Consider the following 139936-nt stretch of genomic DNA (forward strand, 5'->3'; position numbering starts at 1 on the left):
TGGCGATATGCCAATGGCACCGGGAATTGTAGTTCTGGGGAAGGGGTAAAGGAGAGTTCCCAGGATCCTTTGGGGGGAGGTCATGTACCTTAAAGTGTTCTGCCCGGACGCTGAGGTCCAGTGCCGAGGGCCTTCTGGCAGTTCCCTCGGTGCGTGAAGCCAAGTTACAGGGAACCAGGCAGAGGGCCTCCTCGGTGGTGGCACCCGCCCTGTGGAACGCCCTCCCACCAGATGTCAAAGAGAAAAATAACCACCAAACTTTTAGAAGACATCTGAAGGCAGCCCTGTTTAGGGAAGCTTTTAATGTTTGATAGGTTGTTGCATTTTAGTGTTCTGTTGGAAGCTGCCCAGAGTGGCTGGAGAAACCCAGCCAGATGGTTAAATAAATAAATAAATAAATAAATAAATAAATAAATAAATTATTATTATTAAAGGTTTGGTTTGCATGCAGCATGCCAGAAGGACTTGGGGCATCATACGGCAGGGCAAGGAAAGATGTGCTCTCCTAAGCATGTTCACACTCCTGTTTCGGAGACTTCTGTACTGGCTCGGTCCACAGAACGGAAGAGGGCAGGATCCCACCCAAGGACGTGGCTCTACGGAGAGCTGGCTTCAGGCACCAGGCCTGCTGGCCTACCAACTCTGCGTCACAAGAGCCCCTGCAAACGTGGCACAAAGGTTGGCGATATCAACCCCGCCGCATGGGAATTGCAGTGCCTGGGGCAGCCAGTCGAACCTTTTATCCACCGCAGTAACCAGAGGAGGAATGACCGCACAGAGAGAAGAAATGGCACGGTCATACCGTCCAGCATTTCTCCGCTGAAAATAGGGATGTCCTATTTTGTGGGACACGGGTGGCGCTGTGGTCAAAACCACTGAGCCTAGGGCTTGCCACATGACCCGGGAAAACGGTCTTCAGACAAACGTCAGCTCCCTCAGCCAATAAAGCGAGATCATAATAATAATAATAATAATAATAATAATAATAATAATAATAATAATAATTTATTATTTGTACCCTGCCCATCTGGCTGGGTTTCCTCAGCTACTCTGGGCGGCTTCCAACAAAGATTAAAAAGTCACACATTAAAAACTTCCCTGAACAGGGCTGCCTTCAGATGTCTTCTAAAGGTCAGGTAGTTGTTTATCTCTTTGACATTTGCTGGGAGGGCGTTCCACAAGGCGGGCGCCACCACCGAGAAGGCCCTCTGCCTGGTTCCCTGTAGCTTTGCTTCTTGCAGTGAGGGAACCGCCAGAAGACCCTCGGAGCTGGACCTCAGTGTCCGGGCAGAACAATGGGGGAGGAGACGCTCCTTCAGGTATACTGGGCCTTTGAGGCCGTTTAGGGCTTTAAAGGTCAGCACCAACACTTTGAATTGTGCTCAGAAACGTACTGGGAGCCAATGTAGGTCTTTCAAGACCGGTGTTATGTGGTCTCAGCAGCTGCCCCCAGTGACCAGTCTGGCTGCCGCATTCTGGATTAGTTGTAGTTTCTGGGTCACCTTCAAAGGCAGCCCTACGTAGAGCGCATTGCAGTAGTCCAAGCGGGAGATAACTAGAGCATGCGCCACCAAGATAAGTGCCACGACCCCACAGTCAGGGGTCCCTTTACCTTTACCTATATCATTATTATAATTCAAATTATAGTTTTAATATACTATTTATTTTGCCCACTTTGCTGGTAAATGGGTTGCTATGCGCTCGGAATTTCTACGAGTTTCCCCAAAAAAGCTCAACAACAACTTTTGAGTTTCGTTTCCCCAAAATATGGCAGCTCTATCGGGAGTCCAAGAAACTCTGGAGGGCACCAGGTTGAAGAAGGCTTGCATAGATGAATCCTTTGGTTTCTGGACTATACATAGAACCCAACAGACAAAAACCCTGTGAATTCTAAGGCAGCCCTTTTCACAGCAGCAACAGAATTGATGTCCGATGCTTGGGATTTATTGCTTATTATCGGCAGGAAGCCTGAAAGGCGGAACTGAGATAAGATGATGTGAAGGCCGAGGCCCCAGACCATCCCTCACTCCCAGCTACATTTTCCAAATTATTCCGAAGCCTTTGCTTTTAACTCTGCAAGGGAGTCTCCAGACCCAGGTTTCAAGGAGTCAAAATATCTCGTCCACTGTGTTAGAGGGGGGGAAACTGCTCCCTTTCCCTTATGGGGAACTGTATTCCCTTATGGGGGGACACGGGTGGTGCTGTGGTCTAAACCACAGAGCCTAGGACTTGCTGATCAGAAGGTCGGCGGTTCGAATCCCCGCGATGGGGTGAGCTCCCGTTGCCAACCTGGCAGTTCAAAAGTACATCAAAGTGCAAGTAGATAAATAGGTACCACTCCGGCAGGAAGGTAAACAGTGACTGGACCTAATGGTCAGGGGTCTCTTTACCTTTACCTTTATTCCCTTATAGGGTATATATTTGGGACCTTAGAATTCTTATAACAACGGGATTTTTTTCTGGGGTGGGTGGGGGCAAAGTGAAATACAGAAAGCAATAGGAGCAGTCTGATTTTTCCTGAACATAAATGAGACAGACAGGATCTGTATATTTACCAGGCGCTGCAGTCTACAGGAGAATTATAGCATCATAGAACTGTAAAGTTGGAAGGGACCCTGACGGTCATCTAGTCCAACCCGCCTGCAATGCGGAAATCCTTCACACAGCTGTCCCTGGGTGGGCTTGAACCACCAGCCTTCTGGAGGTCAGAAGGTTTTTTGTGCTTGAATCCTGCTTGTTCCAACAGGGCAATTTTGGCCTCATATCTCAGGTTCTACAAATTCTGGAAAGTGACTGGACCCACACAAAGCAGACACCATGTAAAAAAATTGGCAATCCATTTACAAGGCCTGCAAGTTGTGGCAGAGAGAGAAAAGGGCTTATCAGAGACTGGGTTAGAAGAAGCTTCTTCAAAATAGAGGGCACAATGTTGTGGAAAGCTGGGCTGAATTCCCCCCCCCCCCCATCAAAACTTTCCAGAAGGGTGGCAGTATTTAATCTCTTGCAGAAAAAGCAACAAAGATTCTCGTGACGCCTTAATGGCTTAATAATTTTTTCTTTTTTGTTTTGACTATGGCAGACCAACTATGGCAGACTATGGCAGACCAACCTATCTGTAACTGTTAATAAACTTGTTTCACAGACTACAGTCCAATCCATCAGATACATGTTATGTATCCGTTATGAACATCCCTGTATGTACATGTTATAAAAGGTTGTTACGAATGGTGCAGGGGAAACTGGAAAGTTAGGTCAGAGGGAAGGGATAGGCAGGAAAGTAGAGAAAGAGAAAGCTTCCTTAATATTGGTGGTAATTTGCAAAACAGTTGTTGATAGCACACAAATTCTGGCACTGGTAAGTCAATTTAATACATCTAAAGCGCTAAGTCATTTTCGTTAAAGCTGCAACAAAACACTTTTTGGGTGATGTGGCCTCCTTGTGTAAGTAAAAATATAAAAGGAGACCAAGGTGTGATATAAGTTGTGTACTGCTGATCACACACACACACACACACACACACACACTCTTACATCACACTTTGGGGGTTATTATTATGTCGGATGGTGCATAAAGTTGAAACTTTGAATGCTTACAAAACAAAGGATCGCATGACATATGAAAGGGGAGGGGTGGGGTTTGGGAATCCAAAGGGCGCATAATTATAATATGTTTTCTCTTTTTTTTATTTTTGTCATGTTATTAGTATGAAAATTGGGGAATTCGTGGAAGGGAATTTGGGTCGACTTTAGAAAATAGTTTTAAGATTGAGAACTGATGTACAAACATCGATGTTTATAAGGTAAAATTGATTTTTTTAAAAAATGAACTAAATATAAAAAGGTTAAAAATTGGGATAAGAACTTGTTGAACTAACAAATTTGAATTGGAATATAAGAAGGGGAGGTGTGGGGAAGTCAGGGAAATATGTTACAGGAAAATAAGGATTGCAAACTGTATGTGTTTTTAATTTTTTTGTTTTCTTTTTTGACTTTTTAATGTATTAAAGCGGAAAATTTCAATAAATATATTTTTTAAAAAAAGAAAATTATTGTTCCGGACTTAAAGCAATGTCAGCAGATGTTGGGTTTGCTTGCATTGATGATTCAGTGGTAGAATTTTCACCCGCCACATGGGAGGCCGTGGGTTCGATTCCCCACCAATGCAAATTCCTTCTCTTCCACCCCCACTCCATGCAAGAGAATCCACTCATTGCAAAAGCAATTAACACTTGTTGGAGCAAAATCATTTGTGCATCACAGCACAAGCCAGCAGTCTGCATGCACCTGATTAAACTGTTGTTGGTGCACAGAAAGCTTATGCCAGGAGAGTAGTATTTGCTTTTGCAACTGCGGAACATTGGATAACTTTCCTAGGTGGGGGGGTGGGGTTGGGGGGCAGCAAAAAAAGAAGCTTCTTGCATTGGCCGGGAATCGAACCCGGGCCTCCCGCGTGGCAGGCGAGAATTCTACCACTGAACCACCAATGCATCTGCACGCACAACTTTTATGCAGCAACTCTTTTTAATTACTGCAATTTAGCAAGGATGCTCTTGCGCAGTCACAACCAGAAGCGTCCGGCACGTTGTGCACAAGCATCCCTGCAAAAAACGACAGCTCATGCCTGCATTGGTGGTTCAGTGGTAGAATTCTCGCCTGCCACGCGGGAGGCCCGGGTTCGATTCCCGGCCAATGCAACAGTTGCTTTTATTTTGATTCTATTTTAAATTATGGATCGATTGACCCCGATTTCATCTAAGTGCTGCGTTCCCGTTGGGCTGATCGGAACGAGACTGTCTTTGTTGGGCGAAGCGCTGACATAAACCCACGCCCGCTTGAATTCCCAGATAAAATGAACTGATCCATATTTTCTTCAAAACCTGCACAAGAAGTCAATGTTTTCTTTAGTTAGGCTAACTTTTTAAACATTCCACAAGAGGAAAAATGCCTGCAGGTTCCTATTTTAGAAGCTTTGTGGGTTTGATTTTCTTTTGTACATTTTTAAATGCAGTTTTAAAGTGAACCTCGGCATTGTGCAGGATAAGGGAATGTGTCAGTATTTCAGGCTACTGCATTTTATTTGTAAAATGTGACTTTTTTTACCGCAACAAAAGTAAAATGTTGCTTTGTAAAAAAATAATAATTTAAAAAAATAAACCCAAGCCCGCAATTTGGAGTTCCAACAGTTAACAGGATCCCCACCCCCTCCTCCCTCTCCTTTCGAGGAATTGCAACCGCGATCGCGCGTGTTTTTTAGACACGGAAGCTCCACTGCGTTCGACTGGAGTTCACACTGCCACGTTAAAGCGTCGCGATGCAGAGAGAACGGCAACTGCAGCCCGTGTCCCTTCTGCTTCTGGGCGAGCCGGGCTTTGCAACGCTTCTCTCTTTCATTCCCCTCCGCCTGCAAGACCCCGAAGGCCAGATCTCGCCCTCTTCCAAGCCCTCCCAGTCTCCGGTTCCTGCAAACCCCGCTCCTGCACGCTGGTTTCCAAAGAGCCAAGTTTTTACTGTTTGGCATCCACCACTTTTGTAGTATTATTATTATTATTATTATTATTATTACTACTACTACTGTATTATTATTAAATGCTGCGCTGGGAATCACACTGATAGGTTTTAGGCCGTGTTCAGACGACGCACCATCCGACTCTTTGCAGAAGATATTATTATTATTATTATTATTATTAATAATAATAATAATAATAAGTGCTGCACTGGGAATCACACTGATAGGATTCAGGCCGTGTTCAGACGACGCACCATCCAACTCTTTGCAGAAGATAATAACATTAATATTATTATTAATAATAATATTAAATGCTGCGCTGGGAATCACACTGATAGGATTCAGGCCGCGTTCAGACGACGCACCATCCAACTCTTTGCAGAAGATAATAATAATAATAATAATAATAATAATAATAATAATAATAAAAAATGCTGCGCTGGGAATCACACCGATAGGTTTCATGCCACGTTCAGACGACACACCATCTGACTCTTTGCAGAAGATAATTGTTATTATTATCTTCTGTAAAGAGTCGGATGGTGTGATTCCCAACAGCAGCATTTTCAAAAGGCTGGCCCTGCAGGGTTTTTCTCGGGAGGCGAACCCCGCCACCTCCAGGCCACTGGCCATTCAACCAGCTGGGACTGGTGGGAGCTGGGAGTCTAAGGTCTGCAGGCTCCCCAACCCTGGTCCAAGCAGGGGGGTGGGGGGGACACGTGGACTGCACTGCAGGGTTGTAAGCACACCTCTCGGCTCTCGCCTACCTTTCGTCTGCGACAGGCATCGCCAAACTCGGCCCTCCAGATGTTTTGGGACTACAACTCCCATCATCCCCAGCTAACAGGACCAGTGGTCAGGGATGATGGGAATTGTAGTCCCAAAACATCTGGAGGGCCGAGTTTGGCGATGTCTGGTTTACGATATGGGAATAATGGGCTACATTGCAGGGTTGTCGTAAGGCCCTGTCTCTTTTGTCTTCCGAGGGGCACAGGATGGTGGTGTACACAGTTCTCCTCCTCCTCCCCACGTCGTCCTCACAACAACCGTGCGAGGTGGGCTAGGCTGAGAGGCAGGGACTGGTCTCCAGGGGAACACAGTGAGCTCCACAGCCGAATGAGGGATCCGAACCCTCTTCTACCCAAGGTCCTAGTCGAAGACTCTAGGTGTTGTTGTTGAGTCATTTAGTCGTGTCTGCCTCTTCGTGACCCCCTGGACCAGAGCACGCCAGGCCCTCCTGTCTTCCACTGCCTCCCGCAGTTTGGCCAAACTCATGCTGGTCACTTCGAGAACACTGTCCCACCATCTCGTCCTCTGTCGTCCCCTTCTCCTTGGGCCCTCCATCTTTCCCAACATCAGGGTCTTTTCCAGGGAGTCTTCTCATGAGGTGGCCAAAGTCTTAGAGTCTCAGCTTCAGGATCTGTCCTTCCAGTGAGCGCTCAGGGCTGATTTCCTTCAGAATGGAGAGGTTGGATCTTCTTGCAGTCCATGGGACTCTCAAGAGTCTCCTCCAGCACCAGAATTCAAAAGCATCAATTCTTCGGCGATCAGCCTTCTTTATGGTCCAGCTCTCACTTCCATACATCACTACTGGGAAAACCAGAGCTTTAACTATACAGACCTAGCTAGGGGTTACGTTGACCTGGGCAGGGCAACGTCTGAATGCTGGGAAGCACACGCTTTCCCCCCCAGAATTGTAGGGATGGAAGGGAACCCTGAGGGTCATCTAGTCCAGCCCCCTGGAATGGCAGGGATGTCAGCTAAAACAGAGAAATTTCCAAGGAAGCAAAGAAGCAGAGTGTTATTGCTGCCACTTAAGTGAAATCGCAGCCGCAATCTTGAATTTCTTCAATTGCTCTTTAATCAAGTGATTCTTTCGCGGCTGCAGGTAAAATGACTTTGTCAAAGGAAACCCGGCAGTGCCGCCTCCGGACGGAGGAGGCGCTAGTCTTCGAAAAAAGCCCCAACAACCCCTCTATAGGTCAACGAGCCAATCGGGCAATCGTAAGAGGGAGAAACTGCCAGGCCCTCGCTTCGTTTTGTCTACTGCGCATGCGCCCTTGGGGCGCGCATGCCCAGTGAGCTGCAGCTGTTCTCTACCCCCCCCCCACACCGCCTGGGAGCGATGGCGGCGATGGAGGCGGTGAAGATGGCGTCGCCCAAGAGCGCGCCCAAAGACGCTCAGGTGTGGGGTTGGGAGGGGAGGCGGGGAGAGCGGAGAGGGGCAGCCGGGGACCCCCAGCCCCTGGGCTTGCACGGGCTGCAGCTGCAAGGGAAATTGTTGCATTTCCCGCTTGCAGTTTGCAGCCCATAACGGGGATCCCGCCTCTCACGCGCCCTTCTGCTCTCTTGCTTTGCACAGGTGATGGCCCAGATCCTGAAAGACATGGGGATCACGGAATATGAGCCACGGGTTATAAATCAGATGTTGGAGTTTGCATATAGTAAGTTGTCTCCATGCTGTGTGGGGTTTTTGTTTTTTTTAATTAAACAAAATGTCTCCATGTCAAAGGTTTGGGTGAATTTGCCCCCGCCAGGTGGGAGTTATATACCAGTGTTTTTCAACCTTTTTGGGGCAAAAGCACACTTGTTTCATGAAAAAAATCACGAGGCACACCACCATTAGAAAATGTTAAAAAATTTAACTCTGTGCCTATATTGACTATATATAAAGTAATTCTCTTGAATAGGAATCAAATAAACACAAAGTATTTTATAATTACTTTATTATGAAATAGTAAGTAAACAGAAATATGAAAAAATATAAAATACTTTATTTTTAAATGTTTCGGATTTTTCAATTTTTCCCACGGCACACCAGGCAACATCTCGCGGCACACTAATGTGCCGCGGAACAGTGGTTGAAAAACACTGTTATATACAGTCATACCTCACGTTGCGTCCGCTTCATGTTACGTTCTTTCAGGTTACGTCCTGCAGCGCCCCGGAAGTACCGGAAACGGGTTCCTACCGGGTTTCGCCGCATGCGCAGACGCGCAAAATGACACCACGCGCATGCGCAGACGCGCCGCTGCGGGTTGTGCTCTTTTCATGTTGCGAACGGGCCTCCGGAACGGATCCCGTTCGCAACCAGAGGTACCACTGGGATGCACGTTCGCAACCCACAGCGTTTGCAACCCGCATCCGCGCACGCGCAGGTTGCGATTCAGTGCTTCTGCGCACGTGCAAAGCGTGATTTAGCACTTCTGCGCATGCACAACTGCCGAAACCTGGAAGTAACTCGTACTTCCCAACCCAAAAAAACGCAACCTGAAGCGCGTGTAAGATGTTGATAATTGCACAAGGCAAACACACCTTGGGCCTTGAAGCCCTGGTACAAAGTTGTTGTTTAGTCGTTTAGTCGTGTCCGACTCTTCGTGACCCCCTGGACCAGAGCACGCCAGGCACTCCTGTCTTCCACTGCCTCCCACAGTTTGGTCAAACTCATGCTGGTAGCTTCGCGAACACTGTCCCACCATCTCGTCCTCTGTCGCCCCCTTCTCCTTGTGCCCTCCATCTTTCCCAACATCAGGGTCTTTTCCAGGGAGTCTTCTCTTCTCAGGAGGTGGCCAAAGTCTTGGAGCCTCAGCTTCAGGATCTGTCCTTCCAGTGAGCACTCAGGGCTGATTTCCTTCAGACTGGAGAGGTTTGATCTTCTTGCAGTCCATGGGACTCTCAAGAGTCTCCTCCAGCACCTCAATTCAAAAGCATCAATTCTTTGGCGATCAGCCTTCTTTATGGTCTTCCATACATCACTACTGGGAAAACCATGGCTTTCACTATACGGACCTTTTTTGACAAGGTGATGTCTCTGCTTTTGGTATAAAGTAGCACAGGTGAAATTGGTGAGAGTGCCAGCAGCTAGCAGAGAGAAATTGCTTTATTCTGAACTTCCCTCTTTACCCAGAAGTCTGAGCTCCTGGCAGAAGCAACTTTCTGTTGTTATAGGAGTTCTAAGGTCTCAAATGTAGAATACATGTTGATAATTATGTGCTACAGCAACCCAGAAGTACCGGAAAGGGTTACTACTGGGTTAATTGCACAAGGTAAACACGTACATAAGTATATAAACCACGTGTCTAAAACGGTACAGGAGAGCAATGCGAAAGCCATCTTGGCTCTCGCTAAAGACTCAATATTTCCTCTGTCTCCTTAACCCCCTTTGCCTGAACAGGTAGGCAGATAGCAATCAGGGGAAGTTCCTGAAGGGATTCCTTTCCTATATATATGAACCTCCTTTCTATTAATTTTGATTGTTTGCTCAGATGCTCTGCACTGAGGGATGTTTGACAGTCATCTTGATTATCATATCAAATGCCAATGTTTTGTATAAACTGTGTCTGGAACTATGTGAAACTTGCCAAATCCTCAGGAATATTGCACCTTGGCCTGCCTGACCCACAGCAACCCCACTTTAGGTGTGATGTAATTTCTGACAAGGGACGCGGGTGGCACTGTGGGTTAAACCACAGAGCCTAGGACTTGCCAGTCAGAAGGTCGGCGGTTCGAATCTCCGCAACGGGGTGAGCTCCTGTTGCTCAGTCCCTGCTCCTGCCAACCTAGCAGTTTGAAAGCACGTCAGAGTGCAAGTAGATAAATAGGTACCGCTCCGGCAGGAAGGTAAACGGCGTTTCCGTGCGCTGCTCTGGTTTGCCAGAAGCAGTTTAGTCATGCTGGCCACATGACCCGGAAGCTGTACACCGGCTCCCTCGGCCAGTAAAGCGAGATGAGTGCCGCAACCCCAGAGTCGGCAAAGACTGGACCTAATGGTCAGGGGTCCCTTTACCTTTACTAATTTCTGACTGTTTGTGTAGGGAATGTGCTTCTTCTGTGTGCCAAAATGCAAACCTTAAAAAGAGAGGTTTCTTCTTGGTTCTGGATCTTTCTTACCTCCTTGCAAGGAGGGGAGGGAACTCTGTTGCAACAGAAAAATAAAAGATCTACCTTGCTTTCACTGCCTCCTACCTCCATCCATTCATCTCTGACCAATCAGGGACTTAGAGGACTCCCTTGGGGGAGTTGGGCAGCAAAAGCCAATCCACCCCATTTTTTCTATATCACCCCCAACTTGGATGGCTTTAAGAGAAGATCAGAGGATAATAAGGCTTCCAGTGGCTGCTGTGGGCTGCCTCCACTTTCGTGAGCCAGTGTGGTGTAGTGGTTAAGAGCGGTGGACTCGTAATCTGGTGAACAGGGTTCGATTCCCCGCTCCTCCACATGCAGCTGCTGGGTGACCTTGGGCCAGTCACACTTCTCTGAAGTCTCTCAGCCCCACTCACCTCACAGAGTGTTTGTTGTGGGGGAGGAAGGGAAAGGAGGATGTTAGCCTCTTTGAGACTCCTTAAAGGGAGTGGATAGCGGGATACCAAATCCAAACTCTTCTTCTTCTTCTTCAGAGGCACTTTCTGAACCAGTGTTAGTGTCAGGGTGCCGTCAGCTGCTCCCAGCTGGTTGCCCAGGAAAATATAGAGACAAGGAAAAGTTTCCTACATTCCTTTTTCATTTCAGTCTTTACAGAGAGAGGCTATAGAACCCAGCCTCTTGGATAAGAATAAGAATAATTTATTATTTATACCCTGCCCATCTGGCTGGGCTTCCCCAGCCACTCTGAGTGGCTTCCAACACAATACAGTGGTACCTTGGGTTACATACGCTTCAGGTTACATATGCTTCAGGTTACAGACTCCGCTAACCCAGAAATAGTACCTCGGGTTAAGAACTTTGCTTCAGGATTAGAACAGAAATCGTGCTCTGGCGGCGCGGCAGCAGCAGGAGGCCCCATTTGCTAAAGTGGTGCTTCGGGTTAAGAACAGTTTCATGTTAAGAACGGACCTCCGGAACGAATTAAGTACTTAACCCGAGGTAACACTATTAAAATACAGTAATGCATAATGGATAATGCTGTTGTCGCTTGTGAATCTCGACCCCCGTCTCTCCCACTTCCTCATTTGTCATCATGCCCTCTGCCTTTGAGCTCTTTGCTCTCCTACTTTTAAGGCTCTCCAGGTTCTGGGAGATGGAGGGTCTGGGATGCTTTCTGATGACAACGCGTCAGCCAGGTGTCACTCTGGCTCTCCCATGATTTGCCAACTTTCCCCCTCATCTGACTCTTAGCTGTGACCTCCCTCAAACCCCTGTTGTAAATCTATACTGTCTTCTTTCTCCTCCCCCCTGGAAGGGTCAGGAGGGGGAGGCGGTCTCCGTCATTCCTCCTCTGCCCAGTCCCTGACAATTAAGAATGGGCCAGGTGCTTGGCACATTCTGCGACCAAGTGACGATGCCTGGGGGCCAGAATAGTGCCTGATGTCTCCACCATCTGGAGGTGCATGCCTGGGGATCCTTGGATTGCAACTTTTTTCGCACACTAATCCCCTATCCTGTAATAATAATAATAATTTATCATTTGTACCCCACCCGTCTGGCTCGGCTTCCCCTACTCTGCGTGGCTTCCAACAAAGATTAAAAATACATTAAAATGTCACACATTAAAAACAGGGCTGCCTTCAGATGTTTTCTAAATGTCAGGTAGTTGTTTATCTCTTTGACATCTGACGGGAGGGCATTCCACAGGGCAGGTGCCACCACCAAGAAGGCCCTCTGCCTGGTTTCCTGTAGCTTTGCTTCTGGCAGTGAGGGACCCGCCAGAAGGCCCTTGGCGCTGGAACTCAGTGTCCGGGCTGAATGATGGGGGTGGAGACGCTCCTTCAGATATACTGGGCCTTTGAGGCCATTTAGGGCTTTCAAGGTCAGCACCAACACTTTGAATTGTGCTCGGAAACGTACTGGGAGCCGATGTACCGGTAGGTCTTTCAGGACCAATGTTATGTGGTCTCAGCAGCCGCTCCCAGACCCCAGTCTGGCTGCCGCATTCTGGATTAGTTGCAGTTTCTGAGTTACCTTCAAAGGTAGCCCCACGTAGAGCGCATGGCAGTAGAATTCTACCCATTCTATATTATCTAAACAATCAGAAGTGAGTTTCAGGAACCAAAAAGTCGTATTGAAAAATACGGTTTTTGAGCCATCGGGCCCCAAAAATGGCAACTAGACATTCTGTTTTGGCAACTGTAATCCTGGTTTAAGGAGCCATTTGGTGCCCAGCTCATATGTCTGAGTTTCTATCACTGTTCTGAACACGGATTTGCTGGGAATCGCAAGTGGGGAATCGCAAGTGTTGTCCTCAGGTCCTGCGTATGGGTTTCCCAGAAGAGGTGCCTTGTTGGCTGCTGTGTGAACAGGATACTGGGCTAAATGAGCCTTTGGTTTGATCCTGCAGGCCGCTCTTACGTTCTTGCATTCTGCCTTTTACTTCCTGACAGGATATGTGACAACCATCTTGGAAGATGCCAAAATTTATTCCAGTCACGCAAAGAAGTCGAGCGTCGACGCAGACGACGTGAGGCTGGCTATCCAGTGCAGGACGGACCAGTCATTCACTTCGCCCCCACCCAGAGATGTATGTTTTAACGATGTTTTTAATTATCCTTTAATTGTTGTTATTATTATTATTATTACCTTATGTGTAAAGGGCCTTGAGATGGCAGTTTGAAAGGCGATTAATACATCAGTGATGTTTTAATACATTAATGGCTTTAGAACTTTCTAAAGCATCATGTGATATGAAAGGGAAGAATTCTTATTATTCATTTAAAGCCATACACGAACATAAAAGGTAAAGGGACCCCTAACCATTAGGTCCAGTCGTGACCGACTCTGGCTCATCTCGCTATATTGGCCGACGGAGCCGGCCTACAGCTTCCGGGTCATGTGGCCAGCATGACTAAGCCGCTTCTGGCGAACCAGAGCAGCGCACAGAAACGCCGTTTACCTTCCCGCCGGAGCGGTATCTATTGATCTACTTGCACCTTGACGTGCTTTCGAACTGCTAGGTGGCAGGAGCAGGGACGAGCAACGGGAGCTCACCACCGACCTTCTGATCAGCAAGTCCTAGGCTCTGTGGTTTAACCCACAGTGCCACCCACGTCCACTATACACGAGCATAGCTCTGTGCAAAATTAACGTGAGCAGGGTAGACAGAGCCCTGGGGTGCGTTTGGAAGGCAAGCGAGACCATCGCCTTGCTCAAGCTAAGCTGGTTGGAAGCGCCTGGGTAGATCACCTGGGAGCCACATATATATGATTCTGGGTCCTATTATGGAAGGAAGGTGGCAGGTAAACAATATCTAACTAAACAAATAAAAGGCCCCAGGGAGGAAGAATAAGAGAGGCTAAGGCCCCATCCACACCTTCCATTTAACACGCTGCGATAGCACTTTAAACAGTGTTGACTCCCCTCTCAAAGAATTCTGGGAGGTGCAGTTTGTTAAGAGCACTGAGTTGTTTGGAGAGCTCTTTTTCCCCTTGCAGATATACGGTTTTCAAATAATAGTTCAGTGAGGGGAACAGGGGCATCTTAACAACTCTCAGCACCCTCAAGGCCAAGAGTTAGCTCAGTTGGTTAGAACGTGGTGCTGATAATGCCAAGGTCACGGGTTCGATTCCTGTATGGGCTACCTTCCTATTCCTGCATTGCAAGGGGGGTTGGACGAGATGATCCTTGGGTTCCTGCATCTAACTCTGCAGTTCTGTGATACTTACGTACTTAACAAACTTCAGCTCCCAGAATTCTTTGGCGGAATTCATGGCTGTTTGATGTGCTTTAAACGTACAGTGGTATCTCTGGTTACATACGCTTCAGGTTACTGACTCCGCTAACCCAGAAATAATGCTTCAGGCTAAGAACTTTGCTTCAGGGTGAGAACTGAAATTGTGCTCCGGCGGCGGCAGCAGGAGGCCCCATTAGCTAAAGTGGTGCTTCAGGTTAAGAATAGTTTCAGGTTAAGTACGGACCTCCGGAACGAATTAAGTACTTAACCTGAGGTATCACTGTACGCTGTCAATGTGGCCTAGATGTGGACCAGCACTTTGTGATTTCCCCCTTCACCAGTGTGGTCGGTGCTGCGGAGGAATTTGAGAGGAGCTTAGCTGCAGAGCTCCTGTTTTGCATGCAGAAGGTCTTAAACTTAATCTTTGGCATCTCTTCCAGGTCAGGCTGGTTGAGACTCTGGCCTGAAACCCTAGAGCAAGCATAGGCAAACTGGGCCCTCCAGATGTTTTGACACTACAACTCCCATCATCCCTAGCTAACAGGACCAGTGGTCAGGGATGATGGGAGTTGTAGTCCCAAAAAACATCTGGAGGACCGAGATTGCCTATGCCTGCCGTAGAGAGCTGCAGCTTCCAATCAGAGAGCCCAAAACTGAGCTTGCTGGACCAATGGGCTGACTTGGTATTCAAGGTACCTTCCTCTGTTCTTATTACTTCTTTTTTTCTTTCTTTCTTGGAAAAAGTTTTTGCTAGATATTGCGAGACAGAAGAACCAAACACCGTTGCCTCTGATAAAGCCGTACTCAGGCCCAAGGTTGCCACCGGATAGATACTGCCTCACAGCGCCAAATTACAGGCTGAAGTCTTTTCAGAAGAAGGTAAGGAGCCTACCCAAAATGAAGAGTCTGTCTGCCACACACTCTCCCTGCTCATTGAACCCTGTAGCCTCTCCAGCTTCCGATATCTCCTCCTCCTAGTCTTCTTCCTCTGTCTTTTTTATTTTCTTTTAATTAACGTTCTTATGTCACATATGTATACATTATCATATTACACTACAGGGCATATTATAATATAATTTCCAACATGTATACAAAATTTATATACCAAATTTATGTACCCAAAGAAAGAAAAAATAAAAAACAAAGACATAAAGCTATTCCAAAATACAGTGGTACCTCGGGTTACATACGCTTCAGGTTACAGACTCCGCTAACCCAGAAATATTACCTTGGGTTAAGAACTTTGCTTCAGGATGAGAACAGAAATCGCGCGGCAACAGTGGGAGGCCCCATTAGCTAAAGTGGTGTTTCAGGTTAAGAACAGTTTCAGGTTAAGAACGGACCTCGGGAACGAATTAAGTACGTAACCAGACGTACCACTGTAATATTTGTACCAACACTACAGACTTCCTGTCAATCTCATTGTATATTCTTTTTCTACAAATGAATGTACTCTTATTATTATATATTTCTTTACATTTTATCTAATGCATTCGTATATCAATATATACCCTTCATCTTATTTCTCAACTCAATTTCTCTCTGTCACTCAAATGCTAGCATAGATAGCGAACCTTTACTATATTTTTGAACATATGTCTATCCCATTTTCCCATAAATTTTTGTTTTGAGTTGCCTCTCAGGCTACTTGTCAACTGCGCCATTTCAGCAAATTCTCTTTCGTTTGTTATGCCAGTCCGTTATCGTCTTCTTCCTCTGTCTGCTCATCGTCATCTCACCACCGTTCCCGGTCTCTGAGCCTTTTCCCCCTGGGGTTTCCTTCCACCATCCCTCCGCATCCAACTAGCCCATGACACAGTATTACTGAATGCACAGCCATCCCTTTTAAAACAGGCCGTTTTCTGAGCCACTGACCCTGAATGACCTATTTATTGGGTGCTGCTTTGTTCCAGCTGACTTCCTCTGCGGCACGGATCACGGTGCCACGACTGAGTGTCGGCGCCGTCACCAGCAGGCCCAGCACACCGACGTTAGGCAAGTGTGAGCTTCTGATTCTATAGAAGACTACCTGACTTTTAGAAGACGTCTGAAGGCAGCCCTGTTTAGGGAAGTGTTTAATGTTTGACGTTTTGTCGTGTTTTTAATATTCTGTTGGGAGCCGCCCAGAGTGGCTGGCTGGGGGAAACCCAGCCAGGTGGGTGGGGTTGTTGTTGAGTCGTGTCCGCCTCTTCGTGACCCCCTGGACCAGAGCACGCCAGGGACTCCTGTCTTCCACTGCCTCCCGCAGTTTGGTCAGACTCATGCTGGTCGCTTCGAGAACACTGTCCCACCATCTCGTCCTCCGTCGTCCCCTTCTCCTTGTGCCTTCCATCTTTCTCAGCTTCAGGGTCTTTTCCAGGGAGTCTTCTCTTCTCATGAGGTGGCCAAAGTCTTGGAGCCTCAGCTTCAGGATCTGTCCTTCCAGTGAGCACTCAGGGCTGATTTCCTTCAGACTGGAGAGGTTTGATCTTCTTGCAGTCCATGGGACTCTCAAGAGTCTCCTCCAACACCATAATTCAAAAGGGTGGGGTATAAATAATAAATTATTCTACATTTAAAGCGGTCTTATTCCACTTTAACCAGCCATGGCTTCCCCTAGATAATCCTGGGAAGCGTAGTTTGTTGCTGAGAGTTTTTTGGAAGCCCTAATTTCCTTCACGGCAATATAATTCCCAGAGCTTCCTAAGAAGAGGTTAAACCACTCTGGGAATTCTAGTTCTGTGAGGGGATTAGGAGTCGGACACGACTAAACAACAACAAACAATTCTCGGCACCCTTAACAAACCACAGCTCCCAGAATCCTTTGGGGAAGAAGCCGTTACTTTAACGTGTCACCATCGTGCTTTAAATGTATAGTTCCAATGCGTCCTATGGCTGTTGGATGATAGTCGACTAAGAAGATGACTGATAAAACACAGATAGCAAGAGAAGAGGGAGGAGAGGTAAACAGCAGTTCCTGAGGGAAGCAATGACTGTTAAGCGATAAACTGCTTTAAATGCATAATACAGATGGAGCCTTATTCTTCATGTTTTTGACTGGCAACCCCCCATATGTCACCTTGGATTTAAAAACAACGGCTTGCTGCTTCGAAACTGAATCCTGGTTGTGTGAATTTCAGGAACTCCTTCGGCGCAGACGGTGTCCGTTTCAACAAAAGTTGGCACTCCCATGCCTCTGACCGGTCAGAGATTCACGGTGCAGATCCCAACCTCCCAGACCTCCGTAAAATCAGGTGAGAGCAAGCCAGGCCGCCAGGTGTTACAGCTGCAAAGCTTTTCCTTGAATGGGGGAACCGGGACTCTGCTGTACAAAAGCTGAACCTTTTGGCGGGTGTGAAAAGTGTGAGCTCAAGTGTAAGGTAAAGGGACCCCTGACCGTTAGGTCCAGTCGCGGACGACTCTGGGGTTGCGGCGCTCATTTCGCTTTACTGGCCGAGGGAGCCGGCGTCCAGCTTCCGGGTCATGTGGCCAGCATGACTAAGCTGCTTCTGGCGAACCAGAGCAGCGCACGGAAACACCGTTTACCTTCCCGCTGGAGTGATACCTATTTATCTACTTGCACTTTGACGTGCTTTCGAACTGCCAGGTTGGCAGGAGCAGGCACTGAGCAACGGGAGCTCACCCCGTCACAGGGATTCGAACCACCAACCTTCGGATTGGCAAGCCCTAGGTTCTGTGGTTTAGACGACAGCGCCACCCGTGTCCCTTGATCTCAAGTGTGCCTTCTCTTTATTTGCAAGGTTTGGAGGGGGGCTGTTTGTGCATGTTCCACCTCGCACCCTTATGTGGCAAACTCCTGGAGAAGAATGAGGGGTAGGGGCTGTTGTGTTAGGATCTGATTTATTTCCGCAGGGCCTGCAAGACAGAGCTGTTCCGCCTGGCCTTTGGTTTGGACTCAGTCTGACCCTTATGTTTCCCTCCCTTTATGTGATCTATGGGTTACCGCATTTTTCGCTCTATAGGACGCACCTTATTTTAGAGGGGCAGAACAAGAAAAAAAAATTCTCCCCCTCTCTGCTCAGCACCCCTTCAGCGAAGCAGCAGGAGAAACGGAACCCCTTCCATTTCTCCTCCCGCTTGGCTGAAGGGGCGCTGTGCAGCTCTCCCTCTCTGCTGAAGCCAGGAGAGTCTTGCTCTCCTGGCTTCAGCAAAAGGAACCCGAAGCCTCCAGAGCACGGAAGGAGGACTCCCTCCGCGTTTCGGAGGCTTCACGTTGCTTTCGCTGAAGCCAAGGAGCCTGCATTTGCTCCATAGGACGCACACACATTTTCCCTTAATTTTTGGAGGGGGAAAAGTGCGTCCTATATAGCGAAAAATATGGTACTTTTAAAATGAGGCTGCATTTTAAATTGCATTTTAACCTGCATTTTAAATTGTTTTATTTTTCCTTTTCCCCTATTATGTTTTTACTGTAATTTTTACTGGTGTTAGCCGCCCGGAGCCCAGCTCTGGCCAGGGAGGGCGGGGTATAAGTAAAATTTATTATTATTATTATTAGGCAAGTAGCTCACTGACCAGGCAATGAGCCAGCTTTCACCTAGCCCCACCTACTTGTCTTCCTTCTTGCAACTGGTCAGAGCAGGCGTAGGCAAACTCAGCCCTCCAGATGTTTTGGGACTACAACTCCCATCACCCCTAGCTAACAGGACCAGCGGTCAGGGATGATGGGAGTTGTAGTCCCAAAACATCTGGGTCAAATGGTGGTTCTTCTTATCATTGGCTCTGATTCATCCTACTGCTGGTCTCTGTGCTTCTTGCCAGCCCCAGTGGGCGCTAGCCGCTGCTGAGAATAGGGATGGGCAGACCATTTGCATCTCTTGAACCTAAGGCAGAGGAGCTGTTGCGAAGGCTGACATCCCTTTCTAGCTAGAGGACGAAACCCAATACCTGTGCCACCTTCTTGGAGGGTAGGCTATTGGGTTGTTGTTCATATTTTTATTAGGTATTTTGTGGTTTTATAGAGTCATACCTCAGGTTACAGCTGCTTCAGGTTGCGTTTTTTTTGGGTTGTGGACCGGGTTACTTCCGGGTTTCGGCGCTCACGCATGCGCAGAAGCACCGAATCACAATCCGTGCATGCGCAGACGCAGGTTGCGAACGCTGCGTGTTGCGAACATGCATCCTGCACGGATCACGTTCACAACCCAAGCGTCCACTGTACAGTGGTGCCACGGGTTACGTATGCTTCAGGTTACATACGCTTCAGGTTACAGACTCCGCTAACCCAGAAATAGTGCTTCAGGTTAAGAACGTCGCTTCAGGATGAGAACAGAAATCGTGCTCCGGCGGCTCGGCAGCAGCAGGAGGCCCCATTAGCTAAAGTGGTGCCTCAGGTTAAGAACAGTTTCAGGTTAAGAACGGACCTCCGGAACGAATTAAGTACATAACCCGAGATACCACTGTATCTTGATTTTATTCTGTGGACCGCCCCAAGTCCCCCGGGTATAGGGCGGTATATAAATTCAATAAATAATACAGTCAAACCTCGGTTGTTGAACGTAATCCATTCCGGAAGACAATTGGACTTCCGCAACGTCCGACGACCGAAAACTGAAAGTGGAAGCCTCAGTACAGTAGGGCAGGGGTTGCCAGCTTCCAAGAGACTGCGATCTATTCACAGAGTTAAATCCTGGCAGTGATCTACCCCCTTTTCTGGGGTCAGATCAAAGTTGTCGAGCTTTTTTGAGGAAGGAGAAAGGCCTGTTTCTTTGGGGTTCAGGTCAAAGTTGCTGAGTTTTTTTTAGGGAGGAGGAAAGCCCCGTTTTGAGGGGGGCGTGTAGGGCAAACATTTTGAGCTTTCTTTAGGGGAGCCAAACTTGCTGAGCTTCTTTCGGGGGAGACAGTGATCTACCACAGACGTCCAGTGATCTACCAGTAGATCACGATCTACCTGTTGGACGTGCCTGCAATAGGGAAACGCAAAACGGATGCTGCGAGGCACGTTCGGCTTCTGAAAATTGTTTGAAAACCGGAGCAGTTACTTCCGGGTTTTCAGCGTTCGGGAGCCGAAATGTTCAAAAATGGAGCTGTTCAAGAACCGAGGTAATAATAATAAAAAGTGCAGCTCTACACGTCCTGAGAAACGCTCGATGAAAAAGGTTGATGGAAGTTTATTGGCTGAGAATAATGGCTGTTGCGGAAGCCACAAAAAAATTGTGGCTTCCGCAACAGCCATTATTCTCAGCCAATAAACTTGGCTGAGAATAACTTGGGGGGGGGATTTATTATTTATTATTATTATTACTTTCATGGGTTCCACAGGCCTGCAAAGTAGACAGGTTTTCTATAGAGGCATCCCCTCGCCTTAACTTCACATATGCTTAGAAATTTAGTCACCTTCGCAGAGCAAAAGCATGCCTATCTTATCAGAGCTGCATTCCTCCATGCGAAAAACAGGGTGTTTACTCTTCACCCAGCTGCCTCAAGGCTGTTCTGCAAAAAATATTTCCGGCACATCCTTAACTCCGTCTGGATAGAGGGAGCCAGCTGGTCGCCTTACACTGAAGGTGAACGTTGGAAGATTGAGGAGAGATTAGGAACAAAGTACTTCTTCTCAAAGCACACAGCTGCAACTATGGCACCTTCTGTCATTAATTCTACTCAGTATTGATCCACAGCAAAACTCCGACGTACAGTTAGCAGAGCAAAAACTTAAAACACGTTGCAGGATTCCCCCCAAAATAGACCAAAGGCAATTAATATTTCATCCAGCAGAGCTTTATTGCTACTGTTGTAAATAAAAATATGCCCTTTTCCCTTATGGGGTATCCAAGAGCCCATATAGAGTCCTTACATAGGTTCCCTATTGGTAGGAGAAAATAACAGAGGCCAACCAGAGAATATTGAGAAGCAAAGCAGCTAGTAAGCCTGATCTTTATTGATCTGTTGCAACAGGGTGCTCCCCTCACGCAGGAGAGGAAGAGGACCCAGAACAATGGCCTGCAAGGCCTTATAAAGACTATTGAAATTGCCACCCTGTAGATAAAGACCACCCCCAGAAACATTATGCATTCATCACAGAAGGGGTGTAACCTAAGACCACCCCTCAGATAAGGCGGTCTAAAACAGAACATTTGCATGTTGTTTTCTCCTGTCGCTTTGTTTATTTCCTGTCTGGCAGGTTACTTGATTGGATTTCCTGGGGAGCCTGGCCATTCTTTTGTAGTGGTAAAATACTTATTTCCTGGGCCAGGTCACAGGCTCACACCTTATTCAAACAGACATATCCTTGAGACAGGATTTGTGAAGGAAGAGACAATGGGGAAGCTTTTCCATTTTGACCATGCAGAGAAACATTTGCTCAGTTTAGGAATCAAAATGGTTCCAGGTTGGCTTTCCTGTGCTGATCTATGTACGTGTGGTTATGAACGTTGCCATATATCTAAGACCATAAAATTCCTATCACACTACTTAAGGCAAATGAGCATAATGGTCACAAATCCAATACGTTCAGGATTGGCACTGTCCATAAGAAATCCAGTTGCAGCAGACTTAACTTAAACATACAATAACTTATAATAAGACTAAACCTTAACACTATATACAGAATTGGCGGAGCTGATTGGGAGAATCAAAAACCAATGTGATGGAGCTTTACAAAAAGACTGGAGTAAATTTGTACAATATTTGAAGGATAATTGTAAAGAATTAACAACACTAGCAGGGTTGATATGAAAAGACCTGTAACAATGATTACTGCCTTTTTATATTTCCTCAAAATTTATGATAATTGGAATAAGTGAAATGTAAATTGGAAGAGGTAAAAATGCTAGGATATAGAAATGAATTATGAGAACCGTGAGGCGGGAGGGAGGGAAGTCGATTAGCTCATATGAGCAAAGAGTTAAGGTAACAATAAGGATGTATTTAAATATTATAAAATGGAAATTTAATTAATTTTTTTTTTAAACCCCACTGTATACAAAACACCACACCAGAAGGAAGAGAGATAGAAAGAGAAAATGTGAAACCCAAACTCCTTCTGGCCTTGTTATTATAGTCAGCAAGACCTTGGCAGAAAGATATAACAGAACCAGTTTAAGCCAGCTGTACTCTGCTTCTCTGAAGGAATAACTGAAAACATCACAAACCTTCAGCTTGTTTCTTTCACACAGAGAAAAGCTCTCAGAACCCCCTTGAATTAATTAGAATAGGAAAGATCTCTACACATCAGATCAATATTTTTTTCTTTTCTTCTACTTTACTTTCAGTGCGAAATTACAACAAAAATTACAAACATAAAATCCAAAAAGGAAAAGGAAAAACAAAACAAAAAGAACAAAAAACAAACCTACAAAGAAAACCATACCATCATAACAAACTTTACGTACATATACACATACACGTTGACTTCCTTCCTCTGTTTTGAGACTTCAGAATTTTTAATCGTTCTGAATTCTTGTGTCTATTGTAAATTACCTCGTATCTTTATACCTTTTGCACCTTTTTTCCCCAATTTCTTTAACCCTACAAAGCTTCATTCATTACATACTAATATATTTACTCCAGAACAATGTTTTTTTCATGTATTCTTTGACACAATCCCATTCTTCTGCTGATTTTTGGTCCCATTGTCCCCTTAAGAATGCTGTAAATCTTGCCAAATTTATATATTCACAAAGTTTAATTTGCCATTCTGCTATGGGCATCCTGGCAGCTGTTGTTACATAGAGGAATACTTTCCTCGGATTGCCTGGAATATCAATATTATCTGTGCCAAGAAATGCAAACGGACACTTGTTCCCACGGGTGGCAGTGATGACCAACAACCTAGATGGCTTTGAAAGAGGGTTAGGCAAATTCAGGGAGGAGAGGGCTGTTCTTGTGTCTCCTCCTGAATGCTAGCTGCAGGGGGTGCAATTCTGCCCAGGTCCTTGCTGGTTTGCCATAGGCAACCAGTTGGCCACTGTGAAAACAGGATACTTGACTAGATGCACCAATGGCCTGATCCAGAAGCCAGACTCTTAATGTTCTTACAAGGCCTGGAAACAGATAAAAAGCGAAGCAGCAAAGTAAGTCTGCTGCAACTGGATTTCTAATGGACAGTGCCAAGTCTGAATATATTGGATTTGTGACTACTATGCTCATTTACTTTCAGTAGCTCTAAAGCTCTGCTGGATGAAATACTAATTGCCTTTCGTCTATTTCGGGGGGAATCCTGCTTGCCCCTTCCACTTCCTAGCTATAATAATTCGTGCAGCTGCCAATAAATTTGTGAGCAAGTCCTTCATAGCCTGCGAACCTTCCACCCCATCGTAAATCGATAATCATTATACCTCCGGACTTTTGGTCAGCTTTAACCCAGTGGTTTCTGTTATCTCCTTAAACACCCTTTGCCAAAAAAACTGTACTTGTGTACACCCCCACATGTGAACGTAATTCCCTGTTTCCTGGCATCCCCTCCAACATAGCACCGAATATTCCTTGTTTATTTGATTTAATCTGACTGGTGTTAAATACCATCTCCAAACTAATTTACAATAATTTTTTTATTCTTGTAGACAACATTATCAATGTACATTTCTCCCATATTTCCCCCAGCTTTGACTATCTATCTATCTATCTATCTATCTATCTATCTATCTATCTATCTATCTATCTAATCTATCTATCTATCTATCTATCTATCTATCTATCTATCTATCTATCTATCATCTATCTATCTATCTATCTATCTATCTATCTATCTATCATCTATCTATCTATCTATCATCTACCTATCTATCTATCTATCTATCTATCATCTATCTATCATCTATCCAGCTATCTATCTATCCAGCTATCTATCTATCCAGCTATCTATCTATCTATCTATCTATCTTCTATCATCTATCTATCTATCTATCTATCTATCTATCATCTATCTATCTATCTATCTATCTATCTATCTATCTATCTATCTATCTATCTATCATCTATCTATCTATCATCTATCTATCTAATCTATCTATCATCTATCTATCATCTATCTATCTATCAATCATCTATCTATCTATCATCTATCTATCATCTATCTATCTATCTATCATCTATCTATCATCTATCTATCTATCTACCTATCTATCTATCTATCTATCTATCTATCTATCTATCTATCTATATCATCTATCTATCTATCTATCTATCTATCATCTATCTATCTATCTATCATCTATCTATCTATCTATCTATCTATCTATCTATCTATCTATCTATCATCTATCTATCCCTCCATGTATCCATCTATCTATCATTCTTGATTTTTGGCATACAGACAGGCAGTATAACTATCTAACAAATATCCTTCCCTTTCTCCTCCTCAGCGACTCCAACTACCCCCACGGTCCAGAATGTGCTGATCAACCCCTCCCTGATCGGGTCCAAAAACATCCTCATCACCACCAACATGGTGTCGTCGCAGGGCAGCTCTGGCGAGGCGAACACTTTGAAGAGGAAGCACGAGGAAGACGACGACTACGATAACTTGTGAAAGGGAACGCTCACCTTTTTTTGCCTTGGTTGTGGGGCTTCCATCTCTCCCTCTCCAGAAGCCTTCAAGAATGGAGGGGATGGACTGGCAGAAGACAAGCAGATGGCTCTACTCTCCCAGTTGGCTACAGTCTAGCTGCAGTGGACCCAAACTGGGACTGATGGGAGCTTAGATGGAAAACATGAGGAAGCCACTAGATGGTGGAAGGCTTAGTACAGGAGCTTTGAAAAAAGTTGATTTTCCTTCTGGCATAGCCCATTCCTCCGATCTCTCTTGGAATTAAAAGAACCAGCACCTGTGCATCTGTTCTGGTGGTACTCTTGTTTCCTGCAACGTGTCTTTCTTGGTTGGAGGTTGTGCGGGGAAGAGTGCTGTTTTTCCTTCTTCTTTCAAATAATTTTTATTGGTTTTGACATAACATCTTAACAGCCTTTTCCCCAGAAATAAAACACTTGGCTCCATGAGCCAGTAACTTTCCCTCCTCCCTGACTAGTGGTTTTCAAACTTAAACTCTATACCTTGCATTTTCCTCTATTTCTTATTCCTGCTAAATCTTACCCTTACATAATTCCTTACTTAACTACAATAAGTAATAAATTTATCCTTACAAGGCTTCCTGTAACCTTACTAGCGATGTTAATTGTTTACAGTTGTCCTTTATATATAACATGAATTTGTTCCAGTCTTTCTGGAAAGCCTGGTCCTGTTGGTTCCGGACTTTTCCCCGTCAGTTTCGCCAATTCTGCACAGTCCATTAATTTCATCTGCCACTTTTCTTTTGTTGTTAAATCTTCTTGCTTCCATCTTTGGGCTAATAACATTCTTGCCGCTGTTGTCGCATGTAAAAACCATGTTTTATCCTGCTTACATGTTTCTCTACTTACTATACCTAATAGGAAAGCTTCTGGTGTTTTTTTTTAAAAAAAGTATATTTCAACATTTTTAAAAGTTCATTATAATACATTTCCCAGAAAGCTTTCACCTCCTTACAAGATCACCACATATGGTAAAAGGTTCCATCTTTTTCTTTACATTTCCAACATAAATTGTTCTATACATTTTTGCTAATTTCACTGGTGTTGGGTGCCATCTATACATCATTTTCATAACATTTTCTTTAAGCGAACTGCAAGCAGTGACAGTGCTGTTTTGACAAAGCTGGTTCTGGAGGCAATCTGGTTTCACGTTGCCAAGGAGTGTGTGATGGAAAAACACCTGCGTCTCAAGCTGCCCCCCTTTTTAGAAATACAGAGTGGAAGAATAACAACATCATTACACCCTTTGCTTTGGAGAGCTGTGTGTGTGTGATGAGTTCAATACAATATATATTTAATATACATGTGGGAAATGGGGGGGGGGAGCAGATTTCCCTCTCCATTTTTGTGTGTGATTGTTATTTTCCCAGCCTCGTTATTCTTGAAAACCTCCTCGCCATGTAATACCTGTTCTAGTAAACAAAGCTTTTTTTCAGAATGGATTAATCAGTTCTGTTTTTATGCAGCTGGGTTAAAAAGGACTCAGTTGATTCAAGATCATAGCCCTGTTTTGCAGTTGGGCTAATAGGATCTAATGTAGCAGTTAACAATACAAATTAATTTTAATGCTTGCTCTTCTTTGGTGATCACTCATAGCCAAGTAATATTGTCTTTCATAAACACGGTTTTAACAGTGAGTCCGCAAGTGACTGTGGAGGCCAATTCTGGACCCACACGTCCTTCCACAGTGGGGACATAGGTTTCCCGACGGGAGTTGATTATGGGGAGGGGTTTGCCAAGCGTGCCTTCCTCTTAGCACGTTTCTCCCTTTCGTCCTGAGTTCAAGCGTCTTCAAAGCCCAAGACACCTTTGGTAAAGGCTGTTCTCCAGTTGGAGTGCTCGCAGGCCAGTGTTTCCCAGTTGTCAATGTTTATACTACATTTTTAAAGATCTGCCTTAAGTGAGTCTTTAAACCTTTTGTTGACCACCAGCATTTTAAAGTTTGGAATAGTTCAGAGTAGTTGCTTTGGAAGACCAGGCATCCAAACATGACCAGTCCAGCAAAGTTGATGTTGAAGAATCACTGCTTCGACACTGGTGATCTTTGCTTGCTAGATACATGTGGGCACTAATCTTGCCTGATACGGTACACTCTCGATAGTGAAAAGGTGCCATCCTTCAGGGCTGTAATTTAAAGCACCTTCAACACATGACTTCCTACATTCTTTGAGGGAAGTCATATGCTTAAAATCTATGGTCTGGATCTGCTTTGGGGCTTGTGGAAAGCTTCCAGGAGACCCAAGCCTTAGTCTTTGTTTCTAATGTTTTTCACAATCCAGCTTCTTAGCTCTGAACTCTTCTTTACGAAACCCAAGAGAGCTGCAATCTGTTCTTCCCAACTCTCTTTCGGTAAAAAAGATTTTGTGTGTCACTGTGGGTTAAACCACAGAGTCTAGGGCTTGCCGATCAGAAGGTCGGTGGGTCGAATCCCCGTAATGCGGTGAGCTCCTGTTGCCTGGTCCCTGATCCTGCCAACCTAGCAATTTGAAAGCACGTAAAAGTGCAAGTAAATAAATAGGTACCGCTCCAGTGGGAAGGTCAACGGCGTTTCCGTGCTCTGCTATGGTTCGCCAGAAGCGGCTTAGTCATGCTGGCCACATGACCCGGAAGCTGTTCGCCGGCTCCCTTGGCCAATAAAGCGAGATGAGCGCCGCAACCCCAGAGTCGGTCACGACTGGACCTAATGGTCAGGGGTCCCTTTACCTATACCAATGTTGTGAGCCCCTCCATTTTACGCTCAGGTTGTATGCATGTGTAAATAAAGCCTTGATTTTTACCTTATCTTCACATAAAAGCCACTTGGCCCTAGACCTAAGCCTGTTTAGACAGACTCTTGTCAAGCCATGCCCCCTCACACCTGTCCTGCTCTGCATTCTGGTGCTTCTGCATGGAAGGAGACTTTGAGATATGGGGACCAATGCAGGGGGCAGAAGCCTTGTGACATTTCCATAGCCGCAGTTGCACCCATTGAACCTCCTTCTCTTGGTCCTGGGCTTCCCAGTCACTGGTTTACCCTCCCACAAGGGAATAGATGACTCTCAAGTCTGAAAATGTTTCAGCACGCTTTGCTGAACGAGCTAATAAGTGAGAACAAGACACTCTGATATACTTGACTTTCCTTTATTCAAAAAACGTAGAAGCTCTAAAAACAACACTATACACTATAAAAATATCCGTTGCCTGCAGGCCCAAGCTTTCCTTTCCAAGCCTGCTCTGGCACTCAACCATCTTCCTTAATTGGTGTGCAGCCTAAGAAGTAGTTGCTTCTGGTGCTGTGAAGCCTCTTCCTCCCCTTCTTCATGGCTGCTGGTGGTGAGATCTTGCTAGATTCGTCTCCCAGTGCAAATAAGGAAGTGGCAGGCAGAATCTCATTTTTTTCCTCCAGGACCTGGGAGTGGGGAGAGAGAAATAATAATAATAATAATAATAATAATAATAATAATAATAATAATAATAATAATAATAATATCTTTATTGTCATTGCCCCCTCTCGGGGACAACGAAATTACTTGGCTGCTTCATCCACCCAGGTAGGGCACTCCACACAAAATCAAAACAACTATAAAAGCACTAATTAAAACAATGCAGTATAATACAGCAAGGAAGATTAGATGACTTTCAAAGTCCAGGCTTCCCATTCACGGCCGAGATCGCTCTGGAGAAGAAGCTGTTCTTAAGGCAGCTCGTTCTTGTCTTCATCGTCCTGTATCTCCATCCCGAAGGCAGGAGCTCGAAGAGACTGACCAGGATGCGATGGATCTTTTACTATGTCCAGTGCCTTCCTATGGAACCTTGTGGCATAAATCTGCTCTAAGGTGGAGAGTGGGCAGCCAACAATGCTCTCTGCTGCCTTAACAACTCTGCACAACCCCATCCTGTCCTGGGTAGTACAGTTTCCGTACCACACACATAAACCATAAGTGAGCACGCTCTCAATGGCACAGTGATAGAAGGTAAGCAGCAGTTTCTGCGGAAGATGGTTTTTCCTTAGAATTCTCAAAAAGTACAGTCTCTGCTGCGCCTTCTTCACAAGCCCCCTTGTGTTGACACTCCAGGACAGATCCTCTTGTAATTCAATGCCCAAAAATCTGAACGTTGTTACCCTCTCCACACAGACCCCATCAATCAAAAGTGGCTGGACATTGCTCTTCTGTCTCCTGAAGTCCACCACAAGCTCCTTTGTCTTCCTTGTATTTATGAGCAAGTTGTTAGCTCTGCACCACTCTGTCAGCCGCTCCACCTCATCTCTATAGTCCGTTTCACCCTCCCTTTCAGAGATGAGCCCAATCACGGTTGTGTCATCTGCAAATTTGACAACCCTATTACTAGGGTGAGCAGCGATACAATCGTACGTGTAGAGAATATAAAGGAGCGGACTGAGTACGCATCCCTGTGGTGTTCCTGTGTTAGTCTTAAGCATATTAGAGGTATAAGGAGACTGTAGTTACAGCCTGAGCTGCCATTTCATTTCACAAGGGGAGGGGGGAGGTTTTCCAAACAGGCATGTTTGGGTTCAGTGAAGCAGACTGGATTATGTGCACAGGGATGAACGGGACATCAGGAAGGGCAGCTTCCTGGAAAAGAAGATTAAATTGTGCCTGCCTCAGGATGGTTGCCCACAGCAAAAAGGGAAACACTCCTGTCCTTCAAGAATTCAAGGCTGGAACAGGCAAGATTAAGGAGTTCAGCAGCGAATGCTACATCAGACAAGATGTTTGTGGTGTGAACAGGGAAGTACAGATGGAGGGGGGCATTTTATTTCCATGTTATTTTCAGGCACTGGGCAAATGCAGACAAGTGTTTACTGAGGGGCAGCTTACCAGGGTGGGCACATAACTGGTTGCTAAGCCGGCAGATGAGGAAAACAGAGCTTTTGCCCAGGCATTGATGAACCCAATTTCAATACTATACATTTTTTCATGGGAGTAGCTCACAACCATTTACAACACAAACCACACACACACACATTAAAACCAAGTACAAAAACAATAAAACAAGAACCTAAAATGCCCATCCATAATAAAATATAATACAAAGAAAATGGCAGACAAATGCAACCCATTCCACTAAAAAGACAAGCAGAGAAAGAGGCCACAAACATATCTAAGTACCCTCTAAATTAAGGGCTGAAAGCTTGGGGGAATAGAAATATTTTTGCCAGGCACCTAAAGGTAGCCGGGGAGAGCATTCTACTGGAGGAGAGATGGATAAGGACCTCAGATGACTAAAGCAGGGTCCAGATTGGTTCATATGGGGAGAGGCAGTCCCTGAAGTGTTGGGATCCTGACTCATAAGATCAAAACCAGCTCTTTGAATTGAGCCTGGAAAGTAGTCAGCAGCCAGAACAGTCGTGCCAAGATTGGTGTTCCAGTGCCTTGCCCTGGTAAGCAATCTGGCCGCTGAATTCTTCACCAGCTGCAGTTTCCAATTAGCCTTCAAAGGCAGCCCTACATGCAACACGGTCATCTAACCTGGAGGGGACTATGGATGGACAACAGAAGTTGGGCTAGCCCCTCTTCTCCCCGTTAATATTATTTCAAGTATATAATCTGTTTAAAAAAGGCATAACCCGTTGGACTAGCCTTACCAAGTGCTTTTACAGAGACACACACCATGGCCAGTCAGTGACCACGGTGTAAATGGATGTCACCATGCAGTCATTTCGTTACCCCTTCAAGTGTGCCAGACTATGGGGAACTCACAGCTCTGCAACCACCCCAAAAGTGCCCTTTCCTAGCCCCAAAGTGAAACCTGAGCTGTGTTCAATGCTACCTGCATCTCTGCAATCCTCATACCTTTCTGGTAGGTGCAACAGCTGGCGGCTCAAAGAAGGTGTCTCCTCCAGTTGCCAGAGTAGGATCTTCCGGGTCGAAGCTGTCCTTTGAATCTCCCGCTTGCTCATCAGCAAGCACCCCTTCCTAAGGGGGGAAAAGGCAGGACACACGCTAGCCTGGACTGCACTTGATACAATCCAACACTTGGCATCTGCTCCAGGGACCCGATCCCCATGGAGGGAAGAGCTCAGCATGCTCAGGGGCTACCCTCGGCAGTGCCAAAACACCCTTCCATTGGTGCCTTGCTAACCATCACACAAACTCTCTGAGCTGGTCTTAGCATTGAGGGGACGGGAGTCAGGGATTAAGCATGTCAGTTTTTGAATGGGATTAAATCTTAAAGTACAGTGGTGCCCCGCAAGACGAATGCCTCGCAAGACGGAAAACCCGCTAGACGAAAGGGTTTTCCGTTTTGGAGGTGCTTCGCAAAACGAATTTCCTATGGGCTTGCTTCGCAAGACGAAAATGTCTTGCGAGTTCCTGCGGGGTTTTTTTCCCTCCCCCCCCCCTTTTCCCAAGCCACTAAGCCGCTTATCAGCTGATCCGCTAAGCTGCTAATGGGCTTGCTTCGCAAGACGAAAAAACCGCAAGACGAAGAGACTCGCGGAATGGATTCTTTTCGTCTTGCGAGGCACCACTGTAGAATCAGACAAAAAAACATTAAATACCTGTCTCTCTACCAGGGCAATTGCAGCCTAAACAGGAGTGGGAAGGGAACCCCTGCACCTCCAGATGTTGCTGGACTACAACTCCCACCCAGCATCCCTGGCTATTGGCCATGTTGCAAGAGCTGGTGTAAGTTGGAGTCCAACAACCTCTAGAGACCCCACTTATGAAATTACAGGATGGGAGAATGGAAGGCTGGTCTTATGCTTAGCAGGCAGCAGAGCATGCATGAAGGGTTTTGTTTTGTTTTGTTTGTTAGAGCGTTTACTAATTTTCCAATAAAAAACATCCAATTAACAGATCAAATCACAATCCAATTAAAATAAAAAAATCAAATTGTCTTCCAAATTATAATCTTAATTTTGCGACTTCCCACCGTCTGAATTCTGAAGCATTTCCAAATCTCAGCCCTGCTTCTCATCTCTCATCGATGTTTTCATTATTCCCTATCATGATTTTATCGCGTGCATGAAGAGGTTAACCCCCTCTCGGGAGGCAGGCTTATAAAGGTGACCCATAAGCACTGATTGGGCTTACCAAAATATGTTCATTTTCTGCTGGGAGTGGAGGGGATCCGAGGATGGCTGTGTTGCTCCCCCTCTGCTTGTGAGAATTTGCCACCCATCGATCCCCTCGTCCACTGCAAGGGCGGGGGGAAGATTCCTCCCCAACTGCAGGATATAACACCTCTTAGAGGTTACCTTCTGGGCTATTTATGTGTGGCATCTTGGGGGGGGGGGGAAGGCCTATAAAACCCACCAGGGAGAAGAGTTGGTGGAAGAAGATTGGAGGAAATTCAAAATCTATTTACAGAAACATTGTAAAATTTTTGAATGTTAATGACATTGAAATGAACTGAAGGGGTTCTAGCAACAAGGTAAAAAATAAGATTGGATTGATAATAGATAAATTAATTGGATATGAATTTGCTGAACTAATTTCCAAAAGAGATACAAAAAAGGGAGATGTGAGGAAGTCAGGAAAATAAGTGAATCAAAGATGAGAAATTAAAAAGAGGGGTTTTTGTGTTTTCTTTTAATGTGTTTTTTCTTTTCTGTTCTGTTTTTCTTTTTCTCTAAGTTAAATTTTTGTATTTTTTGTATTTTATAACTTCATATTTTTGTGTATGTGTGTTTTTTCTTTTTTCCGTTTGTTGTTATTCCTAAACAAAAATAAAACCCTTTGAGCCCCATGCAAAAAAAGAGTCACCAGCTCAGATTTGAACAACTCCTTCCTGCCAAGAGGCAGATGTTTTCCCTTTGGTCCTGCAGCCTGGAGTTCCAGCCCAATCAATTCCCACCGGCTTTCTCATCTCACTTCTCAGCCTGCTGCAGCAAGTTGAGAAGCCAGGACAAGAGCTGTGCAAGATTTGCCCTCAACTTTAACATGTCCTGCCTGCTGGGAGGTGGCGCAGGCAACTCCAGGGCTGTCCTGCTCCCTCAAAGAGAAAAGGAGGTCTTGCCAAGAGTTGCTCACCAAATCATAGTGCTCGCGGTTCCGACACCTCCCGTACTCGCAGCGACAGTCCTCGGAGCAGGCCATCTTCTGCTTACGGCAGCCGCACTTCTTGTTTCCACAGCGGCCTCGGCAGGTGCACTGCAAAGGGAGAGAGCTCAGTGAGAGAGCAGAAAGCACAGGTGGAATAGCCCACAAGTGGCATGTGCCGCCATTGCCAAGGGTGGCCTCTGCTGCTGTATCTGCTTCTGAGACTCAACTCCTTTCAGGTTTGGGGCTCTGAAATAAGAATGGGGCATGGTTGTTTTTTTAAAAAATATTTTTTATTAAGGATTTTCTTGTTTTACAGAAGTGTAGTGCCTCGTATTTTCTTCTTCTTCCATGTAACGTTTTTACAAATCCGTTTCATTTGTTGAGGCATTAGGGGGAGAAGAAAAAAGAAAGAAAAAAGAAAGGGGGGTGGAGAGAGGGAAGATGGATGGGGGTGGGGTCGGGTGGCAGTGTTTCTATTATGTTTAATGTATGTAGAGTTTGGTGTCAGCGTTGCTTGTGTTGTTCACTCGTGTTCCTTTAGAAACATCATAACCAGACACTGGAGAGACCTGTCAGGAGTAAGCATGGACCAATGGTACCAAATAGTATGGGAAACAGCCCTAGTAGAAAAATTAACTAATAAACTGAAACTGACACGGGGACAAACAGAAGAAGACGCCTTCACCCCGGTATGGCTCCCCTTTATCACATACACAGCCCAACAGGACAATGACAATAATCCACCAACAGCATACAAATCAATATGGCTAACCTGATCCAAAACACACACCCACCTCACTCACACACGAAAACAAAGAATGGGGCACGTTTGACCCGCACAGATTCTTCCTAGCTGTCAGAGCCAGCGTGCATGATGCAGGTTGCCAAGGCGGTGCCCGTGGGCACATATATGCCCATAGAGGCTTTCCCCTAGGATCTCCAACCGCCACTGAAATTAAGCTTGAAACTGATTGCTTCCGTTGCAATCAATAGGCTAGGTCACAGTGTGAGCTTAGGGTACGTGTGCGGGGTGTTTTTTTTGGGGGGGGGGGACAACAGCCTCTCCAGTTTGCAAATGCACCCACAGGTCCTGAAAAGGTTTGCTGGAGCATCTTGACACTCCTTTGCCCCAAGACTGCAAGGCCACCCAAGGCACACTCAGCTCAGCTTTCACAGAATTTTAATTTTTCAATTTAAAGCCGTCAACCATTCCACAAAAGGTGGAGGATTTGCACCAGAAACTCCTTAAGATATTTAGACACATTTGGCTGAACAGTATTCAATGTGCACATTGTGGGAATCCATCAACGTAGAACCTAGCAACGATCACTGAGGTGGCTTTAATGAATAAATAAGACGATTATAAAAATTTGTGGAGGACAAGGAGATCTATCATCAGTTAGTCATTAAGCTGGATGAATGGAGCCTCCATGCTCAGTGACAGTATATCTCTGAGTATTTTCATTACTGGGATGGCTATCAGAAGAGGGATGATGCCTTTGTGTCCCCACAGGGCAGTGTTGGAAGCAAGACAGAAGACCTTGCATTCTTGCATTGCTCCTCCTGGCCAGATTTCAGGAGGCAGCTTCCTAAACGTCAGCCATCCTACTTGATGATCCTACCCCCAGAATGCTCTGCCTGGCTCCTCTGGAAAGCTTGTACGGCACCCACTCTGCATCTTCCATTTCTTTGGCCTCATCCGAGTCAGAAGATGAGTCTTCCTCATCCATGTCGGCTGGAGGCAGGGAGGTCATTCGCCTGCGAGACTTTGGCTGAAGGGGGGGAACCGAATAATAATAGTAATCATAAATTTATATTTATATCCCGCCCTCCCCAGCCGAAGCCGGGCTCAGGGCGGCTAACAACAATAAAATACAACATTCTAAAATCATTTCATTATAAAATTAATTCAAATCAGATTAATGGCAACCATTGGGCTAGAGTTCTGTGAAGATTGCCAGAGGGAGTCAGGCTGTGCCCTGGCCAAAAGCCTGATGGAACAGCTCTGTCTTGCAGGCCCTGCGGAAAGATATCAAGTCCCGCAGGGCCCTTGTCTCTTGGGACAGAGCGTTCCACCAGATCAGGGCCACGGCCGAAAAAGCCCTGGCTCTGGTTGAGGCCAGCCTAACCTTCCTGTGGCCTGGGACCTCCAAGATGTTTTTGTTTAAAGACCGTAAGTTCCTTTGTGGGACATGCCAGGGGAGGTGGTCCCGTAGGTACGAGGGTCCTAGGCCGTATAGGGCTTTGAAGGTTAAAACCAGCACCTTAAACCTGATCCTGTACTCCACCGGGAGCCAGTGCAGCTGGTGTACCGGGTGAATGTGATCTCGCAGTGAGAACCCCGTAAGGAGTCTCGCCGCGGCATTCTGCATCTGCTGGAGTTTCTGGGTCAGTCAGAAGACGACAAGCTCACCATTTCTGCCTCACTCAAGTTATGGAACAAAGGCAGCCGCACAAAAAATGATCAGGCCAGGTTGGCTGCAGCTGATGGAAGTTGGAACCCAAAGCCCACCTAGTCGAGGTTAGCGATTTTCTTAAGCAATGTAATTTGGGGATCAGAGGCGAGCCTTTTTACTGATTTGCTGCATTCCTATCCCAATCTTTCCTCCAAGGAGCCGTACGCGGTCCTGCCCCTTCATTTAATCCCCACAACAACCCTGCGAGGTAGTTCAGGCTGAGAGCCAGGGACCGATATCCAAGGACACCCATGAGCTTCATGGCCGAGTGAGAATTTGAACCCTGGTCCTTGTCTGACACCCTAACCATTACACCTCGCTGGCGTGAACATTAAGGCAACCACTAAGAGCTGTAATGTATTTTGACTCGTGCTTCCTAATCCATACCCAGCTTTATCTTTCAGGTGATGGGATGGACCAGCCATACAAACAAGCTCTGTCGCACGCAGACACCCTGCCTTGCTTCTCCGCCCCTCCCCACCAGAAGGACACACACCTTGGGTGGAATGTATTCGAAGGGGGACTCCGGGGTGCCTGCTGCATGGGCCGGCTGGCCATTGCAGATCCTCTGGCCACTGACAGCTTGAAAAACTCTCAATTTCTGTCGGGAAGAAAAGGAGGAGTGTGAGGTTTACTGAGCGGCAGGAGCAAAGTCAGCTCCTCTCATAGCAGCCGCTGCTGTCACTCCCAGACCTACCTGCCTGAGAGCTTCAATCTCTTCTTGGTGCTCCTGGTTCTTTTCAAAAACCTCCCTCATCTTGGCCAGCTCTTCTTCCTGTCCAGAGTAAAGAAGGCAAAAGGCTCTTAAGGTCTCATCTTCAGCTGCAAAGAAACCCACGCATTGGGGTGTTTGCACACCTAGGATTTGTGCAATCCCCGCCTTCTAAAGATTTGAAGAGGGCTACTAAGAATGAGGTGGGACGTGGGTGGCGCTGTGGGTTAAACTGCAAAGCCTAGGACTTGCCGATCAGAAGGTTGGCGGTTTGAATCCCCGTGACAGGGTGAGCTCCCGTTGCTCAGTCCCTGCTCCTGCCAACCTAGCAGTTCGAAAGCAAGTCAAAGTACAAGTAGATAAATAGGTACCGCTCTGGCAGGAAGGTAAACGGCGTTTCCGTGCACTGCTCTGGTTCGCCAGAAGCGGCTTAGTCCTGCTGGCCACATGACCTGGGAGCTGTACGCCGGCTCCCTTGGGCAGTAAAGCGAGATGAGCGCTGCAACCCCAGAGTCGGTCATGACTGGACCTAATGGTCAGGCGTCCCTTTAACTTTTACCTTACTAAGAATGAAAGAATGCTCGATATTTCCCCCAGCTCTGATTTTTTAAAAATTGTTATTTTAAGGATAGAGCCTTGAGTGCCAACACTTGAAGTTCCAACTTATGGCCTACAGGATACACTGGTTGATTTAGAGACTCCCTACACACACCACACCACACTTTCTCCCTCCCTCCCAGCAACACCACAATCCACCCAGTCACACACACAAGCCCTTCAAAACTTATTTAAATGACCAGAGCTAGCATTGCTTTGTTTGTTTTGAGAAACAGAAAAATGTGGAAGAACAACTACCGTATTAGCACAGCCTTCAAAAATGAGGGAGAGCAGAGAAGACACTTTGGTTACAAAGCCAGTGGATGATAAAGCGGAAATCGACAAGAAGAGCTTCAAGAGTAGCGGTCTGAGCCAAAATCAAGCAGCCTCATTCAGTGACACAATGCCAGTACTACAAGCCTTGTTGCTTATAGATGGGATTCCTTCCCACCAGCAAAGGGAACAGCTGGAATGGTTGGATGGCAAACACGGCTGCCTTTGAGGGGGCAGGAGCAACCACGCCTAAGAGACACAGCAGCTTTTACCTGGAACTTGATGCGCTCGAGTTGCTGCTGCTCCCGTTCTGAAATGGAAGTCTCCAGTTTCTTCTCTGTTTCTTCTTTGTGCTGTATCTGGCTGAGAAGATAGAGTACCTGGGGATGGGTGGAAGAGAGATGTGGGTGGGTGGAGGCCTTGGGTCAGAGGCGGCACAGTCTGACATTATGTCAGCCGAAGTCTTGAGTTGGCTAAACCACAAACGTGTGGGATAACCAGCCTCATATAACCAACATGCTTAAGTCCAACGCATGAAGGGGTTAAGACCATAGAGTAAGCTGCCCTGCCAGGCTTAGCTCACCTTGGGAGGGATTGGGTAATTAAGCCTTTGTTCTCTCTCCCAGTCTACCAAAGAAGCTCAATGTATGACGCCTGAGCTGATTACTGCAGCTCAGAACTCATGGCTCTTATAAGTCACTCTTGAGTTTCTATAGCAATAATTTAGGAACTTTCACCACTGTAACTAAGTCAAGTTTTACCGCCTGTGTTTTCTGACTGATGTATGGAAAACCACATGAACCTGACCTTTGAAGAGTTTGTAAGTAAACTTAATTTTTAACTTACCAAATGTGTGGTCTTTCTCTATGCTAGGGGAAGAGGGGTGCTTTAGAAGAAACCCACAAGGGCATATTCTAAAGGTCTAACCTCCTCTATTTCCACACTTTATTTTGCTGTACGTTTTGTGATTTTAAATCTCTGCTGGGGTTTCTCTAACCAAAGAATACTTGACCCAAACCTGGATCTTGGGGGCATTCTAGTGGGTGGCGCCAAGCAAATTAGTTCCAATTCTCTTCCCATCCACCTCAATACTGAGTTCTATAAGGGGCAACACTGAGAAAGAAGAGGAAGCTGGCAGGCAGACAGGGCCACCCTCCGGACTGGTTGTAAGTTAAGGCAGGCAGGCGGACAGGATGGGGTTGTCTGACAGTAGTTCATGGACCAGCGTTCAATCTCAGCATTTTATCACCAGATCACCCACGTTTTCTAGCCACTGCACAACACAGAGTTCTAAACACTGAAAGAACTTGGAGCGCCCCAAGCCTGCAAACTTTACTGAGAAGGCAGCAACCAAATTGCCCTTTCTCTGCTGCTACTGTCCGCTGGCACTGCAGTTCTCCATAAGGGCACATCCAGGGATCCCATTCACAGCCACCTCTCTGCTAAAAGGAGACTGTACTAAGCCAAATTCATAGGTGTGGGCAAAGGGTCCTTAACCTGGAAATCAGGTTAAATGTGCCAGCAGCAAAGCCTGGTTAGGACTACTCTAGAAAACCTGGAGTAGGTAGAGATAGACTGGGTGGTCAACTGCTCAGTTGTGGGATTTTGGGATGGGCGCAGTTTTTGTAGCTGCTGCAGACGTAAGTGGGGTTTTGGGGGGTGGGGTGGGGGTGGCAGGTGATACCTTTTCTTGATGCTGCTGCTCCTTCTGGACCAGCTGACTCTCGTGCTCTGCTTCCATTTCTGCCACAACCTTTCGCTCTTCGAGAAGCATTTTATGCATGTCGGCGCATGTGGTTTTGGTCTGCTGCAAACGGTTCTCCAGTTTCCCATTCTCCACTTTTGAGGAGACCAGCTTTGAAATACACATGCATGGGGGGGGGGCGGTGCGGAGAGAGAGAGGGAGAGAGACAGAGAGAGCACAATATTAAAAGGCATCGTGCTGAAGAATTTGCATCTAGGACCAAGGTCCTTCTGGCAGTTCCCTCACTGCAAAAAGGCAAGTTGCAGAGAGCCTTCTCGATGGAATACCCTCCCGTTACATGTCAAGGAGATAAATAACTATACATCTGTGGGAAAATGATTGCTTGTACATAAGAGCATGAGCAGCGTTCTTATTATTGTAGAGTGATTTTACAGCACGAGATATTGCTAAGAGCATGATGAGCACGTGAACACCTCATGCTAGACTAATGATTGGCTCAAGCAGCATAACACTCTCTGAAGACATTTGAAGGCAGCCCCATATAGGGAAGTGTTTAATGTTTGGTTGTGCTTCTTTATTTGTTGGGAGCTGCCCAGAGTGGCTAGGGCAAACCAGTCAGGTGGGCGGGGTACAAATAATAAAAATATTATCTTGCCAACTGGCATCATTGTACTCATTCAGCACAGGAAAGGTACAGAACTATCTTTGAGAAAGAGTTAAGCTGTCAAGCAACAGAAGCTAGGAGGGCTGCCCCCTTGAGCCCACGAGGGGTCACTGCCACTGTGTCACTGCCCCTTCCACCCCCCAGGCCTCTTATTTGTTCCAGAGACTCAAATCCCTGGTTCCATTCCAGAGCCGCCTGCCTCTTCGTTCCCGCCCGCCTCCTCTGCTGCCACTCAAGCTTACTTCGCCAATCAGGTATTTGATGGCACACTTGGCTTCTGCAAGGTTGGTGATGCTCTCCCAGCGCTGCTTGGTGCGGTCGCCGGCGTCTGCGTCCAGCAGCTTCTGCTGCAGGTCAGCAATCTGGGCGCTCCTTGGGAAGAAGAAGCCACCGCATGAGTTCGCATCAGATTTACCAAAAGAGATCGTTTGGGGAACTTGGGCAATTTGGCCCCTGCTTGTGTTGGAGGAACTGTGACCAGAGCATCAGCAGCAGCCCTGGGTGAATACGCAGTTGCTTAGGTTGCCAGGCTGGGTTTAATTTACTGAGACCTGCTGTGGTCCAGAGATGATGCAGCAGAGTGGCAGATAGATGACTGGAGGACTGAGAGGGAAACTTCAGCACCTCCTGAATCTGCCACCTCTTACCCCCTTTCCACAGGAAACAGCTACAATAAGCTTTCCCAGATGTTTTTAGAATAAGAAGTTGAATATTACATAGCAACAGCAGATAGAAGAATCGTAGAACTGTAGAGCTGGGACCCCAGGCGTCATCTAGTCCACCCCCCTGCAATGCACAGTTAGAACTATGGAATTTGCAACCATGAGATGATGAACAGTAGAGCTCAGACAGCCTTAAAAGGGGGTTAGAAAATCAACGGACTGTAAGAGTCAAAGGTACTAGTCAATTAAGGTTACATATTGGAGGCCGTATGCCTCTAAATGCCTAACTAGGCTAGATTAGCCTCCAGCTTGAGCTAGAGGAGTTTTTCTTACACTCTTTGTTGTGGCTTTGCTTCTTCTGAGACTTGAAAACACCCCATACCTGAGCTCCATCTCTGTTTCGAGGCTCTCTATTTGCTTGGCGATGGAATGCTCCATTTCCGCAGCTTTATGGGAAAACGTGCGCCTCTGGAAAAGGAGGATGGGAACGGAATCAGAAAATAAGCAGAGCACAGGGAGAGGAGCTCCTTCCCCATGGAGATGGGGTGGGACTCAGTTCAGAAGATGCGGCAGTTTAACTCTAAGAGAAGCAGCAGAAGCTATTTCCAGCAGGGCAAGACTTTGCATTTTCCCCTCTGGAAGGGGATCTGCTATGGTGGGGAAGCAGAACCAGCTTCTGGAAGATCTCCTGTCTCCAGTGCAGAATGAGAGAACTCACCCTTTACAGCAGGGGTGGGGAATCTGGGAGCCAGATGCAGCCCCCATGCCTTTCTATCTGCCCATCGGGGGTCTCCTTCTCCCCACCCCCTTTGCACCTCCTGGAGAGTTCTACCTAGGTAAAATGTCTGTGTGAGCACTGAAAATGCCTGGATGGAGGATCAAGAGGGCTGCACGAGTAAGAGTAGAAATTAGCTTCACTCTGCAAAGGCAGAATTCACACTCATCGCTCCACCCACTTTTGCCTGTGGCCCTGCCCACTAGGCTTTGGAAAGAAGCCTATTTCCTGCATCAGAAAATCCCAACACCAAAGAGAAAGTGGATTAGATAGAGCACACGATCCCTTCCTCCCCCGTCTCCGCTGCACCCTGCATCACTGCCCACCTTGTACTTTGACGGGAGGTTCTCCCCAGCATCTCGCTTCTCTTTAAGCGAGGCAATCTCCTTTGCCAAGGTCTTCCGGTCCTCCAGGAGGTCGTTGAGGTGACGCTGAGCCTCTTCGATGCTAACAAGGACCTCCACTTCGTTCGCGAGCCAGCTCTGCGCAAAATGGAAGCTGGTTACAACAGAGAGTCGGCGGAAAGGTGGCCAGAACCCACCCCAAGTTGCCTGCAAGCCAACTTTGACTCTCCCATGGAATAAACCATTTGAGCCACTGTGAATCTGCCCTAAGCAGAAACAAGGAGAGATACAGCCCCTACCTTCACCCGAGCAGCAACTCCCTCAATCCCGCGGTTGACGTTCTCTTTTCGCTTATTGGTAGCCTCTTGCTGTTTCTGGAGAGCATCCTTTAAGCGCTTGTTGGCAGCAGCCGCCTGTGAGAGAGGGGTGGAGGCTGGTGCGTTGAAACAGGACCCAAGGCACAAACTTTCAAAATCCCTTGCTTGGCAATGAAACTCACTGGGTGACCTTAGGATAGCCACTCTCGAAAGCTAGCCTCCCCCTGGGATTTCAGGAGGATGTAGAGCTGGAGGTGGGGGCTGCTATAGCCCAAGGGTCAGATCAAGAGCTGGCCAACCCTCCACAGGCCATTTTCAACAGGGATGGAACAAATTCAAAGGGGCTCCCTATTGGCACTTATCAGCTGACAGAGAGTCCCTTTGAACTTGTCCCATTTGCAGATCCAAAGCTGATTGCAAAAGCGGGGAGGATGTCCTTCTGCAAGGGCAGCTTGCATTCAAACCATGCCTGTAGCGTCTTCGAAAAGGGCTCACTGTCAGCAAACCCAGCTAGCAAAGGAGCAACTGGGATTACAATTTAAGCTCCCGATTGTTCCTTCACAGCCGAGTCTTTGCTTGCCTCGCCCGACATTACTTATTACTTCAGGTGTGCGGCAGGTGGGTGCGGTTTGGGGGAATCGGCCCTGCGACCCACAGCCAGAGGTTTTCTACCTCTGCCTCAGAAGGGTGGGATAAAAGTGTAACCATCAATGCGCTCCGAGAAGAGATTTGATGTTCTCCTACCCAAAAATGAGGATTTTCACAGGCTTTGAAGTCGGTATTCTAAGAACTGTTTGCTTTAAAATAAAGAGCCTCAGCCAGCATGGCTGACGAGGACAAACAGAGAATTAAAAATGTGTAAGCAAGTACTTAGAATCATAGAATTATAGAGTTGGAAGGGATCCCAAGGGCCAACTGGTCCAACCTCCTGCAATGTTGGACTGAGGTTAACGCATTGAAGATTACCAAGAAAGCTGTTACCTGTCCTCTAGTTACTATGCCATTGACCTCCGATCTACGCTAGGCTTTCCAGCAAAGTTAGTGTCTTAAACCAGGACAGGAGAACAACCTGTGGCCCTCTAGTTCTTGTTGAATACAAATCTCATTACCCCCTGACCATTGGGCCAGGCTGGCTGTTGGGAGTTAGAGGCTGACCATGTTTGGAAGGTCACCAGTTCTCCAGCCCTGGTTTAAACCATAAATCCTAGAGGCAAAATTAAGTCAAGCATACTCCATTTAACGCCGCATATTCTAGACTCTCTACACAATCAGAGGGAGGGAAGAGCTTTGTACACTATTCCCTCCCCCACTTCTGATTTACTGAATCAGGGAATTCTAACCTCGGGACCTGTCCCTTGTCTCTCTACCCAAAGCATTCAAAGTCTCAGCCTGTCTAATCTCTGTAGATTATTTTAAAAAAACAGTGGTGCTTCACCAGGCGGAAGGGAATGCTGTCCAAGGCCACTCACCTCCTCTGCTTTTCGCCGGAGGACGGTGGCTTGCTTTTGGAAGTCTTGCTCTAGTTTGACAAGTTCATACTGCCTCTTGCGATCCTGAAAGACAAGAGTCAAAATGGCTGACCTTTCAACAACCAAGCAGGACAGTGATGTGTGGCTTCTATAAGTTGCTATGGTCTGGACTCAAACTTAGCAAGTCTTGTGACCCACTTTTATAGAGGCATTAAACCCACCTGCATTTTAGAGACCGCATCAAGTAATTTGAAATGCTTGGAAAACAGAACCTGGGACAATTCAAATTCCTGGTGTCTCAAGGAAGACTAGAGAGCCACAGCCAAACAGTTTAGATTACACTGAACTAGGCAAATGGTTTTACTTATTATAGGGAACACAGAAAGCAGCAGCTTAAGCGATAATACTGGAAGTTACTCAGGTCATTTGAGGGGGGGGGGGGGGAAGCTGCATGTATGGAGTGGAGTGGATGTGCATGTATGGAAACTGGTGTGGAATGGTAGCAAACTTGTCCAAGAGAACTGGCTAACGATTCAGGGCAAGATCAAAGGTCTGCTTTAATGGCAGAAATGTTTGGCTGGCTGGACCCTGGTGAATCATGAGAAACAGAAGGCTTGGCAAGACTTTAGTCAAGTCGAGATCATGCAGCAGGATGAAGGCCGCTCGTTAGTGACTCCGGCTGACCTTCATGAGGCTGCTTTTACAGATAAGATTCGCGAATATGTCCTTCCTCCAAAGCAATTAACGAAAAATAAAACAACTCTTTTACAGGAGTTTGCTCCTGAAAGTTAATTAAACAACTAAATGTTATGGAGAAAGGAGTGAATCAGGAGACAGGAGAATTTGGAGGGATGAGACAGTATCTTGGTGCCAGCGCCTACCAGGTCTTTGCTTATTCTTATTTAGCCACAAGTTTTGCTAACAGAGTTTTGTCTGTTCTGTGGCTTTTGGAGCCCAGTTTGCCTTCCCATTGAGAACAGAAGGGATTTCTTCCTTGCCTGTCCTTCAATTATGGAAGGTGCCTCTGGCTATGTTATCCAAGTCAGACTTTTATCTGAGTCAGACTGAGTCCCACGGTGGTTATACAGTGGTACCTCGGGTTACATACGCTTCAGGTTACAGACGCTTCAGGTTACAGACTCCGCTAACCCAGAAATAGTGCTTCAGGTGAAGAACTTTGCTTCAGGATGAGAACAGAAATCGTGCTCCGGCAGCGCAGTGGCAGCAGGAGGCCCCATTAGCTAAAGTGGTGCTTCAGGTTAAGAACAATTTCAGGTTAAGTACGGACCTCCGGAATGAATTAAGTACTTAACCCGAGGTACCACTGTATTCCAGCTCCAGGGTCAGAGGCTGTCTGCCTACAATCACAAGCTGGGAGAGTACCACTGCATTCAGCTTCTCCTTATGGGCTTCCCCATGGAACATCTGGCTGGCCACTGGGTGAGAACACCCAGAGGCTGCAGGGCTTTTCTGGTACAGTTCTGTGCTGACGCTCGACTCACCCGTGCCTTCAGCTGGATGACTTCCTTGTCCTTCTGCTGCCTCCACTGCTTAAACTTCTCAGAGTCCTCTTTCATTTGACGTATCAGCTGAACACGTTGACTCTTCATCGCCTGGAGGGGGAACAAAGGAGGAGGAGGAGGAGAAGAAGGAAAGGCCTTGGGTGAGAATCTGCCTAGCAGGTGTATCTAGGGCTCCCAACTCCCATTGGCCTCAGCACAGTCAAAGGTCAGGAATGACGGTAGGGGAGGTTTGACGTCTTGAAGGAACCACATTGCCTATCGCTGAAACAAACACTGAGATGCCCAGATTCTTAGAAGCCTTGAACATTTTTGTAGCATGCAGCTTGGAGGACTTCAGGAAATCAGCTCGATTGATAAAAGCTTTTGGCACAGACTGGGGAGTTTAAAATCTCCAAATACTTAGTTTCTTTCGCACAGCCTTGATAACTTCCCAAGAATCTCATTCAAAATTTCTTGGGTTTTTTAGCTCTCATGACTGAAAAAGCAAGCATTCAAACTTAAACAAGTCGCTGTTGCTTTTAAACAGTAGCTGAGAAACATAATGGCAGACGGGGTAAGAATGAACTGCTTTCCCAAGATTATAAAAAATACACACATATAAAGTGCCAGTTATACAGTTACAGTGTCCATCAAACATGAACCAATAAAATGCCAACCTTGTTGGCTATCCACACCACAAACCTTATTATCTTTCTTATTGTACCCTCTGAGTGTTACGTTTCCCAGCACAATTCAAAATGTTGGTGCTGACCTTTAAAGCCCTAAATGGCTTCGGCCCAGTATACCTGAAGGAGCACCTCCACCCCCATCATTCAACCCAGACACTGAGGTCCAGCTCCGAGCGTCTTCTGGCGGTTCCCTCCCTGCGAGAAGTGAGGTTTACAGGGAACAAGGTTTACAGTAGCGGGACCTGCCCTGTGGAAAGCCCTCCCATCAGATGTCAAGGAAATAAGCAACTCTGACTTTTAGAAGACATCTGAAGGCAGCCCTGTTTAGGGAAGTTTTTAATGTTTGATGTTTTGTCACTTTTTTATTATTAATAATATTCTGTTGGGAGTCATCCAGTGTGGCTGGGGAAACCCAGCCAGATGAGCAGGGTATAAATAACAATTTATTTATTTATTTTTATTATTACTACTACTACATACCCGGATCTCCTGGTTCAGTTTGCACACTGTCTGCTCATTGGATTCTTTCATCTTCAGGAGCTTCGACTGCTCCTTCAGCTTCTTCTTCAGATCTGCCATTTCCCCTTCCAGCTCCTGAAGCCGCTTCCTGCGCCGTTCGCTGAGTCTGAAACGAACACGGCAGCCCTGTAGTCATGAAGTCAACAAGCTTCCCCTCTCAAAGCTCCCGATCAGGTGCCTCTTACTTTGCTTGGCTAACATCCTTCTTCGTCATATGAATGCCAAGGACCAGGTCTTCTTTTTCCTTCTGCAGTTTGGCCACCTCCATTTCCAGGTCCTTGATGCTGGTCTTGATTTAAACACACATACATACATTTTTTCAGCACCACGCTAAAAGCACACCCCCCCTCCGGCTACAGCCGTTTCTTTCCAACAGGCCACATCTCCACCTAAGGAAAGGCGAGGCTGCCCTCCTGTGGCTTGCCAGGCACCCAGTCAAGCAGCCCACTGTGTGTATAGATGCTCACTCCTTCCTGGTCAGCTGCTGTTACCTGGTACTGGCATTGTATGGGCTCCAGCTGGCTGTCGTTCTGAGACATCTTCCTTGCCAAGGCCTCCTTCAGAGCCAGGGCTTTGTTGAGCTCAAGCAACTCTTTGGACATCTGAGCTTGGTGGAGAGCGTGCCGAGTGGCATACTCATCAGAGGACCCTTGAGCATCCAAGTCACCTTCTAACACCTAGGGGGGGGGAGAGGCAAAAGTTTAAATAACATCTGGATTTTAAAAAAAATGTTTTGTGTGCTTTGCCTTTCTACAATCTTATGTGCATACCAATTAGAGAGCTAACTGATTAAGTGGTCTCTAAAACCTTCTAAATATGGAACAACTGATTGGTTCAAAATTGGGAAAGGAGTACGACGAGGCTGTATATTGTCTCCCTGCTTATTTAACTTACATGCAGAATTCATCATGCGAAAGGCTGGGCTGGATGAATCCCAAGCCGGAATTAAGATTGCCGGAAGAAATATCAACAACCTCAGATATGCAGATGACACAATCTTGATGACAGAAAGTGAGGAGGAATTAAAGAACCTTTTAATGAGGGTGAAAGTGGAGAGAGCAAAATATGGTCTGAAGCTCAACATCAAAAAAATGAAGATCATGGCCACTGGGCCCATCACCTCCTGGCAAATAGGAGGGGAAGAAATGGAGGCAGTGAGAGATTTTACTCTCTTGGGCTCCATGATCACTGCAGATGGTGACAGCAGCCACGAAATTAAAAGACACCTGCTTCTTGGGAGGAAAGCAATGACAAACCTAGACAGCATCTTAAAAAACAGAGACATCACCTTGCCGACAAAGGTCCGTATAGTTCAAGCTATGGTTTTCCCAGTAGTGATATATGGATTTGAGAGCTGGACCATAAAGAAGGCTGATCGCCAAAGAATTGATGCTTTTGAAATATGGTGTTGGAGGACACTCTTGAGAGTCCCATGGACTGCAAGAAGATCAAACCTCTCCATTCTGAAGGAAATCAGCCCTGAATGCTCACTGGAAGGACAGATCCTGAAGCTGAGGCTCCAAGACTTTGGCCACCTCATGAGAAGAGAAGACTCCCTGGAAAAGACCCTGATGTTGGGAAAGATGGAGGGCACAAGGAGAAGGGGACGACGGAGGACGAGATGGTGGGACAGTGTTCTCGAAGCTATTAACATGAGTCTGACCAAACTGCGGAAGACAGGAGTGCCTGGCGTGCTCTGGTCCAGGGGGTCACGAAGAGTTGGATACGACTAAACAACTAAACAACAACAACAAAATTTTCTAAATAAAGCTGTTTGCTGCCATCAGTCCTTTATTGTAGCTGGGGTCCTGTTGCCAAGAAACCGCTAGCCATGCATTGAAAACGTAAACACAGAATTCGCATCAAGTCAGGAGGCCTCTTACTTACAGCGCTGGAGTCTTGATCAGATGTGTCCATGTCCGTAACGCCAGCAGGGGTTTCACTCTGCAGAGAACACACAAGGTTTGCCTGGCGTCACAAGACAGTCCTATGGTCCCCCAAATGCTCTGTGCAGTTCGAAATGTTACATGCTGCAAACACCAGCAAGATCTCACCCTAAACCAAAAAGTGCTGCTTGGTCTACTTTTGAACTTCTCCAGAAGCCACCAGCACAGAATGTATGGAATGCTTCTTGCTTATTCCCCAAATTGGGAAATGCAGCAGAAGCAGCAGGTTCCATCAACCATGAAACGTCCTCGTGTCCCCAAGGGGATCCTTACCAGAAACTGGGTGATGACTTGCTGCAGGTGGCGCATTAGTTCCACGTGCTCTTTCAGTTCTTGATCCTCCAGAGCCTCAAGCAGCTTCTGCAGGTCGAGTTTCAACCTGAAATCCAGTCACACAAGAACTTACTCACGAGTAGGTGTTAGTTTTATGCCATGCAGATGCTTGATTGAATAGACTCATCCTGCTCTAACTGACTTACACGTGGATTATTTATTTCTTCCTCCTACCTCATAATACAACACCTGTTTTTACTTTTGCTGCCCATCTTCATGCCCCAAAGTGCCCTTTCAATGCAGCCCACCAATCTCACTTTCTGTATTTTAGACATAGCCAGCCCCATGAACAACCGGTCTGAATTTTGAACAGCTAAGACTGTACACAGAGAACAACTACTCACGCATCGTGTTTCTGGAGCTCTTCCACCTTTGTGCTGATCTTTTCGTTCTGCTGCTCCGTCTACAGAAAGTGGGAAGCAGGTTGTGCGTCATGGGATAGTTTTGAATTAAACCAAAGGATGTGACTACAACCCCATCTGTTGAACCTCTGCCTGTCCAGTTGCCTTTGTGTGGAAGGAGAAGGAAAAGAGTCCAAACACTGTACTTCTAGCAAATACAGCAAATAGCAAGAATTCCATCAGAACTCGAACACATTGCTTTGCTCCGAGAGCGAGAGACAGAGCAATGATGTGTTCGAGTTCTGATGGAATTCTTGCTATTTTCCGTACTTGCTTGTAAATAAACGCTGTAGAATAGAAGTACAGTGTTTGGACTCTTTTCCTTCTCCTTCCACACGAAAGCAACTGCTGCAACTCTGCTAATCTGCCTTAGGTGCAATTTTCCCAGAAGACTGCGCAGAGCAAAGAGGCAGAGTTTTTGGCGCAGGGAAACGCACTGGACAGGCAGAAGTTCAACCCCATCATCCTCAACCACTAGCAATGCTGGCAGGGAATGATGGGAGTTGGGAGTCGAAAAACCTCTGGAGGACACCAGGTTGAAAACAGCCAGCTTAGGAGGTGGTGACCAGGTGGCATATTTGGCCCCAGGTGGTTGCAGTTCAGAGTTGGGCACAGTCAAGTAAATCTATTATTGTTTAGTTTGTTGCATTGGTATCCCATGTTTTTCTCCAAGGAGCTCAAGGTGGCATACGTGGTTCTGCCCTCATGGTCACCCATTGAACTTCATGGCTGAGTAAGGATTTGAACCTTGCTCTCCCAGGTCCTAGTCTGACACTCTAACCCAGGCTTCCTCAAACTTGGCCTACAGGTGTTTTTGGCCTACAACTCCCATGATCCCTAGCTAACAGGACCAATGGTCAGGGATGATGGGAACTGTAGCCTCAAAACATCTGGAGGGCCAAGTTTGGGGAAGCCTGCTCCAACCACTACACCACACTGACTTAAGCAGTAATAAGTATGGGTCTAACTCTGAGTAGATCTCACGTTACAATATGTTCCAATGCGTACAGACACCAACCATTTTAGGCATGTGCAAATGGACCCGGAGAGGGAAGAACGGGGGCCAGGAACGGGACCCCCACACAAAATGGTCGTCACCTGTACAGTGGTACTTCGGGTTAAGTACTTAATTCGTTCCGGAGGTCAGTTCTTAAGCTGAAACTGTTCTTAACCTGAAGCACCAGTTTAGCTAATGGGGCCTCCTGCTGCCGCCGGAGCCCGATTTCTGTTCTCATCCTGAAGCAAAGTTCTTAACCCAAGGTACTACTTCTGGGTTAGCAGAGTTTGTAACCCGAGGCACCACTACGCATAAAAACAAGCCAGGAATTTCAACAATCACTCACACCACTGCATTTAAAAAATAATAATTCCTAAACACTTAAATGAAGTCACAAGACTGCATTTTTGGCAACAGAATAGCCCTCTTTCTGAACTCACTGATGGGAAGTCATGCCTATGCCACAAAACCATGTCACCGCCACCAGCCACCTGACCCCCCAAATATTTGAGGCCTTACCACAATAATTCTTTCCAGCATCTGGGCAAGCTGACCTGCTGCTTCACTGAGGCCCCGGCTTAGTTTTTCATTTTCCTCCGCGAGGGAGTGATTTTTCTCCATCAGAGATTGCAGGTTTTCCGAGGGCTCACCACTGGAAGTTTAAGCAGGAAGCATTTATTTATTTAACGGAATTCATATACCGCTCAGTTGTAATAAAGCCTCTAAATGGTTTATTGGCCTGTCATCTGCCTGCATCCAGCACACTAAGGAAGTTTTATCTCATTCAAGAAGGGGACAAAAGAGTCCAGATTCCTGGAAGGGTGAGTTAAAAGTAAATCCAAGGAAGGACAAGGCTAGAAAAAGTATCTTAAATACTCTTTCATGTCACAGAAGAACACACTAGAAGTTTTCTCCTCCATTATTCTCAAAACTGCAGAATAACCCCCTTCCGGGCAGTGCATGAACAGGATTGCCATGGGGGTTCAAAAACTGCCACCTTGCCACTCAGCAGAATATCTTCAGAGAGTGGGCTCTGCCCAGGCTTCAGATACACTTGGAAAGAATAATCTCTCGGCTTTCCATGCATTTCCAAATCAAAGCAGCGCAGCTGCAGGCATTTTCTATATTAACTGTTTGCTTAAAACTTTTCTATGCCTTCAGGCTTACGCAGAACATTAAGAAAAACACTTTCTGTAACCGTTAGCTTGTGGTGTTCAATTTTAAATCTTTGTGTTGCTTTTATTGCGCGCGCGCACACACACACACACACACATATAAGCTGTAAGCTGCTTTGAATTTTTTTAATGAAATTGCACTATAGATGTATTTTTCTATAGAAAACAAACAAAAGGCAATCCCCTTGTTCCCAGCCCCAAACTGGAAGGGAGCTGAGATTCTTGCCCCCAGATTTGCATTGGGACTTGAAAGCATTTTCTGGTGCCTCTAAATGGCACAATGACGTCAGAGGAATGAAACACACACACCCTGCCTAATCCTACCTGCTCATACGGGCAGGATGTTAGACAAGCGTGCAAATTTGGGTTGGCTAATTAAGACAGTCCTTTTCATGTAGTTCTGTGGGTACAGCATTGTGTGTTTTCTATGAAAGAGGGGGAGCCTTGCATGGAAAATGGACCACTCAAATCACCCCAATAGGACAGCATTAAGTGCAGGCAAATAAAACTAAGAAGAAAAAGAAAAAAGTATGGGCCAACTTACAAGGAGCCACAGAAGAGGGAAGGCTTGCAGTGGCTCAGGAACAGCAGGTTTTCAGGCATGTTTTTAGAGAATGGGGTTTTGACAGAAAGCAAGATGCAAAGCAGGCTTGAAGCAAGAGGAAGAATAAGAGGAGCTTCAGAAAGATAAGAAAAAGCAGCAGCACCAGACCTGGATTTGTATCCAGAATTCTGTTAATTAGATTTATATGCTTAAGAAGGAGTGACACATTCTGCAGTCAAAAAATTCAAAGTCAAGCAGCATTTGGATGTTTAGTCTTGGCAACGTATTAACTTTCAATGCTCTCTTAAATAGGGCAGCGGTTTTCCAAGTGCATCTCATCAATTCAAGCCTTGAGGCCGGACAAAGCTTTGCCAATTATGTTTGCAGAGATCTCTGCACCAGTGCCTTCGTTGGTCAGGTCTGCAGTAATGAACGTTTATGAAAAAGTACAGGCTGCCTTTAGCACTGAAGAGTGAGTGTCACATGTTGTTGGCCAGCAGTCCTCACCCAATAGACACAGGAAGGGTCCCTCCGTGAGCCTGCAGCAGTAAGACCTGCAGCTGTTGAACCTGAAGGAGAGAAAATTGCTACTTTTAACTGTTTCTTCACCATCAGCCTGTGGTTCTGTGGCAGCTCTTTCAAGTAAGCATCGACACTGGCCTGCATCTTTGGCTCACAACCCCACCACCACCCACATCTCTGGAGCCCCTCCAAATCTAGGAGCCCACAGACACACCTGCAGCTTTAGCCGGCCGATCTCTGCTGCCTGAGGGTCAATATTCACTACCGGCTTGTTCTTAATTTTTCTGGCCCTGTCAGCATATCGAAGGGTATTCAGAGTCTCCTCGAGGTTCGAATCTGCTGGGCTGACACAGGCCACCATCAAGGTGTGGCTATTGCCTCCCAAGGAATCTGAAGGGAGAAAAATAGGGCGACTGTTTAGGTAAAAAAAAAAAAAACAACCCACCAATTTTGGGAGATGAAAGGAGGTTTCCAGAGGCACAAGATGGACTTTTTGGCTCCCACTCTTACCTTGCAAAAGGCGTGTTAACTTAGAGTCCCTATAAGGGACAAAATTGCCCTTTTTGCTTTCCTCTCCAAGAGCACTGATGACATTCCCCAGGCAGAGGAGTCCTTTGTTGATGTTGATCCCTAAACATGCAAACACGCAAAAGGGGGAAGAGATGGAGAGCCAAGATCAACACTTTTAGAATTGTAGAATTCGAAGGAACCATTCCGGAACCATATTGTCAAGCTTATTTACTGTCAAATGCTGGACACTGAAAACCCAAAATTAGGGATAATTTTCCGAATTGAGCAATCCTAGACTATACATATATAGCTCCTTTATCTGAATGGACAGCATTAGGATCAAAATATATTAAAACCCAGGATTCTCTTGAATCAATCTTGTCAGTTAGAAAGTTATGGAACATAATGGCTAATAAAAAATTATTTGACCAATTCTTCCACGTTAAACTGAGTCTGTGTGGAAATCCTACTCTAACAACCATGGAAAAATGGTTGTATGGGGCAATTGTATGGATGTGGGTATACTGACTCTAAACCAATTAATAGAGGATGACAAATTTTATGCATATGCTATATTTTTGTTCACAGATTTACCCAGCTGGATAAATGTGTATTTACCATTATTGACCACTAATTAGAGTTTTCATCTTGCTTTAAATGTATTGTTTTTGTGCTCTTAGCTGTTTTTAATTATCTTATGTGTAAATTGCCTTGAGATGGTAGTTTAGAGAATGAAGAAGAAGAAGAAGAAGAAGAAGAGGGCCATATAAACCATTGATCTTACAATAGGCAGGCCTGAACAGCTTTTTCTAAAAACAAGGTGTATTCCTCTTTGAAGCGAGGATTTCGAACACAGAACAGATCACAATCCTTAAAAACTCTACCACCATGGGGACAAACTTAACACGCCATCAGAAATTTTTACCACTCACCTTCCCGAAGTCGATCGCCTTCTGCCTTGGTCTTCTTTTGCCTTTCTGAACCAGCAAGGTCTACGAGGTGCAGCTTGGAACAAAAACTGGTGTTCCTAAGCCAGAAGTAGGAGCATTTCACTCACACAGCAATGAACAGAAAACCCTGAGGCTGTAACAAGAATCCAGCTTTCCCCAACCTGTTGCCCTCCAGATGTTTGGGGCTAAAGCTTCCATCAGCCCCAGCCAGCACAGCTGCTGCAGTACAAAGCATCTGGTAGGCACTAGGTTGGGGAATCAAAGAATCATAAAACTGTAGAGTCGGAAGGGACCCGAGTCTAGTCCAACCCCCTTGCAACGCAGGAATCTCAGCTAGCTCACACATGACAGATCACCATGCAACCTCTGCTTAAAAACTTCCAAGGAAGGAGAGTCCACCACCTCTATAGTAAGAGTCTGTTCCACTGTCAAACAGCTCTTACTGTCAGAAAGTTCTTCCTAATGTTTAGTCTGAATCTCCTTTCTTGTAATCTGAAGCCATTCCTGGAGGTTTTATCCTCCAGGAAGAGAAAGCAAGTTTGCTCCATCCTCCCGTGACATCGGCACCATTTCGAATACGCCAAGAGCTCTCCTTAATCTGTTATCAACTTCCACTTTTTCTGCCCTCATTGTCTTGAGGCAAGGCACCCTCTCTTAAGCACAGTCTCAAGGTGCTAAAACATACACTCACGGGCAGCAAAACCCGAACCTTCCTTCAATGGACCTTGCTTTTAAGAGAATAGGCAGATGTAGGCTTTATATACAGCTTTTATTCAGCATAGTTTAGCGACAAAAGAAAACGTGTCTGCATCCCTTCGTCTCCGGATAAACAACCGCATAGCAAAAGCAATATACAACGGAGGTTCCCAGCGAGAGCTGGAAGTAAACAGGCACGTGATACACAAGCATCATGCCTGTACCCTTTTAAGGTGGAATGGAACTATATCCTAACAGTCTGAACACTTTTGCTTACGTGTCACTCTTGCTTTTCTGTTCAATGGTCATGGTGAAGATGGCGTGAGAGCGTGATGACTGGGTGTTCATGGCCGTGGCAGCCACCGTTCGGGAGTTGTTCCCCTGCTCCAGGCACAGGGTGGTCTCTTGAGCAGAATGCACCACGTGCTCAGTGAGTCCCACAATCTGTATCAAGAGAGAAAATGCGGAGGAAATGCTTTTTCCGCCTCCCTTCGCTTCATCAACAGCATCTTTCTAAAAAATCCTACCAAGCTTTTGTTACGGGTGTTTTCTGTGTCCAGACGTAATCGGGACCATCTGGGGCAATCAGAGCACTGCTAGTCTGTGTTCAAGCTCCCAGAAGCGATGCTTCACCCTAGCCATCCTCCTGGATAAAGGGGTCTGTTATGGGAATGCATAGGCTAAATTATCTGTTTGGCATGCCCGGCCATGTAGGGAGAAGGAGGACAGATCCCTAGAATCATAGAGTTGGAAGAGACCACCAGGGCCATCGAGTCCAACCCCCTGCCAAGCAGGAAACACCATCAGAGCACTCCTGACATATGGTTGTCAAGCCTCTGCTCAAAGACCTCCAAAGAAGGAGACTCCACCACACTCCTGGGCAGCAAATTCCACTGTCAAACAGCTCTTACTGTCAGGAAGTTCTTCCTAATGTTTAGGTGGAATCTTCTTTCTTGTAGTTTGGAACCATTGCTCCGTGTCCGCTTCTCTGAAGCAGCAGAAAACAACCTTTCTCCCTCCTCTATGTGACATCCCTTCTCTTTGGGAAAAAGAGCAAGGCCTGACTTGAAAAGGAAGGTTCAATCTCCTGCATCTCCAGATAGAACTGGAAAGGCCCTGTTTGAGGCCCTGACTAGTAAGTGTACAGGTGACTCCCCACTGCGTGCAAACATGAAATCACATAAAATGGTGAGCGCCCTTGCTCAGGAGGAGACCCTCCACAGAGCCCGAAGACGACCTCTTCAGGCTCTGGAGAGGGTCTCCTCAGGAGCCAGAGGGTTGTTGGGACTGCTTAGCTGACACACAGCAAAGCTAAAAGTTAAATTGAATGGTTATTTCAATCAGATATCTCCCCCCCCTCCAACAAAAAAGCTTTTACGTATCTGCCACAGAGCAAGGCAGGATCTATTTGACACTACCAGCCTTGCCTCTATGACATGCTGTACCCTGTTCTATAAAAATAACAAATCCTGGCAGGGACTCCACCTTTATGCCTTCCTTGGGGTCTTCACGGATGCTGATCTGAGCTGTCCGCTCTTTGGCTGGTGCCAAGAGGTCCAGGATGTCTTCATTATAGATCTAAGGAAGAGAAGGTAGCAGACTGGAAGAGAGGTTTGACACATCTCAAAAGCCAAACACAATAGAATTGCCACAGCTTTTGTGTTCCTGCCCTAAACCCCTTGGAAGTCACAGCTTTGCAAGGGAACTCGGAAGGGCCTCGGTCCAGTATACCTGAAGGAGCGTCTCCACCTCCATCGTACTGCCCGGACACTGAGGTTCAGCGCCGAGGGCCTTCTGGCGGTTCCCTCGCTGCGAGAAGCCAAGTTACAGGGAACCAGGCACAGGGCCTTCTCGGTAGTGGCACCCGCCCTGTGGAACGACCTCCCACCAGATGTCAAAGAGAAAAATAACTACCAAACTTTTAGAAGACATCTGAAGGTAGCCCTGTTTAGGGAAGCTTTTAATGTTTAATAGGTTATTGTATTTTAGTGTTTTGTTGGAAACCGCCCAGAGGGGCTGGGGAAACCCAGCCAGATGGGCGGGGTATAAATCATAAATTATTATTGTTATTATTAATGGGAGTGTTAAGCTGAATTACAATCTATAGCAAGGAGAAACTTTAATAGTTCAGCACAGCAACCCGAGCCACTTTATGGAGCCACAAGCACATTTTCAGCAGCACAGTGTGCTGAAACAGAGAGGAAAATTTAAACTTTCTTTAAAAAGGCCATCCAAAGGTAGGGTTGGCACATGAATCAACTGACCACTTAAGCATCTGATACTACTTTAAGTCATAGAGGATAATGGCTACTAGTATGCAGCAGCTGCATATTCCTGCATTGTAGGGGGGTGGAATAGATGACCACCAGGGTCCCTTCCAACTCAACCATTCTGTCTACATGCTGCTTCAACATATCAAAGGCACTGAGTCTCAGAATACCAGACACTGAGGGGAATCAGCAGAAAAAGGCCATTGCCCTCTACTCCAGCTTATGGACTTCCCAAAGGCGTCTGGTCAGGGATGTTGAACTGGACAGGCCTTTGGCCTTATGATCACAATCAGCCTGATCCTACCTTTAAAAACAGTTGTACAGTGGTGCCTCACAAGACGAAAAGAATCCGTTCCGCGAGTCTCTTCGTCTTGCGGTTTTTTCGTCTTGCGAAGCAAGCCCATTAGCCGCTTAGCGGATCAGCTGATAAGCAGCTTAGCGGCTTGGGGAAAAGGGGGGGGGGGAGGAAAAAACCCCCGCAGGAACTCGCAAGACATTTTCGTCTTGCGAAGCAAGCCCATAGGAAATTCGTTTTGCGAAGCACCTCCAAAACGGAAAACCCTTTCATCTAGCAGGTTTTCCGTCTTGCGAGGCATTCGTCTTGCGGGGCACCACTGTACTATAACAGAACAACAACAAATAATAATATAAATTCTAAGTCAGTTTTGAAGTGCAGGCCGACCCTGGCATTAGAAGATAAAAGCCAAACAGAAAAACTGTTTGTGGAACCACTTAGGTAACAAATCTTGCGTAACATTGATAATACTTCATGTTTTTTATTTTAAAAAGCTGTTCACTTCATTGGGCATGACTTAGCTGGCCATCACGCAGAGTAGACCCACTGAAATCAATGGATTTAACAGTTTAAACTAGTTTGCTGTAGTAATTCGCAGATATCAAGCTTGTTGATGATTAAAGGATTGTCTTTTGTTGTTGTTTTCAATAAAGCTAATGTTTAGAAAATGCTTGTCCAATCAAATCTTTGCCCATCCCTGCCCCGAGGCATTTGATCCCAACCTCAATGAAATTCTTAAGTAATTTTGGCCCCGAGGCTTGGATTTCAAGGTGAGGGAGAAGCAGATTTTTGGCCCTACACTGCAACTGCTCTTAAAACTACAAAAATATTGACAGCATAGGTGGCTTTTACCTCCAAATAAGAGACTTTCAGGAAGAACTGCCACCCCGTCCTCTCTTTCATTTCTTGGAAGAGAAGTTTTATTGCCCGAGGGATGATTCCGACAGTGGGATCGTTCTCTTTGTCGGCTGTGTAGGCACCTCCCATGGAGTATGTTTTTCCAGATCCCGTCTGGCCATAGGCTAAAACCGTGGCATTATATCCTGTGGAATTAAGAACGCAAAAAAAGTGAGGGTCATTTCCAGGACAACTGCCCCTTAATAGTATTTCATGTGTTGACAACAGCAAGGACAAGAATCAGACTGGAGCAAGTTGAATATATCTCAATCCCTAGGCAGCCTAATCAGCCTGCCACAGGATGGATAAAAATCAATGATTAAAATAAATAAATCAGATTGTTTTATTTAAATTGGATTTTTAAAATAAAATGCTTTTGGAGGAAAAAAAATTCTAAAGAGAGTTTTCTATTTACGTTACATTATAGTCCAAAGGCTATTCATCAGGAAATAAGGCTTTGTTTTAAGTTTTTCATGTTTGCTAAAACTCAGTCTGTTTAAAAACAACAACAAAACGTTTAACCACATCAGTTAAACATGGATACATATGCTATAATGTTATCACTTCAGTTAAATAAGTTGTTTAAATTGTTATTAAGGAAGTGATTTTTTTCCTTCCAATAAAGTACAGCAGAAAAGTTGTCCAAATATAAAGTTAACTTATTAAACCTCAGAATAATTTCTTAATTATCTACGTATTTCTAATAGTATAACCATATCAGTAATTTTTGATATAACTATAAAAACTACTCTGAAAATTCATTATTACAAAAACAAAAGCCTTCCTCTGGTTGTAAATATTAAGATGATACCAGCAAGAATGAGCTTTTCTGTAAAACAATGATTTAAATCAAGTCTTACTGACTAGTGATTTAAACCTGCATATTACTGAAACGCCAGTACCAGCTCATTTTTCAGCTGCTCCTCAGCTAATTTACAATTTTATGATCTTCCTTACAACTTGTAAATATAGTCTCTTTATTTTTCATACTGTTACACACTCACGCAAAAAACTAAATTGTGATCTTCACGGGTCCCAGGGGCTGAAGGCGAATGGAGCGGTCTCATTGCAGATACTAAGTAGGTTTGGCTCAGTGCCTGGACGGGATCCTGACTAAGAACAACCTATGGGGTGCTTCCTCAAGTTGGGCATGTCAGTGAGGCTTGGCTGATGTGGGCAAATTAGGCTGGTGGGACAGAAATCCACCCCCTGATTTGAGCTTGCAGTGCCGGCAGTCTCACATGCTCCACGCAATACATTCCAGTAAAGCAAGATGCCACTTCCAAGTATCAAGTTACTGTCCAGCCAGCATGGCATGCAGGACCTTTTAAAACAGAGCAAGCTTTTTGTGGCCGAAGAACTTAGCCACCACCTTTCCTCCAGGGCACTTCCTGCTGAAGATGTTCCCAACATGTTCCACCTCAACAGCTCTCACCTTTGAAGATGCCCATTAAAAGGGGAGAAATACAGGCGTTGAACACCTCCTCTTGCTCAGTGGATGGGTCGAAGACATAATCATACGTGAATGCTTTGTCATTACCTAGAACCACCTGTGAGGAAGGAAGAGAAGTAGTGAGGGCTATGGTTTCGCCTCTTAGCACAATCAGTTCTTGAGGATTTGAGAACTGGTCCCATTTATAGCGGAGTGAATCTCCTCCTGTCTCTCTCCAAGGCTAGCTATATGAGAGGCGTTCATTAAAATTTCCCCTGACATACTTCTCACGGACTAAGAGAAACGAAACTGGGCCTTAGTCCTTCTCTACATAGCTACCAGCAAGACTCAAACACTTCTCCCATCGCTTTATGCAGCTGTGGAGACCTCCTCTGTAGAAGTTAGCAGGTTCCATCAGAAGCTACAACTTGACCTCAGAAATCAGCATTTCATCATGGAAGTCCGATGGTGCGAGGTCGGGAGAATAAGGGGGGTGAGGAAGGATTTCATAGCCACAGGACCGTGCGTCTGTCTGAGCAACATGCGAGTTATGAACCGGGACATTATCCTGCGGGAGGCAGACACCTTTGGTCAGCATACGCCTCTCGATTTTGATGGCCTTCTGCAATTTTTGCAGCAGTGAAGCATCGTATGTCCTGGTAATTGTGGTACACTTTGCCAGGAAATCCATCATCACTCCACTGTGGTCCCAAAAGACCATGAGCATGACCTTGCCTGCTGACGGTTGGAAATGTGCCTTCTTTGGAGGTGGTGAGGCAGAGTGCTTCCATTGTTTGGACTGGGATTTAGTTTTTGGGTCATAATGATGGATCCATGTTTCGTCCTGAGTAATTAGTCTGGTGAAGAAGTGATCATGGTTTTCATGACACGACCAAAAGAGCCAGTGAGCATGTGACTCGTTCCTGTTTCTGGAAAGGCGTCAGCAGCCGGAGAACCCACCGTGCGGACTCCTTTCCCATGTGCAAATGATCATGGATTTTTTTTCTACAGAGCCCACACTGATCTTGACATCTGCAGCTAGTTGGCAAATGGTTATGCGGCTATCCTCCAAAATGGCGGCCTCCACTTGTTGGATGGTGTCTTCATTAATGGCAGACTGTGGTTGCACAGGAATGGGAGCCATTCCAGAGAAGTCTGACCACACTGGCGATGCCAGTGCTTGACTACGTCAATGGGGCATCCTCCCCATAAGTCCCTTTCATCTCATCAAATGTCTCTCGTGCTGCGTGCCCTTTCAAGTAAAGGAACCTGATGACTGCTCTGCATTCAACTGGTTCCATTATCAGACGTTACTCCACATTAGCACCAGTAACAGAGAAACTGTTAGGAGTTCAGAGTGACAAAGTACTATGTTACCAATGGAGAGATGTGCAATTCCATCCTCCTACGGAAGTGGGTCAGGGGAAATCTTTAATGAACAACCTTCACATCATTTTAGAGCAGATGAAACACAACACACACAGAAACTCTCCAAATCTTTCCTCACCTGCTGTTCTCCAGGGACAAAAGACAAACACATCTGACAGCCCTCGGCAAGTTCCTTAGGAACAAGGGGGCGGCACCTTAGTGCCACCCGCACAGGGATGACCCGGGCATCTTCCCTTGACATTTTATGTTATCTTCCTAAAAGAAATCAGAAAGTTAAAAAGAATTAGCTCACTGGAAAATACCACCAGTTTTGATATGCAGTAAACTGCTTCTGAACCTAATGTAATATATTATTTTAACTCAGGGTTAATCATTTAAAGCCCACTTATATATAAAGCTTCTCAAAATGGTTTACAGTAAGGGTGAAATCTCTAACATGTACATTTAAACACAATGCACACACATATAGACAATAAATAGAAATGCAAAAAGCAGGGGGGGAACCACACACACACCAAAATACTCAAAAATATTGAGTAGTACAACCAATACAACCCTGGTTTAAGAAGTCTCCACTCACACATGGAAGGTTTTTGGGGACATTGGTAGCTGGTTGCCACCTCCCAGCCTGAGCCTCCCTCACAGGGCTGTTATAGAATTATTGAATGGTAGTACAGTAGTACATTGATTTAAGAATGATTTGGTTTACAAACTCCGCAAAACCGGAAATAGCGTCTTGGTTTGAGAACTTTATGTCAGTCCAAGACCGGAATCCGAATGGTGGAAGGGCACCAGCGGCGGGAGGCCTCATTAGAGAAAGCGTGCCTTGTTTTAAGAATGGTTTCGATTCAATAATGGACTTCCGGAACAGATTAAGTTCGTAAACCAAGGTATGACTGTAGTATAATAATAACAATAATTATTTATACCCTTCCCATCTGGCTGGGTTTCCCCAGCCACTCTGGGGGCTTCCAGCAAAATATTAAAATACAATAATTCATCAAATATTAAAAGCTTCCCTAAACAGGGCTGCCTTCAGATGTCTTCTAAAAGTCAGATAGTTGTTTAATTCTTTGACATCTGATGGGAGGGGTGTTCCACAGAGCAGGCGCCACCACCGAGAAGAACCCTCTGCCTGGTTCCCTGTAACTTCCCTTCTTGCAGTGAAGGAACCGCCAGAAGGCCCTCGGAGCTGGACCTCCGTGTCCGGGCTGAACAATGGTAGGTTTGGAAGGGGCCCCCGAGGGTCATCTAGCCCAGCCCACTGCAATGCAGGGATCTCAAGTAAAGCATCCACAGCAGGTGGCCATCCAAACTCTGCTTAAAAGGAGGAGGAGAGTCAGTAGAAGTGCTCAGCTTCAACGGCCCCCCCATACACAATCCAGCCCTGAAGCTCACTTAGAGGACATCACAGGGGGAGGGGAGAAGAACAGCTGCCAAAGCCTCCCTCGCAAGGTTGTTGTGCCACAGAAGTGCCCAACCCCACTTGCTTAGTGCGAAGCTGGGGGGCGAGGAGGAGAAGCGGGGAGGGGTCTTCTCTCTCTTTGGCGATCCCTCGCAGCCAAGTAAGATTGTCTTCCATAAACACAGTTTTAACAATGAATCCGTAAGTGACTGTGGAGGCCAATTCTGGATCCACACGTCCTTCCACAGTGGGGACATTGGTTTCGGGGTGGGAGTCGATCACGGTGAGAGTTTGCCACGCATGCCTTCCTCTTGGCACATTTCTCCCTTGCGTCCTGAGTTCGAGTGTCTTCAAAGCCCAGGACACCTTTGGTCAAGGCTGTTCTCCAATTGGCGCGCTCGCAGTCAAGTGTTTCCCAATTGTCGGTGTTTATACTACAGTAGTACCTCTGGTTGTATACTTAATTCGTTCCGGAGGTCCTTTCTTAACCTGAAACTGTTCTTAACCTGCAGCACAACTTTAGCTAATGGGGCCTCCAGCCGCCGCCACCGCGCGATTTCTGTTCTCATCCTGAAGCAAAGTTCTTAACCTGAAGCACTCTTTTTGGGTAAGCAGAGTCTGTAACCTGAAGTGCATGTAACCCAAGGTACCACTATACAGGCCTCGGTCCAGTATACCTGAAGGAGCGTTTCCACCCCCATTGTTCAGCCCAGACCCTGAGATCCAGCGCCGAGGGCCTTCTCGGTAGTGGCACCCGCCCTGTGGAACGCCCTCCCAGCAGATGTCAAGGCAATAAACAACTATTTTACTTTTAAAAGACAACTGAAGACGGCCCTCTTTAAGGGAAGTTTTTAATGTCTGATGCTGTATTGTTTTAAATATTCAGTTGGAGGCCTCCCAGAGTGGCTGGGGAGACCCAGCCAGATGGGCGGGCTATAAATAAGAAATTATTATTATTATTAGATTTACCTTGAGACAGTCTTTAAACCTCTTGGCCTGAGCCTCCCTCGCAGGGTTGTTGTGACAGCAGAAGTGCCCAACCCCCCCTGCACCTTGCGAAGATGGGGGGTGGGGAGGAGAAGCAGGGAGGGGTGGCCCCCCCTAGGCCTGAGCCTCCCTCGCAGGGTTGTTGTTGAGAGGATGCAAACGGGGCCGGCGGGGGGGGGGAGGGAGAGGAAGGAGAACCTCGCCCCAGGGGAAGAATAAGAATAAAGAAGCGTCCCACGCGAACAGCCCCCCCCCAAGGGAAAATTTAAAAGCAACCGTCACCCGAAGAGGCGCTTTGGGGAAGGAAAAAGGCGGGGAAGGGGACCGAAAGGGTTAAAAGCGGGGCGCGGGGGGGGCTTTGCACTGTCCTGGGACCTACCCCCCCCCTCACCGCAAGCGACCGTTACCCTCTTCTCCTCTCTCGCGCGCGCGGCCTTCTCCTTCCCCGTCCACTGGCTGGCCGGCCCGCCAACGGCCTGGTCTCGCGGAGACACCGCCTCCGCCGCTCCTTCCCCTCAGCTTACAACGTTCAAATCCGCCGCGCCAATCCGGGCACCTCAAGGGAGGGGGGGGGGGAAATAATGCAGACGGAGGCGCCGAGGCAGCGTGCGCGGTGACGTCAGCACCACCGCCGTCGGTGCCATAGACGTATGCCAGAGTGAAGAGGTGTACCTGTTGCGGAGAGTTTTCGGGTTCTCTTAGATCTGAGGTGTCGGGAATGGTAGAACTGAATGGGTTTGGTGTTTATGGAAGACAATCTTACTGGGCTACAAGTGATCGCAGAAGAAGAAGAAGAAGAAGAAGAAGAAGAAGAAGAAGAAGAAGAAGAAGAAGAAGAAGAAGAAGAAGAAGAAGAAGAAGAAGAAGAATTTAACAGTTGAAAAATATCTTTGCTACTGTAATGCTTGTATCCGACCAGGGAATAAAATCTCTTGGCCGAGACTTTGCAGAGTTTGTGAGTCATCTTTAAAACAACTTCTGTTGTTTTCCGAGAGAGAAAGGAAGAAAACTCTTGCTAAATCAGTTGAATTCAGTTTACTGAGGTCTCACCACACAAGTATCTGCGCAGCTCGAAAGCATGATCACAGTTTAGTTTGTTTCCTGAAACCCAAATATAGATTCCTTTTTGTTTTTGTGGAGCAACGTGGCCATAGATCTGCGATCCTGTGAAAGACAAATCCCGCCTACTGCTAAACTTCAAGTGAAAACGGAAAGCAGCCATTGGCCTTGACTCTGAGGAATGACAACCCCACCCCACCCGTCTTCGTTGCAGGGGCTGATGGGAATTGTAGTTCTTCCAAGCTCCGGGCTCAAAATGGCGTCTCTTTTTCGTGAGGCAAGAGCTGGGAAATCAGGACTGTATATTGTCAGCCCTTCTTTCCTTAAAAGATGCGTGTGAGAACTCTCTCGTTCATTTATGGGTTAATGTTTGTATACTTCCCTTCCTTATTAATCCCCCAAGATGCTTTACATCAATTTTTTAATTTATTTTTTAAACGGAGGGAGCCACCCTGAGGGAACGAAGCAGGGAGCAGGCCTCTCTCCTCCTTTACCTCACAGAAGTGACCGTTGGGTCACGTGCCGCGCCTTAGTGACTGCGCGCCTAGCAACCGTTGCCACGGTAACCACTGAGGCAGTCTCACGCCCAATACCTTTCTGTGGGGGTCGAGAAGTTGGTTGCCATTAAAAGAAAGCTTGAAAAACAAATACCGTTTCCTCACATTTTAAACCTCCCCCCCTCCAAATTTGAAATATGTACGCCCTGGCCTTCCAACATATTAAGCGGCGCAGCCATTAAAATAGTGGGTTTTAAAACAGGCCCAACTCCTCCCATAATTCCCTCAGAGGCTGGAGCGCCTTATCTTTCCCCGCCTCCTGAGAAACCCAACCAACCGTCAGGCTTCCTTCGCTAACTGACAGTGAGCCTAGCTAGTTGGAGTAGAGTAGTGATACCCTTCCGTTTTGATTGGGTGGCTGGCAGGGGAGGGGCCTCCTTTGATTGGAGGAGGAGGAGCCTGGTGTTTGTTCCTGCGAGCTCAGCTGATCAGCAGCAGGAGGAAGGCCGGTTCTTCCAGGGAGCGGATTGGACGCCTCTGTGCCCCTTTACTCTGGAGTAGGCCCAGCTGAGCTCTGTGGGAGTGGATCCAAAGGGAGCTTGGGCCTTGGGAGGCGCTCCTGATTTCGCAGCGCTCTGGGTGTCTACTCGGAAGTAAGGCCTATGCAGTTCCTTGTGGGTTACTCCCAGGTAAGTGGACAGGGGTGGGAGCAGGTCCTATGGGAACTTCGTAGGGCTCACCTCTTGAGGAGACCTCCCTAGGTTTGCACTGTAAGGCCCCATCCACACCGTGGGCTGTGATGTAATTTATAATAATTTATTAATTAATTTATAAATTTATTTATAATAAAATCATTATAATGCAATTTATAATAATATAATTTATAGGTTTCTCCAGCCACTCTGGACGGCTTCCAACAAAAATTAAAAATACATTAAAATGTCCACATTAAAACATTCCCTGAACAGGGCTTTGAACAGCCATTGCATTCCCCCAAAGGATTCTGGGAGCTGTAGTTTGTTAAGGTTCCTGAGAGTCCTTAGGAGACCCCCCCCTTTCCAATCCCTCCCTTTCCCCTCACAGAGCTACAGTTCCCGGGGGGGGGGTCTGGTCTCTTTGGCACACTTGGCAAACTACAGTTCCCAGGATTCTTTAGGAGAAGCCACAAATATTTAAATGAAACAGGTTTTGATTTCATTCCTCCACCCCTAGAAGGAGAGCTGGAGGGGGGAGATGTTTTCATGCTATTTGAAAACAGATATATAAATGGCAAATACGTTTTATGTCTACTTGTTTTTTTAGCTTTATTTTATGCATATACAGATCTCGGATTAAGCGGGAGATAAAGAATGCCAAACAAAAATAAATAAAATATGTATCTGCTCCCATTTGTACACATACACAGTACAATGAATGCATATGCCAAAGAATCGTATAGCCTATAGTATACCAGCCTTCATTCCTCACTGCTTAACTACTGTGATGAAGAAGTGATTCTGTGAGCAAGTATCGATGGGTGGAGCCCCTCAGGCAGGTGGTTAACAATTACAGTGGTACCTCGGGTTACATACGCTTCAGGTTACAGACTCCGCTAACCCAGAAATATTACCTTGGGTTAAGAACCTTGCTTCAGGATGAGAACAGAAATGGTTCTCTGGCGTGTGGTGGCAGCGGGAGGCCCCATTAGCTAAAGTGGTGCTTCAGGTTAAGAACAGTTTCAGGTTAAGAACAGACCTCCGGAACAAATTAAGTTCTTAACCCGAGGTACCACTGTATAATCTTGTGCAATGATGTGTTAAATGTATGGTTCAGATGCGGGGCCTTAGCGTCAAGAGCAGGCATAGGCAAACTCCGGCCCCCCAGATGTTTGGGACTACAATTCCCATCATCCCTGACCACTGGTCCTGCTAGCTAGGGATGATGGGAATTGTAGTCCCAAATTATCTGGAGGGCCGGAGTTTGCCTATGCCTGGTCAAGAGGTAGTTTTGAGAGTGCCATTGCTGTTATTGGGTAAGGGGTAGCGAACGTTAGGGTGTTTCCTTCCCTCTCCTCTTCAATTCCAGGGAGAAAGAACAGATCTTTCTTTGGAATGGATGAACACTTTCCGCCATCTAAACTTGCCATTCACACTCAGGGTGCTGAAGCTCCAAAACTCCTGTTTGAATCTGCCGCTATGCCATCATGCCAAGGAGGAGGTCCCTTTCCCGAGTCCTCCTTCCGAGCTTCAAATAACTCAGGCTTTATTGGCATATTCTCTGGCACCAGCTACAGACATCAAACAGCAGTCTGATCTACTCTAATCCCCTCGGCAGGTTAACTCAAAGATTTATGCCTTCTTTCCCCAAAAATAAGACAGTGTCTTATATTAATTTTTGCTCCCAAAGATGCGCTAGGTCTTATTTTCGGGGGCATGTCTTACTTTCGGGGAAAGACGCTACAGTGGTACCTCGGGTTAAGTCCTTAATTCGTTCCGGAGGCCTGTTCTTAACCTGAAACTGTTCTTAACCTGAAGCACCACTTTAGCGAATGGGACCTGCTGCTGCCGCCGTGCCGCCGGAGCACAATTTCTGTTCTCACCCTGAAGCAAAGTTCTTAACCTGAAGCACTATTTCTGGGTTAGCGGAGTCTGTAACCTGAAGCGTATGTAACCCAAGGTACCACTGTAATTGTGAGTCAGTCTCCGCCAGGGCAGAGTGTGCAGCAGGCTCGGGCTCTCTGATTTAAAGAGACTGCCTGAACAGCTCCGGCTCCGCTGCGGCTAGTGAGTTGCGCGGCAGCGCCTGCCGTTATGGTCTAGAGGAGACACCTTATGGTAGCCTTGGGGGCCTTATATTCGGGGGAGGCCCTATTATCGGAGAGGTCTTATTTTCAGGGGAATGCCTTATATTACAGCGAGAGGCAAAACTTATTTTCGGGGGAAAGAGGATAGGGGCTGGGGAATGCCGGGAGCCAGCCCGCCCCATCATCTGCTCCCACTTTGGGGACTACAGTGGTACCTCGGGTTAAGTATTTAATTCGTTCCAGAGGTCCATTCTTAACCTGAAACTGTTCTTAACCTGAAGCACCACTTTAGCTAATGGGGCATCCCGCTGCTGCCGGAGCACAATTTCTGTTCTCATCCTGAAGCAAAGTTCTTAACCCAAGGTAATATTTCTGGGTTAGCGGAGTCTGTAACCTGAAGCGTATGTAACCCGAGGTACCACTGTAATTGTTAACCACCTGCCTGAGGGGCCCCACCCATCGATACTTGCTCGCAGAATCACTACTTCATGACAGTAGTTAAGCAGTGAGGAATGAAGGCTGGTATAGGCTATACGAGGGGACGCGGGTGGCACTGTGGGTAAAAGCCTCAGCGCCTAGAACTTGCCGATCGAAAGGTCGGCGGTTCGAATCCCCGTATCGGGGTGCGCTCCCGTCGTTTGGTCTCAGCGCCTGCCAACCTAGCAGTTCGAAAGCACCCCCGGGTGCAAGTAGATAAATAGGGACCGCTTACTAGCGGGAAGGTAAATGGCGTTTCCGTGTGCTGCACTGGCTCGCCAGATGCAGCTTGTCATGCTGGCCACGTGACCTGGAAGTGTCTGCAGACAGCGCTGGCTCCCGGCCTCTAGAGTGAGATGAGCGCACAACCCTAGAGTCTGGCAAGACTGGCCCATACGGGCAGGGGTACCTTTACCTTTACCTATAGGCTATACGATTCTTTGGCATATGCATTCATTGTACTGTGTATGTGTACAAATGGGAGCAGATACATATTTTATTTATTTTTGTTTGGCATTCTTTATCTCCCGCTTAATCCGAGATCTGTATATGCATAAAATAAAGCTAAAAAAAACACAAGTAGACATAAAACGTATTTGCCATTTATATATCTGTTTTCAAATAGCATGAAAACATCTCCCCCCTCCAGCTCTCCTTCTAGGGGTGGAGGAATGAAATGAAAACCTGTTTCATTTAAACAGCAAAATATTATTAAACCCAGCCCTGGACAAATGAACATCATTATCCTGCGTGACAATTTAAACTCCAAAGGATGTTCTGAAAAGAGATGTCTTCAAAGCTAGTTTAAAAGAGACCAGATTTTGATAGCGTTCTGACAGATATAGGATTCAACAAGTATAGCTATTGCCACTGTCACATCTGTGAACTGGGAGAAAACTGTACTTGATTTTCAAAAGCAATCATGCAAAGTTTAAAGCACAAAAGTTTTTTGGAGAGGAGGAAGAGACGACGACTTTAGAACAAACTTACAGTTAACAAAAAAGACGCTAATTTATACCACAGCTTGTGGGAAATAGATGGCATCAAATCTCTTGTGCAATCACTAGCTTTTTGGGTGTGTGTGCGTGTGGGTGTTTTCCATTAATTTCTCCCCTGCCTTGAAGCATACCGTATTTTTTGCTCTATAAGACTCACTTTTTCCCTCCTAAAAAGAATCATAGAATCATAGAGTTGGAAGAGACCACAAGGGCCATCGAGTCCAACCCCCTGCCAAGCAGGAAACACCATCACAGCACTCCTGACATATGGTTGTCAAGCCTCTGCTTAAAGACCTCCAAAGAAGGAGACTCCACCACACTCCTGGGCAGCAAATTCCACTGTCGAACAGCTCTTACTGTCAGGAAGTTCTTCCTAATGTTTAGGTGGAATCTTCTTCCTTGTAGTTTGGATCCATTGCTCCGTGTCCGCTTCTCTGGAGCAGCAGAAAACAACCTTTCTCCCTCCTCTATGTGACATCCTTTTATATATTTGAACATGGGGATGTAAGGGGAAATGTGTGTGCGTCTTAAGGAGTGAATGCAGGCTGCGCAGCTATCCCAGAAGCCAGAACAGCAAGAGGGATTGCTGCTTTCACTGCGCAGCGATCCCTCTTGCTGTTCTGGCTTCTGAGATCCAGAATATTTTTTTCCTTGTTTTCTTCCTCCAAAAACCAGGTGCGTCTTGTGGTCTGTTGCGTCTTATAGAGCAAAAAAATACGGTATTTGGCTTTAAGAAGGAAAGTTAACAGGCCACATATACTATTTTCTCTCCAGAATTGACATCCCATCTTCGGAAAGATCGCCTGGGGCTTTTGCAGCTCTGTGCTGACTCCAAAATGGATATCGGAGGTGGTGGCTGTGGCCGGATCTCATACGATGACTATCCCGTGGTGTTTCTCCCTCCCTACGAGAGCCCTCCTACCTGGATCCCTCCTCATGAGGTGTGTATCTAAAAGATCCTTGAGTCATTAAGAAAGCCTGGCCGCTGTTGTCCATGCGCTGGTAACCCCCAGGATGGACTACTGCAGTGCACTTCTTGTGGGACCTGCTTTGGGCATTGTCCTGGAAGCTAGTGCAAACTCCAGCAGCTTAACTGCTCGCCCGGTCAGACTATCTCCATCATGTTACACCACTTTTGAATTAATTCCCCTAGCTGCCAATTAGCTACCAGGCTATTTTATTTTTATTTTTGGTTTCGGTTTTTTTAGAAGAAGAGTCTATTTTATTTTTTTCATAATAATATTTATTATTTTCCATGCATAGACATAACAAAAGAAAAAAATTGACAATAATAAAGGGGGGGGGAGAAATAGAAAAAAGAAAAAAGAATATAGAACATAAAATAGAACAAATCATCACTTAATTAATTAATTAAAATCCATCTTCATAAACATATTATTTGACTTCCTCAAATCTCTTCCATCTGAATTTCTTAGTAATTATATGTAGCAGTTTCTAATATCATAATTTCAGCTACCAGGCTATTTTAAAGATGTTGGAACTGGTGTACAAAGCGCTCTACATCTTGGGATGAGAATAGTTTAAAATATAATTTCGCCCCATATACCCTCAAATTGATCACTGCTCTCTGCATCAGAGGGACTCTTGCAGATAATCTCATCAGGAGACCTATTGAAACCCAGCCAGATGGGCGGGGATATAACAACAACAACAACAACAACAAATTATTATTACCACCTTCCTCTTTCAACAAGATGGCTCAATAGAGATTTTTTTCCCCCAGACTGTATCTACTGGACTCCAAAGCATTTTTATATATGAAATCATTTATTTATGTGGTTTATTGTTGCTGTTCGTATTGTTAAATCACTTTGGTATATTATATAATCCATCCTGGTAGGAGCTGATTAGAGTTGGGAGTTGACTAACCCTCTTCTACAGCGCTAATGTCTGGTTGTAAGGTTTTAAAAGAGATCCCAAGTTGCTTAAAATGTTTTTCTTCAGCCATTTTTCTTATTCTTCTTGGAGCAGAACTAGGCAATGAAATGCTATGATGAACCTCAATAAGTTTCTGATTTCCACAATAAAATTCACATTGCCATTTTTTTATTTTGTAACTTGCTTTTCCCCCCTAGAGAATTTACCATTCGGATTATAACAATGAGCTGACCCAATTCCTGCCTCGTACCATTGTGTTGAAAAAACCTCCAGGGGCACAGGTGAGTCTTGGCCCACTCTCAGGGGACTTGCGGGAAATGGAGATTACAAGGGTTTGTGAGGTTTTCTCAGCTGGGATTGTAGGCTTGCCAACTGAGGTCCTCCACACCAGACTTGGAAAACATGAGGTCCTTCGGCCGTGTGGTTTTTTTTTTTTTTGGACTCCATCTCCCATCAGCCCCAGTCAGCATGGGGAATGGTCAGGAATGATGGGAATTGTAGTCTGAAACATCTGGAGGATACCAGGTTCCTCACCCATGCTCTACTGAAAAGTTAGCTATCCTTAGAGGGGATTCTCTGCATTTGTAACCTGCCCTGTGCTTTACAAATTTTATTTTATTTAGCAGTTCCTCTATTTTATGGGGGGGGCATTGTGAGTTGCAGTAAAAATGCAATGATGACGTAGACCTCTGTCACCCAAAGGTCTGTAGCAGAAATAACAGTCTGGAAGAAGACAGTATTCAGGGACAATCTATGTTGAACTGCCAAATCTCCAACTCAATTCTGTTTCCTTTCTAGCTGGGCTTTAATATTCGAGGAGGAAAAGCGTCACAACTGGGGATCTTCATCTCTAAGGTGCGTTGATCTTTAGTTCCAACCTCATGGCTGCCTAGTTCTGTTACTTCATTGACATGCAAATTAATTGTGTTTCTTGGTCATTTTTTAAAAAGCATTTTTAATATGGTCTTCAGCTGAGAAGGCTCCCAGAGAAGTTTATATAAGATCACAAAACAAGGTAGTCCGTGCCCACAGATTTGCAATATAAAAGGCATGCCGCAAAAGGGAGAGGGGTTGAAGAGGGCAGAGGAAAAAGTAAAACTCATTCACCAGTTCTTATTATATGTTACACTTGTCGAATGACCTGCAGTTTCATCCTATGAGTATTTTTGTTTAAGTTAGCATATAAAATTACAGAAAAACACCCATTCTAATCTGATACGTTAGTTTCAATAAAGCATAAAATACGTTTATTCATTTGCCAAATTACTTGATGAGATTCACTTTCTCTATGAAGAATATCCATCAGTTATTATGCATGTTTCCTTGGAAGCTTATGCCACATACTTCAGTCATGTTTATTACCAAACAAACAGGCTGAGGATTGCAACTTTAAATGATTATTTTTGGTAAATGACTTAGATGTTTCACACAGATCTTGGTTAAGAAATAAAATAAATCTAAGATAACCCTACCTTATCGCATGGCTTAGATAAAAGAGGAATGGTTGGATTTAAAAACAGAACCATTTATTTCAGCCTAGCTACTATGAGCATGATTTGCAGGTTTTCAAAATAAAAATGGAGGAATCCTGCCTGCCCCTCCCAGCAACCTCAGTGTTCATTTTTGTGCCTTTGTCCTAAACCCTCTGCTTCCTTCTGCTGTTTCATGACAACTGGCAAGGAGACCAGCAGCTCAGTTCTTCCTGTGTTGTAAGCAAGTTCTGCTCATTTCAACGGAGCTTAGCCTTGTGTTTCTATCCATCGGATTCATAGACTCATAGAGGTGGAAGGGACCCTGCAATACATGAATCTCAACATGCAGTTCCTCGTCCAGTTTGAAACCACACCAGACCCTGCTGAGCTTCACAAATGTGCCAGCAGTTTGGTCGCTGCACCATTTGGGGACTGAAAGTTTTGGAAGTGGCAGAGCGCAGGGCAGTTGAGTTGTGTGACAGGATGGGGCCAGCTTCCCCTAGATGCCAAGGGCGCATTTGCAGCTCCTGGCCTCTATCTGAATGGCGGTCTTGCCTCTCCTGGTCCCAGGTGATCCCGGATTCAGATGCCCATCGAGCCGGATTGCAGGAAGGAGACCAAGTGCTGGCAGTTAATGACGTCGACTTCCAGGATATTGAGCACAGCAAGGTGAGAGGGGAGAAATTATGAACCAGAGGCCTGCGTGGAGCAGCCACAGGATGTGGTCTGAAGGCTCATGGTGTATCAGCCTTGCTGAAGCGAAGCTGGTTTAGGGAGGTACCTGGAAGGGAGATGGCCTTGAAATCCTTTATGTGGGATGCTTTTTACACTGGGAAGGAAAGGCAGAGTAAATAGGGCACCAACAAGCTAGTTAAAAGGAAGATGAAGATAAATGTAAATATGAGAAAATATAAATTTTGGATAAATTTTATGTTAAAATTAAGGTTTTAAGATTTGGGTTAAATTATCCAAAATTAGGGATACAATATTGGAAAATTATAAGATAAGAATTGAAATAAGGTGATAAATTGCTGGGTCAAGTTTGAAAATTTGGAACGCAGGAACGAGAGATGTGAGGAAGTCCAAAGAAATGAAGAAAGTATGATTATTGCTAAAGTATATGTTGTTTTGTTTGTTTTTTCTTTATTGTATTAAGAAAATCTTGAATCAATATTTATTAAAAAAAAGGATGTGCTCTGAAGGCTCATGGTGTATCAGCCTTGCTGAAGCGAAACTGGTTTAGGGAGGTGCCTGGAAGGGAGATGGCCTTGAAATCCTTTATGTGGGATGCTTTTTACACTGGGAAGGAAAGGCAGAGTTAAAAGTGCATTTTAAATCAACAATTCAACTCTTCTTTGTTCAGTTCATCTGTTGCTTTTCCCCTGCCCCTACAGGCTGTGGAGATCTTGAAAACTGCTCGGGAGATCATTATGAGAGTCCGATTCTTCCCATATAGTAAGTGCTGTTGCCGCCACTGCTGCTACTGCTCTTTACAAAATCTTTGACCTGTTTGGAAGAAAATGTTTGTCAGGTGAACTGGGACCCACTACATCCATGAAAGAGGAGAGGGAAAATAATGTGCTCCCCCATTATACAAATCCAAAATATGAAACACACACACACACGTATTTTAAAATAGTGTAGAGTTCCGTAACATTTCATGTAGGAAGAGGAGGCACCTCTCTTTCATTATAGATGGCTTGAAAGGGGTATTTATCAGACAAATTCCTGGAGGAGAGGCCTGTCCATGGCAGTGATGGCTAAATGAAACCTCCAGCTTCAGGCCTAGTCTACCTTTTGGACACCAGTTGCTGGGGGGAAATGGTGGGAGGAGAGCTGTTGCCTTCATGCCAACATTGTGGGCATGAGAAACAGGATCCTGAACTTGAAGGGCTTATGTCTAGGAATGCAGTTCTTTTGTTCTGCCACTCACTCTTTTTCTCCTCTTTCCCTTCCAGACTACCAGAGGCAGAAGGAGCGAACGGTTCACTAGAAATCCCTTCCCAGCTGGCAGCCTTCTCTTTGCAGAGAGTTCACCACCCTCCAGCCAGATTCTTCTTTTCGTGTTTACTCCCGCTCCAAAGCCTTTTCCTGCTTGGGGGTGTCAAGGGGGCGTCATTTGTGGCACAGAAACCTCCCCTTTTTGGCTGGATTCCATAGATCCAAGCACCTCCTGAGAAGGATATCTTGAAAGTTTTCTTCTACCTTGTGCTGTGAAGCAAGAAGCAGTAGTAGCCAGGTGCAGGGCTTCAGCCAGTTCCCTGGTCCCAGGAAAAATGGGTGTCAGTTTGCAGATAAAGCTGCTACCTGGTTTCATTCATCCCCAGGCCCAGAAGGACATTTTGTTCCAATAATTTGCTACCTTCATAGCTCTCAGAAAGAGGAGGAACAGAAAGCATCGGGTCCTAGAGGAGCAAACAGAATGCTTCTAAGCTGGTCTCCTTTCTGAATCAGAGATGGGCCTGCGGTGGTGATTTGGGGCGTAATCCACTGTAAATATCTGCACGAAAGCATGCTGAAATGAAGGGGATTTATTTCGTCATTGTACTAAAGCTGGTGCAAGGGGTGGGGCTTTGACGTATGTCTGTCTCTTCTATATAAAGGCTCAGGGGCTTAAGAACCTATGTTGGTTTGCATGCCATGGGATATGGCTTTAGTAGGATCATTAATACTTATTAAAATGCTGGAAGGAGTTTGCTTGATACACAAAGCAAGCTCCTGGTTTTCATGCACAAGGAGTGGATTCTTCTTTTCTGGAAACAGTAATACCAGGGGGATCTTGCATGTGATGGTGGGGTATCTGCAAAGCATAGATGGCTTGCCCTTCCCCAAATCTCTCTTGTTACCTGTGTTTCATCAGTTCTCCTTTTTATTTAGACTACCCTTAACAAAAGGGATGCAGGTGGCGCTGTGGGTTAAACCACAGAGCCTAGGACTTGCCGATCAGAAGGTCGGCGGTTTGAATCTCCATGACGGGGTGAGCTCCCGTTGCTCGCTCCCTGCTCCTGCCAACCTAGCAGTTCGAAAGCACGTCAAAATGCAAGTAGATAAATAGGTACCACTCCGGCAGGAAGGTAAACAGCGTTTCCATTCGCTGCTCTAGTTCGCCAGAAGCGGCTCAGTCATGCTGGCCACATGACCCGGAAGCTGTACGCAGGCTCCCTCGGCCAATAAAACGAGATGAGCACCGCAACCCCAGAGTTGGCCACAACTGGACCTAATGGTCAGGGGTCCCTTTACCTTTACCCTTAATGAACACTCAGGCTGTCTTAGGCCACATTTAAAGAGCCATAATACCGCTTTAAACAGCCATGGCTTCCCCAAAGAATCCCGGGAGATGTAGCTTTTTAAGGCTGCCAACAGTTGTTAGGAGACCTCCTAGAGCAGGCATGGCCAAAGTTGGCTCTCCAGATATTTTGGGACTATGACTCCCATCACCCCTAGTTCACAGGACCAGTGGTCAGGGATGATGGGAATTGTAGTCCCAAAACATCTGGAGGGCCAACTTTGGCCATGCCTGTCCTAGAGCTACAATATCTCAGTGTGGTTTAACCACCAATCCCTCTTCACATGGGACTCTGGAAATGGTAGCTCAGGGAGAGGAATAGGGACCTCCTGACAACTTTCGACACACTTAACAAACTGCAACTCCCAGAATTACTATGGCATCATAGTGCTTCAAAATTTTGCTGTGAATGTGATCAAACACAGGCAGTGATAGATCAGTAAATAATGTACTGTGCACACACCTAATTCATGAGTCAGAAACTTTTTTTAAAAAGCAACAAAGCTGAACTTTTTCAGATTTCTGGGCAAATGGGTGGTACCCTTTTCTCCTCGGTGTGATCACACCCATTCCAAGCTGTGGGTATGTTTGCAGTCCTTATCTGTTCCGGCAGCCGCAGATTTGTTTTTGCCTTCTTTGATGTGGGTAAAGGTAAAAGGTAACGGGACCCCTGACCATTAGGTCCCTTCGTGGCCGACTCTGGGGTTGTGGCGCTCATCTTGCTTTATTGGCCAAGGGAGCCGGCGTACAGCTTCCGGGTCATGTGGCCAGCAGGACTGAGCCGCTTCTGGCGAACCAGAGCAGCGCACAGAAACGCTGTTTGATGTGGCTAGAAGTCTTCAAATCCTTTCCTCAAATTGCAGCCTGCTTGGTTCTTTGTGGGGCGAGGTTGTCACAGCAGTGAAACCTGCTTAGATATTGTTAGCTGAGCCTTACCACATGAACCTCACCTAAGAAACATTTTCAGGTTTCTGATGGCAGGATGTCTCCCCTGCCTCTAGCTGTTTCTGCTTGGGCTCTGCTGCACAAGGGGATCATTAATAAAAAAGAGAGCAAGAGAATTTGATTAACTTGAGCTTCAGCCCCTTAGAGGAAGCGAAGCTAGGGAGTTAAAACACACATTCCTCACCTCCAAGGAATGCTTGCTCATCAAAACTCTTCCTCCTGCTTCATTAAGTTTGGGTGTGGCTCTGCAAGGGAAGCTTGCTAATTGTCCCACTCACAACACTGTCAAAATATTTATATAACTCTCTTGATGTTCTTGTTCTGCAATGTATTCTCTTTGAGACTTATTTTTTCACAACAGAGACAGCAACCTTTTCTTGTCATTGCTGGATTCTATCAGAGGGGTTTTTTTTGGGGGGGGGGGGTTTCAGTAAAATGTTACCACCTGAGACTGGTGTATTATTCACTCTGCTTAGGGTTGCTGTGGACTCTATACCGAGAGCCTAGATTTCACAAGATATCCCATTTTACTTCTTCTGTCTAAACCACAGAGCCTAGGGCTTGCCGATCGGAAAGTCGGCGGTTCGAATCCCCGCGACGGGGTGAGCTCCCGTTGCTCGGTCCCTGCTCCTGCCCACCTAGCAGTTCGGAAGCACGTCAAAGTGCAAGTAGATAAATACCGTATTTTTCACTTTATAAGATGCATCAGACCATAAGACGCACCTAGTTTTTGGAGGAGGAAAACAAGGAAAAAAATATTCTGAATCCCAGAAGCCAGAACAGCAAGAGGGATCTGGCTTCTGGGATAGTCTCTTGCTGTTCTGGCTTCTGGGATAGCCGCGCGCAGCCTTCCCCTCCTCGGGGAAAAGCCCCCAAGAGGGGGCTCCACGCGGCTCTTTAAAGGGAGGACTGAGCAGAGCCTCCTGCCTGCATTTGCTCCATAAGACTCACACACATTTCCCCTTACTTTTTAGGAGGGGAAAAGTGCGTCTTATAGAGCGAAAAATACGGTAGGTACTGCTCTGGTGGGAAGGTAAACGGCATTTCCATGCGCTGTTCTGGTTTCGCCAGAAGCGGCTTAGTCCTGCTGGCCACATGACCCAGAAGCTGTACGCCGGCTCCCTCGGCCAATAAAGCAAGATGAGTGCTGCAACCCATAGAGTCGTTCGCAACTGGACCTGACGGTCAGGGGTCCCTTTACCTTTACCCCTCACTACCAAAGGTTGGATTGACTCCGTTACAGGTTGTCGGAGGCCTTGAGTCAGGTTGCAAATTTCCTGACAAAACTAGTACCATGTCTCTCTTATTCCTTATAAATACTTGCCTATGTAGCTGCTATCTTCACTGTGCCAGAAAGAAAAGAATGTGCCACCCAGAAATTGATGGCACCTTCTTACTATGTCCCCCAAAGGAAGCTTTTTAGGAGTCTGAAATAACAGTTGGTGCTTGACCCAAACAAGAGGGATACAATGGCCTTTACTTGCCTGTAAACTTTGCAGAAGCAGCTGGCAATCCGCAGTTTGACTACTGGACAGGATAAGAGTAATTGGTCTGATCGCAAAAAGCAAATCTACTTTGTGTCCACTTTGAGGGTTTTGTTTTGTTTTCAATCCAACAGTGTATAAATTTTACGAACCAAGCAAATAAAGCCGGGGAAGTCTATGCAAGTATGTTTGGGGGGAAGACTCTGCAAATGAGGAGAATGATTTCTCTGTCCCATTCACCCCCACCCCCACCCATTTGAATATTAAGTTGAAAGCATGCAGGCTTCCAGAGCAGACCGTTTTCCAGAGCAGCTGACATTGGTATCAAAATAAAACACAGGACAGAAACGAAAGAAACCGTATCAAAATGCAACGCCACATTTCAAAGTGATTTGAGAATTAGTTTCAAAGTGTCATCAAATTCAAATGGGGCACAGAATCAACGCCTTTTTGCCAGCCAATTACATTGCAAATATCCTACTTGTTTTGAACCCGCTTTCACAGTGCTGTGAAGACTTTATGCTCCAACAATTTCATGGGTATAGCCAGGATTTTAGGTGGGGGGCAGACTTTGTGTTAGGGGGGCAGGCCTAACAGCTTGCAAGGAATTTAATTGATTTTTATTGATTGTGGGCAGCTGCCCCCACCCTGCCCACGCCCATGAACAACTCCCTAGACTAAAATTCCTATTGTAACTAAGCCATAGTATGGGCAATTGTATGTTCCTTCCGTTTAGCTTCCTTTGAGTCTATTTTTAGATTGCAAGCCTCTGTGGTCTGGTTCCTGCCAAACCTGTTTTTTGTGTCCATATACACAGATGGCAGCATACATGGGAATGGGTGCCGATGAAAGGCCAGCCTGAAAAGTCAAGAATATTTCTAATTTTTGCTGTTCCATGATACTAGTCCCTTTTGCCTGCTTCACACTTCCAGTGAAATGGCTGGTGCAACAGTTTCCAGTACTGTATTTCTTTTTAAAAAAGACAATGCTTCAAGACTCAAATAGTATCTGATGATACCCTTTCTTCTATATTCCTGCTTCATAATGTAAACATAGAAAGAAGGGGTGGCGTTTGGCACCTGTTATTATCTCAGTGTGCAATTAAATGGGAACAAAGTCACGGGAGAGGAGACGGCTGGTATGCTTGGTTCCATGGTGTAATGGTTAGCACTCTGGACTTTGAATCCAGCGATCCGAGTTCAAATCTCGGTGGAACCTCATTTTGTTTGTGAATGGGGGTTCTCCCATCCCTTAACACCCCCCTCGATTTTCAAATTGCGGGTTATCCACAAACCCTGGGGAGAATTTAGAGGGTTGCGTCTCCAGTGGAGAGAGTTGGTCGCAGCCTGTCTCGTTCACTCTCAAGAGTAATTTAAAAGCAGAAAGTGTGTGCATGGATTTCTAGTGGAGTTTAAAGAAGTCTTAAATATTAGTGGTGTTGTCTCCAAAGTAGGGAAAGCTTTAATTCAAAAACGATACCTTTAGTCTGAGTTCCTTAAACTTAAGCAGTAAAAACTTTAGAGGGGGGGAAATAAAAGGGCGGGGTAATCAGCTGGAAGGCGTTATGCAATCTTAAAGAAAGCAGCCCATTTAAACATGTGCAGAGTGCCTTCCGGACGGGCGGGGTGATTTCCTTCCCTCTCGTGCGCCTAAGATAGGAGATCGCAGCTCACTCAACACAGCGCAGACGGAAGAAAAAGTTGCAAGAATATGAAATCTCAAAAGGAGGCATCGCCCAAGTGGCGGAGAACAGGCTGCCTTTTGATTGCTGGGGCCCGAGATTCATTTTCGGAAAGCAGGACGGCTAAGCTGCAAAATGAAACCATGCCAACAATAGGCTAACACGTCCAAAGTTTTCAAAATGCCGCTCACACCTTGTACAGCTTCTACATATATAGTGACGGGGAAAAGACCCAAACGGATGCATTGGTGGTTCAGTGGTAGAATTCTCGCCTGCCACGCGGGAGGCCCGGGTTCGATTCCCGGCCAATGCAACATATGTTTTAATCTACTTTTAAGATTTCTTCAAATGTTTCTTCAGTTAATTATATTATCGCACAATAACGTTTCCTCTATTTTCAGCAATAGCAAAAGGCAAACTTTTATAACCATTTGAATAAAGCAGTATCAAGAACTGCTGAGATTGCACATTACATCAAGGCACCTATTATCACTGGCCGAAATAGCTCAGTTGGGAGAGCGTTAGACTGAAGATCTAAAGGTCCCTGGTTCGATCCCGGGTTTCGGCATCGGTAGTTTACGTTTTCGTTCTTCGGCCTTTAAGTAATAAGAGTCAGTAAATGCAGCCCTTAACGGCAAGTGAACATACAGACAGACTACGTTTTGTGTGGACACTTTTTATTTCATTTTTTTAAAGAGCTATGCCACTTCAAGAAAAGACAAGAGGACATGAAGCTAAAAAGAAATGAAGTCTTGCCATGCCATTACAAGTAGTATTTAAGTTATTTACTGAGCACTTGCTGAAAGAAGACGGAAGAGCACTTTTCATTTGCAAATAAAGAGAAAAGAAATGGGTTGGGGGACGACAAGGGAAAAGGAAGAGACCAGCTTTTTTTTAACGAAATAGCAATTCATTGCACGTCTGAATACCCATTTTTGAACAAGCATCTGTGGACCAGCACTGTGAAAGAGAGTTAAGTATCAGGAGCAAATGAACCAGTGTTAAGACAGTGGATACGAAGTCTTCCAAGTCACCCCCGTTTCCCCTTAAACCTAATGAATATGATATAGGTAAAGCTGAGAGGTGAATATGAGACCAGGTGAACCTGGCCAGGAGAATAGCCCGATCACGAGCTGCAGCCGCGACGAGGTGGCCGAGTGGTTAAGGCGATGGACTGCTAATCCATTGTGCTCTGCACGCGTGGGTTCGAATCCCATCCTCGTCGGTGCATGTTGGCAGTTAGGGTGTCTTTTTTTAAAAAAATAGCAGTACGCAGCGTAAGCATCAAACCTGCAGTGCAAACCGATCATGAATCAGAAATATACTATGTGGCAGGTATCACCAAAGCAGTGTTGTCATTTTCTAAATGCGCTGTTGATCCCTCGCACCGCACCTGCCGTTTTCTCCCAAAACTATTCTTCCATTAAATTGCAATTAGCAATTATATCAAGTAGACAGTACGGTAAGAAAAAAACCAAACCGCATCCCCTTTGTTGTGAGCAGCAATGTAAATAAGGAAGCAAATATAAATAACTGGCAGCGGGATCCGAACCCAACTCCCCCTTAAAGACGAGTCTTAAAGCAGCGTTTTACGACCGCTCGCTCACACTGCCACAATTCGTTTAATGCATCTCATTTAGAAATACGTAACCATAAGAGCAATCAATTTCGACAACTTGGGAGAGAAGCCGATCAGGGCAGTGATTTCAGTCTTCCGCAGAAATTGTGGGTGGCTCTTAAAAGAGCCGTTTGTGTTAAATGACGCCCCCCAGTAAAATGTTAATTCACTTTTTCTTAGGGGCGAGTTTGGGTTTGGATGCCTTCGGCTTGGCTTTAGCCTTCGGCTTCAGAGCTTTGGCGGGGCTCTTCGTGGTCTTCTTGGGCTTGGTGACTTTGGACTTCTTGGGGCTCTTGGCTGCCTTCTTGGCACCTCCTGCCCCCGCTTTCTTGGCCACTTTCTTGACGCTTTTCTTGGCCCCAGCCCCTCCTACAGCCTTCTTCACCTTGGCCGCGGCAGGCTTCTTACTCTTCGCCGCTACCGCCGGCTTCTTGGGCGCCTTGTCCTTGCTGTCCGCCTGCTTCTTGTTGAGCTTGAAGGAGCCCGAGGCGCCCGTGCCCTTGGTCTGCAGCAGGATCCCCCGGGTCACCAGGCTCTTCAGGCCCAGCTTGATGCGGCTGTTGTTCCGCTCCACATCGTAGCCGGCGGCCGCCAGCGACTTCTTCAGCGCGGCCAGGGAGACGCCGCCGCGCTCCTTGGACGCCGTCACCGCCTGGGTCAGCAGCTCCGTCACGCTGGGGCTCGAGGCCTTGCGGGGCTTCGGGGCCGCCTTCTTCGCGGTACCTTTGGGGGCCGCAGCAACAGCGGCGACAGGAGCAACTTCAGCCATTATCGCAGTGAACCTCCTTCTTCCTCCACTCCGAAATCTGAGCGCGAGCAGCGGCTCGGAGCTCTCTATTTATAGGGGACGAGCCGCGCTCTGATTGGTGCGTTTCGGGAAGGGCGCGTGCACGCCAATACCTGGCTGGGGGCCTTTGCCGCGTTGTGCTTCTTTATCCGCTTATAATGTCAATTAATCGAAATTAGCTGCGCGGATAATTTCGGTTCCGGGAGGGATCGATGGGGAGGATGTGTGCGATTTTAAGGATCTGGTTTTCGCGTTCGGGGGATGCAAGGCAAGCCTGGAAAACAGAGGGGAGCTCAGCCCATGACTAGTTTTTGAGCCTTCAAATATGTAAACATTAGCTTTTAAGTCAAAATAGCAAATGTTTCTTTGGACGGACACTTGTGGAAAGTATTTAATAGGATACTTTGGAGGGTTTCCTTTTCAGTAACCAAGAAAGGAACGTGTTTCGGCGGATTATTTCAAGACAATTGCTTATTTAATTGAGCCAAGTAGCACATCCGGCTTGTCTTATGAGGTGCTATTTTCTGGAGTTCAGTGAAAGGAAAGTGGTATTGTATAGTTGTTTTTGAACCAAGCTTCCAAGGTATTCCGCGGAAATTTATTGAAGGTCTAAACCACTGCTGCACAGAAACTGATCGGCTTTCCCCTGAAATAATTGTTAAGAAGGTTTATCCGCTGTGTCGCCTGAGGATAGATATATCACCGATATAAAGGGAGTCTGCAACAACAATAACAACAACAGATGCAGACTTTGTGCCTTAGGGAACTGACAGTTTCTCCCACTCCACTCCAAACTGAAGTTCACAAAGAATAGATCCTTGTGGATGTCCCACAGCAGAAGGGTCTGGGTCCCTTTGGTTATTGCAAGTGTCTGGAGGTGTCTGGAGGCGGTTGGAGGATGGATGGCGGCTAATAGACTGAGGTTGAATCCTGACAAGACAGAAGTGCTATTTTGGGGGGACAGGAGGTGGGTGGGTGTGGGGGATTCTCTGGTCCTGAATGGGGTAACTGTGCCCCCGAAGGACCAGATGCGCAGCCTGGGAGTCATTTTGGACTCACCGCTGTCCATGGAGGCGCAGGTCAATTCTGTGTCCAGGGCGGCTGTCTACCAGCTCCACCTGGTACGCAGGATGAGACCCTCCCTGCCTGCAGACTGTCTCGCCAGAGTGGTGCATGCTCTAGTTATCTCCTGCTTGGACTACTGCAATGGACTACTGCAATGTGCTCTACGTGGGGCTACCTTTAAAGGTGACCTAGAAACTACAATTAATCCAGAATGCGGCAGCCAGACTGGTGACTGGGAGCGGCTGCCAAGACCACGTAAAACCGGTCCTGAAAGACCTACATTGGCCCCCAGTATGTTTCCAAGCTCAATTCAAAGTGTTGGTGCTGACCTTGAAAGCCCTAAACAGCTCAGTTTACCTGAAGGAGCGTCTCCACCCCCATCATTCAGCCCAGACACTGAGGTCCAGTTCCGAGGGTCTTCTGGCGGTTCCCTCACTGCAAGAAGCAAAGTTACAGGGAACCAGGCAGAGGGCCTTCTCGGTGGTGGCGCCCACCTTGTGGAACCCCCTCCCACCAGATGTCAAGGAAACAAGCAACTATCTGAGTTTCTGAAGGCAGCTGTGTTTAGGGAATTTTTTTATGTTTAATAGATTTTTGTATTTTAATATTCTGTTGGAAGCTGCCCAGAGTGGCTGGGGAAACCCAGCCAGATGGGCAGAGTATAAATAATAAATTATTGTTGTTATTATTATTACTATTATTAAGACTTCAGTGTCGGTAAGGAGTCATCTAACTATATTGTAACACCCAGAGATTTTATCCTTTTATCGCTGGCTATGGTGGCAATGTAGTCTCTGGGATCCATTGGCTGACATCTATGACTGGTGAGAGTGCTACATCAGACCCGGGAAGACTTGCAGTTAAATGGTCTACTCGTGATAAAATGACCTAAAAGTCACTCATTAGGTGATCTGAAGCCAGTCACTCCTTCTCAGTCTTGCCAACTTCACAAGCTTGTTGTGAGGTTGAAAATCAGGTGAAGATAAATTGTTCCTGCTTCTCTGAAAAAGGTGAAATGTATAAAACTGAAATTGATACAACACTGCTTCTGGACCCCTTGAACTGAATATACAAAATGTTTGATAGATATTTAAAGAAATTAATAGAAACAGATAATGGCACACGGCAGTGGCTACAACAATTCATTTTTTAAAATAGAATATTTATTAAGATTTTTAGTAATAATACAATAAAAGTAAAAAGAAAAAATATCAAAAATACAAAAATAAAAATAATTAAAAACACACAGATTTTTACATTGCTTATTTTCCTTTAGCTTGTTGCCCGGACCTCCTCATACCTCCCTTTTTTGTATTCCAATTCAGATTGTTAGTTCAGCAAATCCTTACCATTAAATTTTTACCTGTTTCAAAGCCTTTTTTTCATCTCTTAAAGCATTACAGCTGGAAACCACTTAATTTCTATCCAACATCATTCTAACATTCATTAATTTTACAATATTTCTGTAGGTAGTCTTTAAATTTCTTCCAATCTTCTTCCGCCTGCAGCGGCTACAGCAATTCAATGGAATGTCATAGTAACAGACAATATCGTGGAAACAGCACACAAAAAAATCCATCAACCCAGTGGCATACAGTTGCACAATGGCACAATATCTTTTCTCCTTCATCAGTGAAAACTCTTAAGAAAGTCTTCTGAAAATGAATCACTTCAAAAAATCAAGGAAAGGTCAGAAATCACTTTCTAAGCTGTTTAACAGTGCAAACCTGTGCGTGTTTATCCGAAAGGAAGCCTCATTATATGCAATGGGCCTTCGTCCCAGGTAAATGTGAGAAGCATTGCATTAAAAAAGAAAACCAGCGCTGGGATGGTTTACAAAATTAGTCACACCTGCTTTTTGGGAGGTCTCAGCCCTTAAGCAGACTCGAATACTATTAGGATAACATGAAATCAGGAAAACCGCAGATCAGCGAAGTCCTCGTTAGTATAGTGGTAAGTATCCCCGCCTGTCACGCGGGAGACCGGGGTTCGATTCCCCGACGGGGAGAAGCGCATATTTTGCCGGGGAGGCGCGGAAATGGTGATCGCAAAAACAATAGCTGTATATGTATTATTATTATTACTATTATTCTATATTATTAATGCCCGTTAACAGTTGAAAGTGTTAGATTAAGAATGCTATACTCCACTGATCAGCACTGAACACAATACTAATATTTAACATACGTTACAATCTCAGTCGTATGAAAGGGAACATAAAATCGCTTGCGGGTTCCAAAACTCAGACAGTAGCAGAAAAAAACAATCTTCCATGTGGTCAGTATTCTGTTAACAGGAAAATAGATACTGGCAGCGGTGGGATTCGAACCCACGCCCCCGAAGAGACTGGAGCCTTAATCCAGCGCCTTAGACCGCTCGGCCACGCTACCGTACGAAAGGAGTTCTTTTTCTCTCTCATTTTAGTTTGCAAGACTAAATTTCCTTTTGATCTTTTGTGTTCTGTCTACTCGTCTAATCAGCTGCAAGCATGTAAACTGGCACTTTCTGCAATTCTCTGTACAATTCCAGCAGAATTTAAGTCTCACGCTGTGCTACCATTTGCTCCGTTCTGATTGGTCAATAGCTACCTTCCATTTTTGTCCAATCGTGTCGCCGCGCGGGATATTTAAATAAAAGTATTTAGTTTTCCTTCACTCCCTGTTAATCCCTAAGAAATTGAAACTCAGATTGAGGGGAGCACAGCTCAGAAATGTATGTTCTTCATGAAATTAAGTCCACATATGTTGTGTCCTCGCCTTTCATTTTATTAAAAAAATCCTGGAAACAAGAAATATATTGTGAGCGAGGCAAACTAGGGAAGGTACAAAGAGAAAAGGATGGAGACGTTGCGGCTTCAAATCACGTCCAATCCCTGCAAAGCGCGGGAGATTCAAAGCCGGCAAGTGATTGGTCAATGCTGTTAGCCAATCCAAGCAGAGGAATTACAGTATAAATAGCCCGCCAGAAGCAGCTTTCGACAAATTGTTGGTGTCAGCCGTCAGGGAAGGTGTTTTTTTTCCCTGTTCTATTCGCCTTCTAGCTCTCTAATGGCTCGTACCAAGCAGACCGCTCGCAAGTCCACCGGCGGGAAGGCGCCTCGGAAGCAGCTGGCGACCAAAGCCGCCCGGAAGAGCGCGCCGGCCACCGGGGGCGTGAAGAAGCCTCACCGCTACCGCCCTGGGACTGTCGCCCTGCGAGAGATCCGTCGCTACCAGAAGTCGACCGAGCTGCTGATTCGCAAGCTGCCCTTTCAGCGTCTGGTGCGGGAGATCGCGCAGGATTTCAAGACTGACTTGCGCTTCCAAAGCTCTGCGGTGATGGCCCTTCAGGAGGCGAGCGAGGCTTACCTGGTGGGTCTTTTCGAAGATACCAACCTGTGCGCCATCCACGCCAAGCGGGTCACCATCATGCCCAAAGACATCCAGCTGGCTCGCCGCATCCGCGGAGAAAGGGCTTAAATCGGCATCTCGATCAAAGAACAAAAGGCTCTTTTAAGAGCCACTACATACTCTCAAAATTGCTGGAAATTGCTCTTGTTCTCCTTGCTTTCGGTGTTGCCTTCGGTAGGCTAAAATGCCCATCGTGTACATAAGCGAATTTGCATCCCAAAATGATACATTTTCTGCATATAACTTCTACAAATGTAAATAGTAAGCACTCTTAGGTCGGGGTGGTGGTAGATCCCTTTTACAGGATAGAATCATAGAGTTGGAAGAGACCACCAGGGCCATCGAGTCCAACCCCCTGCCAAGCAGGAAACACCATCAGAGCACTCCTGACATATGGTTGTCAAGCCTCTGCTTAAAGACCTCCAAAGAAGGAGACTCCACCACACTCCTTGGCAGCAAATTCCACTGTCGAACAGCTCTTACTGTCAGGAAGTTCTTCCTAATGTTTAGGTGGAATCTTCTTTCTTGTCGTTTGGATCCATTGCTCCGTGTCCGCTTCTCTGGAGCAGCAGAAAACAACCTTTCTCCCTCCTCTATATGACATCCTTTTATATATTTGAACATGGCTATCATATCACCCCTTAACCTCCTCTTCTCCAGGCTAAACATGCCCAGGTCCCTTAGCCGTTCCTCATAAGGCATCGTTTCCAGGCCTTTGACCATTTGGGTTGCCCTCCTCTGGACACGTTCCAGTTGGTCAGTGTCCTTCTTGAACTATGGTGCCCAGAACTGGACACAGTACTCCAGGTGAGGTCTGACCAGAGCAGAATACAGTGTCACTATTACTTCCCCTGATCTAGATGCTATACTCCTATTGATGCAGCCCAGAATTGCATTGGCTTTTTTAGCTGCCGCGTCACACTGTTGGCTCATGTCAAGTTTGTGGTCAACCAAGACTCCTAGATCCTAGATGTATATGTCCATGATAGTTTACAAAAATGCAAATATTTTGGCCACTTATCTAATACTTTAGGAGTCTTCAACCTGAGACGCTGCTTAAAATAACTACATTTGGCGTGTCCTGCCAGCTAAGTTATACCTACAGCAGACCCATATTTGATCTTCATATACTTTCAGTGCGTCTATGCATAGGACCAACAGGGTAGAAAACTTGGACTTCTATTATATACATGCTATGGGGAATTTTACAGCTATTTCTGTAAAGGAACAGTGCCTCCTTATATTGCTTCCCCTAACCTAGAAGTTTCTACTTGTATCAAAAGGGTCCTGCACATTTGATTCATGCTGCTAATATATATATATTACAGTTTTAACATCTAGCTTTGCTGATTCATGCTTGAGACAGCTGGTATACAGTTCACAATTTTGGATTTCGACAGCATACTGGAAAGAAGGCTGCGTGTTTGTGAAATACTGTAATATCAGCTACAACAAGTTAGGAAACTGCAATAGCTTGGTTTATTTCTGGATTTAATAGCAAGTTGAAGCATGTGTGGTGGTTATGCAATAAGCTAACCTTAAGCATGCTTGGGATAATTTTACAACACTGGAATCTGCTGCAAGCATCTAGCACTTTTTAAAGTGAAAAGCAAGCTCTTCTAAAGAAAAAGTGGAGGGCTCTTAAAAGAGCCTTTGGGTTTAAGTGGAGTGTTGGCTTTTAAAGTTTACTTGGAGCTGGTGTACTTGGTGACGGCCTTGGTGCCCTCGGACACGGCGTGTTTGGCCAGCTCCCCGGGCAGCAGCAGGCGCACGGCGGTCTGGATCTCCCGGGAAGTGATAGTGGATCGCTTGTTGTAATGGGCCAGGCGGGAAGCCTCGGCCGCGATGCGCTCGAAGATGTCGTTGACGAAGGAGTTCATGATGCTCATGGCCTTGGAGGAGATGCCCGTGTCCGGGTGGACCTGCTTGAGCACCTTGTAGACATAGATGGAGTAGCTCTCCTTCCTACTCTTCTTGCGCTTCTTGTCGCCCTTCTTCTGGGTCTTGGTGATGGCCTTCTTCGACCCCTTCTTAGGCACGGGAACCGACTTCGCAGGCTCAGGCATTTTCAAAATCAGCCGCTACTTCTGTAGGGCAGAGAGAAACAAACGCCTTTTATGCCAGCTTTATGCAAATGAAGGGCTTGAAGCGCTTGTTTTCTGATTGGCTGGTCAGGAGACTGTTTCAAATCCTGCGTTTCTATAGGCAGAAAATGCGTGTTTCCTATTGGTTTAAGAACTACGCTCCCTAGAGTTTGAATTACAAACTCGATATGGTATTGGTCGCTGACTGGGAAGCTTGCATTGTTATCCAATCAAAAAAGCGATTCGAAGCCACAGGCCAAATTGAGTAAAACGTTTCAGGGAAATCCTTTTAAAAAAGATAATACAATTATTAGATCAAAAAGGGTTAATTTTAGATTCAGACTATCTGTTCCCATGAAAGATCACACAAACCCCAAATTTCCTTTTGAGAAACGGAATATAGTACTGTAAATTCGCAATAAAATTGCTGAGCACTCACATGATTGCCAACTTCTTAGCCGAATTATTTTTGAAAGAAAGTCCTGTTGCTCTGTCTTTTTACTCTTTAGCATTCAAAACGGAGGCTTGCAAGTTCCTGAAGGATACCGTTTGATTGCTGCGCTGTTATTTTAATTTCCCCCGTAGTTTCTCTCCCAACCCCCAAGCCAGCGATAATCTGCTCCCCACGCCTTCTCGTCCGTTGTTTCTCAAGGTTCCGGAACCAAAGTGCCGACCAATTTTTCAAGCAAGGTTGCACTTCATAAAAAAAAATGCCACCTTCCTTCTTGATATGAAACTTTCCTAAACCAGATTGCACCTTGTTCTCATGATAACCGATTCCCTTAAATCTCCGCCCGCCGTTGAAAATCGGATTAAACGGCTTCGGGCAGTCACGCGCATTGCGTAGTTTTGGCAATTGCCCTATGAGGAAAACGGACTCATTATGCCCCTTTTTCACGAAGTACCGAAGGCATTAAGAAAGTGGGTATCGGGAGTGAGTATCTTCTGTAGGATCGGACGATATCTAATCAGGAAATCAATCGTATTTTTAAAAAATTAAAATGTAAAATTTCGGGTGCAAAACGTTTAATGGAGATGCCGGGGATCGAACCCGGGGCCTCATACATGCAAAGCATGCGCTCTACCACTGAGCTACATCCCCGCCCGCCATGAACGCTCTGGAAATATATATTGAAAAGGCAGAGTTATTGTGCAACCGAAGAAAGCCAAGCATTTAAAATGCCCATGGTAGTTCTAAGCTACATTAGGTACTTGTAACCTTGAAAAAAAAAACCAACAGGAACGATAAAGCTTTTTACTTCAAGCCTTCCGTCCTTTCAATCAGCTCTACTATGAAGTCAAGCCAAACTCTCGAGAATTCCCAGTTCACAAGTACTAATGCATAAAGCCATTTTAAAAACGGAACTATTTTAGCGCATTTAACAGCTCTTTTACGGGCAAGTGGTGGCCCTTAAAAGGGCCGTTTGTGCTGCGAATGCGAATCAGGAATTTAGCCGCCAAATCCATACAGAGTACGACCTTGGCGCTTCAAGGCGTACACGACATCCATAGCGGTCACGGTCTTCCTTTTCGCGTGCTCGGTGTAAGTTACGGCATCGCGGATCACGTTCTCCAGAAACACCTTGAGGACACCGCGAGTCTCCTCGTAGATCAGACCAGAAATACGCTTCACTCCTCCGCGGCGAGCCAGCCGGCGAATAGCGGGCTTAGTGATTCCCTGGATGTTATCACGAAGGACCTTCCTGTGCCTTTTGGCACCGCCTTTGCCCAAGCCTTTGCCACCTTTGCCACGGCCAGACATCTTGCAAAATCACAATCGGATACAGTCTCAAAAGAAACCAATGTAGCGTAAGCCTCTGCAGTTGTCCTTTTATACCATCGAATCCGACCAGAGGGAAAACTTCAACGTTTGCTCCACCCACGCCTCTCAACCAGTAAAAATACACCGCGGGTCTTCATACAATTCAACCTGCCGAATGACGTTTTCCTAGTGAAGAGAAACTGTTCTGTCAGCGTACAAGAATTACCACTTCGGTGCTTTTGATAACACCCGTCCTAGATTCTTGGAAATCGAATTGCGGTGATTTGTATTTATTTTTTGACAAATAAATGGCTGGAAAAAGCACGGCACGAGACAGAAATTCCACTTCACTTAGATCTATCCGCCAATTTTAATTTTAATTTTAACTGTGAACTAAGGGAATGGAGAAGAGGCCAGAGTTAATTTAGCTTTAGCGCCCCTTGGTAAAAAATGAATAATATATTATTAAGTTTCTATACTACTGCACCTTTCATCAGGATTCCTGGGTGTTTTACAATACATACAAAAATACAGTGAAAATAACAAAAACCCTCAGACACAGTTTAAAAGGCCACAACACGGATTGCTTAATTAGCCAAAGGTTTAGATTCTAAAACTGATCAGTGTTCTAGAACTAATTTTTAAAAACTAAATCTGTAAAGCCTACAAGTTGAAGCTGGAAGAACCTTGCTTTGCAGGCCAAACTAATGCCAGCGTTCTGGAAGTAGCAAATATCACCACTGTCGAAGAAATGATTCTTCAACAACTTTGTTGGACTGGTCATGTTGTTTGGATACCTGATTATTGTCTTCCAAAGCAGCTACTCTATTCCATACTTAAAAATGGAAAGCGTAATGCTGGTAGTCAGCAAAAGAGGTTTTAAAACTCTCTTTTTTATAAGATATTTATTAAAGTTTTAAAAGGTACAAAAAGAAAAAGCAAAAAAACATCATTTTAAACAAACAAACAATACCACACATCCCAATAGGTAAAGAAAAAAGGATAAAATACAAAAGAAAAAAGGAAAAAAGAGAAAAAGCAGAGAATTAAAATCCATTAAGCAAAAAGAAAAAAACAAGGAAAAATACAACAAATCTTCCCATTACTTATCTTTCATTAGCTTATTTCCCTGACCTCCTCACACCTCCCTTTTTTGTATTCTAGGTCAATTATCCATTCCAGCAAATCCTTTCCCTCTTTTCAAATTTTTGTCCTGTAATTTATCTTGATATTGATATAACTTTACTTTCCCTCCTTTCACCAATTAACAGTCTGTTTTTTCCTAAATCTTTGTAACATTTCTGCTAAAATCACATAAATTCATTCCAACATCATTCTAACATTCATTGATTTTACAATGTTTCTGTAAATAGTCTTTACATTTCTTTCAATCTTTCTCCACCAACTCTTCTCCCTGGTCTCGGATTCTGCCAGTCATTTCCGCCAGTTCCATATATTCCATCACCTTCATCTGCCATTCTTCCCAGGTGGGTAGATCTTGTGTCTTCCAATACTTTGCAACAAGTACTCTTGCTGCTGTTGTGGCAGACATAAAAAAAGTTCTATCCCTCTTTGGCACGAATTGGCCGACCATGCCCAGGAGAAAGGCCTCTGGTTTCTTCAGAAAGGTATATTTAAATACCTTTTTCATTTCATTATAGATCATCTCCCAGAAGGTCTTAATCCTTGGGCATGTCCACCAAAGATGAAAGAATGTGCCTTCAGTCTCTTTACATTTCCAACATTTATTATCGGGCAAATGATAAATTTTTGCAAGCTTGACTGGTGTCATGTACCACCTGTATATCATTTTCATTATATTCCCTCTTTTAAGGCATTACACGACGTGAACTTCATACCTGTGGTCCATAACTGTTCCCAGTCAGCCATCATAATATTATGTCCAACATCTTGTGCCCATTTAATCATAGCAGATTTCACCGTTTCATCCTGAGTATTCCATTTCAACAGCAAGTTATACATTCTTGACAAATTCTTAATTTTAGGATCTAACAGTTCTGTTTCCAATTTTGATTTTTCCACCTGGAAGCCAATTTTTTTGTCCAAGTTATATGCCTCCATTATCTGATAATAATGAAGCCAATCTCGCACTCTATTTTTTAATTTTTCAAAACTCTGCAGTTTTAATCTGTCTCCCTCTTGTTCCAAAATGTCCCAATATTTCGGCCATTTGGCCTCCATATTAAGCTTTTTCTGAGCCTTTAAGAGGTTTAAAAACTCTCAAGGCAAATCTTTAAAAATGTAGTGTAAACACCAACAATTGGGAAACATTGGACAGCGAGCGCTCCAATGGGAGAACAACCTTTACCAAAGGTGTCATGGGATTTGAAGACACTCGAACTCAGGACGCAAGGGAGAAATGTGCCAAGAAGAAGACACGCTTGGCAAACCCACACTGTGATCAACTCCCACCTGAAAACCTATGTGCCCACTGTGGAATGCTATGTGGATCCAGAATTGGCCTCCACAGTCACTTATGGACTCATTGTTAAGACCGGGTTCATGGAAGACAATCTAACTCAGCCATGAGTGATCGCCAAACACGAAGACAATGACTCCTAGGTAATAGGAATCAGAACTGCAGCTGTGACCTATCTTCATGTTACCGGAAGACATTGACCAATAATATATTTGGAGGCTGTTGCGGGAGAGAATTGGGGGAATCTCAAGCAGAAAAGGAGTTTGAACCCCAGATAGGGAGAAAATAAGTTTGGGGAGGGTCGAATTCCTTCAAAACATGAGTTTTCGGATTTCACAAGTATTCTTGCCTTGATTAGACACTAAATAAGTCACTAAATAGTCCCCTGGGAAAAGACTGGATGAAACTCAAAACTGCTTTTCCTGCGTCCAATATTTATTTTATTGAAAAGGTTGTAAAGGAACACAACTACATACATTTTACGATTCAGATTCAATACAATAAATGGATTCAGTTTCTAGTTTCACAGATCTGAAATCAGAATTAATATATCGTACAAAGTGCAGAGTGGGGGGAGGAAGCGACCTGGCCACATTTTTGAGAGAAGTATAAAATTGGGGAAGTGAAAGGACTTGGTAATTCTTAATGAACGTTTGCACAATATGACTCAAGGGGAAAAATAAGAAGTTGTAGGTTCTATTGAGATTCCAACTCAAAACCTTGGAATCAGAGTACTAACCATTACACCATAGAACCACATAAAACTATATTATAAGATCCCGAAGCTGCACAAAAGAAAATAGTTTATGACCAATTAGAAAATGCGTATTTAGCTATTCAATGTGTGCTTATGGAAGGGACTAGTGGTAGGTTGATAAGTTATCAGTTATTACAAGAGAACAATGTTGTCTCCCCAAAAACAGTAACTTGCCTTTTCCTGTACTGGATTGGTAAACAGTTCTTAATACTTATTTACACCAATAAAACCCCCACCCCCACTTTAAATTCTAGTAACTCTGTTGAATCAATTTCTTATTACGTTTTAAACTGTTACTTTTGAAATTGGTGGCCATATTGTAGTAGTTATTTGGGGGACAACTTAGAAGCCCAAGGAAATAGAACTCAGCAGTGATTCCATCTTTTCAAATAATTTGTGTGGCTCTTAAAAGAGCCTTTTGGTTTAAGTGGAGTATTTTTTTTGCCAAGTTTACTTGGAACTGGTGTACTTGGTGACGGCCTTGGTGCCCTCGGACACGGCGTGTTTGGCCAGCTCCCCGGGCAGCAGCAGGCGCACGGCGGTCTGGATCTCCCGGGAAGTGATAGTGGATCGCTTGTTGTAATGGGCCAGGCGGGAAGACTCAGCAGCGATGCGCTCGAAGATGTCACTGACGAAGGAGTTCATGATGCTCATGGCCTTGGAGGAGATGCCCGTGTCCGGGTGGACCTGCTTGAGCACCTTGTAGACATAGATGGAGTAGCTCTCCTTCCTGCTCTTCTTGCGCTTCTTGTCGCCCTTCTTCTGGGTCTTGGTGATGGCCTTCTTCGACCCCTTCTTAGGCACGGGAACCGACTTCGCGGGCTCAGGCATCTCGAAGCGCTTCCACCAACCGCCGAGAGAGAAATGAAGCGCTCTTCGCCGCCGCTTGTATTTATACGAGTCTCATGCAAATTAGCACCTCAAACACTCAAATTCCTATTGGTCGGCAACTTAGTATGCAAATAGCAGCGGAAGCGTTTGTTTGTCATTGGCTAACCAAGGCTCCTTCACTTTAGCGCCAACGGGAGTCCGTTTCCTATTGGTTAAATCGAGAGTTCGCTCTCATTGGTTCAGTTTCCCCCGCCATCCAATCAGAAGTGTCCATTTACAATCCGAGAAACGAACTGGGCAAATGAGAAGCCGCGCGGGAATTTTGAAGCTTTGCTCGCGGCTTAAGGGATTCGCATTGGGCGTCGTTTGACAGCGATGAGTTTTTAGGATAAGGGAAGGGATCTCAGAGGACCGACCAGTATCCCTGCTTTGTTCCCTTTTCGGATTAGATGCATGCAAATCTGGCACTGAGCTCTTTGGATCCTGCCGTTTGCTATCCGCTGCTGCATTTGATTATGATGAACAGGAAAATAATCCCGCTATTTGCCTTTATGGGTTGGGAAAGGGGAAAGAAACACATTGGGAGGCTGCCCTGCGCCTCTTTGTCTCCTAGTTCTCCCAGCCGAGGGAAGTCAGGATGCTGAATGTATGTTAAGTCAGCTCTGTCTTCAGCCAAACCAGCCACAGTAATACGCGTCCAAGGGCCAGTGGCGCAATGGATAACGCGTCTGACTACGGATCAGAAGATTCTAGGTTCGACTCCTGGCTGGCTCGGGAAGGGGCAACTTTTGGGGGGAAGAGGAGGCGAGCCAATCTGTGAGCTAAATGGGCCAGTGGTCTGACTCGGTATAAGGCGATTTCCAAAGCAGGACCCGGCTTAGCTTGATGTTTTCATTGTGGCATCTGCAATGGAGGAGGATGTTCTGACAATGATCCTACTAAGTGTCTCATCCTGCTCCTTGGGGTTTCAGTTTCTGCTCTACGAGGGGCATCTACTTGCCCACTCTAAGAAGAGGATGCTGAGCTCAGAGAGGCCACTTTGGCCCCATCAGCTTCTAAAGTTTGCATGACCCCTTTCTGAGCCGGCAACATCCTCCCTCTTTCTCACCTCCAGCCTCACTGCTGCTTTGTCATTTTCTCAAGCGCTTTGGTTAACAGGCAAAAGCACAGCAAGGACGGATGTGGTGAGCTCTGCTCTTTACTCCTGTGGTCAGTTTTGGGGACAGGCAGCATGTTGAGGCAGGCCAGCACCTAGGTCCCTGGCAAGGAACTGTTGTTATTACATTCTAATTTAATAATCCAGGTTTTTATCTGCTTTTCTATTACAGTTTCCTGGCCTTTATGTTGCATATTTGTTTTGATGGTGTACACACCAAGAAGCCATGCACTGTGCTCTTGAATTTGCAGGGGTGGGGGCGGGTGCTTTCTCATGTTCCCCCCCCCTCCACATTGTTGCATTCTGGCTACTTTGAAAATCGCATAATTGTAGAGTTGGGAGGGATCTTGAGGATCATCTAGTCTAACCCCTTGCAATGCAGGGATAGGTAGCTGTCCCATATGGGAATCAAACTTGCAAACTTGGCATTATCAGTCCCATCAGAAACCCAGTGTTTCCCAAACTTGGGTCTGCAGCTGCTTTTGGACTACAGTTCCCATCACCCTGACCATCAGTCTCGCTAGTGAGGGATTATGGGAGTTGTAGTCCAAAAACAGCTGGCAACCCAAGTTTGGGAAACTCTGCTCTAACCAACCCAACCCAGGCTGAACTGAACACTATCTATCTACACTATCTATTTGAACACAGATAAAAACAAGTGATGGCATTGTCACAGCTAGGTCAGATGTGGTTAGCAGCTCTTTGATGGGGCTGAGCAAAGCTTATGGCCTAAAGGCTGAGTTCTGCACCGAGCTCAGGGTTCATGTCATTGAAATTCTGCTCAATATTGATCCAGAGCAGAACTCCAACGTATCGCTAGCAGAGCAAAAACTTAAACACGTTGCAGGGTTCCCAAAAAGTAGACCAAAGGCAATTGATATTTCATCCAGCAGAGAGCTTTACTGAAGGCAAATGAGCATAGCGGTCACAAATCCAATGCGTTCAGGATTGGCACCATCCATAAGAAATCCAGTAACAACAGACTTTAACTTAAACTTGCAATAACTTATAATAAGACTAAAACACTATATATAGAACACCACACCAGAAGGAAAAGAGACAGAAAGATAAAGTGAAACCTAATCTCCTCTCAGCCGTATTATGATCCATAGTCAGCATGACTTTGACAGAAGAAATAAGGCAGGCATGTTGAACAGGTAGACTGTGATCTGCCGGAAGATCACTGGACGTTTGTGATAGATCACCAGGGGGTAGATTAAAGGTAAAGGTACCCCTGCCCGTACGGGCCAGTCTTGACAGACTCTGGGGTTGTGCGCCCATCTCACTTAAGAGGCCAGGGGCCAGCGCTGTCCGGAGACACTTCCGGGTCACGTGGCCAGCGTGACATTGCTGCTCTGGCGAGCCAGAGCTGCACACGGAAACGCCGTTTACCTTCCCGCTAGTAAGCGGTCCCTATTTATCTACTTGCACCCGGAGGTGCTTTCAAACTGCTAGGTGGGCAGGCGCTGGGACCAAAAGACGGGAGCGCACCCCACCGCGGAGATTCGAACCGCCGACCTTTCGATTGGCAAGCCCTAGGCGCTGAGGCTTTAACCCACAGCGCCACCCACGTCCCGGGGGTAGATTACTGCCAGTTTTAAACTGTGTGAGTAGATCGCGGTCTCCTGGGAGTTGGCCACCCCTGAAATAAGGGAAGCACTTTAAGTCAGCTGTACTCTGTACTCAGCTTCTCTGAAGGAACAACTCAAACATCATGAATCTTCTGCTTGTTTCTTTCACACAGAGAAAATCTCCTAGAACTCTCTTGAATTAAGCAGAATAGGAAAGATCTCTGCACATCAGATCAAGAAATGCCAACTGACAATGTGCTAGAGGGAAAGGTGTGGTGTTGCAGTTCCTGTCTTTGGGGTTTGTTTCAGCAGCACCAGTTTGTTGTCTCTCTTGAGAGAGAAAGCAGGGCGAGGAGGGAGTTGGGTCCCCAGCCGTGGGTGATCTTTGAAGGATACGGACAGAGCATGAAGTCTGCTGCTTTTGTGACAGGTTAGTGACCTCTCTGCCCTCCTCAGATGGGGGAAACTCGCTTTCTATCTCACATTCACACCATTTCTCACTGCATCTCTCCTTTGCTCTGCACTTCCAGCCTGTCTCCAGATCCTTCTTGTGAGATCAACCCACCCAGGTAAAGTTGACTTCCATTCTTGTTTGTTGTTGTTGTTTAGTCATTTAGTCGTGTCCCACTCTTCGTGACCCCCTGGACCAGAGCACGCCAGGCACTCCTGTCTTCCACTGCCTCCCGCAGTTTGGTCAGACTCATGCTGGTAGCTTCGAGAACACTGTCCCACCATCTCATCCTCTGTCGTCCCCTTCTCCTTGTGCCCTCCATCTTTCCCAACATCAGGGTCTTTTCCAGGGAGTCTTCTCTTCTCATGAGGTGGCCAAAGTCTTGGAGCCTCAGCTTCAGGATCTGTCCTTCCAGTGAGCACTCAGGGCTGATTTCCTTCAGAATGGAGAGGTTTGATCTTCTTGCAGTCCATGGGACTCTCAAGAGTCGCCTCCAGCACCAGAATTCAAAAGCATCCATTCTTGGGCGATCAGCCTTCTTTATGGTCCAGCTCTCACTTCCATACATCACTACTGGGAAAACCAGAGCTTTAACTATACGGACCTTTGTTGGCAAGGTGATGTCTCTGCTTTTTAAGATGCCGTCTAGGTTTGTCATTGCTTTTCTCCCAAGAAGCAGGCGTCTTTTAATTTCATGACTGCTGTCACCATCTGCAGTGATCATGGAGCCCAAGAAAGTAAAATCTCTAACTGCCTCCATTTCTTCCCCTTCTATTTGCCAGGAGGTGATGGGTCCAGTGGCCATGATCTTCGTTTTTTTGATGTTGAGCTTCAGACCATATTTTGTGCTCTCCTCTTTCACCCTCATTAAAAGGTTCTTTAATTCCTCCTCACTTTCTGCCATCAATGTTATGTCATCTGCATATCTGAGGTTGTTTATATTTCTTCTGGCAATCTTAATTCTAGCTTGGGATTCATCCAGCCCAGCCTTTCGCATGATGAATTCTGCATATAAGTTAAATAAGCAGGGAGACAATATAAAGCCTTGTCGTACTCCTTTCCCAATTTTGGACCAATCAGTTGTTCTATATCCAGTTCTAACTGTAGCTTCTTGTCCTACATAGAGATTTCTCAGGAAACAGATGAGGAGATCAGGCACTCCCATTTCTTTAAGAACTTGCCACAGTTCCAAGGGATTTAAGGGTGTCACTTTTTTATTTTAAAAATGTCACACACCCCTTGTTACAAAATTAAAAAATTAGACGTACATGGCTAACAAAGAATGGGTCACTAGGAGGGGTAAAATACTAGACACATTATTTTTCAGTACACAATAATCTGGTGGTTACAGTAAACTAGTATAATGAATTCTTCAGCAAATCAACTTGAGTAAGAGGAGCGAGCTAATGAGTTGTGCTTGCTTATCTGCACCATACTGCAATATATGTTGTATTTCTCATCCATGTGTTGTTTCATATGTATATTTAATAAAATAACAACATGCAGTAAAAAAATTATACCGTTTGTTTCCCTCCTCTTCCGTTTTTGCGACATCTTCTCCATTAAAAGCTGTTTGTCAGACTGTGTTACACCGGTGATCAATATTCATTAATTGCAAGTTTCTCCAGGTTCTGGCTATTACCATTCTAGCTGCTGTTAATAAATGTGTTAACAATTCCTTCTTCATTGGTCCATAACTGAAGTATATAAATTAAGTGGTCACTGGGGTTGTCTGAGCTGCTGTCTGAGAGATCTCTTTAAAAACTTCCTTCCAAAGTAGTTCTATTTGTGGACATTCCTACCAGATATGTTGGTATGTGCCTATAATTTGCCCCCTCTGCAACATAACGGAGGGCTATTGGGTTTTAAGGGAGGCACCTCAGTGTTAAATACCATCCATGCTGTAGCAGGAACCCCCCCACCCCAATCATTCTGTTTGTATAAACTACACACTCACACACACATACGCCACATTTCTGTTATAAATTCATAGAAAATCAACCATACATCGGATTTGCACTGTTCCATTTTATTTTACTCCATATGACAAGAACTAACAAAGGGGGGTGGCTTAGTCCTGGTCAGCCATAATCCCTTCACTGTCCCAGCACATACACAGGAGCTCTGCCCATGTCAACCCTGATGATCCCAGACAGAAGACAATCAAGATCACAAAGAACTTGCATATGGGAGTGGATTCAACATGGACTGAAACAAAGGACACTGATCAGATCTTCCCTCTGGGGGCAGGAAACTGCAAACTCCCCTTTGTCTCCTAGAAGTTCCTGGAAGGGGAGGGGGAAAGGAGGAACCAGCCAGGTGACAGGACACTCAAGTTACCACCAACTCCTCCCTCAACCCCTCCTTTCTGTAATGTATGCCTCCCTCAACCCCTCCTTTCTATAATGTATGCATGATGTCTCTGGGGGGTGGGCTAGACCTAGAGGAGGGGAATTTCAAAAGTTTTTACAAGACCTTGCACACTATTCTTCTGGGTCTTTCCTCTCTCCTGCAAGTGAGGGGAATACCCTGTTGCAACAGTTCAATAAAGGCCAAGCCTACAGGCTGCTGTTTTGCTCCAAGTTATCCTGGTTGGTGTCTTTGTTTTGTCCAAGGGAGCCCTCAGATTTTTCCTGTAACAATGCACAATTTTTAGAGAACTTCCTCAAGTCGCAGATTCAGGGCCGCATTTAGGTTTGATGAGGCCCTAAGCTATTGAAGGTAATGGGGCCCTTTATATGTCCAGTTGTCCTTTGTCAACAACAAATAGTCACTGTTTTTTGCATTGAATATACGCTATATGATAATGTATGGACCTAATAGGTATCTAATGCCTTTTACACATAACAAATGGGAGCCTACACAACACACAACACTATTGCTCTATGTAAGTTTTATTTTATTTGTTTTTTGTTTTTTACTTTGGAAATGTACATCCTCTATTTTCCACCCACATTCTGATTCGATGTCTTTTTTTGTTTGATTATCCATGTTTTTTACCAGCATCTTGGTTTCCCCTTTCTTTAATTTAAAGCCAGCCAATTTTCCAGATCTATTTATCTCTTCTGTCACATCCGGTATGCTCACTCTTGGTTGCTCTAAGGTTAATACAATGTCATCCACGAACGCTTTTATTTTGTAATTTTGCTGACCCACTGTTATTCCATGCATTTTATTATTCATCCTTATATTTCTTCTTCCTTTCTATTTTCCACGGTTTACCTTTTCCCTTTTGTCCACCAGATGGCGCCAGAGACACTCCTGTACTTGACTGCTACTTATGTCTCACATCCCACAAGTAGAGTAATACAAGTTGTTGTTGTTGTTGTTGTTGTTGTTGAGTCGTTTAGTCGTGTCCGACTCTTCGTGACCCCATGGACCAGAGCAGGCCAGGCACTCCTGTTTGGTCAAACTCATGCTGGTAGCTTCAAGAACACTATCCAACCATCTCATCCTCCGTCGTCCCCTTCTCCTTGTGCCCTCCATCTTTCCCAACACCAGGGTCTTTTCCAGGGAGTCTTCTCTTCTCATGAGGGGGCCAAAGTCTTGGAGCCTCAGCTTCAGGATCTGTCCTTCCAGTGAGCACTCAGGGCTGATTTCCTTCAGAATGGAGAGGTTTGATCTTCTTGCAGTCCATGGGACTCTCAAGAGTCTCCTCCAGCACCAGAATTCAAAAGCATCAATTCTTGGGCGATCAGCCTTCTTTATGGTCCAGCTCTCATTTCCGTACATCACTACTGGGAAAACCAGAGCTTTCACTATACGGACCTTTGTTGGCAAGGTGATGTCTCTGCTTTTTAAAAGTAGAGACAAGTAATACATGGGAAGCGCTTTTCATAGTGTGTGCCTTCAAGTTTCCTTCTCAGAGCATCTTTGCCCTCTGGGTTTCATGCGTTTGTTTCCTGACTGGCTGGCTTTCCTCTCCTCCTCTGTGATCTCCAGGGATCCCACCTGCAGCAATTCTTTCCTTGGATCCCCAGCACCACATCTACATGAAAGGTGAAAAGGTGATTCTCACTTGTTCGGCTCCTGGTGGTTTGAAGGTGGCAGGATACACCTTCTTCAAAGAACAGCAAGATCAGACCTTCAAGGAGTTGCCCAATAGTGGAATGGGGCCTTATGAGATGTTCCGTGTCAATGAAGATACTGTTGGGAGTTACAGCTGTGTGTACTGGATCATGCCCTCAGGACGGGAAATCTGGTCCCCACAGAGCAACCTTGTCCTTGTAGCCATGGCAGGTGAACATCCTTGCATTTTACTGTTTGACATTGTCTTGTTAATTCGCAACACAAGAGGGAGAGGAGCATTGTGTTCCGAAAGGATTTCAGACTGCCTTGAAGGTAATAAGGTACAGTGGCACCTTGGTTCTCAAACTTAATCCATTCCGGAAGTCCGTTTGACTACCAAAACCATTCGAAAACCAAGGCACGGCTTCCAATTGGCTGCAGGAGCTTCCTGCACTCAATCTGAATCAGCGTCAGACATTTGGCTTCCAAAAAACGTTCACAAACCGGAACACTTACTTCCGGGTTTGCGGCGTTCAGGAGCCAATTTGTTTGTCGACTAAGCCGTTCGAGAACCAAGGTACCACTGTACAGTGGTACCTCGGGTTACAGATGCTTCAGGCTACAGACGCTTCAGGTTACAAACTCTAAAGGTAAAGGTAAAGGTACCCCTGCCCGTACGGGCCAGTCTTGACAGACTCTGGGATTGTGCGCTCATCTCACTCTATAGGCCAGGGGCCAGCGCTGTCCACAGACACTTCCGGGTACGTGGCCAGCGTGACAAGCTGCATCTGGCGAGCCAGCGCAGCACACGGAACACCGTTTACGGGAGCTCACCCCATCGCGGGGATTAGAACCGCTGACCTTCTGATCGGCAAGTCCTAGGCTCTGTGGTTTAACCCAAAGCGCCACCCACGTCCCGTGTCAGTCTCATTCAGGCGCTGACAAATTAGACCGCTTGCTTTACTAAAACCCAAAGTGATTAGCTGTTGTGGTGATAAACCACAAGAGTGAAGGTTTTGATGGGCAATTTTAGTCCAGGCGCTCTTGTGACAATCTTGCAGCCACAGAGCTGGCAATTGATGAAGCAGAATGCCAGCGTCAGAGCCATGACTTTTCATAGAGCTATCCAGCCAAAATACTTGCCTTCGCTCTAAAAGCCAAGTGTACCACAGTTTCTTAACCATTGAGCCAAGTCATTGTCCTCAATTGATTGCTTCTCCTTTGTGAACGATCACTCCAGATCACCCTCCCTCTCCGATGCTGATAGTTGATCCTCCACCTGGAGCGATGACCGAAGGGGACTCGCTAAACCTCACTTGCCTGACCAACGAGGGAGAGACTGAGAAAAGATTCACTTTCTACAGGGATGGACTTGCGATAACCTTCAGCGACGAAGGATCTGTGTGGAGCTTCAGAGAACCTGGAACTAACTTCTCAAATGCCACTGTTAGCATCTTGAAAGCCAAGCTCAACCATAGTGGAGAATTTGCTTGCAGCTATGAGGAAGAAGTTAGTGGCCGGTGGGTGAAATCTTCCTGGAGCCAGACGGTGAAAATCATGGTGAAGGTCCCAGGTGAGTCATTTAGGGAAGGTTAGAGCTCCATTTAGCAGAAGGATATTCCATTTTTCTGCGTTGATTGAAGTATTAAGGGGGAGCCACTGGATGGGCCAGAAAAAGGGGGGAGATTGAGCAAAATGTCTGTCATTCCCTGAAACCTGTAAATGCCATCTATTTTATTTCCTATGCCTTTTGTTGTTGTTTAGTCGTTTAGTCGTGTCCGACTCTTCGTGACACCCTGGACCAGAGAACGCCAGGCACCTCTGTCCTCCACTGCCTCCCACAGTTTGGTCAAACTCATGCTGGTAGCTTCGAGAACACTGTCCCACCATCTCATCCTGTGTCATCCCCTTCTCCTTGTGCCCTCCATCTTTCCCAACATCAGGGTCTTTCCCAGGGAGTCTTCTCTTCTCATGAGGTGGCCAAAGTCTTGGAGCCTCAGCTTCAGGATCCGTCCTTCCAGTGAGCACTCAGGGCTGATTTCCTTCAGAATGGAGAGGTTTGATCTTCTTGCAGTCCATGGGACTCTCAATAGTCTCCTCCAGCACCATAATTCAAAAGCATCCATTCTTGGGAGATCAGCCTTCTTTATGGTCCAGCTCTCACTTCCAAACATCACCTCAGCCTTATTGTTGGGTAAGAGTGAGCAGTTCATATTTGAAAGGATTGAAAGGAGAGAGAGAGAGAGGTGTTATTTGCAGGGCTCAAACATCTTTCCTCTTCAACTTGTCTAGAAAAGTCTGACCCTAGTTACTTGTCCTGAAAGTTACTCTTCAGAAGTTGAATATTTATTTTGCATGGCATTTTCTGCCTGTCTTGCATCCAAGGACAAGGAAACCTTATTAAAAACACAATAGCCTAACCATTTTTCCTTTCTTTTCTCAGATCCTTCTCCACCATCAGGTCCATCGCTGGCATTTGCGTATCTGGCAGTCCCCTTTGTGATTCTGATGATTCTCCTCATTTTCTACTGTGGACAGAAAAAGACTGGTAGTTATGTGATGGGTTTTGAGGATACTGTGATTCTTATGTGAATAATATTGTGTGTGCCTTTTCAGCCTTTGGCTCTCTTTCTCTCCTCTTTGGAAGCAGTGAAATGCCAGCAGGATTCTGAGCCAGAAGAACAGGAGGAGGAGGAACTGGGTGATCTTGAAACAGGGGAGCCCCAAACAGCAGTTTTGCAGGAACACAACCAAGTAAGCGAGGAGATTCATGTGTAATATTAGTTATATCCATGAAAAACTGCCTAACTACTTTTATGGAATGTGGTGCTACTGCAAGATGCAATGATAGCCTACAAATGAGCAAGCTCGTGGACAGAGATTTCTATTGTGTACTGCCTTTAGATGTCTTCTAAAAGTCAGACAGTTGTTTATTTCCTTGACATTAGATGGGAGGGCGTTCCACAGGGCAGGTGCCACCACCAAGAAGACCCTCTGCTTGGTTCCCTCACTTCTCGCAGGGAGGGAACCGCCAGAAGGCCCTCAGAGCTGGACCTCAGTTTCTGGGCAGAATGATGGGGGTGGAGATGCTCCTTCAGGCCTACTGGGCCTTTGAGGCTGTTTAGGGCTTTAAAGGTCAGCACCAACACTTTGAATTGTGCTCGGAAACGTACTGGGAGCCAGTGTAGGTCTTTCAAGACAGGTGTTATGTGGTCTCGGCGGCTGCCCCTGGAGCCAATGATCAAGCACTAGGAAGTGGGAGAAAAATTTCCTTCTCTGAGCTCCGGCTATGTAGGGTTGTAGGCCAACAGTAGGACATATGCTCTGCATGTAGAAGGTCTGAGGCTCAATCCCACTGGCCTCTTCAGGTAAGGCTGTGAAGGACTTAGAAAGCTGCTGCCAACCAGTGTCCACAATACCAGATAAGGTACCCAGGGAGGTTATTTGCCAGCGCCTCCTGCTTTCAGTGCTGACCAATGGCACCCTCACATTCCTTCTGTTCCCACAGGACTCAACCATCACCTACGCCACCATCAAATTCTGCTCTGCTAAGTCTTGCTTAGGAAATGGGCTCCGACTGGTGGAAGAAGAGAAGGTGATGTACAGCGAGGTTCTGTTTCCACCTAAGAACAGAGGAAGAAAGTGAAGACATTGTGGAAAGGAAAGAGATTGTGGAGTTCTGAGTGGCTGCCAAAGGATTCTACATCGCCTGCCAGTTGGTTTATTGCTCTCAGCCAGGGCATGGCTGAAGGCACAGGAAGCTTAGCGGAAGCTAAGCAGGTCCGGGTCTGGTCAGTGTCTGGGTGGGTGACTAGCTGGGAACCACAGATGTGCTGCTGTGATGGTGTCCAGTGATGGAAGAAAGGATGGGATGTAAATTTAAGAAAAGAAAACAAACAAATATGTGTTGGTTGAGGTCCTCCGCACGTTCCACAGAAATCAACTCAGCTTCTATTCAATAAAGACAATTCAGTTCTTACAAGTTGAATTCTGATGTGATTAAAGATTTACAGTGTCATTTACAAACATGGTTGGGAAAGAGAAGAGGGCAGAAACATCTCAAAATGACAACTAATCCAGAATGCAGCTGCCAGACTGGTGATTGGGAGTGGCCAACGGGACCATATAAGACGAGTCCTGCATTGGCTCCCAGGACGTTTCCGAGCACAATTCAAAGTGTTGGTGCTGACCTTGAAAGCCCTAAACAGCCTTGGCCCAGGATACCTGAAGGAGCATCTCCACCCCCATCATTCTGCCTGGACACTGAGGTCCAGCGCCGAGGGCCTTCTGGCGGTTTCCTCATTGCGAGAAGTGAGGTTACAGGGAACCAGGCAGAGGGCCTTCTCGGTGGTGGCACCCAATCTGTGGAACGTCCTCTCGTCAGATGTTAAGGAAATAAAGAACTATATTACTCTTAGAAGACATCTGAAGGCAGCCCTGTATTGGGAAGTTTTAAATGTTTGATGTTTCATTATGCTTTTATAGTTGTTGGAAGCCGCCCAGAGTGGCTGGGGCAACCCAGTCAGATGGGCGGGGTACGAATAATAAAATTATTATTATTATTATTGTGCTTCCTGCATAGTAATGTGGTTCTCATGAATATTTATTTTTTAATTTAATTTAATTTAATAATTTCTATGCTACCATTCATCTGAAGATCTCAGCGTGGTTCACAGAATAAAACTGCAAAGGTTATAATAAGAACAAGAGCAAAACAAAACAATAACCCCCCTCCCAAAAACACATTTAAATAATTGCCTGGCGCCTAAAAATGTATAATGAAGGCGACCAGACGAACCTCCGTGGGGAGAGCATCTCACAAACGGGGAGCCACTGAAGAAAATGTTGCAGATATTTAAAAAAATGCTGTTTGAAGCAACTGGTAGCTTAAGAACTGACTCCTTTGGAAATGAAACGTTGTCCAGACTCATGAAAATATTATTTAAACTTTTACTGGCAGGACCTTATTCAAAACAGAGTTAAAACATCCATACAATATCTTGTGCTGTCCAACACAGGCTCAGCAACTTACAAAATATGAAATAGTCTCTCTCTCTCTCTTTCTCTCTCTCTCTCTCTCTCTCTCTCTCTCTCTCTCTCTCTCTCTCTCTCCTGCTTTCCAACTCTTGCCAAGCCATTATCACATGCTTTGTCCTCTGTTGCGTTCAGAGAATGACTCCATTTGCATCTTCACTCTGTTGGGTTTGGAAGGCAAAGACTCAAAGGCAGCTCTTTTCAAAACGGCAGATTTGCAACTCAATACCTTCATCACATGATCAAAGGTTCACTCTCAGTACAGAGTAGAGAAACAGACAGCAGGTCGTCATTAGCTAATTGCAGCTCAGAGAACTAATTACAGCTTTAGAAAAACAGCATTGGGGGAAACTTCAGTGTTACCGATACACATTTAGCCATGTTCCATTTTAAACCTTCTTTAATACATGTACATTTTTCATTTCTGTGTGAATTAAACCATTACGCCTAACAGAAAAGGCCCGTTCTCGTGTTGACACCCTCCAGACCTCTTGTGGAGGAGGCAAACAAAGAAGGGCCTCGGGTGATGATCACAGGGTCTGGATCCGTTAATGTAGGGAGAGGCGGTCCTTGAGGATCTTATTCCTGCTCCCTGGTGCTTGAGTTCCCATTCTGCTGATCCTGGTCTCTTCTTTCCCCAAAAGGGGTGCCTGGTTGGCCACTGTCAGAAGAAGATGCTGGACTAGAAATCACTTTGGCCAGATTAGCAGGACTCTTCTAGCATTTTTTTGTTGTTGTTTAGTCGTGTCCGACTCTTCGTGACCCCCTGGACCAGATCATGCCAGGCCCTCCTGTCTTCCACTGCCTCCCGCAGTTTGGTCAAACTCATGCTGGTCGCTTCGAGAACACTGTCCCACCATCTCGTCCTCTGTTGTCCCCTTCTCCTTGTGCCCTCCTTCTTTCCCAACATCAGGGTCTTCTCCAGGGAGTCTTCTCTTCTCATGAGGTGGCCAAAGTCTTGGAGCCTCAGCTTCAGGATCTGTCCTTCCAGTGAGCACTCAGGACTGATTTCCTTCAGAATGGAGAGGTTTGATCTTCTTCTTGAGGCCCCTTTTTGAGTCGACCGCCTGTGATTGCTGCGTCCTTCCGCTTTCTCATTTCTAGCCTCATTCTACCGCCTTCTCAAGTGTTTTGGTTACAAAGGAGGCTGAGCATAGACGCTTCAAGGAGAGATGTGGTGAGCTGGTTGGAACATCGGTTGTTCCACCCAGCAGCTTTTGGTGTCCTCAAGGCCTATGAGCTGAGCTGTGTGCTGTGCTGGGGGCCCAGATGCAATGCTTTGTGGTGGCTGGGAGGAAAGGAGGTGATGACGGTTCAGTTCCTGCTCTTGTCTTTGCATCTGACAGTCTGGCAGAGTCAGGGAGGGACAACTCATCCTCTCTTTGAAAGCAGAGAGACAGTGGTGAAGCAGCGGACCCAGCCATTGGCCTTCGAGGGACGCCGGCCGAGCATGAAATTTGCTGCTTTGATAACAGGTTTGGGGCCTCTCTCTTGTTATAGACAAAATAGGGGGTTTGGCTTTTGCTGTCCTACTCGCCAAGGTTGCCGAAGCCCATGATCAGAGATGAATGGATGGAGGCAACACCTCGGTAACAAAAAACTCACTCCTTATCCTTATCCTTCTGGCGGTTCCCTCGCTGCGAGAAGCTAAGTTACAGGGAATCAGGCAGAGGGTCTTCTCGGTGGTGGCGCCCGCCCTGTGGAACGCCCTCCCACCAGATGTCAAAGAGAAAAACAGCTAGCAGACTTTTAGAAGACATCTGAAGGGAAGCTGTTAATGTTTAATAGTGGGACGCGGGTGGCTCTGTGGGTTAAACCACAGAGCCTAGGACTTGCCGATCAGAAGGTCAGCGGTTCGAATCCCCGCGACGGGGTGAGCTCCCGTTGCTCGGTCCCTGCTCCTGCCAACCTAGCACTTCGAAAGCACGTCAAAGTACAAGTAGATAAATAGGTATCGCTCTGATGGGAAGGTAAATGGCGTTTCCGTGCGCTGCTCTGGTCCGCCAGAAGCGGCTTTGTCCTGCTGGCCACATGACCCGGAAGCTGGACACCGGCTCCCTCAGCCAATGAAGCGAGATGAGCGCCACAACCCCAGAGTCGGCCATGAGTGGACCTAATGGTCAGGGGTCCCTTTACCTTTACCTAATGTTTAATAGGTTATTTTATTTTAATATTTTGTTGGAAGCCGCCCAGAGTGGCTGGGGAAACCCAGCCAGATGGGCGGGGTATAAATTATTATTATTATTATTATTATTATTATTATTATTATTATTATTATCAATAATAATAAATAAGATCAAGGAAAGCCAAGCCTGAGAGGGCCACAGATTCCAAGCACCCTGAAGTATGATGTCAAAAGCTGCCACAAGTCTGCCCTAACCACTAGGCAGTCTTGATATTCTTTTTCTTTGGCAATCACTCGTAGCTGAAAACATTGGCAGCATTAAGATAAATTCAACAGTGTAAATAAGTTTTGACAGATGCAATCATGGAATGCTGAATGGCACAGTTTTTGTAAAATATGCAGGGATTTATGATATGCAAAATGAACCATAGAAAGTTCGCAGATGATACAACGGTGGTTGGTTTAATCACGGCTGGAGAGGGGGAAGAAGGAAGGAAGTTGAGCAGTTGGGGCGGGGGGTGCAGGAAAAACAACTTACTCCTTAACTTAAAGAAAACAAAAGAGATCATTGTGGACTTTAGGAAATGTATATTGAATATTCAGCCACTTATTATTGAGGGGAAGTGCGTGGAACAGGTCTCGGTGTTTCGATTTCTGGGAATGGAGTTGAGAGACGACCTAACCTGGGGGGGGAACAGCAAAGACCTGATGAAGAGAGCACAGCAGAGGTTATATTTTCTGAGAATCCTCTGGAAAATCAATCTCTCAAAGGACCTGTTGATGGCATTTTACCATTGTACTGTTGAGAGTGTATTAACTTATGGTCTGTGTGTGTGTGGTTTGGGAGCTGCATGGTCAGGGAAAAACAACGCTGTCCAGGGTTGTAAAGACTGCGGAGAAAATAACTGGGTGCACTCTTCCCACCTTGGATCAAATCTATGCTTCCAGGTGCCATAAGAAAGCTGCAGAGATAGCGCAGGATAGTACGCACCCCGGAAATGATCTCTTTCAGCTTCTGCCTTCTGGAAGAAGGGACAGGGTTATAAAGGCCAGGACTAGCCGCCTGAGAAACAGGTTCTATGGAAATGCAATTCTGGTTCTAAATGCAGCATAAGGAGTCTCTGTAGTATATTGTATTTTAAAATGGGGTTTCGGAGTTTTTAGGGGTTTTTGAATGTTTTATTGTAGTTTTTCAATTTCATTGTTCTGTATGGGACAATGACAATAAAGATATCGTATATCGAAAGGGAAGAAGGGAAGTCACTGATATTTTAATGAGTATTTTAAATTGAAAAACAGAAAATTTAATAATGGTGTGATTGTGAGATAGAGGGTGAGTTTATATAAACTCACCCTCTATCTCACAAACCACACCATTTCTCATGATATCTTTTCTTTCCTTTGCTCTTCACTTTCAGCCTGTCTGCGGATCCTCCTTTGGAGATCGGTCCATGCAGGTAAAGTTGGTTTCCGTTTTTGCTTAATTGTTACTGATTTTAGTAAGCAGTTGCAAGGGATGGCCGGGGTGTCAATTTTGTATATTATTAAATTCACAGCTCAGGTTGTTGTAAACAAAAATTGCCCTTTTCCCTTATGGGGTATCCAAGAGCCCCTATAGAGTCCTTACATAGGTTCCCTATTGGTAGGAGAAAATAACAGAGGCCAACCAGAGAATATTGAGAAGCAAAGCAGCTAGTAAGCCTGATCTTTATTGATCTGTTGCAACAGGGTGCTCCCCTCACACGCAGGAGAGAGGAGGGACCCCGAAAAATGGCGCGCGAGGCCTTATAAAGACTTTTGAAATTCCCACCCTGTAGATCAAGACCACCCCCAGAAACATCATACATACATCACAGAAGGGGTGTAACCTAAGACCACCCCTCAGATACATCACACCTACATCACAGAAAAGGCGGTCTAAAACAGAAATGTGAATATTGTTTTTCTCTGTTGTTGTTTATCTCCTGTCTGGCAGGTTACTTGATTGGATTGCCTGGAGAGCCTGGCCAGTCTTTTGTAATGATAAATACTTAGTTCCTGGGCCAGGTCACAGGCTCACACCCTATTCAAACACAGACATACCCTTAAGACAGGATTTGTGAAGGAAAAGACGATGGGGAGGCTTTTCCATTTTCCGTTGACCTTGCAGAGAAAACATTTGCTCAGGTTGGGAATCTAAATGGTTCCAGGTCGGTCTTCCTGTGCTGATCTATGTATGTGCTTAGTTGGTACACTTATGAACATTTAACATATATCTAAGACCTCAAAATCCCTACCACAAGGTACATCTGACAGCAGCAAAAGGCAGAAATCTAGAAGGTCAAATTTACCACAGTGGGAGATGTGGTCATAAGCAAGGTATCACCTGTTGGATTTTTGTTGTTTCCGAGAGTGTCGAACCAAACGTTCTGGAAGTCCGGCAAATGCCACCTTGGTAGTCAATAAAACCCCAAAACTAAATGGTAGCCATTGCAAGAATGAACACATATGTGTTTATGTTCATTTGCTTCAGTCTTTCCCCAAACAAGATGCCCTCTTTATTCTGTGCTCCTTCGCTTAGCTTCTCAGAGTGTCTTCGTCCTCTGGGTTTCATGCGTTTGTTTCCTGACTGGCTGGCTTTCCTCTCCTCCTCTGTGATCTCCAGGGATCCCACCTGCAGCAATCCTTTCCTTGGATCCCCAGCACCACGTCTACATCAGAGATGAAAAGGTGATTCTCACTTGTTTGGCTCCTGATAGTTTGAAGGTGGCAGGATACACCTTCTTCAAAGAACAGCAAGATCGGACCTTCAAGGAGTTGCCCAATAGTGGAATGGGGCCTTATGAGATGTTCCGGGTCAATGAAGATACTGTTGGGAATTACAGCTGTGTGTACTGGATCATGCCCTCAGGACGGGAAATCTGGTCCCCACAGAGCAACCTTGTCTCTGTAGCCATGGCAGGTGAGCATCCTTGCATTTCACTGTTTGGCGTTGTCTCTCAAGAGAGAGAGGAGCACTGTGTTCTGAAAGAAGGATATATATAATTGGATATATGAATATATATATATTTGGTTTTGCAGATTAAAAATTTACTGTTAAGTTGTGGGTGAAGATATCAGATGACACAGCGATTCTTCAAACAGCTCTTGTTTATTCACAGGCCAGAACTGAACTGAACTGAAGGGTTCAGCCAGCCTGCTTATATAGAGCTCCAGTACAACGTAACTGTAACAATTTTCTAAAACTATCCAATCACTGAACGTCACTTTCGATCCCTTATTTGCAGTATCCCCCCGCTGGCCCAGGGTGAGAACTTCAGTACATAACATTTACATTTACATTTACATCCTACATAGAACAACATTTACATCCAACATAGAAACAAGATTCCAAAGAATCGCCTGGACTTCCCTCCTCCCTTTTCGTTAATCCTATTGTTAATCATTTCCTCCTGCATCTTTTATGATAATCCAAATCTTTTACCTCTCCATTGTGTCCAAAATTCGCCATTAAACTACAAGTGTTATTCTAAGCCTACTAACTATTTTAACTGTTTACAATGGTTTTTAAGATAAATTATAATTCCCCCCCATTTCTTATTAAAATTTTGGTCTCCCTGATTTCTGATTCTTCCAGTCATTTTAGCCATTTCGGAGTAATCCATCAACTTGATCTGCCATTTTTCTCTGGTAGGGACTTTATCTTCTTTCCATCTATGGGCCAATAACATCTGTGCAGTCATGATCGCGTACGTAAATAGTATTTTCTGCTCCCTTCGGATTTTGGCACCTAGAATTCCTAAACAGAAGGCTTCTGGTTTGTTTGTTTTTTAAAGAAAATGTTGTTTGAAACATTTTTTTCAACTCACTGTATATCATTTCCCAAAATTCTTTTACTACCTTGCATTTCCACCACATATGATAAAAGGTGCCCTGAAAGAGGGATTTCAGACTGCCTAGAAGGTTTATAAGGTGAGCGGGCAGTGATAAGGGAAGGATCAGCGTTGATTTACTGAATGGAACTTCCTTCAGAGTAAACATAGTGTGGGAACTTTCATGTATGAATGTTCCTTGTTGAGTTATTAAACATCAGGCGGCTCTAACTTAAGCCCATTAATTTCACTGAGTCTGCTCTGAGTAGGACTTACCGGCCAGCAACGCATTCTCAAGTCCCAAGGTACAGATCTTTTGGGGAGAGTGGCAGTGGTGTAATCTGGGTGAAGAGTCTTCCTTGCCCAATTTGGATGTGGCACAATGGGTCAGTGCTTCTTCTTTCTTCTTCTTTGGCAATCCCTCGTAGCCAAGTAAGATTGTCTTCCATAAACACGGTTTTAACTATGAGTCCGCAAGTGACTGTGGAGGCCAATTCTGGATCCACACGTCCTCCCACAGTGGGGACATTGGTTTCCAGGTGGGAGTTGATCACAGTGAGGGTTTGCCAAGCATGCCTTCCTCTTAGCGCATTTCTCGCTTGCATCCTGAGTTTGAGTGTTTTCAAAGCCCAGGACACCTTTGGTCAAGGCTGTTCTCCAACTGGAGCGCTTGCAGGCCAGTGTTTCCCAATTGTCATTGTTTATACTACAGTTTTTTAGATTTGCCTTGAGAGAGTCTTCAAACCTCTTTTATTGACCACTTTCCATTTTTAAGTTCGGAATAGAGTGCAGTGGTACCTCGGGTTACAGACGCTTCAGGTTACAGATGCTTCAGGTTACAGACTCCGCTAACCCAGAAACAGTACCTCTGCTTGAGAACTTTGCTTCAGGATGAGAACAGAAATCGTGCTCTGGTGGCGCGGCAGCAGCAGGAGGCCCCATTAGCTAAAGTGGTACCTCAGGTTAAGAACAGTTTCAGGTTAAGAATGGACCCCCAGAACGAATTAAGTTGTTAACCCCAGGTACCACTGTAGTTGCTTTGGAAAATGATAATCAGGCATCCACGCAACATGACCAGTCCAACAAAGTTGATGTTGAAGAATCATTGCTTCGACACTAGTGATCTTTTCTTCTTCCAGTACAGTACATGGGCATTAGTTCGCCTATGTTCTCAAGTGATGTGTACAATTTTTCAGAGACAAGATGGAATCTTTTGAGGAGTAGACAAAGTGGGTCAGTGCATCTAGCTATTATCCAGAAGGTTGGTGGTTCAGGCCCACCAAGGGGCAGTTGTGGACAGGATTCCTGCATTGTATGGACTCGATGACTCTTGGGATCCCTTCCTATGATTCTAAATTCAGAAAATAAACTTATTCAGGCACACGCTCAGTAATCAACAAAACAATATACCAGCCTTAGACCCCTGAGTTCCCATAGAAATGTCTGACCTAAATATATACAAGTTGTGACCGGAAAGTTCGGTGAACGGTCACAGAAACCGGATTGCGTGAAATATTTGTACAATCGGCATCAGAAACCCACGAAATGCTCACAATCGTGTACGGAGCTGAAGCCGTAACTCGAAAGACAATGTATGAGTGGTTTAAGCGTTTCCGTGAAGGGTGGCAAATGTTGACAGAATCCGTGAGTTATTGATGTGGGATCGGCGTTTGTGCGTCCGAATGATGGTGGAAGAATTGCATATTCCACATGAAATCATTACTGAGGTTACTGAGTTGTCCCACCCTCCATATTCTCCCAATCTGGCCCCACCAGATTTATTTCTTTTTCCAAAACTAAAAACTGTACTGAAAGGGCACAGATTTCCCAACATTTCACTCGTCCAAGCTGTTAAGATGAGGGAACTGAAAGCAGTACAAATAGAGGACTTCTCCAGAAGTTTCCAACAGTTCTACGAACGTTGTCAACGCTGCATTGTATCAGAGGGGGTTACTTTGAAGGCCTGTAAGGCATGTATGTTCGAATATTTCTCGCTGCCCGATTTCTGTGACCATTCATTGAATTTTCCTGTTACACCTTGTAGTGGCGCATGCTCTGGTTATCTCCCGCTTGGACTACTGCAATGCGCTCTATGTGGGGCTACCTTTGAAGGTGACCAGGAAACTACAACTAATCCAGAATGCGGCAGCTAGACTGGTGACTGGGAGCGGCCGCCGAGACCACATAACACCGGTCTTGAAAGACCTACACTAGCACAATTCAAAGTGTTGGTGCTGACCTTTAAAGCCCTAAACAGCCTCAAAGGCCCAGTAGACCTGAAGGAGCATCTCCACCCCCATTGTTCTGCCCGGACACTGAGGTCCAGCTCCGAGGGCCTTCTGGTGGTTCCCTCGCTGTGAGAAGCAAAGCTACAGGGAACCAGGCAGAGGGCCTTCTTGGTAGTGGTGCCCACCCTGTGGAACGCCCTCCCATTAGATGTCAAAGAGATAAACAACTACCTGACATTCAGAAGACATCTTAAGGCAGCCCTGTTCAGGGAAGTTTTTAATGTGTGACATCTTAGTGTATTTTTGGTCTTTGTGGAAGCCGCCCACAATAATAATATTATTATTATTATAGCTTCCTTTACAGGCCAAGTGGACCAGAAGCTCTTAACTACTAAGCCATGTCTAGGTCACCTGCTCATAACTTCTCCTTTGCGGATGATTCCTGCAGATCCCCCTCCTTTTCCGGTGCTGAAAGTGGATCCTCTGTCTGGAGTGGTGAACGAAGGTGACTCCCTGCACCTCACTTGCTTGGCCAATGGGACCACAACTGAGAAGAGATTCCATTTCTTCAAGGATGGTGCTGAGATGGCCACCAGTCATGACGGATCCAGAGAACCTGCGAATAGCTCCGCAAACGCCTCTATGAACATCTTACAAGCCAAGGTCAACCACAGTGGAGAATTTGCTTGCAGTTATGAAGAAGCGATTGATGGCCGATGGGTTATGTCTCCATGGAGCAAGACAGAGAAAGTCATGGTGAATGTCCCAGGTAAGTCATTTTGGGGAAGTGAGAGCCATCTTTAGCAGTAGCATAATCCACTTTAATGTGTTGTGTGAAAATGAGGCTATCAATATGTCTGGTCTTCCACAAGGGACACAATTATTGCCATCTTCTTTATTTCATATGCTGCGTCTCAGCCTTGATGCTTGGGGGAAAATGGAGGGGGAGGGATGGAGTTGGAGAGGTCCGCTCACATTTTATCTTATGTTTAGAGAAGTTTTCAATATTTAATGCTGTATAGTGGTACCTCGGGTTACATACGCTTCAGGTTACAGACGCTTCAGGTTACAGACTCCGCTAACCCAGAAAAATTACCTCAGGTTAAGAACTTTGCTTCAGGATGAGAACAGAAATCGTGCTCCGGCGGCCCGGCAGCAGCAGGAGGCCCCATTAGCTAAAGTGGTGCTTCAGGTTAAGAACAGTTTCAGGTTAAGAACGGACCTCCAGAAGGAATTAAGTAATTAACCTGAGGTACTACTGTATTGTTTTTAACAATTGATTGGGAGCCGCCCAGAGTGGCTGGGGAAACTCAGCCGGATGGGCGTGGTATAAATAATAAATTATTATTATTATTATTATTATTATTATTATTATTATTATTATTACTACGTTCTGCTCATGTTGTGAACGGGTTTCCAGAACGGATCCCACCGTACCGTCATTAAAGAGATAAAAATCAACATTCCAAGTTCTTGGGACCTTTTTCAAATGACGTCACGCCTTCAGGACGATAGACCCAAGCAAAACACAACGAACAAATAACAGATTCCTCTTTATTCCTTTCAGGTCAGGGGCCATATTCATCGGCACCGTCATCGCCCGCACCAAATCCATCCCTGTCACTGGGATATTTGCTCTCGGCTCCTACTCTCCTCATCCTGACGGTCCCTTTTGATTTCTGTTGAAGGAGAAAGAGGAGCGAAAGATAATGTTGGGGCTTTCAGGTGTGCCCTTTCGTTCTGTGCACGACCAGGAAAGCGGTTTCCGAGATGCAGCAGGGACAGTTTCCAGGATGGGCCCAAAATCTATGTCAGCCATGTCTATATTTTTTTTTTGGGGGGGGGGGAGTGTTCCAGAGAAAGGCCTTCTCCATTCTGGTGGCTGCCATGGGGGGGTCAGGATATGGGGTCTCCTGCCCTCAGAAAACGATTGCTTGGTTTTCATGGAGCATTGCTTTGCATTTACAATACGACCTGTTTGGGTGTTTTCTTTGTCATTAAAGGACTCTTTCAAATAAATAAGCAAAGCAAAACTTTGTTTGTTTCAGTCTTAAACAAACGAAACTCTGTAGGTTTCTGGACGGGGTAGGGCCCTACCAGTGTCGGATTTACGTACAAGCTATAGTTTAGGGCCCCACTCTCTTGGGGGCCCCCCAAAAAATTAAAGGGAAAAAACTGGATGTACGATTCCAAAATATAAGATAAAAAACCAGATTATGAGTCTTTGTAAATTGTGTTTCTAAAGGAACTTTTGTTATTGCCAAATGCCAATGTGATTGCGTTATTAATTTTGTTATGAATAAAAAATCATTTAAAGTTAGAGCTTCATAATTATTTCAATATTTATATACTTCTTCTTAATTGTATTTCAGTTCAACAATTACTTTGATAAAATACCGTATTTTTCGCTCTATAACACGCACCAGACCATAACACGCACGTAGTTTTTAGAGGAGGAAAACAAGAAAAAAAATATTCTAAACAAAATAGTGGATATATGATTTTTGTGGTTCATGCTTTGGCCACAGACATGTGATCTGACGGTGAGTTTGGAGTAGCCCAATGCAAAAATCCTGAGGATCCTTGTGGATCCATGCTTTGTAACCACGGAGGAGGGAAGGAAGGGGAACCATGGATCCTCTGCTCATGACTGCAGCAGATCCCCACCACCACCCGCAGGCATTCGCTCCATAACACGCACAGACATTTCCCCTTACTTTCTAGGAGGAAAAAAGTGAGTGTTATGGTGCAAAAAATACGGTACATATTTTGTTATGTGCAAATGGCAATAATAATAATAATAATAATAATAATAATAATAATAATAATTTATTTATATCCCACCCTCCCCAGCTGAAGCCAGGCTCAGAGCGGCTAATACTGTACCTATTAGGTTCATAAATTACCATATAGCATATATTCAACCCAAAAAACAGCGACACTTTGTTGTTGACAAAGGACAGCTGGACATATAAAGGGCCCCATTACCTCCAGTAGCTGAGGGCCTCATCAAACCTAAATCCAGCCCTGGGCCCTACATTGCAACTCTGTTGGCGGCTTGGTTCCCACCAGGGTTTGGCCTGAAGGCAAATAAAAATAACCTTGCTGAAGCTATACATCTTTGGATCTGGTCAATGCCTGGCTGTGTGGCTGCCAGGGAGCCAAAATTCATGTTTTACATTGTTCTTAGCTACGTACTCTTTGTTGATAGTTTTGATATTTCCTTTAAATTACAGTCAAGCTTTTACTGCAGTCCAGCAATAGAGAAATTTTCTTAACTAACCAAAGAAATATATGTTTGCCAACAGAGGAAAGGGGTGGGATCTAAATGCAAATATAGTGGTACCTCAGGTTACATACACTTCAGGTTATAGACTCCACTAACCCAGAAAAAGTGCTTCAGGTTAAGAACTTTGCTTCAGGATGAGAACAGAAATTGTGCTCCGGCGGCGTGGCAGCAGCGGGAGGCCCCATTAGCTAAAGTGGTGCTTCAGGTTAAGAACAGTTTCAGGTTAAGAACGGACCTCCGGAAGGAATTAAGTACTTAACCTGAGGTACCATTGTAAATACATTTAAGTTTCGGCTGAGGTTCTCAGCATGTTGCACTGAAATCCGCTTCTCAATGCGTGTGTTTTCACATTTCCAAGTTAACTTCTAACATGACTTCTTTAAACTGTACTTGGGGAAGAGGAGGGGGCAGAAGCTTCTCAGAGGAGTTTGGCAGGCTAGAAGCAGCTAATACCAGCTTTCCAGAGCAGGAGCTTTCCTTCCAATCTCCCGATCATCTTTTGGCTATCACTCTATGCAGGTTAAGTTGAGTTCTGCTTTTCCCTTTGCCCATCCTGCTGCACATTGTTCCATTTGGGTTTCTTCAAGAAGTTTGACCGCAGAGAAGAACAGGTGATGGCACAGCAAGATCAGATGTGGTTAGCAGTTTCTAGATGGATAAAGTTTGTGGTTATGGCTAAAGCCTATAGGCCGAGTTCTGCACACAGCTCAGGGTATGTGTCTATACAATGTTCAGGAGTCAAGGGTGTGATGTTGTGCTTCCTGTCTTTAGTCTTTGCTTTGAGAAGACAGACTCCGGCAAGGCCGGTTCATTGTCTCTCTTGGGACAGAAACCAGAGAGAAGGTGGATTTGGGGCTCCAGCTGTGGTTGTTCTTCCAGGGATACTGACTGAGCATGAAGTCTGCTGCTTTGGTGACAGGTTGGTGACCTCTCTGCCCAACTCAGATTGGAAATTTGCCGTCTATCTCACATTCACACTGCATCTCTCCTTTGCTCTTCACTTCCAGTCTGTCTCCAGATCCTCCTCGGAAGATCAGTCCAGGCAGGTAAAGCCGATTACTGTTCTTTTTTCAACTTTTGTGATAGGAGACAGAAGCTCTATGGGATGTAGGAGTGTCAGATTTTGCATGATTGGGTGGATGGCGGCTAACAGATTGAGGCTGAATCCTGACAAGACAGAAGTACTGTTTTGGGGGACAGAGGGCGGGCAGGTGTGGAGGACTCCCTGGTTCTGAATGGGGTAACTGTGCCCCTGAAGGACCAGGTGTCCAGCCTGGGAGTCATTTTGGACTCACCGCTGTCCATGGAGGCGCAGGTCAATTCTGTGTCCAGGGCAGCTGTCTACCAGCTCCATCTGGTATGCAGGATGAGACCCTCCCTGCCTGCGGACTGTCTCACCAGAGTGGGGCATGCTCTGGTTATCTCCCGCTTGACATACACGGCAACATTTTGTGGCAGGCCACCCTGGTCTCCTGCCCTGCCAAACTTGGGCGGTCTTACGTTTTGCAGTTTGAAGGGAAATGAGGCATCGCCAAACAAGGCTCGCTTCTTATTCCTTATCTGTTTATTTGCTTCTCAGACCGCCTTCGTCCTCCGTTCTTCTCTGTGTCCCCGAAGCTTGACATCTACAGCAGTGGGGAGATTGTGAACCTCACATGCTCTGCTCCTGAAAACCTTCTCATGTCAAGGGTTTTCTTTGGTAGGGACCGATGGCTGTTGTTTGACTACAGGCCCCCTTCTCCTCTGACCTCCTTTACGTACACGAGGCGCTTGTCTCCTCAAGACAGCGCGGATCATTTTTGCACGTACCGAGCTGCGGAATCGAGCTGGAACCTCTCATCCCCAGAAAGCAGAAGGATCAGGATTTCAGTGATGGGTGAGGCCTTAAAAAACGCGTAATTCTCTTGGAAGACGAAGGGGAAGGCTGCCCTAGAATGTCCCAGGTTCAATCCCCGTTGTCTCCTGGTAGGTCTGGGAAACTCTCCTGCCTGAGGACCTGGAGAGAGATGCTGCCAGTCAGTGTATAGAATGCTAGCAGGACCACTGGTCTGGCGTGGTTATAAGCCAGCAGGTGATGTTCATAAATGCCAGGGTCACCTCGGAAGTGGGAACCTTGTTGATATCTGCTCAGACTGCAATGTGGGTCTTTTTTTCTTGGACGATAGCGCTGTAACCCTTAGTCAAACATGAATACTACTCATGAGTAAGAAACCAGGCAAGGGGCCTGGGGGCAAGCTGGAAAGCTCCAACACATCACCCTCATACCAGTTACTTCTTTTATAATAATTTTTGTTGGTTTTACAATCTGGTTTTAAATTCACAGAAAAAATCCAATAAAAAAATACAGAATTCTCGGACTGCCACCCTCCCTTTTGTGGAGTCCACAAATAACCCTTTTCACTGTAAATCATATTATCCTCCATAAAACTCTATTTTCTCCTATAGTTCTTTTCACATTGCAAATTGACAGATGGTGAAGGTCTGAAGTGGGGAGACCCCTCTATGGTACCAGTGGAGACTCCTAGGGCAATTTAGGGGATGTGATGGCTTACACATGACATGAGTAGTAAGGTAAAGGTAAAGGGACCCCTGACTATTAGGTCCAGGCGTGACCGACTCTGGGGTTGCGGCACTCATCTCGCTTTATTGGCCGAGGGAGCCGGCGTACAGCTTCTGGGTCATGTGGCCAGCATGACTAAGCCGCTTCTGGCGAACCAGAGCAGCACGGAAACGCCGTTTACCTTCCCGCCGGAGCGGTACATTCATCTACTTGCACTTTGACGTGCTTTTGAAGTGCTAGGTTGGCAGGAGCAGGGACCAAGCAACGGGAGCTCACCCCGTTACGGGGATTCGAACCGCTGACCTTCTGATCGGCATGCCCTAGGCTCTGTGGTTTAACCCACAGCGCCACCCGCGTCCCTTGACATGAGTAGTACAGATCCCCAAATGTTGATTAAGAATTTAGCCAGCTAACGTTTACCTTCCGGGACACTGCACATTTCCCCTGAATGTTGTGCAACACATGCTCCTGATCTTCTCCTCTCCCCTCCTGAAGTCCAAGTGGGGAACTCATGAACCCACGACTCTGTTGACAACCCTGCCTGGATGAAAGCAATTTAGTTCTGGCTTGCCCCTTAAAACCTCCGTGAGCCACAGACTCCAAATTACTTAGCCATTGTACTCATTTTCCTTTATGGACGGCTCCTGTAGCTCCTCCTCCTGCCCCGGTGCTGACAGTGGACCCTCCGTCTGGAGTGGTGAAGGAAGGTGGAATCCTGCGCCTCACTTGCTCGGCCTTTGGCAGCGACGCAGAGCAAAGGTTCCATTTCTACAAGGATGGGGTCAAGATTTCCTCCAGCAGTGAAGAGTCTCTGGCCGACTCCGGAGAACCCAGGAATGCCTTCTCAAACGCCTCTGCAAACATCCTGGTCCAAGTCACAGCCAGCATCCACACTGGGGAATTTGCTTGCAGGTATGAGCAGAAACTGAGCAGCCGATGGATCATGTCTCCCTGGAGCCAAACGGTGAATGTCAAAGGTGAGCCATGCCCTAATATTTTACAAATATTAATTCATAACAATCCAAATGGGACCCCTGACCATTAGGTCCAGTCATGACCGACTCTGGGGTTGCGGTGCTCATCTCGCTTTATTTTATTTTTTTAATAAAAATTTTATTGGGTTTTACACATTTTATATAGACACACAAAATACAGACATACACATATACAAACAGACATGTATAATTTCAAATCCTTAATTTCTTAGCTACTTTCCCCGACTTCCCCGCACCTCCCCTTCTTATATCCCAGTTCCAATAGTTGGTTCAGCAAGTTTTTATAAATTTAACCTTTTTATACTTAACTTATAAACTTATATATACCTAACTTCTAAACTTATAAATTTAGCTTATATACTTAAATTAGACCACAATGCACATCATTACACCCTTTTCTAAGGTCGACCCAAGTTCCCTTCCACAAATTTCCCAATTTTTATAATGATTACAAAACGAATAACAAGAACAACTTGTAGTTGTACACCCTTTACATTCCAAAATTCTCCCCCCCCCTTTTCCCCCTTTTGATCCCTAAAAGATGTCCATCAACCAGTCAATTCTCAGCCTGGATCCCTCACGTCCGAGGCCCTTAAATCTCTCTCAGTCCCTCTCAGCCGGTTTTGTTGGTAGTCCTTTATGTTGAACATCATGTCTCGGAGAAGCTCTGTCCCAATAGGATCAATATTTCTTCCAACCAGACCTCCATGTTCAATAGTGGAGCCCAAATCATGTTTCATATTTCTTTTAAATCCAAATTTCCCACATGGTCCAAAAGCTCCATCTTTCACCTTATACGAATTTATAATCCATAGGTCTTCCAATCTCCCCATCGGGAAATCTCTGCAACCTTCCTTCTCTATTTCATGCCGAATTTTAATCATCCAAATCTTATTTTCCTTATAATCCGTTTTTAGAGCCCTCTGGTTGACCTTTTTCACCAACAGCTTTTCAACTCCTCCTTCTCGCTCCTCTGGAACAACACATATCTCTTCTTGTTCAGCTGCAAGATTTTCTTGAGTCAAGTCCTTTGTACAGTCAGCAAGTTTGTTTACTTTAAAATTCAAGGTCATAACATCTGTGGCCAAAGCTTCCTGCTGTTCTTGTAGCTTTCCCACGAAAGAAAACATTCTCTCCAGCTCAGCCTGTATTTTTCCATCTGCAGCCATTCTAATATCTCCGAACCCCCTCTAGAGGGATTCTAGTTAATAATAATAATAATAATAATAATAATAATAATAATAATAATAATAAATTTTATTTATATCCCGGGCTCAGGGCGGCTAACAACAATCAAATAATCAAACAGTCAAATAATCACACATTCTAAAAATATTTCATTATAAAATTAATTAAAATCAAATTGATGGCAACCGATTAGGCAAAATTCTGTGCAGGTTGCCAGAGGAGGGAGTCAGGCTGCGCCTTGACCAAAGGCCTGGTGGAACAACTCTGTCTTGCAGGCCCTGCGGAAAGATGTCAGGTCCCGCAGAGCCCTAGTCTCTTGTGACAGAGCATTCCACCAGATTGGAGCCGCAGCCGAGAAGGCCCTGGCTCTAGTTGAGGCCAGCCTAACCTCTCTGAGGCCTGGGACGTTGAGGATGTTATTATTTGCAGACCGTAGGTTTCTCTGTGGGGCATACCAGGAGAGGTGGTCCCGTAGGTACGAGGATCCTAGGCCGTATAGGGCTTTAAAGGTTAAAACCAGCACCTTAAACCTGATCCTGTACTCCACCGGGAGCCAGTGCAGCTGGTATAGTACCAGATTAATGTGATCTCGCAGCGAAGACCCCATAAGGAGTCTCGCGCGGCATTCTGCACCCGCTGGAGTTTCTGGGTCAGTCTCAAGGGCAGCCCCACATAGAGCAAGTTACAATAATCCAGTCTGGAGGTGACCGTCGCATGGATCACAGTGGCTAGATCAGGGCGAGAGAGATAGTTACTTAGTATTCTTTGTCCAACAGTCAAGTTACTTTGTTTTTGTTTTGTTTCTTCTTTATTTTCTACAGCTTAAAGCCGAATGTAGCAAAAATAACCAGCAAAAATAGCAACAAGCAAATTTTTCTAACTTTGACAGCTCATTTGACAGCTGTCAAACTCCTTATGTCTCCTCAGCCTGCTCTCTCACGGATCACTCCCGGATCCCGGGGGGTTGTAAATCAGCTTTGAACAAAAACAGTTCTTGTCCTCTGACACTGTAGTTATATATCCAAATTGTGGAATTAATAACTTTATTTCACAATAAAAAAGAAATGGTCTCTCAACCTTAGTTATCCAATTCTTGCTTTAAATTATCTACAAGACGGGGGGGGCGGACTTCCTTTTGACACCTCCCCCGGTCGTACCGAAATTTTTTAAAAAAGGAGAATTTTAAATCCAATTTCCGTATTACTCACGGGTTGTTGCTTTTACAATCCAAATTTCAAGGGAAAAAGTCAGCGCTCTCCGGCCATGGCTTGCGGCTTCGCTCCGTAGAAGTAGCGGTCTACTCACAGCACCACGCCACTCACCTTCCCCCACTCCGAAGCCTTTAAAAAGGCTTCTTTGCGGGTTGGGGGGGCGCAAATGGTGCCCGCCGAGTCACCAAGTCCACAGGCTTCAGCGAATGTGGTTTTTAAGGGTCCCCGCGTCGTCGTCGCGACGGGACCCGTCTTGCACGGAGCCGATTCCCTCCAGAGCTCGGAGGGAATCCGCCATTAGTCGCTGGCGCTAACCCGGAAGTCCGCTCATCTCGCTTTATTGGCCGAGGGAGCCGGCGTACAGCTTCCAGGTCATGTGGCCAGCATGACTGAGCCGCTTCTTGCGAACCAGAGCAGCGCACGGAAACGCCGTTTACCTTCCCGCCGGAGCGGTACCTATTTATCTACTTGCACTTTGACGTGCTTTTGAAGTGCTAGGTTGGCAGGAGCAGGGACCGAGCAACGGAAGCTCACCCCGTTGTGGGGATTCAAACCGCCGACCTTCTGATCGGCAAGCCCTAGGCTCTGTGGTTTAACCCACACATAGTCAAGCATTAATATTACTCATGAGTAAGAAACCATGCAAGGGGCCTGGGGGCATGCTGGAAAGTACTGACACATCACCCTCATACCAGTTGGTACTTCTTTTATAACTATTTTTATTGGTTTTACAATTTGGTTTTACATTCACAGAAAAAATCCAATAAAAATACAGAATTCTCAGACTTCCACCCTCCCTTTTGTGGTGTCCACAAATAACCCTTTTTTACTGCAAATCATATTATCCTCCATAAAACGCTATTTTCTCCTATATTTCTTTTCACATTGCAAGTGTTATTTCAATCTTGGTAATGTTTTTAACAGTTTACAGTGTTCTGTCAAATATATTACAATCTCCCCCAGTCCTTATTAAAAAATATATAGCCCTGAAAAGATATAGAACGCTTCACAAATTTGCGTGTCATCCTTGAGTTGGGGCCATGCTAATTTTCCCTGTATCATTCCAGTTTTAGTACATGTGCTGCCAAAGGGATCACCACCCTCATACCATTGACAGATGGAGAAGGTCTGAAGTGGGGAGACCCCTCTATTGTTCCAGTGGAGACTCCTAGGGCAATTTAGGGGATGTGATGGCTTACACATGACATGAGTAGTAAGGTAAAGGTAAAGGGACCCTGACCATTAGGTCCAGTCGAGGCCGACTCTGGGGTTGTGGCACTCATCTCGCTTTATTGGCCGAGGGACCCGGCGTACAGCTTCTGGGTCATGTGGCCAGCATGACTAAGCTGCTTCTGGTGAACCAGAGCAGCGCACAGAAACACCATTTACCTTCCCGCCAGAGCGGTACCTATTTATCTACTTGCACTGGCATGCTTTCAAACTGCTAGGTTGGCAGGAGCAGGGACTGAGCAACGGGAGCTCACCCCAACGCGGGGATTCGAACCGCCAACCTTCTGATCGGCAAGTCCTAGGCTCTGTGGTTTAACCCACAGCGCCACCCGCGTCCCTTGACATGGGTAGTGCAGATCCCCAAACGGGGATTAAGAGTTTAGCCCGCTAACATTTACCTTCCCGGACAGTGCACATTTCCCCTGAATGTTGTGCAACACATGCTCCTGATCTTCTCCTCTCCCCTCCTGAAGTCCAAGCGGGGAATTCATGAACCCATGACTCTCTGTTGACAACCCTGCCTGGATGAAAGCGATTTAGTTCTGGCTTGTCCCTTAAAACCTCCGTGAGCCACAGACTCCAAATCACTTAGCCATTGTACTCATTTTCCTTTATGGACAGCTCCTGTAGCTCCTCCTCCTGCCCCGGTGCTGACAGTGGATCCTCCGTCTGGAGTGGTGAACGAAGGGGGATTCCTGCGCCTCACTTGCTCGGCCTTTGGCAGCGACGCAGAGCAAAGGTTCCATTTCTACCAGGATGGGGTCAAGATTTCCTCCAGCAGTGAAGAGTCTCTGGCGCACTCCGGAGAACCCAGGAATGCCTTATTGAACGCCTCTGCAAACATCCTGGTCCAAGTCACAGCCAGCATCCACACCGGGGGATTTGCTTGCAGGTATGAGCAGAAACTGAGCAGCCGATGGATCATGTCTCCCTGGAGCCAAACGGTGAATGTCACAGGTGAGCCATGCCCTAATATTTTACAAATATTAATTCATAACAATCCAAATTACATACCCATAATTAGAGATTTCTCCAAATTTCTGGACTTTCCACCTTCCCCTCCATGGGTCCTATTGTACACCCTCTTAACTGCATATTTTTCCACAATCCGTATTTTAGATCTTCCCACCCTGTCCATAATATTAGTTACATTGCAAGTGTTATTACAATCCTGCTAGGGTTTTCACCTGTTTACAGTGATCACCTAGATAAATTATAAATTTCCCCCTTTCTTTATTGAAGTTTAGTTCTCCTTGGTTCCTGAGTCTTCCAGTCAGTTTTGCCATTTCAGCATACTCCAACAGTTTTATTTGCCTTTCTTCTCTGGTAGGGACATAATTTTCTTTCCATCTCTAGGCTAGCAGCATCCATGTGGCTGTTGTCGCATACATATAATGTCTTTTCTGCTCCTTTGGTATATTGGTATACCAATATACTGATATGTTTTTAATTTCACTGAATTACTGCTACTGTGTCTTCAACAACAACGGCTGCAATGGAGTCTCTCCTCCCTTTATTCATGTTGTTGTTGTTGTTGTTGTTGTTGAGTCATTGAGTCGTGTCCGATTCTTTGTGACCCCCTGGACCAGAGCACACAAGGCACTCCTGTCTTCCACTGCCTCCCGCAGTTTGGGCAAACTCATGCTGGTAGCTTTGAGAACACTGTCCCACCATCTCGTCCTCCGTCATCCCCTTCTCCTTGTGCCCTCCATCTTTCCCAGCATCAGGGTCTTTTCCAGGGAGTCTTCTCTTCCAATGAGGTGGCCAAAGTCTTGGAGCCTCAGCTTCAGGATCTGTCCTTCTAGTGAGCACTCAGGGCTGATTTCCTTCAGAATGGAGAGGTTTGATCTTCTTGCAGTCCATGGGACTCTCCAGAGTCTCCTCCAGCACCAGAATTCAAAAGCATCCATTCTTCGGCGATCTTTATGGTCCAGCTCTCACTTCCATACATCACTACTGGGGAAACCAGAGCTTTAACTATACGGATCTTTGTTGGCAAGGTGATGTCTCTGCTTTTTAAGATGCTGTCTAGGTTTGTCATTGCTTTTCTCCCAAGGAGCAGGCGTTGTTTAATTTCGTGACTGCTGTCACCATCTGCAGTGACCATGGAGCCCAAGAAAGTAAAATCTCTCACTGCCTCCATTTCTTCCCTTTCTTCCCCTTATATTTGCCAGGACCCCTTATACCAACAGCCAAATCCCCTTCTTTCCTTTCTGCAGTTTGGGCACCAAATTCCTTTTCTCCACCCCTGCTATATGCACGCTGGGTGATTCCACTGGTGATCCTGATGGTCCCTCTTGCTTTTTACTGCACGAGAAGGAAGAGAGGTAGGTGACGCTGGAGACTGTGGGCCTCTCATATCATTGGCCCAGTATACCTGAAGGAGCATCTCAACCCCCATCGCTCACTGAGGTCCAGCTCTGAGGGCCTTCTGGCGGTTCCCTCCCTGCGAGAAGTGAGGTTACAGGGAACCAGACAGAGGGCCTTCTCGGTGGTGGCACTCTCCCTGTGGAACATCCTCCCATCAGATGTCAAGGAAATAAACTACTATCTGAATTTTAGAAGGCATCTGAAGGCAGCCCTGTTTAGAGAAGTTTTTGAAGTTTGATCATGTTTTTAATATTCTGTTGGGAGCCGCCCAGAGTGGGTGGGAAACCCAAAAGGTGGGCAGGGTATAAATAAATTACTACTACTACTACTACTACTACAACTACAACTACAGTGGTGCCCCGCAAGACGAACGCCTCGCAAGATGGAAAACCTGCTAGACGAAAGGGTTTTCCATTTTGGAGGCGCTTCGCAAAACAAATTTCCCTATGGGCTTCCTTCGCAAGACGAAAGCCCATAGGGAAATCTCCGGGACAGCGGGGAAGCGCAGCGTGTCTTCCCCACTGTCCTCGGACCTCCTCCGAAGGCTGGCGGTGGGGCGGAGAGCCCTTCTCCCCGCGCCAGGCTTCGGAAGGCTCCTCCGAAGGCTGGCGGTGGGGCAGAGAGCCCTTCTCCCCCCGCCAGGCTTCGGAAGGCTCCTCCGAAGGCTGGCGGTGGGGCGGAGAGCCCTTCTCCCCCCGCCAGGCTTCGGAAGGCTGCTCCAAAGGCTGGCAGTGGGGCGGAGAGACCTTCTCCCCGCGCCAGCCTTCGGATGGCTGTCCTGAAGACTTGCGGTGGGAGGAGGGTTTTCCTTCCCACCGCCAACATTCAGAATGCTGTTCTGAATGTTGGCGGTGGGGAGGAAAAACCCTCCTCCCACCGCAAGCCCCGGGAACAGAGGAGAAGCGCAGCGCACCTTCCCCTCTGTTCCCGTACCTGTCCTGAAGGCTTGCGGTGGGGAGAAAAGCCCTTCTCCGCACCGCCAGCCTGGCAAGCGGTCTCCATAGGAACGCATTAATTGATTTTCAATGCATTCCTATGGGAAACCGTGCTTCGCAAGACGAAAAACTCGCAAGAAGAAAAAACTTGCGGAACGAATTAATTTCGTCTTGCGAGGCACCACTGTACAACTACCTATATATGTAGAAGCCTGCTTAAGATCTTTAGGCAATGATGCTCCTCTCTGTGTCGTGAGAGTGGTGGCCGTGAGAGCAGTGTTGGTTAAAAGCAACAAAACCAAGCATTTATTTTGTCTTCCTTCGTATTGAATGTGGTTAGGATGTCGGAGGGAGCCTTGCCTGTGTCTGTCCTGTGGAACTCCCTGCCTCAAGAGGTTTGTTTTCAGGACCAGCCCTGTCTCACCATCTTTCTTCTCTTTTCTCTCTTCATTTCCACTTTGGAAGCGTTGAAATCCGAGCAGGAAAACAGGGAAGAAGCGAATTCCGAGTATGCTGAAATGTTCAGCTTCACTAGGAAGCCTCAGAGGTAACGGCAACTAATGCTGGTATAATACTGATGTGATGTGATGTGTGTATGTCTTCATAATTTTTTTTTTATTTAAAGCATTTCTTCCAAAAAGTGTTCCTAGACTGGCCGACCAAAATAACAATGGTCGTGGCACACAGGGAGGAAGGGAGGAGCGAAAGAGCCACCTCAGGCAGCAGTTCAGTTCTTAAAGTTTGAACATAGTTGGAGGCGTAGAGCAACCACAAACCATGCAAGGAGTTTCCAGAGGGGAGGAAAACTTGAATCCAGATCCTGGTAACCTGGAAATGCAGGAGAGACTTATCAGTCAAGAGAGGGACAACGTCCTGTTGGTTGGGAGATAAAAGGATGAAAGGCGATTGGAGGAACAGGCAGCGGGGTGTGTCCCAGGCAGAAAAAGGAGCCAGAGACCCCACAGAAAGAATCGTAGAATTGTAGAATTGGAAGGTGCGTCATCAAGTCCAACACCCCTGCAATGAAGGGAAATGCAGCTGTCCCTTATGGGGGTCAAACCTGCAACCTTGGCATGATCAGCACCACGCTCTAGGCAACTGAGCTATCCAGGAAGAAGGACCGATAGGACAAGTTTGGGGGTTGCAGATAAGGGGGGGGGGGAATGATGGCATGTCAGAGAGAAGGGAAGATGTCTGAAAGAGATGGGGTGGCTGGGACAGGGATACAGCGAATGGGCAGGGAAAGGGCAGAAGGGGCAAGGGGAGCAGATTCGTGGGTTGCTTAACCATTCACCTTTGCTGTGAGCTGCTGTGTAAAAAAACTGGAAATTGTGGAACCATTTAAAAACGAACCTTTGACAATACAATAACTGGCTCCCTCCCCCACAATCCCTATTTAAGGAAATAGAAACTGAGCTTTGGAATTAGCTACAGATGCCCTTTGAAAAGAGGTACATTTGTGAAGAATATTCTGCCAAAGCATTTTAGTCATGACAGCTAAGTAGATCTTCACTGTGCAGAAGCAGTCTACCTCTGAATTGCTGTGCACTGGAGATAATCAAAAGAGGAGGGTGGCCACCTTCCTGCTATCAAAAATGGATGCCAACCCTCAATTTGCTCCCAACAGCCTCAATTCCCTCAATTTCCTTCTCCTTTTCAGGACTCAGACGCCTTTTACTGCCTTGCCGCCCCCTGCTCTGCCTCAGCCCCCAATATCGCAGTCATGGATGGAGAGTGGAGCCAAACCGGCCGAAGACCAGGAGGAAGGTCTCTACAACAACATTCCCCTTCATGGCAAGAAGAGAGCAGAACAATACAGAGATTCTGAAGAAGAATGAGCCATCGGGGAGATTAAAATATTCAGATGGGGATTTACGACCAGGGAGATGGGGTGGAAGGGGTCAGGGAAGCGGGCAGTGTTCTGCCTTCCCCTGCCTAGTCCAGCATACGGCTTGGCTCACCTTCTGCAGCACTTTCCTCAAGAGTTTGTCTGTCTAAAATACTTTGCCCAAGGGTGTCTCTAAGCAGAAGGATTTGCCCAGTTAGCTGCCGTTCCTCTCCCTAGATCAGGGAAGGGGACTTGTGGCTCCCTTGATCTTGGGATCCAGCTCCCATCAGCCCCAGCCAACATGGTCTGTCTTCAAGGGGTGATGGGAATGGTTGTCTATGCTCTGGTATCCTCAAGGTTAGATTACTGCAATGCGTTATATGTAGGGCTCCCTCTGAAGATGGTTCAGAAACTTCAGCTGGTGCAGAATTCAGCGGCCAGGTTGCTCACCGGAGCAAGACGGTTTGAGGATATTACACTGATCCTGGTCTGACTGCACTGGCTTCCGATGAGTTTCTGGGCCCAATTCAAAGAGCTGGTTTTGACCAATTAAGCCTTAAACGGCTCAGGACCACAATACCTCAAAGACTGCCTCTTTCCATATGAACCTACCCAGACCTTGAGATCATCTTCTGAGGCCCTCCTTCATGTGCCTCCTCCTCGAGAGCTCCAGAGGGTGGCAACACGAGAACGGGGCCTTCTCTGCAGTGGTTCCCCATCTGTGGAATGCTCTCCCCAGGGAAGTTTGCCTGGCGCCTTCATTACACACCTTTAGGCGCCAGGCAAAAACATTCCTTTTTAACCAGGCCTTTGGTTGACCTGTGTACCCTTTTAAAATGAGGCTCTTTTTTTGGGGGGGGGTTGTTATTGGGTTATTGCTTTTACTTTGATTTTATATATTGTGATTTTTTATGCAAATCGCCCTGAGACCTCCGGGTATAGGGTGGTATAGTGATGATGATGATGAAAACAACTGGAAAGGCCACGGGTTCTCCACCCCTGGCTAAAAGGGAGGTCTCAAGGAAGATTTACGGCATGATAACTGTTCCTCTGTTCCTCCAGAGCAGAAATGCTCCAGGGGGGTGATGGAATCACAGAATCATAGCGTTGGAAAGGAATCCAAGAGTCCTCTGGCCCAACTCCCTGCTATGTCGGACCCCACACTCATTTGCTTTAGCAGCTAATTTTCCTTTGAGGACAGCTAAGACTTTTGTTTCTGTATTGTTGTTGTGCAATTAAAATAATGCACCTTTTGGCTTCTGCCAGCACTGCTATTACCACAGAGACAGGCAGCAGGAGGCCGGAAATGTCACCTTATGCTGAATTGCTATTTCTCCCCTCTCCCTGTTTTAGCAGATGGTGTAAGATGGCGCTGTGGGTTAAACCACAGAGCCTAGCACTTGCCGATCAGAAGGTCGGCGGTTCAAATCCCCGGACGGGGTGAGCTCCCGTTGCTCAGTCCCTGCTCCTGCCAATCTAGCAGTTCGAAAGCACGTCAAAGTGCAAGTAGATGAATAGGGACCGCTCCGGTGGGAAGGTAAACGGCGTTTCCGTGCGCTGCTCTGGGTCACCAGAAGCGGCTTAGTCATGCTGGCCACATGACCCGGAAGCTGTACGCCAGCTCCCTTGGCCAGTAAAGCGAGATGAGCGCCGCAACCCCAGAGTTGGCCACAACTGGACCTAATGGTCAGGGGTCCCTTTACCTTTACCTTTAAGATAGGTTCGCCACAAGTAAATTAATTTTTTAAAAAAGGTCTGCTGTTGTTGCCTATAGTTGGGGTACATTTTATACTTCACTATCATTAGACCTTTCAGTAATCCACTGTTTATATTTCAAATCCTGCCTGAGACTTCCTGTACGGGTGATACTTTGATAAGTCAATGGTCATCAGGCCTCCTTAATAATAATAATAATAATAATAATTTGTTATTTATACCCCGTCCATCTGGCTGGGCCTCCCCAGCCACTCTGGGCGGCTTCCATAAAACCCAAAAATACAGTAAACACGTCATCATTACGTCCTCTTGGTTTGGAGGCTAATTTCACCAATTCGGTTCCAAAAGGAGTCGGTTCTCGTGCATCCAGTCACAATATTTAAAATCTGCAACGGGCTGAGCATCCGAATGCACTTTTTGCAGCCCTTCGCATCTCACCAAGGAAAGGAAGAGGCTCTCGGAGGTGTGATGGTCGGCTGGGAGGTGTTGCTGCAACTTGCCAGACATCAAAGGTTCCCAGAATGCCTTGCAACTCGTAAGCTGCTCTGCAGAACCTGCAAAAACTGGCTGTTCTTGGGGGGAAGAGGAAGGAGGTTTCAGAAGGAGGCATCACGCCTGCTGTGTGCGCCCATTTCACCCACCACCCTCTATGTAAAGAGCACACACCGAGGGGAAAACTGGGGGAAAGAAACTGTGCCAACAAAAAGGCAATGGCAAGACAACTGTTAGAGTATATTGAACTGGCAAGATTAGCAGAGGCAATTAGAGATCAGTTTCAAAAAGCATGGGGAAAATGCAGAGAATACTTCACAAAACAGTGCCCTAAAATACATACCTGGACTTGTTTCAATTAATGTCTGCAGGAGACTTTGTGGATATTTAAGTTATAATTAGAAAAATCTTAATAATTATTCATAAAGGAAACCGCTTATAAGAAGTAAATAAAGAGGGCAGATCCAGGATAAAGGAAGTCTTTTATTTGGTTGTTTGTATTGTTGTATGTTATGCTTATTGTATGTTATGTTCATGTTTAATGAGGGTGGATTTCTGTATTGGGGGGGTGGGGGTTATGTTGTAAATAAAATTTCCAATAAAAAAATTAAATAATAAATAAAGCATGCCCAGCGCACATCACTTCTCCCAAAGTCCGCCAACACGGGCAGATTCTCCCCTCGCTATGTGTGAGGTTTGGTTTAAACTGGAGAGAACGGCAGGCCTTGAACCTGTGTGGCTGTGCAGAATAAAAAGCAGCACTTCCTCACTTGGTAGACCACACTGGCCACGTCCCCAGATTCCTCTCTTCTCAGAAGAACAAAACAAAACCACAGCTCCCCGCTAGTAATATTAGTCTGCTGCCCGTCCTGCCTCTTGCATCATATTTCAAAGGGACAATTGGGGTTTTGCCCATCGGCTATGGAGAAGAGGCTGCTGCTGGGCAGCCTGCCTCGACAGCATAGCTGTCAACTTACAGATTTGAAAATAAGGGACCAGCAGCCTCAAAAATAAGGGACCAGCAGCCAAAATAAGGGATTTTCCGAGCACAGGTATGTTCAACTTCTGAGCCCCTCCTAGCCAAAGGCAGAAAGCCCAGCCAGCTGCCAAACGAGGCCTCAAGCGGTGGTTCCCACAGCGCAGCAACCCGGCAAAGGGGATGCAGCAAGGGAAACCACCGTCACCTCTCCGCTGGGAAGTGCTGAGCAAAGGCGAGTCCCCAGGCAACGCGGCCGATTTGATCGGCACAAGGCATGCAAGCTCCACCCCGCAGTCGTTCTTAGACTTCTTATTGGGTGAGCAACGCAGCCAAGCAACACAGTTGGAGACTCCCTCCTCCCTGGCCGGCAGGGAGGGAGGGAGAGGAGCTGCTTCCTTTGAAACCCGGGAAATTTAAGGGACATCATCAATAAGGGACAGCAGCGGGACACGACGCTAGGATAAGGGACTTTCCTGCCAAATAAGGGACGGTTGACAGCTATGCTCGACAGTGACACCCAATATACACAGTACAGTGGTACCTTGGGTTACAGACGCTTCAGGTTACAGACACCGCTAACCCAGAAATACTACCTCGGGTTAAGAACTTTCCTTCAGGATGAGAACAGAAATCGTGCTCTGGCAGCATGGCAGCAGTGGGAGGCCCCATTAGCTAAAGTTGTGCTTCAGGTTAAGAACAGACCTCCGGAACAAATTAAGTTCTTAGCCCGAGGTACCACAGTACTTCCCTGACACGTCATCATTCAAAGGAATTCCTGTCTTTTTTATATATATAGTAATTTTTATTCATTTACAATTACAATCGAATAATAGCCTCATTATAACAACACCCAATTTATAATACAATTATTAATACCAATCGTTCAAATACTGAATTTTATACTTTAGATAAGGTGAGGGCCGCAGTGGCATAGGAAGGGGGGTGAGGGACGCCCCGCATGCCATCGCCAAGGGGGGGGGTGAGAAAATGGCAAAAATATGTGTTTTAAAATCGCGGCTGGGCGCAAACAGGCGCCACCACCGCGGACTCCTTTATTGGAGCGTGGCTGTAGCCCTTGCACCTGGCGCAGCTCCACCCTAAACCAGGGGAGAAGAGCAGGCGAGTGGATGGCAGCGCTGCTGCCCACCTTCCTCGGCCGTGGCATATCTCACGCCCGGCGGCAGCAGCTCCATTGCCGGGTCAGGTTGGCATCTCGTGCCCAGCTGCAGTAGCTCCGTCGCTGGGTCATGTCTAACCCGGGGGCCGAGAGCAGGGGCAAAGTGAACAGCAGCTTCCCTGCAGTGGCATAGCAAGGTGAGGTGGTACCCGGTGCAGTGCGGAAAATTTCTTGTGACCTGCGCCACCACCACATTGATTTTGATTTTGATTTTTTTGCCTGCAAAAATGCTTTGACTTTATTTCATATTTTGGGGGGGCGCCGGGGAAGTTGTGCAGCTTTTTTTGGGGGGGGAGCCAGAGTTGTTGAGTTTTTTTCTGCCTAACGCCCTGCAGCTGAGGGGGAGCCAGCGGGCAGACCGTTTTGAGTGCTGCAAAGCTTTTTGTCACCGCCCTCAGAGGTGACATCCGGGGCAAACGGCACCCACCTTGCTCTGCCCCTGCTTCCCCGCCCCTCTCCTACCCTGAACTGCGGCGCATGGGAGGGCACCCTTCGCACCCCAGCCTCATCAGGGGCGCGCCTCATGCGCCTGCCCCGGGCAGCATGGGCATATGCTCTGCCACTGCCCGCACATGCTAGAATTGATGGCTTGGTTATTTGCTTTATTTCTGCGTTCCAAAATCTTACTGATTACCATTACATTCCGGTCATAATAATAATCCCTTATACAACAACTGCAATATTAATAACTTCTGTTCATGTTGACACATTAAATGATTTATAAAACGACAAGTGAGGAATTCAAACTACAGTGGTACCTTGGGTTACATACGCTTACATACACTTCAGGTTACAGACTCTGCTAACCTAGAAATAGTACCTCAGGTTAAGAACTTTGCTTCAGGATGAGAACAGAAATCATGCTCCGGCGGCGCGGCAGCAGCAGGAGGCCCCATTAGCTAAAGTGGTGCTTCAGGTTAAGAACAGTTTCAGGTTAAGAACGGACCTCCGGAACGAATTAAGTACTTAACCCGAGGTACCGCTGTATATCCTTGTTCTTCCTGTGTGTGGCAATTATTCTGTCCGTGGTGTAGGAATTCCTGTCTTTATTAGGCAGTTCCTCAGAGATTAGATCTTGTTATTCATTGTGCAATTTACAACCTGCCCCTTATAGCCTTGTAGAAGCTAAGCAGATCAACCTGCCCCTTTACAGAGACAGGGCACTGGGGATCTAGAGAGGTGGTTGCAGGTGGACCCTCTGGAGATTGCAGTAACTGCAATCACAGAACTGTGGAAGGGCCCCCAAGGGTCATCTAGCCCAACCCCCTCTATATAATGCATCTGACAGGGAAAGTAGAACACAGCCATTGGCATTAACAGCCACTGGTAGCCTTGTCCTCCCTGAATTTGCCCAGTCCTCTTTTAGAGCCACAAAATTTAAATAATTCAGGCTGCTTCAAAGAATGGAAGAAGGATATTTCTAAATTTATCTGGCGGGGGGAAAGCGAAGAATGAAACATACAATCATGATATACATTAAAGAAAGAGGAAGCTTTGTCCTGCCAGAACTGCAAATTTATTACGAGGCAGACTGTTTGTGTTGGTTAAAGGAATGGATTACTTTGGATAATGCAGACATCCTGGACTTAGAAGGTCATGATTTAAAATTTGGCGGGCATGCATGTCTTTGGTCTGGGAAGGCAAAAATTTATAAGAGTTTTATCAACTGTATTCTTAGAAAGAATCTGTATAGAGTTTGGGAGATACATAAAAATCTGCTGGAAAAGAAAACACCTTTATGGCTATCTCCTATCGAGGCTATTACTATTAAGAGAGTTAATACGGACAGACAGTGGGCAACCTACAGGGAATTGCTGTACTTGGGGGGGGGGGGCAAACTGAACTCAATGGAAAATGTAAGGAGCCACGGAACGGATTGGTTACAATACCATCAGTTACATGAAATGTTTAGATAGATAGAAAAATTGGTTTTACGGACCAAAGCTCACAATTCAAAAAACAACTTCTACAAAACAAAGAGAAACTTTTGTCTAAAATGTATAATTTGTTATTAAACAAAATACGAGCTTGTTAAAGCCTCAATGACACAATGGGCAATAGATATTAGGTCACAATATAGATTTTAACCACTGGGGAAAACTCTGGAGAAGTGATTTGAAGTTCACAGCATGTTCTTCTTTGAAGGAGAACTACTTGAAAACGATTCATGGGTGGCATTTAACTCTGAGTAGGGTTGCTAAGATGTATAAGACAGAATCAGATAGGGGCTGAAGATGCAAAGAGATGGAGGGGACGTTCTTTCATATGTGGTGGACTTGTAAAAGAGTATTGGGAAATGATCCATAATGAATTGAAGAAAAAAAATTTAAAAGTACTTTCCCTTCTAAACCAGAATCCTTTCTGTTGGGGATAATTCAGACTGAAATTCCCAGGTGTCAAAAAAGGTTATTTATGTATGCCACTACTGCGGCCCATGTTTTGTTAGCCTAAAAACGGAAAACGAGCAAGGTCCCAACTAAAGAAGAATGGCAACTTAAGTTGATAGAATATGCACAACTCGCAGATTTAACATATGGAATGAGAGAACAAGAATAACATACGTTTAGAGAAGATTGGGAAACATTTATTGAATATATGGGAAATAATTGTGTATAGCTGAAAACGCTGGCAGCATTAAGATAAATTCAACAGTGTAAACACGTTTTGATGGATGCAATAATGGAATACTAAATGGCATATTTTTTGCAAAATCTGCAGGGATTTATAATATGTAAAATGAACCATGGAAAGAGAAGAAGGGAAGTCATTGATATCTTAAGGATGTAAAATGAATATTTTAAATTGTAAAACAGAAAACATAATAAAAATGATATAAAAAAAGAAAAGAGAAAGTGACAGCCTTCGAGATTCACGCTAATTTGGCAGTTCTACAGCTGAGCAATGTGTGCAAAAATGCACACTTAGGGTAAAGTGTGCATATATTGGTGAAAATAGCATGCAGGGACACATTACGATCAGGGGAAATTGTTTTGCAAGGATGTGTTGAAAAAACAAAATTGCACAGGCAATTATGTATGTTAGGAGATATTCCCTCTAAGATGCTGCTGAGTTTTTATGAAAAGGAGAAAAGGAGAGACTGAAAGGGACAAATCCACCCATTGCTTCACACAGCACCTGCCCTTTCCACTTCTGGGCCATCTCTTTCCTGCACAGCCTCATGGTGGCTTTGTTGAGGGTGGAAGAGAAGATCGCTGTAGAGGACCTCTTCGTCTTTTGCCAAGATGGGATCGTCCTTCAGCGTTGGTTCGGAGGGAGTCACAGTCAGTGGGGAGGCAATAGTGGCGTAGGTGACGTCTGAGCTCTGAGGATGGAGAGGGAAACTGAGGGTGACCCACGGTTCAAGCTGGAAAGCAGAAATGGCTCAGGAACAGCCCATTGAGAAGGAGGTTTCTTTCCCAGTGTACCCCCCAGGGCTCTCTGCAAAATATACTTCAAACGGGATGACCAGCAAAATACCGTATTTTTCAATCTATAAGACGCCCCCATGTATAAGATGCCCCCTATTTGGGGGGACTCAAATATAAGAAAATGGGGGGGAGATGTATCCATGTATAAGACACCCCCTAAATTTTGACATTATTTTTAGGGGAGGGACCTAGTTTTCTAACACGGAAAAATATGGTAATTTCTGGCACACACATAAGAACTTAAGAATATACACCAGGGGTCAGCAACCTTTTTCAGCAGGGGGCCTGTCCACCATCCCTCAGACCTTGTGGGGGGTTCAGATTTTTTTTTTAGGGGGGGAATGAACGAATTCCTGTGCCCCACAAATAACCCAGAGATGCATTTAAAATAAAAGGACACATTCTACTCATGTAATACTGATTCCCGGACCGTCCACGGGCCGGATTGAGAAGGTGATTGGGCTGGATTCAGCCCCCAGGCCTTAGCTTGCCTATCCCTGATATACACCTTTAGGCGCCAGGCAAAAACATTCCTCTTTAACCAGGTCTTTGGCTTATTGACACCCAATGTCCCTTTAAATGTGTTGTGGGAGGTGGGATTATTGGTTTCTTATTTTTATCATGCATTTTTTGTTATTTTATATTGTACAGTGGTACCTCGGGTTAAGTACTTAATTCATTCTGGAGGTCCGTTCTTAACCTGAAACTGTTCTTAACCTGAAGCACCACTTTAGCTAATGGGGCCTCCTGCTGCTGCCGTGCCACTGCTGAGCGATTTCTGTTCTCATCCTGAAGCAAAGTTCTTAACCTGAGGTACTATTTCTGAGTTTGCTGAGTCTGTAACCTGAAGCGTCTGTAACCTGAAGCGTAACCTGAGCAGCATCTGAGCACAAGAGCAAAATTCTCCCCTCCTGTAGCTTCTAGCAACTGGTGCTCAGAAGCTTTGCTGTTTCCAGATGTGGAGGCAGACAATAGCCACTGTGGTGAGCGGCCACAACGGATGTGGCTGAATCAGTTCGTAAGTTCTGTTTTCTGTTTCTGACCTTGGCCTGACATATGTAGCTGGGAACCTCACAGCCTATCAGGTAATCATCCCTTTTTGTTTATCACCCGGAGTAGTTTGGGAAGGACGCGGTTGGTGCTGTGGTCTAAACCACTGAGCCTCTTGGGCTTGCCGATCGGAATCTTGGGCTTACCGATCGAATCCCCGCGACGGAGTGAACTCCCGTTGCTCTGTCCCTTCTCCTGCCAACCTAGCAGTTTGAAAGCACGCCATTGCAAGTAGATAAATAGGTACTGCTGTGGCGGGAAGGTAAACGGCATTTCCATGCACTCTGGCACTTGTCACAGTGTTTCCATTGCACCAGAATCGGTTTAGTCCTGCTGGCCACATGACCTGGAAAGCTGTCTGTGAACAAACGCCAGCTCCCTTGGCCTGAAAGCGAGACGAGCGCCGCAACCCCATAGTCACCTTTGACAGGACATAACCATCCAGGTGTCCTTTACCTCTTTTTTTAGCCTTACCTTAGTTTGTGGGGTGGGGGATAAGGGTTGTAGCTGAGTGGCAAGGTATCTGCACTGCATGCAACAGCTCCCAGATTTGATCCCTGATGGTATCTTCAGGTGGGCTCCAGTCTGAAACCCTCAAGAGCCACTACCAGTCAATGCAGATAATACTGAGCTAGGCTGACCAATCGCCTGACTTGGTATAAAGGAGCTTCTTGTGTTCCTTTGTCCATGAATGGCCAATTTAGCAGCTATAGCCACAAGAGTTCTTTTTTTGGTTTTGGTTTCTATTCAAGTGGCCATCCCCACTCCTGGCTGTAGCTAATTCTCTAAGGACAGTTACACACTTGTTTACTTGTCTCTGTCACCTGGACAGAAGACCAATCATTACAATTCCTAAGCTTCTTTGAAAGCGATCCTGACCCATAAAACTGGTTTCAGTAAGAGGAGGGACTCGTTTCCCGAGCACAGATGGAAGCAAAATGCAAACCTAAACCTTTCTACTTACTTTGACCTGAAAGTCTGTCTTTTGGGGTACCAACAACCCAAACTTGTCTTGACTTGTTTCCTCCTTGCTTTCCTTTGTCTCAGATGCTAGCTGATATTTTGATGTGCCCAGGGCAAAAAGAACTAGAGAGAGAGAGAAAGGGAGTGAAAAGTGAAAAGTATGGTTATGCACCATCCTAATCTCTGATCTGTGAGATTCTCCACAAATTCCTGCACTGATCCAGGGCTCAGTTTCCTTGGAACGAAGGTCAGCAGAGACTGTGGTGTCTCTAGGGCAGTGTGCCGCGAGATGTTGCCTGGTGTGCCGTGGGAAAAATTGAAAAATTCGAAAGATTTAAAAATAAAGTATTTTATAATTTTTCATATTTCTGTTTACTTACTATTTCATAATAAAGTAATTATAAAATACTTTTTTGTGTTTATTTGATTCCTATTCAAGAGAATTACTTTATATATAGTCAATATAGGCACAGAGTTAAATTTTTTAAAATTTTCTAATGGTGGTGTGCCTCGTGATTTTTTTCATGAAACAAGTGTGACTTTGCCCAAAAAAGGTTGAAAAACACTGCTCTAGGGTATATTGTTTTATTCACACACATAAACAACCAGAGCATAGGATGGAAGGTATCATAGCACTGACATCCCAGTAAATTTTGCTTCCCCATTAGCTTTCCAGGACAGCCCCCAAACCCAGAGCAAACATGTCTCTCTCTTAGAGATGGGAAAGCCTGGGAAAAACCCAGAAAAATTGGAAAG

General features: G+C 45.8%; 10 protein-coding genes, 1 long non-coding RNA gene and 2 pseudogenes across 16 annotated transcripts in view; 7 read left to right on the forward strand and 6 right to left on the reverse strand.

Moving 5' to 3' along the window:
- The first annotated feature begins 7599 nt into the window (after positions 1 to 7599).
- LOC309355831 (transcription initiation factor TFIID subunit 9-like) lies at positions 7600 to 24876 on the forward strand. The gene is made up of 7 exons (XM_081887021.1): positions 7600 to 7691; positions 7869 to 7950; positions 12823 to 12959; positions 14853 to 14987; positions 16022 to 16103; positions 17228 to 17341; positions 24410 to 24876. Exons 1-7 carry the CDS (start codon positions 7632 to 7634, stop codon positions 24574 to 24576), a joined length of 777 nt encoding a protein of 258 aa, XP_081743147.1. The 5' UTR covers positions 7600 to 7631; the 3' UTR covers positions 24577 to 24876.
- Positions 24877 to 27715: 2839 nt separating this feature from the next.
- On the reverse strand, positions 27716 to 62575 carry LOC309355690 (chromosome-associated kinesin KIF4-like). 2 transcript variants are annotated; one of them, XM_081886721.1, is made up of 31 exons: positions 62440 to 62575; positions 59759 to 59895; positions 58255 to 58369; positions 56775 to 56965; positions 54843 to 54935; positions 53635 to 53801; positions 52644 to 52738; positions 51712 to 51831; positions 51416 to 51591; positions 51187 to 51248; positions 49480 to 49612; positions 47907 to 47965; positions 47503 to 47608; positions 47171 to 47227; positions 45775 to 45960; positions 45469 to 45572; positions 45245 to 45389; positions 44076 to 44186; positions 42574 to 42657; positions 41087 to 41200; positions 40770 to 40925; positions 40051 to 40136; positions 39249 to 39378; positions 38322 to 38492; positions 36910 to 37017; positions 35753 to 35830; positions 35552 to 35656; positions 34222 to 34371; positions 32588 to 32707; positions 30407 to 30529; positions 27716 to 27999 (listed from the first exon to the last, which is right to left on the reverse strand). In XM_081886721.1, the coding sequence occupies exons 2-31, from the start codon at positions 59879 to 59881 to the stop codon at positions 27832 to 27834; spliced, it is 3636 nt and encodes a 1211-aa protein (XP_081742847.1). In that variant the 5' UTR covers positions 59882 to 59895; positions 62440 to 62575; the 3' UTR covers positions 27716 to 27831. The 2 variants fall into 2 exon arrangements, with proteins under 2 accessions (XP_081742847.1, XP_081742848.1); XM_081886722.1 differs by lacking the exon at positions 62440 to 62575 and adding an exon at positions 62015 to 62388.
- Positions 62576 to 63695: 1120 nt separating this feature from the next.
- On the forward strand, positions 63696 to 73951 carry PDZD11 (PDZ domain containing 11). Its single transcript, XM_081887104.1, has 7 exons — positions 63696 to 63834; positions 68620 to 68786; positions 69942 to 70025; positions 70543 to 70599; positions 71787 to 71885; positions 72611 to 72671; positions 73175 to 73951. The coding sequence occupies exons 2-7, from the start codon at positions 68682 to 68684 to the stop codon at positions 73207 to 73209; spliced, it is 441 nt and encodes a 146-aa protein (XP_081743230.1). The 5' UTR covers positions 63696 to 63834; positions 68620 to 68681; the 3' UTR covers positions 73210 to 73951.
- A 5321-nt stretch (positions 73952 to 79272) lies between these two features.
- LOC309355641 (histone H1.5-like) lies at positions 79273 to 81036 on the reverse strand. Its single transcript, XM_081886605.1, has one exon. The coding sequence runs from the start codon at positions 80997 to 80999 to the stop codon at positions 80397 to 80399; it is 603 nt and encodes a 200-aa protein (XP_081742731.1). The 5' UTR covers positions 81000 to 81036; the 3' UTR covers positions 79273 to 80396.
- A 3830-nt stretch (positions 81037 to 84866) lies between these two features.
- LOC309353928 (histone H3.2) lies at positions 84867 to 85659 on the forward strand. The gene has a single exon (XM_081883542.1). The coding sequence runs from the start codon at positions 85130 to 85132 to the stop codon at positions 85538 to 85540; it is 411 nt and encodes a 136-aa protein (XP_081739668.1). The 5' UTR covers positions 84867 to 85129; the 3' UTR covers positions 85541 to 85659.
- A 1280-nt stretch (positions 85660 to 86939) lies between these two features.
- On the reverse strand, positions 86940 to 87769 carry LOC309354594 (histone H2B 7 pseudogene; annotated as a pseudogene). Its single transcript has one exon. The product of its transcript is annotated as a histone H2B 7 pseudogene (transcript).
- Positions 87770 to 88920: 1151 nt separating this feature from the next.
- LOC309354876 (histone H4) lies at positions 88921 to 89505 on the reverse strand. The gene has a single exon (XM_081885139.1). It carries the CDS (start codon positions 89315 to 89317, stop codon positions 89006 to 89008), a length of 312 nt encoding a protein of 103 aa, XP_081741265.1. The 5' UTR covers positions 89318 to 89505; the 3' UTR covers positions 88921 to 89005.
- A 3380-nt stretch (positions 89506 to 92885) lies between these two features.
- Positions 92886 to 93362, reverse strand: LOC309354884 (histone H2B 7 pseudogene; annotated as a pseudogene). Its single transcript has one exon. The product of its transcript is annotated as a histone H2B 7 pseudogene (transcript).
- A 2718-nt stretch (positions 93363 to 96080) lies between these two features.
- LOC309355784 (low affinity immunoglobulin gamma Fc region receptor II-b-like) lies at positions 96081 to 105090 on the forward strand. The gene is made up of 7 exons (XM_081886919.1): positions 96081 to 96502; positions 96603 to 96641; positions 100466 to 100762; positions 101772 to 102104; positions 102975 to 103079; positions 103179 to 103285; positions 104040 to 105090. Exons 1-7 carry the CDS (start codon positions 96313 to 96315, stop codon positions 104175 to 104177), a joined length of 1209 nt encoding a protein of 402 aa, XP_081743045.1. The 5' UTR covers positions 96081 to 96312; the 3' UTR covers positions 104178 to 105090.
- Positions 105091 to 106746: 1656 nt separating this feature from the next.
- On the forward strand, positions 106747 to 116038 carry LOC309355815 (uncharacterized protein). The gene is made up of 5 exons (XM_081886996.1): positions 106747 to 107040; positions 109109 to 109147; positions 110335 to 110631; positions 114218 to 114538; positions 115337 to 116038. The coding sequence occupies exons 1-5, from the start codon at positions 106872 to 106874 to the stop codon at positions 115453 to 115455; spliced, it is 945 nt and encodes a 314-aa protein (XP_081743122.1). The 5' UTR covers positions 106747 to 106871; the 3' UTR covers positions 115456 to 116038.
- A 1494-nt stretch (positions 116039 to 117532) lies between these two features.
- Positions 117533 to 139936, forward strand: part of LOC309355716 (Fc receptor-like protein 5) — a gene marked incomplete at its 3' end in the record, with an annotated part of 108504 nt that continues 86100 nt past the window's right edge. Inside the window, exons 1-3 of one of the 3 annotated variants that reach the window (XM_081886793.1) lie at positions 117543 to 117669; positions 117830 to 117977; positions 118066 to 118104. In XM_081886793.1, coding sequence (XP_081742919.1) covers positions 117953 to 117977; positions 118066 to 118104 — 64 coding nt within the window. In that variant the 5' untranslated portion in view covers positions 117543 to 117669; positions 117830 to 117952. Of the gene's footprint in view, positions 117978 to 118065; positions 118105 to 118566; positions 118935 to 120268; positions 120596 to 124863; positions 125200 to 139936 lie in introns of those variants that run through there. The other 2 variants (XM_081886791.1, XM_081886796.1) reach the window with 2 other exon arrangements.
- LOC309355893 lies at positions 126310 to 129551 on the forward strand. Its single transcript, XR_014162589.1, has 3 exons — positions 126310 to 126569; positions 128013 to 128094; positions 129208 to 129551. It is a non-coding gene; the product is annotated as an uncharacterized lncRNA (long non-coding RNA).
- Positions 136864 to 139936, reverse strand: part of LOC309355991 (Fc receptor-like protein 5) — a gene marked incomplete at its 3' end in the record, with an annotated part of 33626 nt that continues 30553 nt past the window's right edge. The window contains exons 13-14 of the mRNA XM_081887168.1: positions 139182 to 139303; positions 136864 to 137061 (exon numbers count right to left, since the gene is read on the reverse strand). Coding sequence (XP_081743294.1) covers positions 136864 to 137061; positions 139182 to 139303 — 320 coding nt within the window. The remainder of the gene's footprint in view (positions 137062 to 139181; positions 139304 to 139936) is intronic.

Source organism: Podarcis melisellensis (genome assembly GCF_964234715.1).
Source record: "Podarcis melisellensis genome assembly, chromosome: 13".
Classification (NCBI taxonomy): Eukaryota; Metazoa; Chordata; class Lepidosauria; order Squamata; family Lacertidae; genus Podarcis; species Podarcis melisellensis.

Coding starts and splice junctions, on each gene's coding strand:
- LOC309355831 (XM_081887021.1), top strand. CDS start 7,632: ATGGCGGCGATGGAGGCGGTGAAGATGGCGTCGCCCAAGAGCGCGCCC. Junction 14,988..16,021: donor TGAAGTCTTTTCAGAAGAAG/GTAAGGAGCCTA, acceptor GCTTTGTTCCAG/CTGACTTCCTCTGCGGCACG. Junction 17,342..24,409: donor CCAGACCTCCGTAAAATCAG/GTGAGAGCAAGC, acceptor TCTCCTCCTCAG/CGACTCCAACTACCCCCACG.
- LOC309355690 (XM_081886721.1), bottom strand. CDS start 59,881: ATGTCAAGGGAAGATGCCCGGGTCATCCCTGTGCGGGTGGCACTAAGG. Junction 35,831..36,909: donor TCGAGCGCATCAAGTTCCAG/GTAAAAGCTGCT, acceptor TACTCTGGACAG/GAAGAAGAGCTGGCCAAGAT. Junction 34,372..35,551: donor TCGAATACATTCCACCCAAG/GTGTGTGTCCTT, acceptor CCCCCCCTTCAG/CCAAAGTCTCGCAGGCGAAT.
- PDZD11 (XM_081887104.1), top strand. CDS start 68,682: ATGGATATCGGAGGTGGTGGCTGTGGCCGGATCTCATACGATGACTAT. Junction 68,787..69,941: donor CCTGGATCCCTCCTCATGAG/GTGTGTATCTAA, acceptor TTTCCCCCCTAG/AGAATTTACCATTCGGATTA. Junction 70,600..71,786: donor TGGGGATCTTCATCTCTAAG/GTGCGTTGATCT, acceptor TCCTGGTCCCAG/GTGATCCCGGATTCAGATGC.
- LOC309355641 (XM_081886605.1), bottom strand. CDS start 80,999: ATGGCTGAAGTTGCTCCTGTCGCCGCTGTTGCTGCGGCCCCCAAAGGT.
- LOC309353928 (XM_081883542.1), top strand. CDS start 85,130: ATGGCTCGTACCAAGCAGACCGCTCGCAAGTCCACCGGCGGGAAGGCG.
- LOC309354876 (XM_081885139.1), bottom strand. CDS start 89,317: ATGTCTGGCCGTGGCAAAGGTGGCAAAGGCTTGGGCAAAGGCGGTGCC.
- LOC309355784 (XM_081886919.1), top strand. CDS start 96,313: ATGCCAACTGACAATGTGCTAGAGGGAAAGGTGTGGTGTTGCAGTTCC. Junction 96,503..96,602: donor GTCTGCTGCTTTTGTGACAG/GTTAGTGACCTC, acceptor CTGCACTTCCAG/CCTGTCTCCAGATCCTTCTT. Junction 96,642..100,465: donor TGTGAGATCAACCCACCCAG/GTAAAGTTGACT, acceptor TGTGATCTCCAG/GGATCCCACCTGCAGCAATT.
- LOC309355815 (XM_081886996.1), top strand. CDS start 106,872: ATGACGGTTCAGTTCCTGCTCTTGTCTTTGCATCTGACAGTCTGGCAG. Junction 107,041..109,108: donor ATTTGCTGCTTTGATAACAG/GTTTGGGGCCTC, acceptor CTTCACTTTCAG/CCTGTCTGCGGATCCTCCTT. Junction 109,148..110,334: donor TTGGAGATCGGTCCATGCAG/GTAAAGTTGGTT, acceptor TGTGATCTCCAG/GGATCCCACCTGCAGCAATC.